The sequence below is a fragment of the Taudactylus pleione genome, unplaced genomic scaffold (genome assembly GCF_031769625.1).
Source record: "Taudactylus pleione unplaced genomic scaffold, aTauple2 ptg000857l, whole genome shotgun sequence".
NCBI classification, from domain to species: Eukaryota; Metazoa; Chordata; class Amphibia; order Anura; family Myobatrachidae; genus Taudactylus; species Taudactylus pleione.
This window is the reverse complement of record NW_028285259.1, coordinates 211,363-351,604: the sequence shown is the minus strand read 5'-3', so window position 1 is coordinate 351,604 and position 140,242 is coordinate 211,363. Positions and strand designations below refer to the sequence as shown.

Genomic DNA, 140,242 nt, shown 5'->3' with positions numbered 1-140,242 from the left:
CACAGAAAACACCCAGCACCTGTCCTGCACCTAACCGCCATCACAGCCTGCTCCGTCATGCGGCATCCTGTCACAGATGGAATCATCTCACAAGACTTGTATGTGTGCACCAAAATGTAATTTAGTACAATAATATAATGAACACACTAAAAAGCTTTCACTTCTATGCCAAAACTATTACTTGTGTATTCAGACGGAATAATGCACCAATTACTGTGAGATAGAGGTCCCCTGAGTTTCATGACATTTATAAAAGCACTTGGCCTGTGACCTTATGCCTCTACAATAGGTTTCTACAAATGGAGTAAATATGTGCAGAAAACCACAATAATACAAGTCCAAATTACCGGGTTAAAAACATTTCAACCAGGTAATATCGCGATTTACACGGGACCTTTTTCTGTCTGAAAGGGTCATCCGGGGTCTAAATTCCCAGGACTTCGAGACTCGAGAGTCGGAGACACAGGAATTTAGTCCCGGGTTGACCATTTCAGACAGAAGAAATACACGTGTAAAGCAGCAAATTACAGGGTTAAATTTTCTGACCCTGTAATTTGCTCTTCTGTCTGAAGTGGGGTACAGACAGAGAATGGCAAAACAACCCGGTACGCAAAAGTCGGGAAAAATCTGGTTTTTTTTTTGTAATTTTCTGTCTGAAAGTGGTATAAGTGCATAAACAGTAAATGCTGATGTTCACTCTTCCATCAATCAGGGAAGCTTGTGAAATCTGAGAAATAATGCACTACCTTCTATAAATTACCACAACTATTAGAAGTCACCTCAGATCTCTAATACCTGTATAAATAGTACACTCAGGCCCTAATGTAATAACCAGCGATTTGCGGGCATCGGCACTATTCTGGCAAGATTGTCGCTAGATTTGAAGCAGCAGTTAGTTTTAAAGCAAAATCAAGACTGGTTTAACTTTGTATTAATTGTAACTTTAAAAGGTAGCGGCTATTTTGCTGCAATAGATGGGCTATTATATTTGGACCTTTGTACAGCCTTGTGCTCAGGTATTATTTATTAACAGTTACTTATACAAATGCCAGCAAATTCTGTTGTGCTTTACAATTGGGAACAAAACAGTAATAAAACAAGACTAGGTATCGGAATCGGTATGAAATCCCAGCAGTCGGGATGCCTGCTGTCAATATACTGACAGCGGCATCCCAATGCTCAGGATCCAGATAAGGGTCTGGTAAGTACAGTAGCCCTCCCCCCAAACCCACTGTTCCTGCAACCTATCACTAACCCTCCACCCCCACCCCACCCTAACTCTCCCCATTAGTGCATAAACCTAACCCTCCCCCCCTTGGTGCCTAAACCTAACCTCCCCCTCCCCCGTGGCAATGACCTAGCCATCCCCGCTATACTTACGATCGGCATCCCAACTGTTGGGATCCCGGTGTCAGCATCTCCACTATCTGTACACCGGCGCCGGTCTTCTGGCCGGGTAGTGGCATTCCGGCACCGGGATACCGGCTGTAGGTATAATAACTGCATCCCATAACAAACAGACATAAAAGTAAAATGACCCTTCTCACAAGCTTACATTCAATAGAATATGGTTGCAGAACACCCGATTTCCAGGATCCTTATAAATTAGGTATGTAGTCATTGTCGGCAACATTCTCAATGTTGACAGCTTTACAACTCCAAAATTACATAATGGTGATTGTTTTAAGAACACATGCAAAGTAAATAAGGTCATTCATAATGGTGATTGTTTTAAGAACGCATGCAAAGTAAATAAGGTCATTCATAATGGTGATTGTTTTAAGAACGCATGCAAAGTAAATAAGGTCATTTAAAGATTGACCATGGACAGATTACCCGACCCTAAATATGTTGTCGGTAGGAAGTGAGCTTGCAAACCACATGCATAGCCAACCCCCATCCCACCCTCCTCTTTGGTGCTTTGCCTAGCGAGTCTGATGTCACATACTGAACTCTAAAGCTGCATACACACACAACGATATAGTAAATGAACGATTTTAGTTAATTTTTTTCAAGTGAAAAATGAACGAAAATAGTTTAGTAAAGTCGTTCATTTACTAAATGTAATTAACGATTTTTTTGAACTACAAACGATTTTTGCATATTCTCTTACTGAAAATCGTTGAGTTGGTCAGTGTGACTGAACTACAAACGTAAACGCGCATGAACGATAATCGTTCGTTTTAACTCAGAAAGTGAACGATTTTTTCAACGATTGATCAATAACGATATCGTTATAGATAATCGTTCATAAAATCATGTGTATGGAATGGATGCACCTTAAGCAGTCACAGTGTTTATCAGGTTAGTCCATGATTACAAAGTAAAAGGTCTTTTCACCAAACTTTAATTTTATTGTACTGATAGATTATCAAAAGCTCCAGTGTGTGTGGTGGTCTAAGTGGCAGAGGCAGTATGTGTACTTTTGGTATTTCATGTAAAATAAGCATAGTGCCCAAATGAGTTGAACATTCTGGGGCGATACATGGAAATGAAAACAAAACATTCCTCTCCCATAACATGACAGTGCTTCAGCAGTAAACACAGACGGGGCTGGGGAGGCCGATCCGCTACCACTCTGATCCCGCTGGGTCGGGATATGCGGAAGCCGACAGTGAGACAACTGGTTTCAGTCTGTGTTGTCTCGTGCGGCAAAGTGTCCGTAAGGTGTAAAGAAGTAAGATGCTACAACGCGTTTCTCTGCCTATAGTCATCTGGCAGTTTCCTCTGGACACTACCTCTGAGGAAACTGCCAAATGACTATAGGCAGAGAAACGCGTTAGACATCTTACTTCTTTACACCTTACGGACACTTTGCCGTTTACTTTGAAATTCAGAAAAAAAAAAAGAAATGTAGTAAAGAATTAATATGAAGTAAATTGTGATGACCTGTCATCCTTAGGGTCAGTTATGTGGTGGTGGACAGGTTTGTGCTTCTGTTTGTCCACATATTTACTTTACATTGGCTATCAATAATTTTATTTGGTGCTGGTGCACAAACCTGAGGCACCCCTGCAAGTGTCCCGAGGCACCCCAGGGTGCCACGGCGCAGTTTGGGAACCACTGCACTATTTCTTAACACTGAAAATTTGAGAAAGCTCTCCAGTAGATCTACAGAGAAGGCTTATGGGACATTTTGGGGTAAGAGGAAGCATGTTATGGCAACTGGAAACCTGAGTGGCATTTCGGAGGTCTGTTAGGGCATTATGGGACATGTAAGAGGCTTATGTAGGGGTGCAGAGGTAATTTTCTTAGAAAAAATTTTTGTTATTGGGAGCTTGTTATCACTAATAGGTTATTACATATAGGTATGTTTTTTTGTTTTTTTTATTAAACTTATTGTTTGCATTTATTACTGAGATTAAAGGTAAAGTATCATTTTTGAACAGATCAGTTTGGCAGATCACAGATGGAAGCTGGTATAGTATATGTAATTCAACAACACATGGGAAGCCATATGTTACCTGAAATTAATGCATAGATACAGTTTGAGTGCCAAATAGAAGAGATAATAAAACAAGAGATATGGTAAGAACTTACCTTTGTTATCTCTGTTTCTATGAAGTCCATAGGGTCCACAGGGTTGACCTTGGGGGTATAGCTGGATCTGGATCCACGACGGGCACCACGCAGTTAAAGCTTTAGCTGCTCCCAGGATGCACTTGGGTCAGTCCTCTTCTATACCCCACCCCCGAGCCACAGGCACATCAGTTGGTAAGCAGCCTAGGCCGAAGGAGGAGACTAAACAGAGAGAAGGAAGACTGGAACACACAAGAAACCATACTCACAAATGGGAGACGGAAAAACCGGTGACCAGCCATACAGCCCATTTGAAGCCAGGTGCGTCAGGGCGGGTGCCCTGTGGACCCTATGGACTTCGCAGAAACAGAGATAACAAAAGGTAAGTTCTTACCATATCTCCTGTTTTCTACTTCAGGGTCCATAGGGGTCCACAGGGTTGACCTTGGGGATGTCCCAAAGCAGTTCAACTAAGGGGATGGGACGCTCCTGTGCAGAAAGGAGAATCCTGCGCCCGAAGGAAGGATTCTGAGAGGCAAAGGTGTCAAACGCATAAAACCTCAAAAAACGTCTGAATGGAAGACCAAGTGGCTGCCTTGCACAGCTGAACAGCGGCAGCACCACGTCTAGCAGCCCAAGAAGGACCCACAGACCGAGTGGAATGAGCCTTAACAGAGGCTGGAACAGGTAAACGTTCCTGTATATAAGCCTCCCCAATAACAGAACAAAGCCAACGGGCTAAAGTTTGTTTGTTGGCAGGCCAACCCCTCTTATGAAAACCAAAGAGGACAAACAAAGAATAGGACCTTCAGAAGCAGTCCGATCAACATAAATTCTGAGAGCACGGACAACGTCCAGTGAAGCCTCGCCAGCTGTAAGATCAGGGTACTGAAAAGCTGGCACCACCAGTTCCCAATTGATGTTCAAAATTCAGGACGAGTGCGAAGCACTGCTCTGTCCTGGTGAAAGATTAAGAAGGGGGGACTACAGGAAAGTGACCCCAACTCGGATACCCTCCTGGCCGAAGCAATTGCCAGGAGAAACACAGTCTTAAGTGTTAAAGACTCAAGAGGTTCAAAAGGAGGTCCCTGCAGGATCCGAAAAACCACCGCCAAGTCCCACGGAGCCACTGGAGGCACAAAGGGAGGCTGGATTCTAAGAACACCCTGGAAAAAGGTGTGAATGTCAGGCAGTGTAGCGATTCTACGTTGGAACCACACAGACAGAGCCGACACATGAACCTTCAGGGAAGCAAGACGTAAGCCCAGGTCAAGACCTGACTGCAGAAATGCCAAAATCCTAGAAACCCTGAACACCTGAGGATCAAAGTTTCTGGACTCACAGCACTGAAAGTAAGTGTGCCACACTCTGTGGTAAATCCGCGCAGAGGCAGGTTTACGCGCCCCGAGCATGGTACTGATGACAGAGCTTGAAAAGCCCCGGGACCTTAAGACAGCTGTCTCAAGAGCCACGCCGTCAAAGACAGTGGACCCAGATCTGGGTAAAGGCAAGGCCCCTGAGACAGCAGGTCCCGACGCTGAGGCAGAAGGAACGGAGCATCTACGGACAAGCTCCTGAGATCGGAGTACCAAGGACGTCTGGGCCACGCTGGAGCCACCAGCAGAAACGTGCCCCCGTCCTGTTTGATTTTTCTTAGTACTCGAGGTAGCAGGGAGATCGGAGGGAACAGGTGCGCTAGGTGAAATGTCCATTTCACCGACAGCGCGTCCACCAGGCTTGCGCCTTCGTCCCTTGTTCTTGAGCCGTACACGGGTAACTTGTAATTGTGACGGGAGGTCATCAGGTCCAACTCCGGCAGTCCCCATTTGTCCACGAGAAGTTGAAACACCTCTGGGTGAAGCGACCATTCCCCGGGATGGCTGAGGAAGTCTGCCTCCCATTTGAGGACTCCTGGGATGAAGACTGCAGAGATTGCTGGAAGGTGGCACTCCGCCCAAGCCAGGATCTGAGACACCTCCGACATTGCAGTCCGACTGCGAGTTCCTCCCTGGTGATTGATGTACGCCACCATGGTGGCGTTGTCGGATTGCACTTGAACTGCCCTTCCGTGAAGAGCGGTGCCTGACGACAGCAGAGCCCTGTACACGGCCCGCAGCTCCAGCACGTTTATGGGAAGAACTGCTTCCTCCGCAGACCAACGTCCCTGAAGGGACAACGAGCCGGTCACTGCCCCCCAACCCCGGAGACTGGCATCTGTTGTGAGCAGAACCCAGTCCGGGATCCAAAAGGGGCGACCCTCGATGAGATGAGCTGGCTGAAGCCACCAAGCTAGAGACTGGCGCACTTCCGAGGACAAGACCAGGGTCTGGGATCAGATCCGGTGAGGTAACCCGTTCCATTCCGATAGAATCTGCCCCTGCAGGGGCCTGGAATGGAACTGGGCAAATTCCACCATGTCGAATGCCGACACCATGGACCCTAGGACTCTCATGGCCGAGTGGACCGACACCCTGGCACTGGTCAGGCAACTGTGTATCCACAGTTGTTGGTAGGACACCTTTTCCGGAGTCAGGAAAATCCTTTGCTGACGAGAATCCAGAAGGGCTCCCAAATGAACCATCCGTTGTGATGGGATCAGAGATGACTTCTTCCAATTTATCAACCACCCGTGTGCCTGAAGACAAGCAATGGTCAGGTAGAGATGTCGAAGAAGTACCTCCGGGGAGCTCGCCAGCAGAAGAAGATCGTCCAGATTCGGCAGCAGGTAACCAAGCCTTCCCGGCGAAACGCGCGTCCTGCGAGAGCATTTAGCTCCAGGATCTCACACACACAGCATCTCAGCACTGCCGATTCTGACACAGGTACTTTCACTATTGCTCAGATGCGCTCTCTCATCTGAGTCCTTAGCATGTGACTTCCCCTGCAATGCCCAATTGGTATCAGGGCTCAGACGCAGCTACATCTCAGAAAGCAGAAGTGCTTTTCTGTTGTTTCATCTGAGGCTACGCCACTGTCACTCTCTCATTCCCAGTTTGATTGACTGGGAACAGTAGAAGTGACTTAGGGCATTTTCTCACCTCAGACCTTACTGTTTTCCTCTTATCATGTGACTTCTGACACAACACTCAATTATTTAATTCTCATACATCAATTGGGTTGATTCCGCACTGGTCTGCTCCCAGATGGTACCTGGATATGATACACATCTGTTATATTGAAGTGTGTCTTTATTATGATATCTGTCACTAACATTGGGAGAGTTGAAACTGGGTTTGCGATAGTATCTGTCAGACTGACTGAGACTCTATATATCAGTCCTGTTGATATTCATTTGATATTCATTTATTTTTGTCAGTCAGAATCTGTATTTGCTGTATGTGGTGTCTCTGTGTCCACTGTGGACTTTAATTATAGTAACAGGACCTTAGAGATCCTTTCAATTTAGTATTAATGTTCGGCAAATTTCCTGCATTCTACATATAGGCATTAGCTAATTAGTAACATTATATACCATTGCTTGTTTTGCACACTGATCAATGTGGATAAGACCTAGATTCGGTCTTTTATATTAATATTATAGGCTCTTCTATGCCAGTTATAATTACTCTGTATCACCTTGAATTGTTATTCCTTTCTCTGAATTTTTTGATCATTGGATCAATATGCTGATTTATTATTAAATGTGATATGTCATACTGAAGAGAATTTCTTTTAGTAAATTTAAAAAATAAAAGTTAAGTTTTAATATCTTCTATTTATTATTTCCATAATCTGTTATAAGAGTGCGCCCACACAGACATATTTGTCTTTTTTCTAGTTTTTGTTCTTCACTTAAACTTTTTTATGTCTACTTGGATTTAGCCAAAGTATCTACTATCTTGTCCAAGTCCGGACCAAATAGTAACTCTCCATTAAAAGGCAAGGCCTCCAGACCCCTTTTTAGAGTCCGTATCTGCTCGCCAAGACCTCAGCCACAAGGACCGACGAGCAGACACAGCTGCAGCCGAAGCCCTAGAGGTTCAGCAGGCTAGCATCCAACAACGCTTCCCCTATATAGGAAGCAGCATCCCTCATTTTCCCAATTAATGCTCTCTGGATATCCGGAGCATCTTCTGGAAATGAATCCTCCAAAGCATTAGCCCAGCTCTCGATGGCTTTAGCTACTCACGAGATAGCCATGGACGGGCGCGTAAATGGAAGGGAGTAAATGAATTTCAAACAGATCTCTACCTTCCTGTCCGTGGGATCCTTTAAGCAGGAGATAGACGGCAACGGTAGCGTAGCGCTCTTAATCAAACGGGTGACATGGGAATCCACCGCTGGTGGGGTCTCCCACTTCCTGCAATGAGCTTCAGGAAAAGGGTAATTAGATGCCAATCTCTTTTGAGGCTGGAATCTCTTACTGGGCATCTGCCAGGCCCCCGCCATATGATCCGTCAACTGGTCAGACAAGGGAAAGATACTCGAAGTTACCTTGGTCTTTTTAAAATTAGGGTACTTAGACTTAGGGGCCGGTGCATCATCCTCTATATTCAGGATAGCCCGCACCGCCCTAGCCAATGCCGGCACATTTATGGAGGACTTAGTCTCCATCTCCTGGGCCATCACGTCTGAGTCAGAGTCCACGTGGACTTCTCCGTCATCTGAGGACACATCCGAGTCCGACAGCTGCGCCGTCAGAGAACTCACTACGGGGCGCTTGGACGCCTTAGAGGGCAAATCACTCTACAACATCAACTGAAAAGCCGAAGATGAGGCAGCCAAACTCTGAACAGAGTTAGAGAGGACATCCACCCATGGTGGAGGAGCCGCTTGAGGAAAACCCGGAAAAGGCACCACAGACTGCTGCGTCACAGGGGGGACTGGACATACACAGGTAACCCTGCATAAGGACCCACAGTCTGAGACCCGGGGGGAGACTGCAATAATTGCAGAATACCCGGGGAATGGGGGATGCTAGGCCGGGGCAACGCCCTGATAGGTACTGCAGGTGGAACGGCTAAACGGTCCACAATTGACGCCAGCACCTGTGAAAACATAGCCCAAGGAGGATCCCGCGACATAGGGGGTTTAAAGGGGCCAGGTACCAGCTGGCACCGCCCGCACAGACCATCCTGAGATAGTTCCTCCCTATCCACTCCTGCAGAACAGCATCTGCAGGAAGGCAACACAGGAGCCACGGAGTGCTCAATTTCCTCGTCAGACATGACACAATAAATATGCCACAAATCTGTATCACAAGGAAGAGATGTTATAACACCAGCGCACTCACAAGTATGCAACACAAACAGTCCACGATATGGCACTGAGTAGCATACAACTGTATGTGACAGACCTCACAAATACTTGATTTATATAAGTGAGGTCTACAGAAAAGCCCTTCCCCCACACACCTATCGGGCCGTAGGAGAAGAAAAGGGACAGGTATAAGCTGACAGTAAGTAGAAAAAGCACAGACAGACAGCACTAGCAATAGTCACATACAATGCAGAGGATATGTTATATATACTCACTGCACCTTTACACTACAATCAACCTCCCAGATTCAGTGTCTGGGAGAGCTATAGCGCTGTGTACACTGTCCTCACAGGGGAGAGGTACGCAGGGGGACCGGGTCAGCACCGCCTGGGAGATCTGCTGCGTTGATGCCAATAGAAGATGGCCGCCGGAGAGCTCCGAGGAGAAGTGGCCACAGTAGGAGCAGCTCAGCGACGCCAGCACACATGAGAGAAGGCGCGCTGAACTGAGGGGAGGAGCCGCTAAACCAGGGAAGGCTGCCTCCCCTGGCTAGTGTTTAACCCCAGAGATGCCGGTTCCCTTCCGGTCCTTACACCCTGGTGGTCCAGCGGTCACGCGGGGTATTCCTGTGAAGGGGGAGCCCGCCACCGCTACTAGCGCCGCCGGTCTGTCCCCAGAGACCGGCGGCAATAGACTGCATTTTCCCCACGAGCAGCAGAAGCAGCGCTGCTCGCGGCTTACCTTGTCCCCGTGAGCCCGGCAGCAGTCAGTGGGAGGTCCCGGAGCCACGCTAGTACTGACTCTGGGGTCCCGCTGCGATCTCCAGATCAGTACTGGCATCGCAGCGCCAGCGGGGATGTTGAAGCGGCAGCTTGGACGTCCAGATGGACAGTCTGATGCTGCCGCTCTGAAGATAGTAAAAAAAAAAAAAAATCTTCTTTTTAAAAAATAAACTTAGAGGCTGCTACTGCAGCCCCACTGCGCCAGGGTGACCGGACTCCGGCCGGGCACCAACTAAAACGGAGGTGCCTGTGGCTCGGGGGCGGGGTATAGAGGAGGACGGACCCAAGTGCATCCTGGGAGCAGCTAAAGCTTTAACTGCGTGGTACCAGTCGTGGATCCAGATCCAACTATATCCCCAAGGTCAACCCTGTGGACCCCCTATGGACCCTGAAGTAGAAATCAGTGTATTAATACACAGGAACGCAAGGTTCCATGGACTGTCTGCACAACAGTACTTTATTCACTACACCAGTGGTTCCCAAACTGTGCGCCGTGGCACCCTGAGGTGCCTTGGGGCACTTGCAGGGGAGCCTCAAGTTGGTGGTCCGGCACCAAATAAAATAATTTATGGTCAATGTAATGTAAGTATGTGGACAAGCAGAAGCTCAAACCTGTCCACCACCACATAACTGAATCTAATGTGACAGGTAAACACAATTTACTTCACTTTACTACTATTTTTATTTCTGAATTTCTCAATAACAAACATTTGGCTTAGGGGTGCCGTGAAAACAATGCTGACACTCTAGGGCGCCGTGATTCAAAAAGTTTGGGAACCACTGCACTACACTAAATTATTCTAAAAGCATCTGAATTGTGTAATGCACAGAGAAACCTGTGCCAAGACGTTTTTCTAAGTTACAGAATAAACATTTCTGAATATTACACAACTTTCCTCAGTACATAAATGTATACTTATCAAAATCATATATAAAACATAAGGATGGTTCACAACAGGGACCACCATGAGAAACGCATGAACACTATCCTAGTATTGCAGTTGGGAGCAGGAAGGAATCACTGCCGCAGAACTGTTGGAAAATACCACGAAACCTCTTAAAATGTATTCTTAGCAATCTGGCTATCCCTGGTGACGTAAATGGAAAATACTTCACAGGACCAGTGTTCTTACATGCAGTGGAGTGTTTAAGGTGGGCCTTAAGACTTGCAGAGAATAAGACGGCTGTGCCACAAAATAATTACCACTATTACACCACCTCTAGTCTTAAAGCAGAGAGTCTGGAGGACAGTTTATAGTTTGCATTTGTAGATATAGCATCTTCTGCAAAAATGCAGTACACGTCTGAGGTTTCATCGAAACCCATTAAAAAAAAAATACAGGGAAGAACAAATTTGTATGTGATCTGTATAGAGATAACCACAGCACTCTCTTCTAAAGCACTCTTGGAAGAGAGAAGGACATGGGGGAAGAAGGGAGAGAGGGATAGAACGATGGAGGTACAGTATAATAAATCTGAATGCTTGTTAGTTACTTTGGTTATAAAGATACCCAGAAACTGAAACATTATCCTTATGTTGGAAACAGTTGTTTTAACATAACATGAAGAATAAAAAGTCTTAATATATAGCCTACAGTTCAGCCTAAGGCAACCTGCTGCAATGGAATGGTAAGTACCAGCATGCCCTACAAGCCAGAAGCAAACAAAGAATTCTGAAACCTGCAGTTCACAACAGCTGGAGGAGTGGAAGGCCCCCACACACTTTAAATAGGGACACTGGGGTATGTCCAAAAAAAAAAGTCTGTCTCTCACGGGAAAGTGGCATGACCATACAATAGTACCCCCGGTTAAAATGACACCACACAGTAGTGCCCTCTCACTTTATGCCACACAGTAGTACCCTTCACTCTATTCACATTATGCCACACAGTAGTAACCTTTATACAGAATCAGCATGATTTACCGCCGGACCCATGGCCGGCGGTTGGAATCCTGACAGCGGCATCCCGGCAGTGGAGGAATCCCGATCGTCCTAGGGTAAGTATTGACTAACCTATTTCTACCCCGTAACCCCCTAACCTTCCCCCCCAGTTCCTAACCCTAATCCCCCTTCTAAGTGCCTAGACCTAAACCCCCCTCCCCGCCGTCTAAGCCTAAGTCCCCCGGGGGGGGGTGCCTAACGCTAACCTGCAAGGGGGGGGTGCCTAACCTTAAGTCCCCCTACCCCCCCCAAGCGCGGCTATCCAAGCTCTGCATCCCCGTTCGGGATGCCGGGCGTCGGGCACCCGGCGTATGTATAATGACAAGCGTCGCCATATCGACGCTTGTCCTTAGACCCTTGCCGGGATATGACAGTCGGGAAGCCGGCTATCAGGATTAGGTCCGCCGGCTTCCCGACTGCATGCCCTTTATACAGGTTATTCCAGACACAGTAAATGTCCCATACACATTATGCCACACATTAAGGCCCCTTACCCAATATGCCACAAAGTAGTGCCCCTTACACATTATGTTACATAGTAATTCTCTTTACACATTATGTCATGCAGTAATCAACCTTTACAGGAAGCAGGGGGAAAAGTTGCAGTGTGCAGGGGTATCACAATTGCATTGGGGACAATTATAGGATACAGTTGCAGGTGGGTACACTTATAGCGTGCAGGGCTACAGTTGCATGGGGCATCAGGTGCATGGGTGCCAGTTACACAGTGCAGGGATGGAAGTTACAGGATGCAGGGGTGGCAGTTACAGGGTGCAGGGTTGGAAGGTACAAAGTGTAGGAGGGTGCACTTTCAGGGTGCAGGGGTGTCACTTGCATAAGGGAAATTACAGGGTACAGCGTTGGAAGTTGCTGGGGTGCAGTCACAGTGTGCATGGGGGACAGTTGCATGGTGGTGGGGGTTTTAGTTGCAGGGGGGGGGTCAGTTTTACTGTACAAGGGTGAGAGGTCCAGGGGTGGCAATTGAAGGGTGCTGAGGCGGAAGGTGCATGTTGCAGGGGTGGAAGGAACAGCGGGGAGCATCCGTTTGCAATCATTCATTCCTAAATTTCAGCATCACCCCCCTCCCCAGCCCCTCCCCCTTCATTAAAAGAGTTTTGTGACCAGGGGAGAGGGGGTTACTTACTGCAGCCGGGACTATGCTGCTGCAGTGGGAGATAACAACCGCTCAGCTTAGGAGGAGGAGGAGAATAGAGTAGGGATGGCCATCTGGGAACAGAGCAGAGCTAAAGATGATGCACCCACGCAGTCAGAAGCTTTATCTCGCGAGAGGACAGTCTCCTCTTGTGAGTTCAGATGCTCAGCGCTCCTCCACGCTTCGGGCTGCTGACAGGCACTGGCGGGATGCCATACAACCATGATCAGTGATTATCATGAGCCTGGGGGCGGAGCCACATACATCCTTCGACCCCACAGTTCGGCCGACTAGTGTGAAGGAGCCACCATCGGGTGTACCGCTAGTAAAGGCATACTAGTGGGCGTCCGGCAAATGGACATTTCGGAGGTGGCCAGTACAGTCCCCGGAGCATTATGCGCTTTGTGCGGCGGCACCACCCTAGTTACGGCCTGTGTGTATATATTCCAGCACATTTCCCCACTCTATAGTAAAAAAAAGCCATAAAACATTTTAAACTGCTCATTAGTAGAGCCACAGAGCTAAACACACATTATTAAATCTACAGTTCTCGTTTCTATAATGGAAAAAGTTTTAAAGAGGAACTACAGGTAAACAAATATGTTTTATATACATAGGGAGGAATTACACTTCCTTCTTACAACAACTCAGTTACTTACAAAATTATTTGCAAGTTGCTCAAGATGTCCTGTCATATTTTTGTGAAAGTATATACTAAGCTCTGGTCAATCATATTACAGGAAACAAATGGACAATCTCAGCATATACAACAAAGTAGAGAGAAACAAGGATGCATCCTCAACTCAAAGACTGACATTTTATAACTATTAAGAGGTCTATGTACTTATAATCGTGGACCACTCGCGATTATCTATCCATATTGTCGGGGATATTTTCACGTTTAATGAAAATATCCCTCCTATGTACAAAGAGGAACTTGCAGGGACATCAGTTGCAGTAACCGCTGTCCCTGCGAGTTATATCCCCGCAAATTGTAGAAGCCTTTCACAGAAGTGAAAGCATTCTCCGGGGAAAGCTAACACTGGGCTGCGACAGAGATCTCGAAAGATCTCTCTCCTGCACCTGGAGCAGCCATAGGCTTACAGTAGTTTACACCATCTGAAGAGGATGTAAACTACTGGGGCCAAACTCCGAAAAGCTTCACTTTTGGGAGTTTAGTACATAGGGGTCAGATCGTAGTCCTCATTGATAATAATGCTAATTAACACTGCCGGAGATTTCTGTGAAATCTCCTGCATTGTGCCATTAGTACATAGGAACAATACATAAAATTATGAAGAAACTGCAATTTCTGTATAATTTTATGCAAATAACAGCTGGATACATAGACCCCTTAGGGTCAAAGCTTGGAGAGAGCTAAAATTGTGAGAGATAAAGTATTAACCAATCAGCTCCTGTCATTTTTCAAATACAGCCTGTAACATGTAAGTTTTAAGCAGATTGGTTGGTACTTTATTTCTTACAATTTTATCTACCTCCAAGCTTTGATAAATACTATGTATATAATATAATACTTGCTGATCATATATAGAAAATATATGCAATTTAATTTTTTTCCATAGCTTCATTTAAAACCTTTTCACATGGTTCAGATAGAGGAGCTATATTAAAGTACAAGCTAAAAAACAAGATACAGAAAACAGTCTTGCTTAATACTTGGAACATTATTACAGCCATTGCAACACTGCACAGTGATATTGGTTGATAAAGACATAAGGCCTCTGACATAGTGCCACACAAATCTTATCAGAAACAATATTTCCAATACCTGAGGGAAACTACTTTTATACGGTATCCGGTCTATGGATAGACAGTTAAAAGGTGGACAATGTTTAGATTGACACCAGATGTTAGACAGGCAATAGGTCCACAGGTTCAAATGGTCGTTTTTAGGGTCAGGTACTTAGAGGGTTAGAGTTAGGCACCTACACCGATGGCTAGGGTGAAGATTAGGGTTAGAAGAAAACCAAAACACACCATGTCGACCATTTTCGTATCAAACTTTTGTCCCTGTTGACCTTCAGTGTGTCAACCTTTTGTCTAACATCTGGTGTCTATCTAGATATTGTCGACCTTTTAACTGTATTCTGTGCAATAACATATTCACGAGTTATAGATTGCTTTTAATTCCGCTGACTAAGTATACTAGGAAGTGAACACAAGAGCCTGCGAGTTGCAAGCAGAAACTAGATATAGTCGATTTAGCCAGTGTATTTAAAGCAGCAATTGTTTTACTAGGCAAACCCAGTTGGTTTTGCAGCTTTAAATATAGTTGCTAAATCAGCAAACTCTCACAGCTCCCTGCAGCTTGCAGGCTTTTACATAAACCCCTAAATTGGGGAACACTAAAGAGCATTAGGACAATACTCATGTCACAGTCAAGCCAGGTGAATTATATTTTTGCTTTTACGCAAGTGTCAATTTGTCAGCTATATTATAACTTTATTAATAGACAGCGGTTGACAACATAAATGTTAAATCCAGGAGCAAGCAGTCTGACCTAGGAGGCAGAGAAGACCCCAACCATTGGTATCAAGAGACTCCTAAAGGGTACATGCCAGCAGTCATCTCACACATGTGATACAAAGTTTCTGGGACTTTTTTTCTAGCCCAGGTCTATAAAACAGAGAAATTAGGGTGGCTATAGATGTCCTCTTAAAAATATGCAAGAAAAGAATTAGCTAGAAGAGGTAAATATAGATTTTTGAATCACTCCATTCTTGTCCATAAAATCAATATATTAATGTTTTATTGGTCCTTTCACAATACAAAAGCCTTCAATACAAAGGGGTCAATCCTATTAGCCGCGATTATCTCGCCGGCGCGCCTGGATTCGATGAATTTTACTCGCAGCCCCCTAGGGCTGCAAGCAAAATTCTACAAATGTGGGCTCAGAGAGGGCCGCGAAGGGTGTGAGGTGCCGGTCAGTTGGCGGCGTTTTAACGCCATTGCAACAGCAACTCGCACAAGGATAATAGGATTGACCCCAAATACTTTTTTCTGGCCTTCTTAAAAAGTGAAGCTAGACCTGAAATACTACATAGTCTGCTTCTGTTAGTTACATTTTGCACATCAATTTAATTGTATACAACTGAGACAGATACAGCAGACAACCGTATGAAAAGAAAAATGGCATAACAGTAAGAACTAAGAAGTGAAACTTTAAAATAATCTATAGTATTACATTATCAACAGGTAATGTGCCCTTTTCTGTAAAGCGGGCCATACATGTTGCGATAAATCAGACAATACGACATATTGATACGATTTGGCTACTATATCACACCGTGTGTGGGCATAATATCGGACAGAGCGCGCACCCGTGGTGTCTTAATTGCACCCCCAGATCTTACTGCAGGTTCAGTCGATCTGGGGATGCGATGTGCGACCCCATGCAGCACTATGCATGTGGGGGAGGGAGTAGCCGGCATATCGGGCAGTCGGCCACCCGATCACACTGTGTGTGGAGACCGCCCGATATGTTAGACGCTGGCCCCCCTCCCCCCGCACAGTGTATGGCAGGCTTAAACTTTGCCTGGTTCATCCTACTGCAGTGCACCAACGTCTATTTTACCAACAATGCCAACCTTAAATGTATCAAATGAGGAGTTGGGTGCAGGACTTCCACTGATCCCATTTAGCATTAAAGAATGTTAGGCAATACATCTAAAATGGCATGGTACACTGTCAGCAGCCTGGTCCAAAGCTCCACTTACTGACATGTCTACCTTATTGTCCAAAGTGGCAATAGTAATACGAAATGTTAATTCACAAACACTTTTTCCATAGACCAACTAGTATGAAACTATAGATCAGTGGTCTCCAAAGTTAACTGGGGTGTGAGCTACTTTAGAAAAATTAACCTCCTGAAGAGCTACTAATAATTATAGAAAAAAAAACCTGGCTAATAACCGAACAATTGAAGAGAATTTAATGAAAATTAAAAAAGAAAAATGTTTAATAGAAAACAACAATGCATTTAATGATTACAGTGATATTGTTGTAGTTTGTAAATAAAATGTAAGCACTGGCACATTTCACTGTTAATTACAGTCTCCCAAGAAGGTACGTGCAGTAGAGGAGCAAAAGCTATAGGCAGGGCTGCGGTGCGATTTTCCGGCAAGGCTGGGCAGAAGTCACTCGCTCCGCCATAGTGTAGACGCTGTAGGTGGAACCATGGGGAAGCACGTCAGGTGATTGCTGTAGAGGCTGCGGCAATCACCCGACATGCTTCCCTGTGGCCCATGGCGTCGACGGGGGAGGTCACTTCCTCCTAGTTGACTAGTCAGTACTGCAGCTAGGTGAGCTACCAAAATTAAAACCGCGAGCTACAGGTTGGAGACCACTACTATAACTCTACACAGGTATCACAAAATCCCATTAGTCTGGCATATACATTAGGGTCGATTTAAAAAATTGCATTTGGGTGCAAAGTTTGCACTAAACCATAGAGTCCAGACATTCACTTTATATCATTATCTAATTTGCACTACATAAATATAAAACGAATTTCTGTGGCTCACACAATTATTGTACGAATGCAGGGTTAGTAAACAAACCTCACCAACTCCACAAATCCGTATTTGTTCACACTCTAGATCCTGTACCAAAATACAGACAGCATATGTGCCCCCTGATCACACCTATATACACTAACCCCACGAGAGACACATTCTGCCTGCACAACCCCACTGACGTGCACCCTCAGCCCCCACACACCATCCACCCTGTGACCCCGCATAGTGACACCACGACCCTACACTAGAGACACGCACCCTGACCCTACAGCCACTGGGGACACGGACTAATCCCCCCATACACTAAGTGCACAAATCACAGGCTGACGTCTCCCCCGGCCGGCGCAAGCACACCTGAGACACGGCGACCACACTAGTGACAGGGAGGGTAGGTGGTCTCCTGTGGAAGCGGACCCGTACCCCCCATACTCACCGGCCTTCGTAGCTCTCAGACTTGATCAGGAAGCCGTACTTGTCTGTCCTCCTCTCCGCGGTGAACCCGTTGATCTCTGAGTCTGAGCCTATAGACTCGAGCTCCGGGTCGCTGAGGGTTTCCCTGGTTCCACGCAGGCTGGCGGAGGGGGACACGCTGTCCTCCCCGGGGCTCCGCGCCATCCCGGCTCCCCCCCAGCCGCTTCAGTAGCTCGGAGCCATCACCTCACCCGTCCCCCGCCGCACCTCCTACTCCGCTGCCCCTTCCACAGCGGCGGCCTCACTAACATCACCCTGCCTTGCATCGTGTCACCCAATCAGCGATCAGTTTGCAACACGTCCAACCAACCAGAACGGGCCGTTGCTCTAGGCCAGCCAATAATGTCAGAGCACAGACTGTCAATCAAATGCTTAGCCCGCAATACACAACATTAATCATCTCCCATCCCGACTTCTCCGTCAGCCAATCAGCCATTGCAGTAGCGCGGCTCAGCCAATCGCCGCTCGGCGCTCTCGGGTCGCGTAGTGTGTCAGTGTGACGCTTATGTGCGGTATATAGTATACGCTGCCGCTGCTCGCTCCCACTGCCACTCACAGCGGTTCCGCCTCGCATCACTCACAGCCCTAGCCGTTGTCATCCGCCGTCGCGAGCCCCTTCCAGTTCCTGTCAGACTACTAGCAGCTGGGAGTGACGGCCGTGTGTATAATACCCCATCACCGCATAACCATGCAGTATACGTAGACCAAGGGGTCTATTTACTAAGCCTTGGATGTTGATAATGTTAACAGGGATAAGGTGCCAGCCAACCAGCTCCTGTCAGTTTTCATACACAGCCCGTCACATGGTAGTTAGGAGCTGATTGGCTGGTACTCTATCTCCATCCAAAGCTTAGTAAATAGAGCCCATAATGCCAGATGAGAGCAATGTCAGGTCCCGTAGCCGTGTGCGCTGGTGGTGTCTCCTCCACAGTCTACTCGGCGCTGTTTCATCACGCTCAGCACCTGAGCACTGTCACTGTCTGAGTCTATAGGAATGTTGTGCGCTCCACATGCGCCATCTAGTTGCTGTTTCTGTTGCTACACGTATATTGCTAAACTACAAGTCTCCAACGTGACCAAATACAAAATGCTCTGCTCCTGGGCTTCCTACATAGGGCAGATTCAATTGGCCGCGATAAAATGAAAACTTAACATCGGAGAAGTTCTCGCACTATTCGCCATTGGTGAGATATTTTAACGTATTTTAGCAATGCGCGCTCCCGTATTTCGCCATATCCTATTACACAAGACGTGAAAATGCATACATGCGAAAACTGCGCATGGCGAAACCAGCAAAAAGTACAGCACATTTTGGGGAAATCAGTCTGTACCCCATAAAAAGCCTAACTGACACTGGGAATCAAGTGTATTAATAGCCCTAATAAAAGTATTCTGGGTTTTTAAATTGAGTCAAATGGCTGTTATATGCATATTTGCATAAGTGTGGAAAAATGATAAAAAGCAATATTTGTTTGTAAAAATAATTGCTACAGTTAAATTGGGGGTACATTAAAATGGGGGAAAGTATATTTTTGTGTCTATAAAGAGCACTTTAAAAAAAGTTTGAAAAATGCACCAGGTGAAGCCACCTGCAATGTTTAAAACACCTGTCCCAGCCATACAGACCCCCAAAGTACCCGACCCAGTACTTTATACCCATTTTCCACCCATTTTTAAATTTTCACCCAAAAACTGACTTGTTACTATTAGGGGGAATTGAGGTAAATAAATAATTCTTTTTGCCTAATTAGTCATTAAAGGGGTGTCCAAAGGGTTCTGTACCAAGTCCTCACATTTTTAGTACAAAACAGGGATTTTGCATATTTTTTCACCTGCTCTGAGATGGTGAAAACAGTAGGCCGTTTTTTTACTATGGAGTTTTCTCACGTGCAAAAACCTCAGCAATAGGATTGCAGCATACACAGTTTTGTGCGGAAAGTTTGCACCTGCGAATGCTTTTCGCCAAAACGCGACTTTTCGCGGCTAATTGAATTCCCCCCTTAATGTTTGATTGTAGTCAGCTATGTTGGATTAATTCATTGATGAGAAGGATGTTTTAACACAGGTGACTGCAATTATAAATTAAGAGGGAAGTCCAGGAGCAGGAGTATTTTTTTTACCTGGTGGAATGGGTCACGTTGGGGGGTCTGAAAATATGCTTTTGTGCTCTCCTGTGTATGCTGGTTCGGAGCTTTTGCCGGCGAAAAAGTATCGCGCGCACGCGCGCCCCCGCTTATACCCGTATTCAATATGAAATCGTCGAAAACGGCACCCGGCGAAAGTGAAATCAGCGAAAACTTCGCTGATTTTTGGGGAAATCACCCTAACACCCCCAAAAAGATGGTCTGACATGGGGGATCATTCTGGATACCCCCGATTAGCCCTGCTGAAGGGGTCTTTAAACTGGCTCGATAGCTGCTATTTTGGGGATTTGGGAAGGTGGTGAAGAATAGTATTTAGAAGTTTTTTTTGCAGAAAATAAGTCGTCCCAGTAAATTTTGGGTACTTGAAAATGGGGGTGAGCGTATTTAAAAGTTGCTAAAGTGAAGTTTTTTTTAAAAAGTGAAAAATCCACCTGCCGCAAACACCTGCAATGAAATAAACACCTGGGGCATACTTCGGGACCCCCTAGATTGTAGTTTGCTAGTTTTTAACTTTGCACCTCCCAATTTTCTTTTTTGCCCCCAAAATGAAAGTGCATTTTTTGGGGTCTTCTGAGGTATTTTTTTTTTTTTTTAAATTGACACAGTTTACCTTTGGGGGACTGTCTGAAGGTTGCAGGGTGGTTTCCGAAATGTTGCACCCCAAAACCACAATTCTGCACTTTTTTTCGCCACCCATTCCTTGGTGAAACTTTTTCGCAGGGTCGAATGCAATATACTGTTCACACGGGCGAAAAGTTTTCAAATTGAATACGGTGTAAAAGTAAAAGCGGCGAAAATGACGTCATCCGAGCAAAACATCGCAGAAACTGAGTTTTCGCTCCATATTGAATACCCCTATTAGTCTGGATTTTGTATTATATCCAAGGCTGTTTTGGGAACTGAAAGTTTTATGCTGGGTACACACTTGTCGATATATCTTTGTCTGATCGACAAACAATATATCCAGAGTGCATCGGCCGGTGTGTAATCCTGATATGTCCAGGGCTGGCTCGAAGCATGTTCGACCAGTGTGGTCTAACAGGAGCGCCACCGCATAGAGGGCGCACACCTCCCAACCATCCTGATTTTCAGCAGGACAGTCCCGTTTATCGGGCACTGCCACGCTGTTCCACCCGCAGGCTGAAGTGTCCCGCCGGTGGTCAGGAGGTTGGGCACCCCCACAGCTGTGCGGAGGTGCCGGCTCCGGAGAAGAGGAATGGATATCACGCGCATGTGGAGAGCATCCATTCAGTGCAGTGAGAGGGCTGGGGGGAAGCCCAGCTACTAAAGGAGTGCTGGGGTCGACCGCAACCTGACGTTAAATCGGATATGTGCCGTATGGGCACGCACCCAATTAGCATCACGTAGAGGGTGCGGCCTATGGTAAGGCCACACCCCCTTTTTGATCACACACAGCTTCGCCAGGCGCAGGGTGAGGGGGGTCGGAGTCCCTCCGCACACAGGGTGCGGCAACACCTGGAGCTGGCCCTGGGTATGTCTGTGAACTACATCGTTCACAGACATATCATGTAGTCAAAGGATGGGGAACCTCAGGCCCGAGGGCCATATAAGGCCCTGAAAAGCATTTGGTCTGGCCCTCTGAGGTTTTTTCTGCTAGCCTCATCTGGGTAGCAGGGTGCCTAGAATGGGACACTGCAGCCAGAATCTATGCAGTAGTGCCACCTGGAGCATCCTTGCACTTCAGACGGTCACACTGGTGCACTTACAGCTCCCCGAAGCATCCTCAGGATGCTCTGGGCATTGCTGTAATCACCGGCGATTGTGGCCTCGCCCCCATGTGATGTCACGCAGACCGTGGCCTGCACCGGCCCGCAAATAATGTTATATATATCAAAATGACCCTCGGCAGAAACAAGGTTCCCCATCCCTGATGTAGTCCATGGCCGCAGCACAGCCAATGCCGTTATATCTGAAAGATATATCGGTGCATCTGCAAGTGTGTATGGACAACCCACCGACAGCCTGTACACTGGCTGCAGGGACCGTTGACGCTTACATCACAACTGGCCGGGCAAATATAAATGCCCGTGCAGTTGTGATGTTAGGCCAGAGATATTAAGAGGCTGATTGGGAGGTGTGCATAGCTTACCAGTTGACTGCTCAGACAGTAGATTGTTCTTCTGACCGATCCTTCGTTGTAGGGTGTACTAGGGAATTAGTGATGGCCAATGTTCGATTTGCCACCAATGGTTGATGATACGCCGACATCAAAAGCTGCCTGGCAGTGATGTCTGTCCTTACCCCTCCCCCCCAGATGCTGGGGGCAGAGCTTAGCCCTGCCCTCACATCTATAAAACCTGCCCCCCATCACGGATGGCCGTTGATGGGTGCAAACTATCAATGGTTCACCGTCAATGGTCAAGCCAATGATGGAAATCACTGATGGTGTAACAATGGCTAACCCACCAATGGCCACCCCTGCTAAAAGTGGCCCTGGAAAACAATAGAACAATAAAAAGAGGGAGAGCTGGGAGAGTATAAGAGCTGGAAAAGTGCAAGAATAGGAGAGAAGACAGAGATGAAGGAGAGAGCAGATGAGACAAAGGATAGAGCTGGAGAGAAAAGGACAGCTTAGGGAAAAAGTACTGTTTGGTTGGGGAGGGAGATTGGAGTTCTTGAGTAAGAAAGTGCTTCAGTCTATGAAAGATCTAGTGCTGGTGAGAAGATATTACAGCGGAAGCAGACCTGCAAACCAAGCGCAGCGTAAAAAGAAATTATTAGATCCACTGGGGGGAGGTTTTTTTTTTTTAGGAGACGATAATTAATGGGCACCTGACAAAGCAATTCTCCTGTTTTTGGTGCCCATTAATTATTGTGCTTGTCGCACCCAAAAGCACCCGGTTTTGATTAGAGCACTCAAACCACAGTTTGGGCACCCAAAACACAGACTTGTCCCACGTTTCTGCTCGCCACCTCAGCGCCGGCGGCTCTCGTGCCCAAATAAAGCAACAATTGAATTGCTCCATCGGGTGCCAATTTGTTAAGGCACCCAAAAAAAACAATTCAATTCCCCCACTGAGCACTGGAGCACATAGAGTCAACAGACTTGTTAGTGTGTGTACATCTGTAGAGCATTGTAATGTAAATGGTTTTGGACAAATAAAATTTAAAATATTGTTATGTTGTGACTCTACCATACTTTTAATTAGAAATAAAACAGTTTGATTATAAAATAGTGTCTGGCCAATTGTATACATTTTAACTTTTTGTATTTTTTATTTTGCATTATAGTGAAATCCACCATTTGGAATCCCCCCCTCCTTCCTCTAGAACAGGCCTGGCCGACCTGTGGCTCTCCAGCTGTTGTGAAACGACAAGACCCAGCATGCCCTGCTACAGTTGTGCTATTAGGGAATGCTAAAACTGTTGCAAGGCATGCTGGGACTTGTAGTTTCACAACAGCTGTAGAGCCACAGGTTGGCCATGCCTGCTCTAGAACTTCTGCATTTGGTCCTGTGTGCAGTGAGCATTCCATGACAAGCATCCTGACAGCAAATCAGATAGAGGCAGAGTATTGTATTGCCGTCTATAGAGAACACTCAGTATGGTGGTCACGAGGATACTCTGTATTGTATGGTGATCACTAAGATGCTCTCTGTATTGTTTGGCAGTAACTAAAATGCTCACTGTATTGTATTGCATTCACTAGAAAGCATTCTGTATTGCAAGATGATCACCAGGATATTCTCTTTATTGTACAGTGGCCAATATTGTATTTCAATCATAGGATGATCTCTATATTGTATTGCGGTCACAAGAATATTTTGTAATGCATTACAGGCACTAGGATGCTCTTGTATAGATGACATTAGGATACTCTATTATATGGCATTAATAAGGATTCTCTCTATTTTGTATTTCAATCACTGAGATGCTCTCTGTATTGTATATCTATCACTATGCTATCCATTTATCACATACAGGGGTCTATTTACTAAGCCGTGTTAGAAGTGAAGAGTGAAAAGTGATAAGGCGCCAGCCAATCAGCTCCCAACTGTCATTTTTCAAACACAGCCTGTGAGATGGCAGTTGGGAGCTGATTGGCTGGCACCTTATCACTTTTCACTCTTCCTAACACTGTTTAGTAAATAGACCCCGTAATAGTATAATACCTGCGTTGCCATGCAGTCCACATTGCATGGTGCTTTCATGGGAGTATTTTAATTTACTAATAATAAAGCATTTCTGTTGCTTCCAAATAATCAGAGTTATATATGAAATGTATTTTTCTGTTGAGTTGTAAACTATGTATCCCTATACACTGATTAGGGAGAATTTCGAACCTTTAGGAGACTGACAGAGGATGAAACATCCAAATTTTCCATCTAATGGCTTTATGCAATATCAGGGCTACACTAAATGGCAATTAGATAAGGAAACTAGTCAGGCAGTTTGACATTCTAGTAGTCGACAGGAGTTGTAATGGCCACACTGAAGGCAGCAATGTGGAGTTAAGGTAATAACAAGCAACGGCTTCCAGGAGCAATACAGGAGACTTGCCACATACAAGATGGCGATGGGAGGAACATCCAGGGGGTCTGTGTTGAGATCCAGCAAAAGCTTAGTGATGCCTGGTTAGTTGATAGCTAGACAGGCTTAGTGGCAAGATGTGTAGTTGGTGGAGATGTCTGAACATTATCTCCAAAAGCAGACATTCTTCCTTGCCAAGCAAACCACATGCACATTTTGAGATGAAAAAACCCAGTAAATTCACAGAAAAATATTTTCTTAATCAAATACAATTCTCTACTCTCATTACTAATATATCAATGTACACATACAGGGGCTGATTCGGAGTTGCACAAAAGCCAGCTACAGATGTAAAGGTGGATAATTACCTGTATGCAGAAACATACATATCTAAGTCACCACCCCACCCCAATCCATATGCTTGGTTTCATAGGCATCGACATGTCCACACCAGTGAGGGACATGTGCGGTACTTGGCCTGGCACCCAATCACACCCTTCAGCTGAAGTGGATGCTCTGTAGATGTGTATAATTGACTACTGAGCATGCCCAGTGCTAAATCGGGAAAGATCCATACAACTCTGCATACAACTGTGTCAGTCCCAATGTTTCTTCATCCACCAGAGATATTCCAATGAATATCTCTAATTAACAGCTGATATTGTTGCTTCTTTAGTCTCACATAAACAACTATGGTAAACTAACTTTAAACAGTAGATGACAATAGTAGCCTATTTAAAAGTCACACTTGTCTTCTCTCCCGAAACCGCCGGGAAGCTCCAGTAAATCGGGCGACACTCCCGGCCAACCAGAAAAGTGGGCAAGCCGGCCAGTCACCACCTACTTACCCCCCGTACACACACCCCGGTAGCGCAGCATTGTGTAGCGGGTGCAGGGCCATGATGACAGGATTTTCCCATCACACCCCCTTATGCCAAGCCACGCCTCTCCCCACACTGTGCCACCCTGAGGGAGCAGCCAACACTTCGGCAAGTGTGATTTAAGTACAAAATGTGAACTGTATATGGGAGATAAATGCTTACACTATAAAGTTTTAATCCATATACATACTAGCAAATCAAAAAAGCAATATATAGTCATTGAATCATTGTATAAGTAGTGTTATGTTTAATTTTAATCTAAACTAGGTCTATAATATCTAGGAATGTGCTTATCTGTCTAATGTCTTAACAATACATGAGTTAATACATAAAGTCTAATACATACAGTGATGCAAAGGATAATTTTCAGCTGAGAGAGAATATTTAAGTTGTTGTTCTAGGATAAAAGCAAGTTTGACTTTTGCAAATAAGTCATGATTGTAGCTCTCAATTAACTGAAGTAATGGTGCATACTGCATACACATGTCAGATTTTTCTTCAGATCTGAATAATAACAATTTAAAAAAAAATCATTCATATCTGAAGGAAAATCTGACATATCTGTCAGATGAAGGATTTGAACGATGCACGTTCCCAATGGTCAGATAACAATATCTGACAAATCTTATGTGTTTGCAGTCAGACTTGGACGATTCCATTCATTTTAATGCAGTCAAAAATTGTTCAAATATTTGGTAAAATCGTTCATCTGACAAATCTGACCGTGTGTATGCTCCATAAACGTCAAAGTGTTTTACAACGTTGAGAACCTCTGCACTAGACCACCAGGGTAATACAAGCACTGGCGCAGGGCACATTCTGCATTGTATGCAACTTGTGCTAGCCATGCTGTTTTCTTTTTCACATGACTGTCAGCTTATACCTTTCTTCTACTATAACCCTGGCATACTAAAGGCATAGGGGGCTCATTGCACCTCACATCTATATATAGCTGTTGCATACTACACCGTGCCATATTACACATACAGCTGGTACCCACTGCGCCATATTACACATACAGCTGGGTTGCCCACTGCATTGTGCCAGATTGCGTGTTACATTATTCTTGCAGCTATGTCTGGCAGAGGCAAGACTGACAAGCAGCCTGGTCCTCTCACTCTGGAGTCTTAAACTTCCTGCTCAGCAGACTTAACTTCAGAGGACCTAATTCAGGATGTTTTTTGTGCATTGTGTTATACTGCCACGGGTCTATCAGCCCCGGTGTCCTCTCCTTAGGACCCACCGTGGGCTACTTTTTCACAGGTGCTGGCAAAAATTGCAGACCACCTAACATTCCAAGTGGTAGCTCCCCCTATGGGATGGCCACAGCAGGTACTCCCTGCAAATCCTTTGCCTCCCCCATGGGTAGGCATACTTTCTACCTCAGTACAGAGTCTGGCAGATACCTCCACAGATTTTCAGCAAATGCTGATAAAAGAGACCCTTCCTTACCTAGTAAACCTACTAAGCATGCTGTGTTATCTTCCCAGTCCAACCAGCTATCAGATTCTGATTCATAATCTGGGGAGGCAGAAGATGCAGACCCCTCTCACTGACTCCCCCAATTTAGAGGGAGACGAGGAACCCCCCCCCCCCAAAAAAAAAAACTGAATATACCTGCACTTGTAAGAGCTGCAAAAACTATTCTTCAAATAGAAGAGACAGAACCTGCTCCTAAGGCAAGACAGCCATCCTTTAAACATCAAAAGGTAATTTTACCAAAATTTCCTCACTCTGATCAGCTATCTGAACATATGAGTGAGGCATGGAATATGCCCAGTAAAAGATTTCAGCTGCCTAAATATTTAAGTTCATTTTACACTCTTCCCACTACTGATTGCACTAAATGGGAAGTTCCCCCAGCAGTGGATTCCCACGTGACAAGTCTGGTCAAAAGTGCTACCTTACCTAACCATACTGCAACCTCCTTGAAGGAGACTACAGCTAGAAGGATGGAAGCTTGTCTAAAATCTATATACTCTCTTACATGAGCTATTCCTCGTTCTGCTAGGTCTATGGCCTGGGTGACTAAGGCCATATAGAGTTGGGCAGAGGCCTTAGAATAGACATTTCCATCGGACGTCGTCCTCAAGGAAAAGCTAAAGGTCAGTCCTTTTCAAAACATCAACTAAGGATTCCAAGCCTAGGAACAAACAGACCTGGGCTACTAGATGTTCACCTACCAAATCTGAGGACACCTTCAAGCCTGACAGGGCAGGCCTCTCCCTGGGGGCTCCCAGGGAGGGGAGGCAGACTTCTTCAATTCGCCCAGTTCTGTTATCAGACCACAACAGACACCTGGGTAAGAGAAGGGTCTCCCAAGAATATACCCTATCCTTCCTGAGGCGGCCCCCCCTGAGCTGAGACAGTGAAAAAAATAAATAGTGGTAATAAATCTCCTTCCTTTGCCAGACCTATTAGATTCATTGTCTCAGCTGTTATCTGTATAGTTATATCCAATTATAATGGGAGTATATTTAATTTGTTATAACTGAATTTCAATGCAATGGTTTATGCTACATCCCTTATTAACTAGCCCAACAGTACTTGACTGGCACTTTTTTTTTTTAAAAGCATATCTACCTATTAAAGGACCCTACATTATCACAATCTTAACAGATATCTTTTTAAGACCTGCCAAGTGGGATGATATCTAAACCATGCTATATTTTTCCAAATTTGCTGGATAGCTATGACTTTCTTTCAACCTTAGCTATAGCCAGTTACATAATTCACTTCCATCAGCATGAATACTAGATACTTTAGTTGCTGTACTTTGTGCTCCCTTTTCCACCCACAAGAGTACGGACAGAAAATACACAATCACTATAAATAATCCAGTAGTAATGTATAATACAAAGCACCCCTAATTTTGGGGCTTACATTGAACAGATGCTCTTCAGCTGTTTGGGGATGGACTCCATTCTGTATCTGGACGCAACCTTCAATTGCCAGCGCTCTGCTTTAGAAACACTATTAGGCTCTTCAGAGTCCTATCTCCCACCTGGTCCACTAAATCAGAAACTCTCCTATTACAATTGTAAAGCGCAATGTTATATGCTGCTCTATATAAGAAACTTAATAAATAAATTTTAAAAAATAAAGCATCACACTTACAGTATACCAGCACTGACATACAGACACACACTATTAATCCTCCACAAGGTCTACTCCCACCTAACTAGTGCGGCCCCCAGATTATCTACGTGGATTAACCAAAACACAAATTAGCCCCCCAACTACAGCAAACAAAAACACTGCCTGGCTTAGCTAGAGATAGAAAAAGGGACACAGGAAGGAGCTGCATAAGGCATTTTCTTTTTGGTAATCTAACCTGTCTATGTAACTTTGAAGGACAAATACTCACAGTAATGACTGCCATGGAGAATTGAAGAGGAATAGACATTTAATGAATAATAATGTTGCTCACTTTGAACGTCAAATTACTACATGAAAATGTAATGAACAAATAAAACAAAATCTTAAACTTTATCATTACAATATACTTAATTTTCAAACAAAGGACTTATTTCTCCATACAGACTTTTTTTTTAGTTTTAGTCTATAAATGTATCCTGGTTTGTCATACCGTAGGTAATATCTACTAGTTAGGTCACTGGGTGCCTTTGCTGGGAAAAACATAATTAAGGCACAAGTTAACTGCACAAGCTTACCAAAGGTGGTTAACCTCAACTATAGCGACACTTTCTACCCCCTCCCCCCCCCCGCGTACACACACGCACGCGCGAGTAGCTCCAGACGGACAGACTTCGCACTATAGCCCAAATAATCACATCCAGGTCTTCAGCAGGTTGGACGAATAGGAAAATGGCAGTTTAGTTTACAGAAAATTGGCCAATCATAATACACAAATGCAGACACAGGTCCACTCTTTTTCAACATTACTAAACATGATCTCATTAATCTCAATAATTTTATAGGGAATGCTGGTCAATTCCGGCTTACACATCTGAGAAATTTGGTCTAATATATCCATGATACTTTATTCTGGCACTTTAGAGATGACGGAAACAGTTGGAACAGGATTAGTATATATTCTTTTTTTCCACCAATCCATTTAATCACCTAAGTGTTATTAAGTCTCTCCACAGAAATCAGGAATCGCTAACAGAATGTGTCTCCCCTGTATTTAGCCCAATACTGGTACTGAGGAGAGACAGAAATAAAAACAATTACTGTGTGCACAGCTTTAAAAGATTGTGTAATCTCATGTGGCAGAGACACTGAAGGGTTTGAATAGTGTTATATAGAAGATTGAATTAGTACTTCAAAATAGTTCCAGACATTAAGTGGGAGTTTTTATTCTTGGGAGTATTTAGTTGTACAAATAATGATCAAATAGTTACCACCTATCAAATCAAGTTATCCATAAAAGCTGGTCAGCATAAACAGGTGTCATTTAAAGTGTAATGTCTGCATGGTTCCACACAATGTGATAATCAGCATTTGTAATGCTAGATATGACTAACAGATTTAGCCTATGCACTACTAAGCAGACTTGAAAAATCAGCACAATGTCTAATGTACTGGCAATGAGAGAAATGTAGTTCAATTTTTAAATTGTCTTCGTTTTTATTTCTTTCGACCTCCTCTTTCCTTCAGAGCCAAGTGGATCGTAGCTCCATTCTGCATGTTGTAGTAAGCAACAGAGTTTGAGTCCTTAATAAAGATTCCCTGTAGGAAAGAAAAGGAAAAAGTTAGTAGTTAAACACACATTCACCCATTCAGATTATGGCTATGCAGATAAAGTCTTACAAGCCTCATGCAAACAGAAAATACTACACTATATACAGACTCTAAAATTCTAGACATCATACACAGCTATGCATATTTGTTGTATGTCAGGATGCATTAAAGAATTTATGACAGTAATCTAATGGTGCCATTCCCACGTACAGTAAGATGCATACTAAATAGAGCTGAACAAATGCTTACTAAGGGCTCTATTTATTAACATTATTTTTACTAAAATAAAGTGAAAAAGGGTGTTTTCACACCCTTGTCACATTATTTTAGTATCACCTAAAGTTACTAAAGGGCAATTGGAGTAAAATTTGTACATTTCTACTCCAACCCCTAATTATCCATTATTTTTAGTAAGCAGATCGCATTTCCCATAATTGTAATGGGAAATGTGATCTGGCCAAAGTTACTAAAAATAAAATGTGAAAAAATACTGGGGAAAGCCCTGTGATAATAGGGGGGTCGCGGGGGGTGGGGCTCAGCAGCGGGGGCTGGGGTTTAGCGACGGTCTGTCGGCGCATGCGTAGGCACTTGTCAACAGTATTTTTTGCGAAAATACCATGATAAGTGTGTGAAGGGGATTCGCAGGGACAGAGCTTTATCGCAAGCTCTGTCCCTAGGGGAAAGGGATTTGTAGTAAATCCTTGTGATATTGCCTGAATTCTCAATGCGAATTCAGTCGGTAATATCACACTACAATCTGCATTACAAATGCGGATTGTAGTAAATAGCGCCCTAAGAGATGCAGGAATATACTAAAGCAGATACAGTTCCCTTCAGCTCTTTCTCAACCAGCAGGTTTCACTTACCAAAAAGACGTTTCACAACATTATAGAATTTAACTATTTGATTTTAAGGTTTACCCCAAATATTACTTACGTCATATTGAAGCTTTTGCTTTCCAGCTGGCATGCCAGTTGCCTCATGGATCTTAACCTTAATTACAGAGACCTATCAAGCAATAGAAAAAAAAAAAAAAAAAAGTGTGTTGAAAGGTGCACTGTTCACAACATAACACTACTCATGGAAAACGTTATTCTATTTGCTCGCAGCAAGTGCACGAGAGTTGGTAAAACATTGCCAGTATTGTATGTATTTTACCTGGTCGGAGAGGGGCAGGGTAAAGGCAAGCACCTGACCACCCAGTTTCCATTCAGTCTTATCCTGCATATTGGGAACTTGCACTTTAACTGTAACAGGCCCCTATGTGAAGAAGAAAAAAACACAGGAAAAACAAACAAAACAGATCGAGTCATTTCCGAGGAGGAATAATGGCAAACACAATACAAAATATCTTTGTGTAATAAAAAGCAGGAAAATTAGAATTTTTTTACAGGACACAATTTTTTTACGTCCTCCAAAAGGAAAGAGTTTGGCAGAGGTAAGACTCTTTAATAGTCAAAAGGGAACCACACAAAAAAACAGTATTTAATTTTGTATTCCTTGCACTATGGAAGGACAAGACATTTCAATGCCAAAAAATAAAAAAAGGCTTTTTGCACCAACTCCGTGGTGACAAAAAATCAGATATTCTATACCTTGAAATAAAGCCTTCAGCAGAGAACTGCATTACTAGGTCAATTTGGCAATTATAAGTAAAATGTTAAAAAAAAAAAAAGTAAATTGCAATGAAGACAATCCCGCTGATATTTTAAAGACATCAGCGAATATAAAACAAGCATATTTTAGGCAAAACCCAAAGGTTCTCTTTAATAAAAAGGGTGTTTCTAAACTAGGATATTGGACCTTAATATGGTGCTTACAGCACTGTGCTCATCTCCAGATTTTTTACCACCTGTCCGCAAACAAAGATGCTAATTTACTTCAGATGAATCTATAAAGTGTATAGTGAGCAGGCACCTTGAAAAGCTCTGGGAGGTCCAGGTAGTTACCGTAGTGCAGAAATAAAGCAATTTTCAACACAGCCTGTGCTCTTTGTAAATGAACTCCACTGACATTTTCTGGAAAATACTAATTAAGCTCACTGCATATTGCTCAAGATTTACAGTGGCCATGCTCCTACACTCACCTTGTTCCTCCGCAAGAACTCTTCTTCTGGCATAAGAGCATCCTCACTCTTCATTTTCTTGGCAGATGGTTCATCCTCCATTGGTGGAGGAGGATGAGCTGGGGGTAATGGTGCAGGCTGAGGCACAGAAGCAACGGGTGGAGCAGGGACAAATGCTGAGAAAGAGGGAATTGTCATTAGAAACCAATGTATGAAGAGGAGGTTTAACCACAAAACTCAAGTCTGTTGTATGCTTCATACAGCTTAGAAAATAAAAGCAAGTGTCTGTTATGTTGCTATAGGTAACACACCATTTCTATAGTCAGCTGTAGAAATTTAGCTCAAATAAATATTGCAATTATTGATATCAAAACATTGCAAATGTAAACTGATTACCTCTTACGCACACTGGAAACGATTCAGCCTATATGCAAACATCTTGTTTTCACCCATTCAGCCCTAAGTGGAGATGCGTCACAAAAATACGGCTGCAAATTGCCTGCAGATGAATGCGCAGTCATAATGATCACAAGACCCATCCACCAAACAGACATGCGAGCAACTTGAATTCCCCCAGAGATGATCAGCTACAGCTTGTGTAATTAAATAAACCATGCTTTGAATGTGAACAAATATCTATGTAGAAATCAAAAACAGATCATATAAAAAGTCTTACCAAGAAATAAGAGGATTTTTGGTACTTCCCGTTGAATCCTTTTCTCTGAGTCAGGCTGGGGGACACTGGACCATGGGGTTTGTAGGTGGGAAGGTGTGGAGTTGGCACTTAACAACTGTAACTTTAAAACTCAAGCTCCTCCCCTCTGCAACCCCATGACACCAGTACAAATTTAAAAGTGCCTGGTAAGGAAAAGCAGTACTCAGTGACACTGTCAAACCGAAAAACCGAAACAGACGGTCCCTTAGGACCCAGTTCGTAACACGCAACACGACTAAGCATGAGGGAGGGAACACAGTGTCCCCCAGCCTGACTCAGAGAAAAGTATTAAACGATAAGTACCAAAAATCCTCTCTCGTCTGGGCTGGGGGACACTGGACCATGGTACGTTCAAAAGCTGCCTCCAGGGGAGGGAACACCCAGGTTGCCCGACAGTAGAACTGTTCGCCCAAAGTGGGCGTCGCTGGAAGCAAAAACATGAAACCTGTAGAATTGCGCAAACGCGTGGACAGAGGACCAAGTAGCTGCGCGACAAACTTGTTCAGCTGAGGCCCCGTGGCGCGCCGCCCAGGAGGCCAACACGGCCTGAGTGGAATGAGCCGACACCTTGGCAGGTGCCGGGCGCCCGGCATCAGAATTAGCCCTTGAAATCACTGAGCGGAGCCATCGTGCAATGGTCTGCTTCGTGGCTGGCCAACCACGTTTGTGGACGTCGTAGAGGACCAGCAGAGAGTCCAACGTAAGCCTGAAGTTCTAAGAAAATTTGCAGGGCCCGGAAGACATTCAACAGCGACAGATCGTCCTGGTCCCGTGAAGATTCTGATGGTGAGAAGACAGGGAAAACAATTTCCTGGTTCAGGTTGAAGGACGAAACTACTTTCGGTTGAAAAGAAGGAACTGTTCGGATAACAGCCCTGTCATCATGGAAACAAGAAAAGGTGGTTTGCAAGACAAAGCCCCCAACTCGGAGACCCGACGACCCGAGGCAATGGCCATAAGAAGAAAACACTTCACCCGTTACAAACCGAAGGTCCAGAGTCCAATGGCTCAAATGGAGCCCACTTAAGAGCAGACAGAACCAGGGGCAAATCCCACGGCGTTACTGGCGGCTGAAACGGAGGTTGCACTCGCAAGACCCCCTGCAAACAAGTTGGAACCTCTGGGAGGAGAGCCAGACGCTGCTGAAAGTAGATGGACAGAGCAGAAATCTGCACCTTCAAAGATTGAAGACGTAACCCGGCTTCCAAACCGCCCTGAAGAAACGCTAACAGCCTAGGAAGGCGGAACTGGGCAGTATGCACTCCGCGCTGCTCACACCACATGATGTAGGTCTTCCAAACCCTGTGGTAGTTTTGCGAGGAAACTTGCTTCCGAGCCCGGAGCATGGTCCTGATAACTGAAGGGGAAACCCCCTTAGCCTTTAGGAGCTCGGTCTCAATAACCAGGCTGTTAAAGCCAATCGAGGAAGGTCCTCGTAACAGAACGGCCCCTGCAGAAGAAGATCTAGTCGCAGTGGAAGACGCCAACTGGGACCTGCGGCCAGTTTGAGGACAGTGGCGAACCACGACCGGTGCGGCCAGTTTGGAGCCACTAGTATGACTGGAACCTGTTGCTCCCTGACTCGACGGAGTACCAGCAGTAACATGGAAATCTGAGGAAAGATGTAGGCCAGAAGGAAGTTCCAGGGAATTGTCATGGCATCCACTGCGAAGGCCAAAGGATCTCAGGACCTCGCACAAAATCGAGGGACCTTGCAATTGTGGCGAGACACCATCAGGTCCACCTTCGGGAGTCCCCACTTCCGGATCAACTGCTGGAAAACCTCCGGGTGGAGAGACCACTCTCCTGGCAGGAAGGTGGTCCTGCTGAGGTAGTCCGCCTCCCAATTCTCCACCCCCGGTATGAAGACCATTGATAGTGTCTGGACAAATGTCTCTGCCCAAGTGAGAATGCAGCTTGCCTCTGCCATGGCAAGCGCGCTCTTGGTTCCTGTCCTGGTGGTTTACATACACCACCGCCGTGGCGTTGTCAGATTGGATCATTACTGGCGGGCCGGCCAGGAGGGACTGGGCTCAGCACAGAGCCAGATAAATGTGCTGGAGCTTCGGGCCATCTATCGGGAAAACTGTCTGACGACGACCAAAACCCCTGAAGACAGAGGTTCTCAGTCACCACTCCCCAACCGCTGAGACTTGTGTCTGTAGTGATAATGATCCAGTTGGGAGTGACCAGGGACCGACCCTGGAGAAGGTGATTGGTAATCAGCCACCAGTGAAGTGACTGACGAGTGCTGTCTGACAGAACCAGCAACTGAGAGGAGAGGTCGTCCGAGCGGCCCGTCCAATTCCGGAGAATCTCCCACTGGAGGATCCGTGAGTGGAACCGGCCGTGTACTGGATGGTCTCGAAGGTAAAGACCATCGTACCGAGTAACTTCATGCCCAGCCAGAAGGCCTGGAGGGCCCGGGCAGGAAGACTCTGTAGTGCCTTATCGAAGATCACCCCTAGAAACATCAGGCGCTGGCAAGGCGTGAGGTGAGACTTCTCAAAGTTCAGTATACAGTCGTGATACTGAAAGCAGCTGTACTTTGCGATCCAGGTGGGCCTGTAGTTGGGTAGCCGAATCCGCTTTCACTAGCAAATCCTCCAACCCCTCGAAATGTAGCAGACTCGCCATAGCCGCCATGATCTTTGTGAATACCCGAGGGGCTGTTGCCAGTCCGAAAGGCAGGGCCTGGAAATGGTTATGAGCTGGTCCGGCTGTGAACCTGAGCAGAGAATGATGCCCTGCCCAAATCGGCACGTGGAGATATGCATCTCTGATGTCGAGAGCGGCCAAAAATTAGTTTGCTGACATACCCTGGATCAAGGCTCGCAGATTTAAAAATCGGCCAATAAGTGCTGTTGGGCTTTCGGACCAGAAACAGGTTTGAGTAAAAACCTAGTTTCTGTTGGGACTGCAGAACTGGAACTATAACTCCCTCGGAATAGAGAGCTGATTGCCTAGTTCAAGGCCACTCTTTTTTCCGGGCAATGCCGTGGCGAAGAAACGTTGCGGCGGTGGCCCCCTGAGGTCGATTACATAGCCTCAGGAGATAACGCTCTTCACCCAGGCATCGGCCCCCGATGTCACCCACCGGTCCCGGAAAAGGAGGAGGCGGCCGTCCACCCCTTACGAGACTGGATGGGCTGAGACTCTGGAGGAAACCTGCGCACCATCCTGGACGGCCTCACACACATTCTGCTGCCGCACGAATCTGTTCTGCCAATTCCAGCAACTCCTCTCTGGATGAGTCACACTGAAGGCCCGTCACTTCTCCATGGCCCGAGAGACCCATGCAGATGCCATCAACGAGCGAATAACAACCCCAGAGCCCATAAAAATGCTCCGAAGGCATCCTTCCAATTTTTTATCAAGCGGATCCTTAAAGGAAGCTGCACCCTGTACCGGAAGAGCAGTTTGCTTGGCCAAACGTGCCACATCCGCATCCACTTTCGTAGGTAGCTCCCACTTGGCGACATGCTCCTGTGGGAAAGGATAAAGGGCTGCAAACTTACGAGGAGTGGTGTACTTCTTATCCGGGGTCTTCCATGCCTCCTCGACGAGATCCGAAGAAGCCGGAAAACAAACGACCCTCTTACGCCTACGCTTGAACGGTCCCTCTGCCACTGCTGAGGAGTCCAGGTCCATGCAGTCCAGAGACTGTCGTAATAAGGTCCTCCATGCCGTGACAACGCGGACTCTGAACCTTCCTCTTCGGGCAGAACCTCCTCTTCTGGGGAGTTCCCTCTCCTCCTCCTCGGGATCTGGCACGTCTAACGGGCCCCTGGAGGAAGGAAGACGCTTATGCGCAGTGCGGAGCTTAGGATCTTCAAAGAAGAGTTCCATATAGGAGGATATCTTCTCAAACCCTGCCGCTGGAGGCTCCATGGTATGGACCCAAGGTGCTCAGACCCTTGTTGCCCGACAATCGCTGCTGCCGGAAGCGATTGCAAGATAGGGGCAGGCGCTGCTTGATTTTGTTCCGCTCTCTGGTGGACCATGAGTCTCACCAAGTCAGAGAGTGAACGATTCATAACCTGGGCCCACGCGGGTTCATCCGGGACAGAAGTGGCTCCCCCCGCTGGCTGCGCACAAGTGGGCCCCAGCTGACAGCCCACGCACAATGCCCCCATGGCAATTTAATATGACACTGGGCACACGTAAAAAAATATGGTCATCGTGGGTGTTTGGACCTTTGCAGGCTTTGACTTGTCAGTCATTTGAGCCCCCCGCCTGCACTACCCTGCTGCGGCAGGTAGCCCCAGCAAAAATAATAAAAGCTATATATAAATATATAGTGCGGCAAGGCGCACTGGCAAAACTCCCCAACAGGCACAAAAAAGATCAACAATAATTTAAATCTACTTTGCTACACTCTGCAGAGGAAAAGGAGCTTGAAGCTTTGTCCTTTCTCCATGGTGGCCAGCCTTGTCCCACTACAAAGACTGGGAACAGCCTACGCAGTTCCAGGGAGTCCTCTGTCTGCCGCTGGAGAGCAGGGGGAGCAGTCCATGGATCCTCCCCCCGCTATACTGAGAACGCCCAAGGCTTCTCCCTTCAAGTGTTACTCCTCTCTATGGGGAAAACACTTGGAATGCCCCGCCGCGAATGGCCTGTAGTCGGCGCTCTCCCCAGGAGCCGCCGACAGGAAGCCCGGCAAGATGGCGCTCGTCATCCAGGACAGCACAACCTGCCTGCGTCCTCTATCAGGGTGCAGCAGCGCGTTGAACCCGGGCCAAGGCGGTCTCAATGAGACCGGAGAGCTGTAGTGGGGAAAGCGCTGTCAGCGCATCCCCAGCCCCCACCGTGCTCGCAGGATGCGGCTCTCACCGCCACTGCTGGAAGCAGCGCACAGCACCTATAGTAAAAAGAAAAATAAAATACACATAAATAGTCATATGCTAAGAAAGGGCTGCAACGCAGCCCTCTAAAAAAAAAACATGCCTTCTTCCAGAGGCACTTAAACTACACTGGTGTCATGGGGTTGCAGAGGGGAGGAGCTTGAGTTTTAAAGTTACAGTTAAGTGCCAACACCACATCTTCCCACCTACAACCCCATGGTCCAGTGTCCCCCAGCCCAAACGAAAGAGAATAACATAACATTTCTGAGACACAAATAACTCTCACCAGCTGGGACAATCATATGAGGAGCTCTCTGCGTCATCATAGGTGGTGGGTTTGGGGGCATTGGCACCACATTAATCCTAGGAGTGTGCAGGATAGGTGGCATGGGAGCTGCCAATACAGAGCCATGAGGAAGACGGACCACTGATGCCATTGGAGGCCTCTGCATTACAGGCACAGCAGACACCATAGTAGCTCGTATAGGTGGTGGCATCTAAAAGAAAAAAAAAAAAAGAAAAATGTATCAAGCTCTACTAATTACTTATATATGAAATTACACAAGCTTCTCAACTTCAAATTAAAACACACATGCTTTCAGACAACTTCAGATTAAATGGATTAATTTTAAAATGATCATGGCAACTCAATTGAAGAGTGCCACTATAGCTTTTGCCAAACAGTAATTTAGGCAAAAATAAAATATAAAAAAAAGATCTTGCTTTCCTTGCAATCCATTGTACACCAGTTTCATTATGTCTAGAGTCTAAAGGTGCGTTCACACTAGACGATTTGCTCCACGAGCGATATCGTTTAGTGTGTCCCCGGCAGGGGTGTGCTCAGTGTCATTAATGACACTGAGCACAAACAGTAAACGATATCATGAACGATATCGTTCAGTGCCGGATCGTTCAGTGCCGGGCTCCCTGCCTCATTCCCGAATATGCAACAACCTGACAATATAGTCAGGCTGGCCTGCATGTTTGTTCAGGCGATGAACGACAAAGACAAACGACCAGCAGGAGCGTGCATCTCTGGTCGTTATCGTTCATCGTTTTTGCACAAAAAATGAATGATAACAATATAGTTATTGTTCAGTCATCCGAAATACCACCCAGTGTGTACGCACCTTTTAAACAACAGTTTAGGGCATAAAGAGGACGCCAAGCTCATGCTTTAAAGTCAATCATAATCAACACAATTACCATGTAAATAGTGAACAGTTACACATGTAAGCAATTTCAGACTTGAGGAAATAAAGGGAAATAAACAAACATATTGTCATGTCCCCGAAGGACAAAGCTAAAATAAGCACTCTTATGCAAGCAGGATAGCCTTTTTAAATTGTTTCTATCATCCTAGTAGAAATAACAACCACAGTTCAATTCCCTCTAATTCTAGGTAACAAAAAAAGGGCCAAAACTTACGGATAGTGTCCGTGACACAGGAGGATTCATCTGCTGGTGGAGTGACACAGGGGGTGGTGGTCTTGGTACTGTGTTCATGGGCGGAGCAGTACTGGACATGTTAGGTGCAGAAGATGGAGGCGGTGGCTGTGCAATTTCATTGGGCTTACTAGGTCCAATCTTATCCTTGCCATCTTCCTCAGGCACCAGCCCTTTAGCCTTATGGATAGCCTCGATTTGCTCCTGCAAAGTAATATTTGCCTGTGCGGCCTGCTGGGTACGTGCCATGCTGCCAGAATGACCATCCCATGTAACCTACAAGTAAAGACACTGTGTGAGCTAATAGCCCCTGGGGTGCATTTATAATCAATGATTGGTGTTAGAAACCACCAAAAAAAAAAAAAATGCAAACATACCTTCTCCTCAGGCTTTTGGATCTCTTCCTCTCCAATCTTTTTACCAATGGCCGTTTCTTCCACACCAAAAATATCAGTACGGCGTTCAGCCAACTGCTTCAAACTGCTTTCAATATCCAATCCTCAATAGGATAAAATAATGGGGTTTAAGTGACATAACCAAAACAGAGTGAAAACGATTGGTGAGAATTTAGGAAGCACACGCTACACAATAAGAAAGGGCAAAACAAAGTGATAAAACTGTTTTTAAGAGGGAAATTATGCCCCTGTATTTAATGGAGAAGGCGCAACATAATATAGAAAATTATATTTCATCACATGCATCCTGCTAATTTTAAATTTGAGTGTGGCTAACAGGTTTTAAAAATAGGATAAAAAAGTACGTGTGTTAAATCCATCTCTTGTTTTTTGGGGGAAATGCTGGAACAATGAGTTATAGACACAAGAGCTTGGACACTTTATTCCTTTTTTTTTTTTTTGTAAAGTGTCCAAGCTCCTGCACCTCTATATCCGGCAGTCACCTGACTAATACAGCCCCAGAGCCAAGAGTAACAAATACAAATTGAGGGGGTGGGGAAAACAAAATCTAAAATGTTTTAAATAAGAATAGCAATAGAGCACAAAGGGAGGGCATCCAATGTCACACAATGGACTACAACAGGGATAGGGAACCTCAGGCCTGGGGGCCATATAAGGCCCGCGGAATCATTTGGTCTGGCTCTCAGCTTTTTTCTGCTAGTCTCATCTGGCTAGCAGGGGGCCTAGAATGGCACCCTGCAGCCAGAGTCTATGCAGCAGTGCCACCTGGAACGTCTTTAGGACGCTTCACATGATTACACTGCTGCCCTTACAGCGCCCCGGAGCATCGCTCCGGGCATTGCTGTAATCACCAGGAATTGTGACCCCGCCCCCATGTGATGTCACATGGAGGGGGCGTGGCAAGCACTGGGCCCGCGAATACAGTATATATATCAAAATGGCCCTCAGAAAAAAAAAAAAAAGTTCCCCACCCCTGGAAACATGCCAAAGCATTCTACTATGGGTAAAATAACTGAAAGAATGCAAAACTTTTCAGCCAAATAATGTATGCTCTGTATCTGGACAGATGACAAGGTAGGATTTTTGTATTTCTATTTTTTTATCAGACTTTGTCTAAGCCTCTAACAGTCAGTTATCATGTTGAGAGGAATGTGGGAACAGGAAAAAGATTCCATCTCACCAGATTTAAATGATGTACTGCTCTTATTAAGTCCTTAATTACCTTTAAAGAAATCCTCTTCATTATATTCAGTCAGAATTAGCTACTTCCCCTTCTTCCTGAGAGGAACAATCTGATTCAGAACCTTCCCAGTTTTGGCCCAGGGCAGAGCTAAGGTGCATGCCTGGTCTAATATAAGACACTAAAGACTGGACCAAAGCAGATTCCTCACCACGAAACGAATGGTAATGCTAAGCAACTTGGATAAAGAACCAGGATAGTAGAAGGCACTGAAGCAAACACTTCCTGAAATGTGCTGAAGGGTGATTAACTGAATAATTATGCACATTGCCCAAGTTAAAAATTTTAGTACATGCAGCTATAGCCACGTAAAAGCTACTAAATTATTGTGCCCAGGCTCCATGCACTGCACTCTATGGTGTTCTCCGATAGCTGCCTGGGAAAAGTAATTGCCATTTAAAAAAAAATTAAAAAAAAATCCTTACATAGTGCTACTATATAACCGTCTGATTTTATTTAACCAAAAAAAATTTTTTTCCAAAGAACAGCAAACTCTCCAGCAGACTTTTTGGACACACTGTTAAGTTAAGTGTGTTTTATAGGACTACTAATAATTAACATATGCAAGATTGCAACGTTTATCTAATATATACAATCCACACAGAGCCCGAGTAAAGTATTCTTATCATTGGCAAAAACACTCCCAAACCTGCCATTAAAACATGTGCTAATAGCTCAGGTCAGTATGCATGTTTTCATATAGTTATAGGACTACTCACCAGGTGCATACACTTCATCATCCCCTTGTTTTTCACGAATAGAACGGTCTCTCTGTTCCAGCCAACGTGGATCCAAAAGACCAATACGCATGTGCTCCTGCATCTTGCTGGCAGGAATCTTCTCCCCAGTGATGGGTGAAACCAGATACTCATCTGTTGCAGTGACTGGTGGTTGGGGCTTAGAAGCTGAGAGGACAGAAAAAAAAAAAAATGTGCAGAGTGAAGGTAGGTAGGCTCTAGTGGCAAAAACGATTGCCTCGATACAAACAAACCAAAAACCAGGAATGTTAAACTAACCTTTGGGATCGTAATCTTTACGAACAATAACTTGGTCTGGAGTTGGCGGTAGGGGTGGAGGCATGGGTGACTCAGGAGGAAGAGGAGCCTTCTGTGCATATTCTTCATCATCTGAACCCTGAGAAAACCACACACTAATCAGCAGAGCAAGATAGCCGTATGCAAAATGTGTTAATATCTACCTTAAGCAGGTAGTGTTACGTGAACAGACAATCTCCAAACACACACTGCTTTATTAACTGTATGCATCACTAACATGATTTGTCAGCATGTTAAAGTAGTGTAAACAAAGTATTTTTAGTAATCACTTTAAAAATTTGTTTCTTCAAGTCCATTGAGAGAAAATGGGATCACATCAGCATGTAATGGGTTTTAGAGTAGTGTGGGCACTCTCATTTTTAAACTCTTGTCTGTGCAACCTTTATTCTAAGCATCATACAGAACCAAGAAAAAGCACTGGAAAATCAGAGAGCTGACGGGACAGAGCACCCAGCTCTAAAACACTTTGCTAATGAAAATGCCAAAAAGAAATCAGCCATCTAGTTCAGGTCCAAATCAGATCTAGTTAACAGTATAAAACAGTAGAAACTATTTGGTACTCTGCATAAGGATATTGGCAATCGGGATATTGCAATAAAAGTGTACATAAAGACCAGGTGGTCCCTGGTCACTAGCAGCGTTTGCTCTACTTTTCTAGGCAGTCGCTCCTGCCTCAAAGCCATTTAGAAGAGAGTTACAAGGACACTGTGCAACAGCATGCATAACTCCTTAACAGTTGTACTGGTAGATATCTGTTCCTGTAAGGTACCTCCTTTCATATCAGTTAGGCTCTAAACCCTACGAGCCTTTCTGTCTTCAGTAACATCGCTCTGACCTAGTGTACATAAACTACTACATTTATTATTATGTGTTTGTTTTTTCTCCGCTACCGATTCTCTAACCTTTTCGTTTAGATGGACTTGGTCTGCCAATCCTGTATTGCGTGGATATCTACTTAGGGGGTCATATCCACATTGTCTTCTGAGGTACAGAAGGGACCATGGTTTTAACTTGAGTTTTCCCTCCTTGCTAGAGGAATATGCCTTGCCTGACATACTCTAGGTGTTGATCAGTTGTTCGGAACCACTACTAGGGTCGATTGTCGCTTCTAGAGTCAACGCTATCAATCTATGTGCTGGAACGCCGTGCAATCTTCAACGCTCTTCTGGAAGTTACCTCCCGTCTTGAGGGTCGGCCCTCTTCGAGTCCAGTCAGGCAACGCCGCTGCAGTCACTTTCTTCTGCCTCCTAGTATGGATGCTCATCTGTATGGCCATGCGAAAGGTGAGTCGCATTTATGGTCAGAGTTCCATGTGATGGCGATTTCAATGGTGTTCTTCCAGGAGTGTAGACCTGGGAAGTCATCTTCTCAGTCGTCAGGACCTTCATCCCGGAAGAATGGACCCTTCACCCGGCGGTTTCCCGACAACTAGTCAGATGGTGGAGCAGACCAGCCATGGGTCTCATAGCCTCCTGGCAGAATCATCAGATTTCTTGGTTCTGCTTCAGAACTAGGGATCAGAGTGCAGAGAAAGTAGACGCTCTGACAGTGCCTTGGAGGTAAGATCTTGTGCTTCCTCCCATTGTCCCTTCTACTGCGAGTACTCCAGCGTTTCAAGCAAGTAGTGGCCATGGTCATCCTGGTGGCTCCGAACTGGCCCTGTTGGGACTGGTTTTTAGATCTCCTACTGCTCCTCGTCGAGGATCCCTGGCTACTACCTCTTCGTCCGGACCTCCTGTTTTAGGTATTTTCTTTACCCAGTCTTACACCAGATACATTATTGGCATGGCTTTTGGGTGTGCTATCTTTTGTCATACCAGGGTTCATGGACTGTGATTCCCATAGTGTTCTAGACTCGCATGCTGTTTACGTCTGCTCATTATCACCACATCTGGTACTCTGATGTGATGAGCAGGGGATTTCCCAACACTGCTTCTGTTGTCCCATCTCCTCTTCTTCGGGGCATGGACGCTGGTGTTACACCTCGATTTTCTCAAGGTACAGGTCTTCACAGTGCCAATCTTTTTCAGCGCCGCCTGGCCTTGTTCCCTCTACTTCATAGTTTCTTCAGGGCAGTTCTCCGAATACAGCCTGTTTGTCCTGCCTATATGTCTGTTGGTTCTGATGTTCCTCCAGTCTTCTCTGTACAAGCTTTTCTAGGATGTGGAACGGTAACTCCTCTCTCAAAAGTCGGGCCTCCTATTGGTCTTGGCCAGGCGAGTTCAGAGTTGGGAGTCCTCTCTGTGTTTCCTTATCATTTTTGTCATGAGGTATGTGCAGAACTCCATGCCTTGCCGTCTTTCCTGCCTATGGTGATTTCAGCCTTCCACATCACCCAACAGATTGTGTTCTGGTGTGGTCGGATGGCTCTCTGTCGTCCCTCTCCTTGAAGGTGGTGCGGGTTCTTCGGATTTATGGCCCGTACAGCAGCATTGTGGAATTCAGTTTCCTTGTTGTCTTTTGATTGCCGATAACTCGGTTGGCCTGCTTCTATATAGAAGGAAAGCCAGATGGATCTGTTTGGCCATCTGACAGGCGTATGATGTTAGGTTCCTGACCTGTCCCTGCGCATTCCACTCGTGCGGTGGGTGCTTCTTGAGCGGCCAGTCGAGGCACCTCGGAAACTCACTTTTGCCATGCAGCCGCATGGTCTAGGCTTTTGTTTCTCTTGTTTTTATACCTTTGAGGCCCCAGAACCTGCTTTGGGTCGCAGGGTTTTTGTTGGCAGGTTACTCAGGGATCTCCCACTCAAGTGAGGATGACTTTGGGACGTCCCTAGTGTCTAGATCTCCAGTGTCCCCTAGTGGATGAAGGAGAAAATAGGATTTTGGCACTTACTAGTAAAATACCTTTCTCTGATTCCACAGGGGACATTGGACGCCCTCCCAACTCTGCTTTACCTGCCATTGTGTTCTGTTTTACATTCATTGTATGCACTATGTTCTGTGTGTTTTCTATCTGTTCTCATCAGTTTAATATCTGATACACCCCTGATCTGAGGGCCATATTTTTTCTCGGCTTTTGCCGTCCTTGTGATTGATTCCTTCAACTAAGTTTATGTCTTCTGTTTCCATCTCCTCGGGCTCCATTTCTCTAACTGGAGCTTCTTGGGGATAGAGGGGGAGAAGTAACTCACACTTAAAAAGATTTAAAGTGCCAGCTCCTCTCATCCACCCGTCTATAACCCAGTGTCCCCTGTGGAATCAGATAAAGGGATTTTACTGTTAAGTACCAAAATCCTATTTTCTTTAATCTTGTACAGGCGAGTTAATTTATTTTGTTGTGTGAGTAATTATCCCACCTGCTCCCACAGACAGATATCCTCAAAACAAACTGTTGGGATAACTAGGTCAGTGGTTCTCAACCGTCAAGAGGATGAAATAGGAAACCCCCTGTCTGCACACCTAGATATCATCTAGTGCGATTTCAGACTAAAACGGGTTTACTTGCCTTCAGCATAGTCAAAATCACCTTTTCAGACAACCCTGTATTCTAAGGATCATGGCTTTAACAGTCTCACTGTTAAAGCCAGCAACTGTAAACTCAGGTGAAGAAAAGGTGTTTACAATCCCTCCACCAAGTTGAGAATGTACGTGTAGCATGCAGTTCGCATCCAGTAAGACTACAATGTCTTTCCTTTTAATTTTGTTTCGGACTCGTGAGTATCGCCACTGGAGAGAACAAGTAAATGAGAAAACTCCCCCACGGCACAGATGGCATCTACTAGAAACATGGGATCCAACATTGGAATTAAAGTGTCTGCAATCAGATCCCTAGTTTGGGAACAGAACTTCTGTACCTAGTGGTTAAATCAAATTGCCATAATTTCGACTTCTACCCGACTCCACCACCTGAAAACAGACTACTGGATGAAGGGACCATTCCCCAGGATTAAGATCCTGGCTGCTGTATACATTTGCTTCTAGATGGTCTGTTCCTTGAAAAAACAGTCATGATGGCCACAACATTTTGCTCATCACAAAATCTGGTTGAGTCTCTTTGATGACCAGAGCACACCTGGTGCCTTCTGATGGAGCATTGTCATAGTATTTTTACTGTCATTCCGCACAGGAGAGAACATCCCTTTATTAAGGAACACTGGGCCTGATTCAGACTTGGGAATAGAGTGAGATCTCTCTCAACTGTGAACCTGAACAAACCATATTGCAATGCAAGGGGTGTAAATACATACATCTTTTTTTTACATGCTGGGTAAATACTGCCTGCTTTTGCATGTAGCCCACAAATACTGCACAGCATTACTATTACTCTACAATTTAGATGTCAGTTTGGACACCCCTCCCAAATCTAAATCTCTCTGCACATTTTAAACCTGCCCCACCTGCAGTGCAGCATGGTTTCACCAAGATGATCAGTTGAGAGAGATATCTCTCTCTATTCCCAAGTCTGAATCTGGCCCACTGCCCTTTGCCTCAGGACACTGAACCAAAGAGTGGACTCTTACTGGTTCCAAAGACCCAGAAAGTCTGAAGTGTGACTGCTTCTAATTCCCAAAGGCTGGTATCTGTCGTCACTAGCGTCCAATCCCAAATGTTAATAGCAACACAGTGGTGCAATGGTTAGTACTGCTGCATCACAGCACAGGGGTTAGTTAAATTCCCAACCAGGCCTTATCGGTGTGCAGTTTGTATGTTTTCCACGTTCATGCAAAATTTCAAAGGGAACTCCCATTTCTCCTACAACTATCTGCTTTTAACCTGAGAATCTGTTGCCTCATCCACAAAACAAATGACTGACGTACTCGTGGCGACAGACCAATTCAAAATAAGTTTGACAAAACACATCCTAGTAAAACGGTGCATATCGGACAGACCTGAAAAAGGTTAAAACCATCTACCCTAGAAGACTAAGGCCAGCAGTTGAAACGCAAACCTGAGAAGTCTCTGATTTACCTCCCTTAATGGGATGTTTAAATAAGTTTTTTTGCTGACTACAGACAACATGAACTCGCACTTCTTACTACGGTGTATGACAGACCTTAAAGACTATTTTGAGTCTGTCCACAATGAGCTGGGTGTCCAAAGCCTTCAAGGTTAGAATACTGAAATCATTGATCCCAGAAACAAAGCAGATTCACTCCTACCACAAGGCATCCTTTCGTGGAAGCCAGACGACAAGCTTTCCGAACTTGTCCGCCTTGCTGCTAACCCCCTCAAGGAACATTGCCCTGACTTTAACAGGTCTGACCGCTCACGGGAAATTAATATATCAAAACCTGTGACCCCCCCTAAGATCTCGGGGATTAAACAGAAAGGAGGAACCAAGATGTATCCTCACCAGGAAAACGATGGCTGGATAAAAATCTAATCCAGACTTGCCCACAACCAGATCCTCAGGATCAGGAGGGGGGGAAAAAAGGCAAGTGATGTTCCAGGTGATGTTACATCATCATCTTGATCTGACATATACATCACCTCGCACCCCCATAGTGTTCTGTAGGAAAATAGATAAAGTCAAGGTGAAGACCAGGTAAAATAGAGGTGACGTAACGTAACCTAGAATTGAATTGCCCCCAATGAGTGCTTACATTCCATGGCTCCGTGAAATAAGCCAGCTCACAAAAAAAAATAAAAAATTTGAACAAATGAAAAGGCCAACAAACACTATAGTACTACAAACATCTTACTTCATCCATATCCTGCACTTGAGTATCTTGATCCATTTGAGATGATGCTTCTTCAGGCTTGCTGTCCTTCACCTCTTCCTCATCATCAGACTCCACTTCCATTTCCACTTCCTCACTTTCTCCAAACTTTTCGTACCGCTCTTGGATTAAAATACGAGCACCCAGCTCCTCAGGTGTCGTGGGAGGTGGAAAGTTGCCTGTATAAACAGAAAGGACAATTCGCAGATCAAAGAGAATGTTTTAGCAATATTTTTTTAGCAGAAAATAATGTACGATAACTCACTCTTTCTTGGGGACTCAATACAAGTACTCATAGCAGCATGAACAGTTTTTAAATTCCAAGATCTTCAAGCTAACTTCTGCATTCTACAATAAGGGCTAAATAGTACTGCACTATTCCGTGCACTTCTTACCTTGTTCATTAGGTTGGAAGTCAACAGTCTCTACAACCACAAAATCATGCCAATCAATTTGAGCATAGGCCACACGCTCTCGCTCCTTTTCTTCTTCCTCCTTTCTTCTCTCCCTTTCCTGAAACTTCGCCCACTCTACACGGTATCGCACCTAAGAAGAAAGTCAGCAGAAAAAAAAAAAAAAACTTTCGGTAATGTTCTATGAACTACAGGCATGATTCAGAGATGGACGCTTTTGCACAGCACTGTGTCTTTGAAAGACGCAGACACTGGCCTCAGCATGCCCCCATTTTCTGGAAACTGAAAACCGGGTTTACGTACAACTCTGAATCAGGCCCTATATCCGTTCTGTACATCAGCCAACATTCCACAAAATTTCTGTGTGTACAGTTTTCCCCAAAAGTATTTTAACTGAAGAGAAGACACTAGGGGGTAAATTTACTAAAGTGAGTTTTTAGAAGTGAGTTTTAAAAGTGATGTTGCCCATAGCAACCAATCAGATTCTACTTAACATTTAACTAGCACCTTCTAGAAGATAAAAGCTAGAATCTGTTTGGTTGCTATGGGCAACATCACTTTTAAAACTCACTTCTAAAAACTCTCACTTTAGTAAATTTACCCCTAAATATTATGTCCCTTTTCACAGACTCCAACTAATTATCCAATAAGTCATCTTAAAACAAGCAAACTAAACATGTTTTTCTCTCTCACAATCTACCAATACCTGTATTAGAAAATGCAAAAAAGCTAATCAATAATGGAAGTCACAAAAGAAAAATAGCTTCAGTCATGAATAAAGGACGTCAGTTTTCCACCATTTATATAAAAATAAAAGCATGAATAAAATAATCAACAACAAAAAATAAATACCTGATCTAAAACCTCTGTAGGGTTCTCAGCCTCCCTCTTCAGCTTGGCCAGTAATCCCTTTGGAGGAATCAAGATCTGAAACAGACGAAGATTACTTGCAAAGTGCTATTTAGTGTCAGAGCAGGAGAGCTCATACAGTCATCTTTATTAATAACTTTGTAATAAAGCCAGTCATTTGCAGGACAGCTTATAAGTGACTCATGCTTGTTGAAACAGCTGCCTCTAAAAGCACACTTAGGAAATGTAGTGCAGGCAACTGGGAGACAGAGAGAAAGGGAGAAGGACCATGTCCTCCCAATAACAGCTCATTTGAACTCAAAGGAAAAAAGAAAGCATAAAAGAACACTGGAGCTCTAATGACTGCCTAAAGCTGTCACTGCAGGAGGGTACACTGCATAACATCCAGACTCCAAAACTACTCAGTTGAAGCCCAGTGCCGTGACCCAGGAGGCACTAACTGATCTCAGAATGTACCATCACATTTCCCTGTACCAATGTAAGGCTGTAATATTACTGTGATCCTCATAAGTGAAATCTGCTTAAATACAGGCCAAGCTGTCTGGTGGGCATCAGAGGACCAAAAGGTTATCTATTTTTCAAAACTGCAGAATGCCATTATAGATCCTCAGAGCTGTGATCACATTCTCTTCTCAAGACCAGTCAATGTGTGAATGACAATATCGTGATTTAAGTGGAATTTAGAATCACCTTATGTTGAAAGGTGGGCTCTCTTTAAAGAACATGAAACATGATGAGATCTGCAAGACCGAGGTGGCTTTATATCCAGTCTTCTGACACAAATAGATTAAAATTTTAGATAGCTCTATCTTTCACACCCCAAGGAAATATCTAGAAAGCTTTATGCATGATCTGAAGAACACTGTCGTCAGGCAGTCATAGCCATGAGAATCAGGGCTTCAACAGCCACACCTGTAAACCTAGCTCTGCTAAATCTGGATGATGAAATCTTCATTAACTTAATAGGTCCCAGTTTCAGACTAAGGAGTTTATTTACCATGATGCCACTTTTTTGCATATTTAAGCCCCTAATTTAAAATGGCAATGGTTTGAATTGCAAAACGCAATGCTTTTACAAGCTGCTGCTTCATAAATGTACCGCAAAGCCTGACAATATACAGCATGAGAATGTTTGTATTCCATGACCTTCTTGGCCAGTCTAGAGTAACTAGAATCACACAAACACCCTATCCATGTTCTTTAGAAACTGTAGTCATTGCTACGGAAGGAAAGCGACAAACTAGATGAAATTTCAATGGCACAGACATAGTGTCCACTAAAAACATCTCAAATTTCTTGTTCCTGGAGAACCTTCACCTTGTTATTCAACCGATATGTCATCACGAAGTCATCTACTGTAGATAACCTCATTTGTTCAATCTGTTGAAGCGCTGCAGACAATTTTCTGTAGTGTAGGATGTGTTTGCTAAGAAAAATCTGCTCCCCAGTACTCCACCCCTTGAGGAACTGCTACAACATTTTATTCCAACAGATTATCTGGGTTCCTCCATCAAGGTTGCTCTTGATGCCTCCCTGGTGGTTGACTTAGGCTATTGCCGTGGCATTGTCATATGAAACATTTTGGCTTTTCCTCATAATAGCAACTAAATAGTCCCTGTCTAAATGCTCCCCCTTGAGCAGGCTACTTACCTAAAGTTTTGAGGACTAAAACAGAATGGACAACATCCTTGTACAGTCACTGGGACATGCAGAGATGAGAAATCCCTAAAATAGACTGGGCTAAACATATCCCAGATCAGCAGCACCAACAGGAGTGAGCATGGCAGCCTATCCCCAGCCTCACAGGCTGTACATAGAACATCTACTAGGCAGGTTTCCCCTGACATTTTGAACAGGCATAAAACTGAATGGACTTCACCCCACTAAATCTTATGGGACAACGCCCCTTGTTTGACATGACAGCAAAAGAATGGTGAGGGGGAAGAGCTATATTACACAACCAGAAAAGGAGAGTATAAGCTACAAGACAGATAAAGCTGGTTAACAGTCTGACAACTTACAGAAATACAAATACACATCAGCTGTGGGTCCCTGTTCTCAGTTTAGGAGCAGCCTTTCCACTGCAAGGGCAAGATTCTTATCAGGACTATTCGCACCTCACCACCAACTACACTCAACTTTACCAAATAGTGACCATATGCCAATACAGCAAAGCTATTTAAACAGTAATTAACAGTACATGAAAAATACATTTATTCAAAATATAACACGATATATAATAAGGATATGAAACAAATATCCTTGTTGTCCACTGGACTCTGTTCAAAGCAGTACCTTAGTGTATTGCTCCACAAGCTTGGTGAAGTAATTGAAGAGACTGTGTTGAGGCCGCAGAAAGTCAAACTGGTAATTCCTCTGTTCTTTTTGCATCAGTTGTGTCAAAAACTGCCGCCCATTCCGAGCTACAAACTGAGCCGTCAGTTTCACTACATCCAGGTCAAAGGCAGAAATGGAAGGTGGATCAGCCACAAACTCAAACTCTGGAGGGGGTTCCTTTGGGATTATGGTTTCCTGGACAACCTGAGCCTGAACCTGGAAGAGAATTTTAAGTGAACATAATTAAGTAAAAACATCTAAGCTGATTTTACATGAATACATTTGGAGCATTATAATGTTTGTGTTTTAATTGTTTAAATTATCAAGGAAATACTTTATGTCCAATATATTTAGTATTAGTGTTTCCAAAAATTAAGTCAGTTCCTCACCCTCTATATCCCCTAGCTGGAAAGTCACTAGTTATTTGACTAAACAAATCCCCAGAACTGGACAAATAAATATAAATAAGGGAAGAGAGAACACAATGACTGTCCCAAACAGATAACATGACAGCAAGGAAAACAAGAGGGCAATAGGTGGGCATTCAGGGTACCCTGACAGAACTACAAGTATTTAATGCAAGTACAAAAACAGAAGTTTTGTACTTACCAGTAGAATCCCTTTCTCAAATTGCATGGGGTGCGCGGAGCATGGCAATCTTAAAATGTTTGAACAGGACTCTTCCCTCTATATACACCTGACTTCAGTTAATTTTAACAAAGCCCAGAGAGAGGGAGAAGAGAGCTCAAAACTAAACAGTCACCACAAACAAAAGCGACACAACATACATAATTATAACCAAACATACAACCACAAGAAGCGCTGGGAGAGCGTCTTATGCCCCCCATGGAATCAGAGAAAGCGTTTACTGCAAAGTACAAAAATCCTGTTTTCGGCTTCATCCACTGGTCCAGCCATTTGCCAACTTAGGCCCTCATTCAGAGCCGTACGCTCTGAGCAGAGCGCACGCTCTGAATGAGGGCCGGCCTCCATGAAAATGGAGCGTCCTCCTGGACGCTCGTATTGCTGTGGGTCACCACCCACAGGCTATACGAGCGTGCAGTTTGATGGCCGCGATGGTCGTGACCAAAATCACTCCCACTGACATCACTAGTGATGTCAGTGGGCCCGCTTCTGACGGGAGGCGTTCCCGTGGGAACGCCCCGGTCAGGGAGGCACGCCCCCGGCACGCCTACCAAAGGGGGCGTGCTGTCAATCAACATCGACAGCACGCCCCCTTTGATCAGACACAACGAGCGAAGGACTTTCCTTCGCTCGTCGCGTCTGGCGCATGCGCACGACGGAGCTCCCTCCGTCGTGCGCATGCTCAGTCCAGAACATCGACCCACTTGCGAGCGGACAGCCGCTCGCGAGTGGGTCTGAATCAGGCCCTTAGTGCGGTGCTAACAGCCGCGTGGCCGGCGCTTTAGTCGGAGAATGCCGGTTCTCACGCCTAAACACCCAGGTTAAGTCACGAGAACCGGCATTCTTAACCAATTCCCGACAAGGCACACAGCGAGTTGTATTGAATAGCTGCGGGAGCTGCCTCCCGCGACTTCATCTTCGCATTGAACTGAATTCGGCCCCAAGTGCCTCTTGTAGAAAAGCTTGAACCTCCGGCACCAAGGCGAGATTAATGCCTGCGTTCAGACCCTCCTAGAGGAACAGCAGCAGACAGGAAAGATGGAAAGGAGGAAAATGCTTCCTCTCATACTAGGAGACTTAAACACGCCAGATCCAGTAATAATACTGAGCAGAAACCAGCTTCCAAGCCTTCAGCATTGCCAGGATACTCACCTCCGATATGCACTTGGCACTCAAGATAGCCAACTCAACAGGCACACCATTAAATGCAGAAGATGTAAGGCAGGGTGGATGAATGGAACTTGCTGAAGGAAGTTCTGGTGACCAGGGAGACACCAAGGGACGACCACCAGAAGGCTCCGGAAGTCCAAATACCATGACCTTTAAGGCCAATCAGAAGCCTTCAAAATTAACAAAACACCTGTACTTGCTTGATGAGTTTGTGAACATGTGGTAGCAGTGGAAGAGGATAGAAATAGATCAGGTGAAAATCCCACTGAACAGTCATGGCATCGACTGAGAGCTGCTTGATCTTTTGTTCTTGAGCAATAACATAGCACCTTGTTTAGTCGTACGCAAACCTCACCTTTCCACAAAGTCCTGAAAGACATCTGAGTGAATGTTGAGGTTACCGGCCTCCCATTGTCGACACCGGGAATAAAAATGCATATATTGCAATCACGTGGCGCTCTTCCCACCGCATGTTGTTTGTTTCCTTCATTGCCTCCCTGGTGATTGAAATACGCTTTGTCTGCTGGGCTTTTACTGGAGACCCCATAGATGGATGTGTCGCAGTCAAGGTCCTGAAGTTTGCCGAAGATCGAGGACATTGATGGGAAGAACTCTTTAGAATGGACAACACTTCCTGTAATTTGAGCTGAAGAATCACAGCACCCCAGCTCTGAAGACTGGCATCCGTGGTAACTAGAGACCAATTCCAGATAGTGAACAGGTAACAGACGGTGAGATTCTTGGAATCCAGTTATAGAACAAAATTACAGGTGGAGATGGGACCCGTTGCACTTCGACAGCATATCCCACTTAAACTCCCAGGAATGGGGTATTGCCAAACGGAACCCCGCTTGAAGATGGAGACCAGTTTTCCCCAAAAGGTGCATGTAGAAGTGGACCAAAACAGTCCGCTTATTTAGAGCAAAGTGAATCAGGGATTGGATGTAAAGACTTGTCCATAGGGAGGAAGACAGTCTAAAGGGAGGCATCGACAATCATGCCTAAGAACAGCATCGTCCAACGATGAGAGGTTGGATTAAGACAGAGAGACAGAGACAGGTGGTCGTCGAGATATGGGACAACTACCGCTCTCAGAGTGAAAATGGGGCGGTACAAAGACGAAATGGAAGAGGCCTGAACTGAACATCCGTGTTCTTTCCAGACTTTTTTGTGGGCGCACCACCCGGCAAGAAACAGCTACCGCCCGGCACCAGTTCCTACAGACTTTGCTTATGAAGAAGCTGCAAACGACTGGGCCTCTAAGAAGAGGAGAATATATAAAATGTTATTTCAAGTTGAAATTATAAAGGTCAGGGTTTAACACATTTTATTATTGCGAGGGCCCCCACCCGGCTACTTCTTGATGCCACCCAGCTGGAAAAATTTTCTGGGGAGAACACTGAACATGCTCATTCTATATTGCGAACCGAAGGAGGGACTGTGAGGTCCGCATCCCTGATGTCCATGGACACCAGGAAACTCCTTGCTCCATACTGGAAATGACTCAAAGAGATTGCATCTTGAACCTCTTGATGCACAAATTAATGTTCCGGGCCTTTAGATTGCGTATGGGACACAGAGACCAGTTTGTTTTGGGAACAATGAACAGATACAAACAGGGCTTCTATTTATATTTCTTGCCTCACTGGAACAGGAGCTACTGCACCAGAAGCAAGTTCCAGACAAAACCGCCAACTCCAGATGTTTCTGACAAGAAGCTGGAAGGCTTGAGGAAAAGAATCTTTGAGGAGGACGACCCAAGAGGTCTATCTTGTATCCCAGAGAGAGAAGATCCCGCACCCAAGCATCTGAATAAGTCTGAAACCATATGTCCAAAAGTGTAGTAGACGAGCTCCCATCATTGGGTCCCCCATGTGTGGGCTAACCTGCCAAGCAGAAGATTTTTCAGAAGGCATGGGGTAAGGACGGTCTAGCTCTAACCCCTTTGCTGCAGAGGAATGTCCCCTAGAACCTCTGGAATATGGCTTACCTGAGACCTAGGAGCAGACGAGGGGAAGAAAGGTGCTTCTACCCGACCCCAGTGGCCAGAGTGATAATCTGGTCTAATTCTGGACTAAAGAGAATGTCTCTAGAAAAGGAGAGAGCCTCCAAGAATCGCTTGGATTCTACGTTGACTGCAGAAGCAGAGACTCTGGAACATACCAAACCAGCATCCATGGCAGTTTCGCCCAGATAAGAGGCAGACTCCCGGATATGTTCCGCAGGCAAAATCAAGACAGTCCGCAGAGTATCTGAACATAGAGAATCACTGAGTAGGTCTGCCCACTTTTCATCCAGGTGGAGAATAAAATAGGCCTAAAAGCTGCCTCATCGCCATACAGATGGTTTTTTAGAGGACTTCAACTTGCAGTCAATGGAATGGTAGTCTTCTTAAACAGTCTGCCGAAACATCTTCTGTCACATATGAAAGATCAAGGTCAGAAACCTCCACAAGCTCTTCCTCAGCCTGAGAAAAAGCTCTCAAGTTCGAATCATCCCAGAACTAAAGAGTCCCCTGAAAGTCTCCATTTTTGCAGCAGAGGTGCTTCCCTTTAAACCCCTGGAAGAGGAATCCAGCAGTTTTTAAAAAAGGAGGATGAAACCTGCAACAACACCTGCACAGAGTGATCCAAGCCCTAGGCTCAGAGCAGCTCAACAGATTGGAAAGCAAAGTGACAAGAAAGATGTCGGTCCCCCAAAATAGCCACTGAGGAGGATATGACACTCGCATGACGTTATGCGCTTAGGGGACAACACAGGGCACTACAGGACTTTGTTACGGCACTGGAAACTACTAAAAATAAGCCAAGCTAAAATTTGGAAGAAAGTTTGCGCAAAATATAAATCAAAATTTAAATTCACTGTTTCACACATCTAAGGATGGTGGATTGAACTCCAGGCATCCAGAAAAAGCCCTCAAACCTTTTTAGTGCATAAGAGCTATATCCCCCGTGCCCCCCGTTGAAAGAAAAAAAGGCATGCAGAAAACTAAAATGGATTTGATTTTTTTCTGCATGTCCTGTTTCAACAAGTGCTATAGCAGAAAAAAAAAAACAAGAGCAACACAGGAGAATGGAAGGAGTTTGAAGGAAAAGCACATTAAAGTGGTAAGGGTTATCAACAGCATACTGGGCTGAAGGGGGGAGCTAAAGTAAGAAAAAATGGTCCCCACAAAGGTTATACAGTCAGTCACAAGTGTCAGGAAGTCCACTCAAAATTCCCACAATCATAGGTGTTCTTCTAGTATGACACTCATTGTTTCTTTTCTGTACACTAGAAATGCTGTTATCTATAGCTGTATACATTGTATTTTTGATGCTCAATTGAAGATATAAAAAGGTTAACTTAAAAAAAAAAAAAATGCACTACACTCACTGTTATTAGAGGGAAGAGGACCAATGAGTAGAAGTTACCCTGGACAGCGTACGTGACCCTTGGCGTGCCTTCTGTTGCCCACTATTAGCCTATTAGTTGCTCCTCAGTACTGCTCACCTTCTGAGGAAGTTGCTGTACAGACTGCTGTTGCTGCATGACTTTAGGAATGGCAGCAGACGGCTCTTGTGCTTTTCCCTCTTTGAACTCATTGACCTTGTGACGGTAGTAGGCATGATAAGGGTCATTCGGGTTCAAGAAATTAAATTTTGGATTGTTAATTTCATTCTGACGAATTCTGGCTTCAAACTCTGGGCCATTTCTGGAGAGAAAGGTCATGTTAGAGCAATGTCAGTTACATGAGGAAACATCTAAAATGTACAATAGATTTCACTGCAGTTTGTGAAGACAAATTTCAACAATGGCTTCACAAAAGTTAAATTTACCTATTAATAAATTATTTTCTAACCCAGAATAGTTTACCTTGCCACAAAGCTTGCAGTCTTATCCACAATATTTCGAACTTCTGGTGGTGGGTAGATGATGCCTACAATTGGCTTAGAGGGAACCACCTCTTCCTTCTTTTCCTCCTCCATTTGTTGCTGTGAAAACAAGAACGTGTGAGTTCCCCCGAATACAGACACTTACATGATTAACAAAAAATCAAATTAAAAAAAAAGCCTTTATTATAAGCAGATAACTGATTACATACTGCAAGTTTGATAAGGTATTGTAGTGTGGACTTTCACTGGGCCACTCTAAGAAATTGTACGATAGACAGAAATATATATTTTACATAGGAAGTCTGCACTCACATCCTCATAGTAATCAGCAATCAGGGGTGCTTCCCAGCTGTATCACAACAGGCTGCAGAGAAATCTACATTTAGAGGGACACTCACCAGAGCATCATGAGACAAAACAGATTTATTGCTTACATGTCTTCACAATGTCAACATTTCGGTCATTAAAGACCGAAACATTGACATAGTGAAGATAAGTAAGCTACATATTTTTTTTTGTCTCATAATGCTCTGGTGAGTGCTCTTCTAAAACAAAAATAAATAAAAAAAATGTATTTTTTTTGGCATGCTGAGCAGCTATCTGCACCTATATACAGCAGTCCTACATTATGTACATCTTTACAGTCTGGGTCTCGTATATGTCAATGAGAAACACTGTTTGCAGATTAGAGAAAAGACAGTGGACAATATAATTGTGTATCCCAAGCATGTTTAAATTCAGTTTCAGTGCATGTCTTATTGTTCCTATGCTTATTTTTGGGTATGATCATTTAGGCTATAAATTCTCTACACAACTTTTTTTTGGGGTGAAAATACAATCATACTGTATTTGCCAATTAATTTTCTAAGTATTTGGAATGGAGTCCCCAATGATTAATGTAAATACTGTACTTCCCTTTATACAGATACATGTAGACCCACAGTGGGTCTGACTCAGGGTTTTGATGTACAGCCATGGTCAAAAGTTGAGAATGACACAAGTATTGGTTTTCACAAAGTTTGCTGCTTCAGTGTTTTTAGACCTTTTTGTCAGATGTTACTATGGTATACTGAAGTAAAATTACAAGTATTTCGTAAATGTCAAAGGCTTTTATTGCCAAATACATTAAGTTTATGCAGGGAGTCAATATTTGCAGTGTAGACCCTTCTTTTTCAAGACCTCTGCAATTCGCCCTGGCATGCTGTCAATCAACTTCTCGGCCACCTACTGACTAATGGCCGCCCATTCTTGCCTAAGCAATGCTTAGTTTGCCAGAATTTGTGGGTTTTTGTTTGTCCACCCGCCTCTTGAGAGCATCCTCCAAGAGCAACTTCTCCCAACCATCCAAGAACAGTTTGGTGACGAACATAAGGCAAAAGTGATAACTAAGTGGCTCGGGGAACAAAACATTGAAATTTTGGGTCCATGGCCAGGAAACTCCCCAGACCTTAATCCCATTGAGAACTTTTGGTCAATCCTTAAGAGGAGGGTGGACAAACAAAAACCCACAAATGCTCAAAACTTTTGGCCATGGCTGTACATCTGTGCACACTAGCATTTTATTTTTTGGCAGGGTGCAGACCACAGAGGAGGGCACATTTAATTCATGAGCACATTTTTTTGACAAATGTGTTACTAAAGCTAAAACAGTTTTCAAAATGAATTTATATGTGCAAAATGTGTACACAACATGTCTTAAAGGGGCTTACCACACTGTAGTGCTCAATGTTGCAGGCTGTGCAACCCTATGTGTCGCTTGTCATGTGGGCATGCCAAAAACAGGGCACATCTGCAGTATGCCCAGGTGTCCAAAGATGATGTGTGTAATAAAGCAGCAAACTTGAAAACAGTCTGTGAGCGGTGCTGAATGACGACTGTCACGGAGTTCAGCTTCACAGACAAAAGGCCACCCCGCATTGGACGTGGAACAAGGGGCGGTGAAGCAGGATTCAAGCCCTGCTTCATGTGTCTCCCCACAGAGTACAGGAGGCATTGGAGGGGAAAAAAATAAATCATCCAATGCCACCTTGTCTCTCAAGAGTTTGGCAGAGCGCGGATTTCAAATTGTAAAACAGGCCATGCTAAACTGATTTTGTATTGGGAAGCAGGCATAAGCCTAATCAAATCCCAGGGAGGCGAATGCTGCCCATCCACTAGGAGATTAAACCTAGCGATGACTGTAGTTATCGCTGCATTGCTTGGTAATCGCCCGCAAATCGGGCAGTAAAATTTTAAAAACGACCAGCGATGCACGCACTGGTCGTTTTTAACATCAATCATCACCCGAACATGACGGTCAACCTGACGACCGCCGTCAGGTTGCCATGCTCGGGGATGATTGATCTGCATACAATGAACGTCTGAAAGTTCAGTGTATGCACTTCACCCCGCGGGAGACGGCGTCGTAATCGTGCCGTCGTCCCCGCATTGTGTAGTGGATGGGCAGCATAAATCTTGCACAAACACTATCTTCTTGCATCCAAAGTATTATTAGACAAGTGCCAGAAACCAACTACAGACACACTTTGTACTGTTTATTTGTGAATCTCATTGTGCTTCCTTTGGTGACATAACCAATCATAGTGCTATCACTCACAACATTAAAGTTGCTTTATAAATGGCACTACATTACTGAGTTAAGGATGAGCACAAAGTTGTGTTTGGTGGCATAATGAGGCCATGTAGTGGCGTAAGTTCAGTCAACAAATGTTGAACAACATCTACAACCAGGTAAAATAAAAAAAGCCATAATTTTACAAATGTACTGTCTGAACATGCCTAGAGCTAAGAGAGGCACAAACAAGATCCTTAAGGTGGGTACACACTATACAGATATATCTGCAGATGATGGTTGTTCGTACACACTGTACCACCATCATCTGAGCCTGCCCGCAGGTCCCGGCAACCAGGGGGCGTGTCCCGGCGGGCGGGGTGTGTGTCCCACCCCCCTTCGGGTAGCAGATATATTGGCCGATCAATTGATCGGCCAATATATCTGTCAGTGTGTACCCAGCTTTAGAGCTATCCGTGCAAATGCTAGGAGCTTAGGAGATAAAATCTCAGAGCTAATAGCAACTCGAGATGGTCAATGAAAAACATGACTGGGACATAGCTATACCAGGATATACTTTATTTAGAAAAGACAGAATGGGCAAAATTGGAGGTGCAGCAATGTATGTGAAAAACAACATAAGAACAACTTCAATAGAAAAAAAAATTGCACAAAAGAAAAACTGATGCCCTTTTATTTGCACTGGGGTGATTTACAGACCACCAGACCAGGGGGAGGAGGAACTGGACATGAACCTTTAGCAAGACATCACTAAAATGACTAAAGTCCCCCATGATTATTACTTCTCCTTTTAATCTACGAGACGTAAATTGGGAGGGCTCTTTTGCAAGTTTCACTAGAAGTGGGGACTTCCTAAATGCCTTGCAGGGAGCATCCCTCAAGCAACTGGTGAGGGAGCACACTCGCAAAGATGCTATATTAGACATCATACAAATGGTAATAGGATATCAGATGTAAGTGTTGGAGAGAACCTAGGATCCAGTGACCATCTAGCAGTATGGTTTAGCATAAAGACAGGGTTCAACTCATGCCACACACAAACAAATTTGTTATGAAGGCTGATTTTGCAGAGATGGGAAGATATGTAAAGCAATTCATTGGCAGATTGGAGGAACTGGGAAAGGAGAAAGTGGGAAAAATGTAAAAGTGCAACACTGAAAGCAACAGATCTTTGTATAAAAAGGGTTACGAAAGGCACAATGGAATAGGAAGCCAGTATGGTTCACAAAAGTAGTATCAACTAGTGTGAAGGCAAAAGAGAGGGCATATAGGAAATATAAGACGACTCAGAATAATGAAGACAAAAGGTATCTTGTCAGAAGGAAGGAAGCCAAGAAGGTGATCAGATGTGCAAAGGCACAGGCTGGAGAGAAAATGGCCCCGTCAGTAAGTAAAGGGTCCAAAACTTTGTAAATGAAAGAAGAAAATCAAATAGTGGAATAATGATAATGAAGACAGACAGTGAGTCTTGTGGAAGGAGACAAGGCCATAGCAGATCATCTAAATCAGGGGGGGGGGGGGGGAACTTTTTTCTGCCGAGGGCCATTTTGAGATAGATAGAGCTATATCTATAATAGTATTCGCAGGCTCGGTGCAAGCCATGCCCCCTCCATGTGACGTCTTATTGGGACTGAGTCACATTCGCTGGTGATTACAGCAATGCCTGGAGCATCCTGAGGAAGCTCCGGGGAGGTGTAAGGGCAGCGGTGTGACCGTCTGAAGCGTCCTAAGGATACGCCAGATGGCACTGCTGCAAAGATTCTGGCTTCAGGGTGCATTCTAGGCTCCCTGCTAGCCAGATGAGGCTAGCAGAAAATGCTCAGAGGGCCAGACCAAATGGTTCCACAGGCCTTATACGGCCCCCGGGCCTGAGGTTCCCCATCCCTGATCTAAATTGTTATTTTTGCTTGGTATTCACTACAGAAGGAGAGGGAAAGGGGCCACAATTAAGTTGCAAGGATATACATGGAGGTAGATACATGTATACTTACAGAGGAAAAGGTCCCAACAGATCTGACAAAACAAAGTGGACAAATCAATGGTGCCAGATGGGATACATCCAAGGATACTAAAAGACCTTAAAGGGGTGCTGGTAACACCATTAACCAAATTATTCAACCAGTCTCTAGCTACAGGAGTAATTCCAGAGAACTGGAAAAGAGCAAATGAAGTCTCACTGCACAAAAGTGCAAGCAAGGAAAAGGCAAGTAACTACCGTCCAGTGAGCCTTATGCTGCCCATCCACTGGAAGACAGGCAAAAGACTGCACGATTACGACATAGTAATCGTGTAGTTGTTTGTCAATTTGTGATGTTCCTACACAGAATGACTGCTCGTTCAGTGTAGGCACATCAATCATCTGCTAACATGCTCAGGTTGTCTAGTATGTTTGCCTGATGATAGATGTCTAAAATGACCAGCGGGAGCGCGCATCGCTGGTCGTTTTAGACAGTTTAGAGAGCGATTTGCAAACGCCTAATGAACGATTACGATATAGTTATCGCTCAATTTAATGGCCTAGTGGATGGGCAGCTTTACAACAGTAGTAGGGAAAGTAATGGAATCACTATTAAAATAAAGACTTGTGGAACATCTCAAATCCAACAATTTATAGGATCCCAAACAGCATGGGTTTATAAGGGGAAGATCATACCAAACAAATCTTATTGATTTTTTTTGACTGGGTGACTAAAGTAATAGATCAAGAGGGGGGCTTAGATGGAGCTTATATAGACTTTGGTAGGGCTTTTGACGCGGTCCCACATCGCAGACTGAAATATAAACTTGGAAACTTGGGACTGGATTCTAAGATGCTTGAATGGATAAGAACTTGGTTGCAGAATAAGAAACAGTTGTAGTAAATGGAGTTCAGTCTCAGGAGGGAATTGTGACAAGTGGTGTACCCCAAGGTTCTGTACTTGGACCAGTGCTTTTTAATATCTTTGTTGGTGACATTACAAACGGTATTAAATGAAATGTATGCCTTTTTGCAGATGACACAAAAATATGCAACAGGGTAGACACACCAGGAGGTATAAGACAAATGAAGGATCTAGGCAGACTAGAGCAGTGGTTCTCAAACTCGATCCTCAGGACCCCACACAGGTCACATTTTCCAGGTCACCCAGCAGGAGCACAGGTGTAGTCATTACTCACTGATACATTTTAAAAGATCCACAGGTGGTGCTAATTATTTCACTTGTTATTCTAGGAGGAGACCTGGAAAACATGCGCTGTGTGGGGACAGAGGGCCCGATTCAGAGCCAGACGCTCTTTCAGAGCGCTCACTCTGAATCAGTGCCCTCCCTCTCTTTATTTAGAGCGGCCTCATGGCCGCTGGTATAGCTAAAGCGAGCGGCCAGGAAGATGGTCTTGACCATCGGGCTTGCGACGAGACCCTTGTGGTAGGGTCTCGTCTGCCGCAAGCCCTGGAGTGCTTTTGGCTCTATCAGAGCCAAAAGCACTCCCACTGACATCATTTGTAGCGAGACCCATAGCGACGGCTTGCCCAACGCTATGCGGGTCTCGCGCATGCGCATGACGGAGCAGGCTCCTGCTGGGTGACCTGAAAAAAGTGAACTGTGTGGGGTCATGAGGACCTAGGGGTCACCATTTCAGGTGACTTAAAGGCAGTTAAGCATTGTAACAAAGCAAAGAGAAAGGCAAGTCAGATGCTTGGTTGCATAGGGAGAGGAATCAGTAGCAGGAAGACGTAATAATGCCACTGTATAAAGGTGCATACACACACACACAACGATTTTTTGAACGATCATTAAAGATATCATTTATCGTTCAATCGTCGAAAAAAATCGTTCACTTTCTGAGTTAAAACGATGAACGGTTATCGTTCATGCGCGTTCACGTTTGTAGTTTAGTCAGACTGACCAACTCAACAATTTTCATTAAGGGAATATGCAGAAATCGTTTGTAGTTCAAAAAAATCGTTCATTACATTTAGTAAATGAACGATTTTGGTAAACGATTTTCTTTCATTTTTCCCTTGAAAAAAATGAATGAAAGTCATTTACTAAAATCGTTCATTTACAAAATCGTTGTGTGCGTATGCAGCTTAAGTTATTGGTACAGCCTCACCTAGAATACTGCGTTCAGTTCTGTAGGCCACATCTCCAGAAAGATACAAACACATTAGAGACTGTACAAACAAGGGCAACTAAAATGGTGCATGGCCTACATCACAGAACTTACAAGGAAAGACTAAAATATTTCAATATGTATAGTCTGGAGCAGAGAAGGGAAAGGGGGGACATGATAGAAAATTTCCAATAGATCATGGGTTTTAACAAGGTGCAGGAGGGAGACATTCTTCACAAAAAAAAAAGAGAAATAGTAAAACGAGAGGACATGCACTGAAACTGGAGGGAGGTAGATTCAAAGGAAATTTGAGGACAAATTACTTCACAGAAAGGGTAGTAGATAAGTGGAATAGCCTCCCAACAGAGGTGGTAGAGGCTAAGACAGTAGAAAAATGTATACATGCTTGGGATAGACATAAGAGTATCCTTACAAAGAACTGATGATCACATACGGTTGAGGTTATTAAAAGGTAAAAAAAGGGCAGACTAGATGGGCCAAGTGGTTCTTATCTGCCGTCAAATTCTATGGGGTAAATTTACTAAAGTGAGTTTTTAGAAGTGGAGATGTTGCCCTAAGCAATCAACTACATTCTACTTACCATTCAACTAGCACATTCTAAAAGATAATAGCTAGAATCTGATTGGTTGCTATGGGCAACATCTCCACTTCTAAAAACTCACTTTAGTAAATTTACCCTTATGTTTTTAAAACTGGCCATACACTAGTACGACCAGCATAAGATGCGATTCAGCATACGATTTCCCTTGAACTTCCCGGCAGCTCCCTGGCAGTCCCGGCCACACGATTTGGTGCTTTTTGATACACGATGTACATACGATCTCACGTACGATCATTCGCCCCTATACGACGGGTCGTGACACGATTGACTGTGTGCATCACTGAAAACATGCAATCTTATAGATTTGGCCTTAATATAAATAGAGGGCTGGGCTCCTCTCTGCTCACAATGCCTCTGTAAATGGAGCTTGGAAGTTTACAGGAAAATGTCACTTAAATGACGCCGCTGAAATGGTCGGACGCACGATGCATCGCATACGCACGATCTGCATACGATTACGACCGATAATATGGGCTGCACGTCTGATCATAAGACACGATATAAGATGGTTGGGAGCGCGCATCAGATAGTATTCCTACCTACTGCACGATTTGCACACAATGCATCGTAAGAGGCATCTAAAATCGTGCAATCCGCACAAAATCGCGCTAGTGTATGGCCAGCATAATTAAGGTAGGGAAAAGCACAAAGGAAGTGGAACCTGCTTGTGAAAATGTACAACCTAAAGGGGAGGGACAAACAGGGATGACACAGTGTAGTGGGCTAAGATGAGGGATGGATAGCCTTATTAAAGTATCGGTTTTAGAAAGCACATTTTAAGCTTTGGAGAGAGGTGGAGATTCTTATAGGGAGAAGGAGAGAGTGTTCCAGAGGTAGGGAGCTGCATGGACAACATCTTTGGAAGTGATGAACAGTTGGGAGGAGAGGTGGCAGCCACTGGTGGAGCGAATCGTGCAGGCAGAGGGAGATGTAGGGGGGAGAAGAGTGTGTGAGGTAAGTAGACAGTTTAAATATTTGCTTTACCACTCACTGATTATTTACTTTTATTGTATGTTAAATATCTTTGAAGTATTATACTTGGCAAAAATTTGTTTTTAATGTACAAAAGTATACCTTTTTTTTTTTTTTTACCAGGCCTGTCACAGTATTAACTTGTACACTGGACGCTGCACAGCATGTCACAGTAATAACATATGCTTCTACAGCAGAACAGGTTATGCCAGTGGTTCCCAAACTGTGCACCATGGCACCCTGGGGAGCATTGGGACACTTGCAGGGGTGCCTCAGGTTGGTGGTCCAGCACCAAATCAAATTATTTATGGTCAATGTAATGTAAATATGTGAACAAACAGAAGTGTAAACCTGTCACCCACCACATAATGGACCCTAAGGATGACAGGTCAGCACAATTTACTTCACTAGATTTTTTTTCTACATTTCTCAATAACAAACTTACAGGTGCCGTGAAAACAATTCTGATACTTTAGGGCACCGTGATTCAAAGAAGTTCGGGAACCTCTGGGTTATGCACAACGATTCCCTGCAATGCTCCATCACATGCCTCAAAACCATTTCACCCCTAAAGTATTCTATTCGCTTTTTTGCCCCATCTATGTAATTTACAAATATAAAATTATAACAGCAACCTCTATAATTGCTTTCTGTCAAGTAATATGGAAAACTGCTCAAATATTGTATTGCATTTTATACATATAATGTACATTTTATTTTGCTGCTCAATAAGCAGAAAAAAAATAAATAAATAAAAATTCACCCCCAGATGTGTTGGCATTATTGGCTGTCATGTTATTTTTCTTTTAATAGTATCATAACCCAAAGCATTTCATATTGTAAAGCATCTCTGCTGGAAAAAGATTCAGTGCCGCCCCACACATCAGACTCATGTCAGCAGAACAGAGGTTCCCAAGCATCATCCTCAAGGCACACTAAAGCTGGCCACACACTAGACCAACTTTCATCCAACCATCCAACTAGTTGATTGGTTGGACTGAAAATCTGGTAAGGAATGGAAATAAATGACAATCAGCAATTTGCCCCTAAATGCCAGAAAACAGATGAAAATGGTCATCAGACAAGTTTGTTAAATGTTTGATCTAAACAATCTGTCCAAACAACAGTTTTTGTCCATTTTCCAGCATTTGGGAGCAAATTGCTGATTGTCATTTGCTTTCCTACCTTACCAGATTTTCATTCCAACCAATCAACTAGTTGGCTGGTTGGATGTAAATTGGTCTAGTGTGTGGCCAGCTTAACAGTCCAGGTTTTTAAGGATAGCCAAACTGAAGCACAGGTGCCTTAATTAGTACCTGTTATTTAATTTAACCATTTATGCTCCTGGACTGTTGGTGTGCCTTGAGGACCGAGGTTGGGAAACACTGCAGTAGAATCACAGCCACCCCATAGATAAGGGTTCCCAAACGCGGTCCTCAAGACTCCCTAACAGGTCAGGCTTTAGAGAGATCCATGGTTGAGCACAGGTGGTTAAATCAAGTTGACAGTGGTACTAATTAAGTCACCGGTACTCAACCATGGATATCTCTAAAACCTGAACCTTTGGGGAGCCTTGCGCACTGCGATTGGGGACCTCTGCCATAGATAACAGAACTATCATTACATAGCGCACACAGTAAGAGAATAGCGCCCTTTATCCCCGCCTCGCACACCTACCTGGCCGCTATCGGGCGCCTGGGGCGCTAGCAGCTGCACGGGTCCCGCCGGCATGGTGACGACCTCTCCTGGTACGAAGGCGGAAACTGTGCTACAGCAGCTTGGACAAGAAAATGGCGGCGGGGAGAGACGGGCGGAAGTGTGGAAGATACCACCACACAGCGCAGGGGTGCAGAAGATTTATTTAAACAGAGCACAACCTGGTCGTTAGCTGATAGCTGTGTGTGCATAGGGAATACGCCCGGTGACACGTGTTACAGGCCAGTGTGCAACTGTTAGTTAAGAATAACAATTATCTTGTTTTACAAATGGTACATTCCTACTCGGTCGCGCGCATTGCTAGTGCGTGGCCGTCGAAATTTCTGACGTCAGACGCTCCGTGCGCTGTTGCCATAGCGATGCATGCAGCGTGCTGATGGGGTTCTGGAACAACATTATACCCGGTGGCGAGTGGTGACCCAGCTACCTGCAGAAGCGCTTACGCCGGGAGGTGGGCTTAGCCATCCCTATACAGCACTAGTGACGGCTACGTGCCAGTAAGCCTAAAGCGTAAGTGCACACAACACGAGAAGTGCTCTTCATTTAGCCCATATGTGACTGTTAGCTTGCAAGCTTTGCTGTAATTACAGATATTCCACAGTGTATCTGGTTTTAGGGCCTATGGCCCGTATTCAATTTGAGGCTAAAAGTCCGGATCCGCGATACTTTTTCGCCGATGACATAATTTTCGACTGTTTTGACCTTACCCCGTATTCAATTTGAAAGACTTTTCGCCTATGCAATGTAATAGGCGAAAAAGTATCCCCTATGAATAGCAGGCGGAAAAAAGTGCAGAATTGGGGTTTTGGGGTGCAACGTTTCGGGAACCCCCCCTGCAGCCTTCAGACAGTCCCCAAAAGGTAAACTCAAAAAAAAATTAAAATGAAGATGCCCAAAAAATGCCTTTGAAAAAGGGGTGAAAAAAATATGTTGGGGTACAATGTTAAAAACTAGCGAACTTGCCTCTGGGGGGGTGCCCAAGTATGCCCCCAGTGTTTTTTTGATTGCAGGTGCTTGCAGTAGGTGGATTTTTCATGATTTTTTTCAACTTTAGCAATTTTTAAATATGCTGGCCCCCATTTTCAAGTACCCCAAATTTGCTGGGATAAGTTATTATCTGCAGAAAATACTCCTGAATACTATTCTGCATTACGTATAGAAAAACGCTATTTAGCAGCTATTGAGCCCGTTTAAAAACACCAAATACCTTCAGCAAGCCAAATCGGGGGGTACCATAGTGAACCCCCATGTCAGAGCACCTTTTGGGGGGTGTCAGGCTGATTTCCCCAAATGTGACAGTACTTTCCGCCTGTTCAAGTTTCACCGGGTCCCGTTTTCACATACTTTCAAATTGAATACGGGGTAAAGCTGGCACGCGCGCGATACTTTTCCCCCTACAAAACAGGCAAAGTAGGCGAAAAGTCCGGGCCGCGAAAAAGTATCACGGCTTGGCTCAAATTGAATGCGGCTCTATGTATCAAGTCAGTTTTTCATAATAAAAAAAAAAAAAAAGTTTTATGTGTCACCGCTATAATGTATACTGATAGGAGTTTTCACAATGGGGGCTACGATCTGACCCCTACGTACCAAACTCTTTTCTGAGTTTGGCTCCTGCGGTCTATGCCAGGGGTCTTTAATCCGTGGCTCGCGGAGCTGTTCCCCGTGGCCCGCTGTAGTGCAGACCGCAGTGAGTGCAGTCTGTACTACACACAGAAACAAGAACGCCGCCGGCAGTGTGTTTGCCTTGGTAGCTAGCCAGTGAGAGTCAGACAGACTGACTGCTGCGCCCATTGCAGGAGCCGGGCTGGAGCTCACTCATGGACACCCATCTTCCAGCTCCCGCAGTGGGTGATGGGAGAGATGTCATGATGTCTCTCCCATAATGCAGAGCAGGCCGGCCCAGGATGACGGAGGAGTGGACAGCGGCCGGAGCGGGGATTCAGGTAAGTGTTTTCTTTTTCTCTTTTTTACGTATGTCTTTGTCTGCGCTGCTGGGGGCACTGCATCGGGGAGGGGGGGGCACTACTACTTGGGGCTCTACTGGGGGCACTGCATCAGGGGGGACTACTACTGGGGGCACTGCATCGGGGGACCACTACTGGGGGCACTGAATAGGGGACTACTACTGGGGGCACTATATAAAGGGCACTGCATAGGGGGACTACAACTGGGCGCACTATATAAAGGGCACTGCATATGGGGACCACTACTGGAGGCACTGCATAGGGGGGACTACTACTGGGGGCACTATATAAGGGGCACTACTGGGGCCACTGTATAGGGGGGACCACTATTGGAAGCACTGCATAGGGGGGACCACTACTGGGGGCACTGAATAGGGAGTTCCACTACAGGGGGCACTGCATAGGGGGATCACTACTGGGGCCTGCATAAGGGGGACCACTACTGGGGGCACTGCAGAGGGGGGCAGTTATGAGACATAATTAAAATTGTAGAAGGGGGCAGTTATGGGTCATAATTGTGAGAGGAGGGGGCAGAGTCTAAATACCGCAGTATAGCTTAGTGGCCCTCGGCTTCGTCAAATTTTTAATGTGGCCCACACTGCCTTAAAGGTTGAAGACCCCTGGTCCATGCCATTCTCAGATTAAGGGGGAAGGGGGTGACAGGGGCAATCGCCCCGGGGTCCACACACACAGGGTCACATATTGTCCTGTTCCCGGACAAGGGCTGCCGTAGATCTGTGTTTTGCATACACCGCAGAGCGTCTCCCGAGCCCCCTCATCAGCACAATATGACACATTATGTCCGTGATGCTGGTGAGGGGACTCAAGAGCCATCGGAAGCAAGTGAAGCCAGCCATGCCACAGGAGGTGAGTACTCGGGGACACTGTAGGGTATATTGAAAGGACATTAGTAGCATTCCCGTTAGTCTGTTTCAGCGAGGCGCCGCGCCCTGCCCTATTTCTGAAGGGCAGAAAGCACCCTGCCCTCCAGCGTGGTGCCCTGCTGAGACAGCCTGCGGGTTCTGTCTCCACCCGCGGGTTGCAGTGCCCCACCGGTGGTCAAAACGGCGGTGCAGCGGTCACCGCCGGTGAATGGATGTCGGTCGCATGTGCCCGGCTTCCATTCACAGTGACCGCAGCGCTTGGGGGCTGCCCGGCATGTCCGTAAGTGCTGGGCACGCCCCCAGGAGTGACGAAAAGGGGATGCATCATAAAGACATGCCCCCTCCCCTTTGGCCACATGCGCAGAAGTACACTGTCTCTAGGTCCGGTGCCCTGCCTGCTGCCGGACCTAGGCCCTCATTCAGAGCCGCTCGTTAGCGGCAGTACGCTCGTTCCGAGCGATGATTGCACATCTGCGCATGCGTACGCTTTTTAGTACGCATGCGCGAACCAGTCAGTGCGGCCGAAAATCCTTTGTACGCTATATAGCGAGTGCCTGCTATTTTGAGTGACAGAATGAGGCGTATGTGGGTGGTAACAGGGGAAGGTGCTTGAAAATGGGGAGTGGAGATCCGAACGCAGGCGTGCTTAAAGGTCAAAACGGGCGTTTTATGGGTGTGTATATTTAAAACAGCAGCGTCATTGACCACGTCACTGGGTTATTTTAGAGCCAGAACTGCTCGCAAATTTGTGGTAGCAAACACCAACCACAAGAATAGCGAGCAGTTCATACGCTGGTCGATGTACTCGATTAATCTAATAAATAGCGGACATGACGTAGGATGCGTGCGGCCAGGGGGCGTTTTTAACAAATAAACGAGCGTATGTTTTGCTCGTTCGTTCAGACTTAGAGGTGTGAACAGACTGCAATGTGCGTACGGATCATTTGAATAGCCACCCCTTGTTTTTAAACGAACGACCGCAAATAGCGAACGGCTCTGAATGAGGGCCCTAGAGTGAACACTACATTAGGTATTGCTCCTGTGCGGAGACAGCTGTTCCTAAGTAGCAGTGTTACTTAATCCTTCCTCATTGGCGATCTGCGCATGCGTAACCTAAATTCACTCATGGACACGGCAGATTAGGCCCCTTAATCATTTGCTGTTCACATCTTCATATAACATACCCACAGGTATAGACCGAAATTATCTGTTTGTATAGGGCAGCGTCTATGGATTAACAATTGTATATGTATAATTTGCTTAGTCCCTTTGTCAGGAATGCTCTTCGAATATCTCAAAGAATAATTAAGATATTAATGTGATTCTTTTACAACTGATTTCAATCAGCAATAAATTACAGAATTTGGAATAAAAATGTATAAAATTTGATGAACAAAATCAACAGAAACCATAATAAATGCTTTGGTATAGCTAACCTGGAAATGTCAAGACAACTACCAAAACACAGAGCCTCCACAGTGACCCGGGGGAAGCAGGATAGGGGTGACCGCGGCCACTGTTCTCATGCACTACTGGTGGTCTGTGCTCTCACATGGACCCGACATCCTAGCCATGTGTGGACACTGTTTACTTTCTGCCCAGTTCGGCTCCTGATTGGCCGCGTGATGTAGCTATTACACAATGAGGGAGGGCGCACGGGCAGCACAACACAAGACTGCTGCCATAGGGGGCGCTCTTCCCACACCTACTTTCTCCAACACGTCGATTCCAGGCTCGCAACTCCCAGCCAATCAGCACCGGGTTTGTGCCTCTAAAGCAACGCCTCTTTTCTGTCTCTGCTTTCCATGAGAGTTGCCGGCAGCCGCTGATTGGCGGGAGGCTGGGAGATGGTGAGGCGGAGAAACAGTGCATTATCATTTGCATCTATAGGGGCTCAGCTTGCAATACCCCCTGGAAACTGTCCATTTTGCTTCAGAGTCTATGGCCAAATATATCATCACACTTACAAATTGGCGAAATGTTACAATAAACAAATTCCCAAAACCCATAAAAGGGTGTGGCTTAGCCGGCTATGTTTCACACACATCTTTTATTACCCGATTTCGTCGTATTAACATATGATCTAGCAAAGCATTTTCTGTGCGTATATTCTGGGTCAAATTGGCAAAATGTTCGCCATGGGCATACTAGTACTGTAATACTACACCTTATGCTGGGCATACACTATACAATTATCTGTCAGATATCTGTCCAATCTGGCTGGTTGAAATTAAAATCGTGTAATGTATGGCAGCAAATGACAATCGACCATTTGCTCACAAACACTGGAAAACAGACAAAAATGGTTGTTCAGACAAATTGGTTAAAACACAGGAATGTAACCAATTTGAACAATTGTTTTTTTCCTTTTTCAAGTGTTTAAAACCATATGATCGACTGTCGTTTGCTCCCATACATTACCAGGTTTTCATTCCAACCAGCCAGATTGGACAGATATCTGACAGATAATTGTATAGTGCACAGGTTCTCAAACTCGGTCCTCAGGACCCCAGACAGTGCATGTTTTCCAGGTCTCCTCACAGAATCACAAGTGAAATAATTAGCTTAATCTGTGGATCTTTTAAAATGTGTCAGTGAGTAATGAATACACCTGTGCACTTGCTAGGCAACCTGGAAAATGTGAACCGTGTGGGGTCCTGAGGACCGAGTTTGAGAACCACCGGTATAGTGGATGCCCAGCTTTAGGATCAGTTTACTTTCTGATGTCTTTTTTTTATTGTTGTGTTTGTGAGTTAATGAAATTTGCACCAAATAATAGGGTGTCTGTCATATGAGTTAATTTTTTTTTATATTGTTTTAACATTAAACAAATATAATTATCAACTGACTTGAAAAGTGCAGTGTGTACATTGGATGAACGTTTTTTTCCTTTTATTAAGCTACTTACAATGTCGGTCTCTTACAGAGCACTTTACTTAGAAGTGTCCACTTGTATTTCTATCAAATAAAATGAACTTTGCTAGTGCAGATAGAAAAAAATACAGCAACCCCTATAGATGGCGCTAATAGGCAATACTGGCATATATATATATATATATGAGATAGACAGGCAACTCAATTTTCCTGAGGATTCAGATGCTGCATCTTTAAAAAAAGGGAGGACTGGCACATTCCCAATTCAAATAAAGAAGCACACCAAATGAGGAAGGTGCACAGACTGGTATTAATATATGAACTATAGAGAAACCAATGTCACACTCCATTACAGAGGTTGAAGCACCACCATTGTTGTCTTGTTACTTTCCCAGAAAACACTTACTCCCTATACTGTAGGGAATCTTTAGCATGCACATATAGGTGAATGTATACCTTCTTATCAGGCATATGTTTAATGGGAGGCACAGAAGATGAGAAGGGAAGGTCTCTGAAAGGAACTCCAGGGGCCATTCATGGCTGGCTTTGGTACTGTACTCAAAGCTTTTCAATGGAAATGTCTTTACTAATAGAAAATACAATATTTTCTCTCATTGCTGCATAAACACAAATATATAAAACGGCAATATTGTGAGAATATTGTCTGTTTAATTGGTGTTGTCTTGTGTTTGACTGCATTTTCAGATATATGGCGTGCTTACTGGGAGATCGTACTTGTATGGAAAGTCTGAGGAAGGACATCACTGATCTACAGGGTACTGTGATCGATGTGTTCTCAAGAGTTGGCGCTGTGCGATCTCCCTCCTGGAAGTTCCCAGATAAAATATCTTGTGACCTAGACCTGGTACAGATGCTGGACAGATATGATTATGTGGAGAATGATGCAGATTTCACACAGCTTTCACATATGGTATTATTGGAGCTTGTAATTGACAGGTATGCTAAATTTAAAGAGAAAGAAGGGGTTTCTTACTCAATGCACATACCCGTAATTGACATACAGTTACCTAGTTTGTAAGTTTATTTTATGTGAATCATGGTAAGGTTTAAAATATACCGAATATTGTAATTAAAATAAATAGTTAGAGCAAAATATAGATAGTGATAAAGTTAAGAAAATTAGTGAAATTAAAATTTAAACAAAGTTTCTATCTATAACACAATTCTTATTCTCCAATATATCATTATTTCTATTTTGTTATTCTTTTATTTATTCTTGTTTCTTATTTCTGAAAGGACATTCTTTCTATTGGGTTTAGTATTAAATATATGAGTTTTAGATTTAGTCCTTTTCAGAGGTGGTAGTTTTATTTATCTCATTCAGTTTAACTCCTAATGATTCCCCTTACATTGTTATGATGTTTCACTTGTGCAATTGCAAATAGTGCTGTTGAAATTGCAATTCCTTGTTATCCAGCTAGAATCCTGATAGATGTTCTTATATTGCAGTATGTTGCAATGTTAATTTGTGTAAATTGTAAACGATACTATGTATCATGATTTGAACACAGTGTGTCCTCCCATATACATTGATGTTGTTTCACTGCATTTAGTGGTGACATCGACAGTGACAGTGATTTCTTTCAAACAGCTTTTTACGATGGGTACACACTGGCCGATATAACATGGGCACCTCAGCAGGTGCATACCAGCGATATGTTTGTGAACGACGTAGTTCACAGACATATCACGTCGGCTGTGCAGCACAGCTGGTGGCCAATATATCTGCAGATGTATTGGCACATTGTGCTGTGTGTACTGGCAACCAGCAACAGGGCAGGCATATGTAAATCCCCGTTCAGTTGTGACATCAGAGGGGATTAGGTTTAGGGACTGACGGGGGGAGGTTAGGGTTAGGCACTAGGGGGGGAAGTTAGGGATAGGCACCCCTATGAGAGTGTTAGGGGGGGAGAGGGGAGGGTTAGGGTTACTTACCTTCGCTGTCGGGATTCCGTCCTGCCGGACCAGCAGTGTCGGGATTTGAACCGGCGGCTGAACAGCCACTGGCATAACAATCCCATTCCGATAAATATATGTCACTAAAGAATTACCATACAATGCATACATTTGTACTGTATAAAGACACATAGATTTGCAAAACCATATAAGACTTTAACCAAATTAAAATAAATGAAACAATGATTATTTGATCATCACATGGTTATCTATATTGATATTTATATATTTTTGCTAATCTCTTCTTGAACCTCGTGTTTGTCATTATTTACACTTGTTCTTGTATCATAAAGACAATGGCTTTGTGTTTATGTCAAAAAGTGCAAGCCGCATTTGAAAGAACATTAAACACTCAATATTAAGCATTCAATATGCAGGTCACACGCATTTTTCAATACGTCCACAATGCAAACAGTATGGAACTTCAGACAAGCATTTTTTTTTTATAATCTTGTTACTTTGCTTTCAAGGTATGACGTCCATCAGCCAAATTAGTTTACTCACTAGTGTGTTTCCTTCTCATGTTATTAGCCAGTTCATATTTGTGTAATTAACCAGATCCTGTTTGGTATTTGCTCTTTTATGTTCAGGTTGCTTCTTCTTCTTCAAAGTTTTGATGTATACACTGAATTGATCAGCAGTGATGGTCGTTTCACTCCATCTCGCGGTCCTGGACCCTCTATGTCTGTTGGGCTAACGGTTCGGAAATATTGGAGCAGCATGATGAAGTTAGGAACAATTTACCAACAGGCAGTGAGTGAACTTTAATCATCATCTGTTGATTTTTTTATTTACTGAGGAAGATCCAGTCTGCTTTCCTGCACCATTGCAAACAACATTGGGCCAAGTTCAATTAGCCGCGAAAAGTGCCGCCTGGTGAAAAGCAGATTGAATTCGCCTCATTCGCCTGTTTTCTCCATGCGCGTCCCCACTTTTCGCCCTATTCAATTGTAAAACACGCGAAAATGCGGATAGGCGACTGTTCTCCAAAGCGAAACTAGCGAAAAGGACCTTTTTTGGGGAGGAAATCAGTCTGTACCCCATAAAAAGCTTCAGTGACCCTGGGAATCAATATAGAATAGTAGTAGTACCTAATAAAGGTATTTAGTGAACTTATTTTGTTGCAATGGGCTGTTATATGCATATTTGCATATGTGTGGACAAATGAAAGAAAGCAATGTTTTTTTTCTGAAAAATAAGTACCGAGGTTAACTTTGGGGTACCTGAAAATGGGTACTAGTATATTTTGATGTCTGTAAAATGAAGATTTAAAAAAATATCAAAAATACACCTGCTGCAGCCTCCTGCAATCTCAAAAACACCTCTCATCCATATAGCCCCCCAAAGTACCAGGCCCCCCCACGTTTTTCCATTTTTCCAAAACTTTTTTCATTTTCGCCCCAAAAATGACATGTCTTTTTTGGGGTGAATTAAGGTTTTTTTTTGCCCTATTAGTCATTAGGGGGGTGTCCAAAGGGTTCTGAACCAGTCCCCACATTTTTACCCCAAAATATGGGTTTTGCTCTTCTTTTCTCCTGCCTTTTGCTGGAGACACTTTTGCCTGTTTTTGCCTATTGTGTTTTCGCGTAGGCGATAACTCTGGGGAATTAAATATGGAGATACTTTGTAAACAGGCGAAAAGTGCAAATCGGAGAAAACGTTTCTCCAAACTGTAATTTTCACAGCTAATTGAATACGACCCATAGTGTGTATGAATATGTAGTGTAGAAGGGTATTTGCTGTACCTTTCTATATATATATATATATATATAATATATATATATATATATATATATATATATATATAGTACCATTATTGTATGTTGGTCTAGATTTGTTTTCTACAATATGTATAGTTTCCAGAAAGAATGAGGTGCGTAGAAATAGCTTTGTTGATTTGTACTTATATATATAGATTGCTTTATTGCCTTTACAATTTCCTTTTATCCGTAGAGATCATCTACCAATGAAAACGTAAGTGTGACTAAAAACAGAGGGACCACTAACGAGTCTAACCATTTACTTACTGAAAGTCGCCGCCTCAACTGCACCCTGGCCGAAATGGCTCTTTCCATTGCAAAAGACACTCGCACTGTAGGCTCACAAACATTAGAGTCTGCTCTCGTACCCTGTGATGCATGTGCCATTGCTCAGAGTAGCCTAAAAGAAGTTAGTGATGCAATTGTTAGAGTGTGTAGCAGTCAGAACCTGCCCTCCTCTCTCACAAAAATCCAAGATGTTTTACCAACTGGTGGAATCTTGTCACCAAGTGAAATGCGATACTGGGCCAATGAGGAGAGCAAGGACCTAGCTCGCATTAGTAAGCACCTGTCAGAGCTTACACAGGTGATCCAACCTCTGAAGAGTAAGCTTGAAGCTGCTAAGCTGGAGAATGATAGGCTGCAACAAAATGTAGAAAGCTACAAGAGTCAGTTGCAAGAACAGAGAGAAGAGCTGCAGAAACAGGCAAAGGACAATGAAAGGAAGATGCAAGAAAAGGGGCAGCAGAATCAGGATGTGGTGGACAAGCTGGAAAGAGACAAAGAGGAACTGAAGAAAGGTAATGATTGTTTTAAACTGTCTTTGAGCACACTTAGACCATTGTATGTAGGCATATGTGCTGCTAATTAACTATGTACTTTATTTAGGGTCTGCATTCCTAGAGGAAAGAGTTTCCATCCTGAAAGAGGAGCTAAAAACCCAACACTGTACAATTCGAGACTTGGGTAAGGTACAATGGAAATTGCATAAGACAATAGTAGTGTAGTATGTTTAATTGTTCAGAATAACACTGCAAGAACTCCTCATGTGTAGGACTGGGGTAAATATAATAGTGTAAATTCAATTTCTTGATGATGGCCACGTAGTGCCTCCGGAACAGTCGTTGAGTGCACTAGGCGACCATCCATCTTCACCGATTTACCATTGCACCCCAAATAGCTGCACAGGAAAATTAGCATAGATTGCTTACCATATTCAATGGTAATGTGCACAGCTGGCCAACGTGATGATGGCTAGCAGCAAATCGCTAAGAACTGAATCAGCCACAGTGCAAAAAATAGAACTCTAAAAGTCTGTAGCCTCTCCCATAAATTCAAAGAAATTCATTAGTGCTCACCCAAACAGCATCTCCTAAGAGACAAGTCCATTAAAAATCAAATTTTTTGGTACGTGTCAAAGATAGAATCTCTCCATTTCACACACGTGATTTGCACAAGCACGGTTCCTCCAACCACTAATGAAGCATATGCTCAAATCTGGTCAGTTCCGAGCCGCAACTGGTCAGGTGGTGTCTGTCATGTGCATCCTTCCCTTTTTTTTAAGTTGCTACAGCAAAGTATATGGTTTAAATTAACTTACTTGCTTTGGGTTAGTATATGGGTGAGCATTTATGGCTTCTTTAATTGGTGGAAGAGGTTACAGACTCTCCTGATTTACAATTTATGTGAATTTTATTACATTTGTTAAATTCTTGTCATGAAGACTTTAGAAGACTTTACAATTCCAATGCTACAACGTCATGTACTGAGCATTTCCCATTGAATACAACAAGAAAAATACCTAGGCACTTGATGAGTAAATGCCACACCCTGAATACTTCAGCTGGTTGGGGTAGTCAATCCCAAAATAAATATATAATATGTTGCAAAAAGCAGCTGGTTATTCAGAAGGTGAATACACTATATCAAAATTCGAATTTATAAAAGGTTATTTTTATTAAATTAAATACTAGAATTCAATATGCATTAGTCCTTATTTGCACATGTTACATATGTTAAACATTTAAAAAAAATAAATAAATATAAATATATATATATATATATATATATATATATATATATAAATAGCATGTGGCCCTGTATGTAACCTACACAGACAATGATCTCCAAAATATACTAATTTAATAATTTTCAATAATTCAGGATATTGTAATGTTGGCCAGCTGCAAACAGAATCTAAGCAGCACAAAGGTCCTGTATGAATTAACAGGCTTTAGTAGGCAACTGGTCAGGTGGTGTCTGTCATGTGCATCCTTCCCTTTTTTTTTTATTTTCTCCAGCAAAGTGTATGGTTTAAATTAACTTACTTGCTTTGGGTCAGTATTTGGCTTTCTTTAATTGATGGAAAAGGTTACAGACTCCTGATTTACAATTAATGTGATTTTTATTACATTTGTTAAATTCTTGTCCTGAAGACATTACAATTCCTATGCTACAATGTCATGTACTGAGCATTTCCCATTGAATGTTGGCATGCAACATTTTTGAGGAAAAATATATTTTGTGTTGTTTATGCAGCTTGTTTTGCATTTAGGTGCTTTTTTTGTTTTGTAGCTGAGTTAGATATCCAACTACGTTATTTAGTGGTTTCTTAGATAGCTATAAAGTGAAGTGCTACTTATAATAATTATTTTATATTAAACTGTGCAACTGTTGCTCCCACTAGTGAGTTATGTATTATTGTCAAATCTTCTGCAACTAAAAATAGAAAACTTTAATTAGTATTTAGCAACCTGTTTATGGTACAGCTTTGTCAGCAGCAGAACCGTTCACATTTAAAGCAAATGCTTATAGTCTTATTTATAGGAATACTGGACGCACTAGTAAGAAGAGGACATCATCACAAAATTATTGTTTTCTATGGGAGTATAATCCTTATAGGTAATAACCCCATATATGAGGTTAGGTGTGAGTATGCTAATCAATATGATTATACTTAAGCTTATGTTATTGTCAATTGCTGTTATTCTATAAATGAGAGAATAGTTAGAAGCCTCTTTTATTAATGAGTGGAGTTAAATAATTTGTCTTAGAACTGGCAAGACAGAAGCTGTTGGGTGAGATACAGAGCATGGTGCACATAGAAGAAGTGACCGGACTGGAGAAGAAAATGAGTAATTTGAAAGTACATCTAGAAAGAACATTGCAGAGACTGCAGGACTCAGAGGAAACTGTATCTAAAGAGAGAGCACGTGGAGAGAGTCTCGAAAACCACAAAGAGGTGACTGAGCCCTAAAATCTTACAGCATGTTCACACAAAAGGAGATTCTAATGTTTTCATTGAAAAATATGGGCTACTTAAAACACACTTTCATGCAGTCATCTAATCCACAGACCATATATTATGTATTTCACTGTACAATATAAATGTAATGATCCATTCAGTATAATGTGTTGGTGCTTTATAAATAATTGATAGTAAAAATATATTTAATTCTTCAGTTAAAGGCAATAGAATTTCTGGTGAGCTATGCATAACAGTTCGACAATGTTGCTAGATGATATTAAGACCTAGGTATATTGTGCCTTAAAGAAGCACCTTTGGACTAAATGTACTCTCTAGGGGCACCCTTCCCATGTATCTCTTTGGTGTTACCAGTAGAAGAGACCTGTCAGAGCAGGTGGAGTCAGCCCCTCTTTAGTTTTCACGGAGCATGGATGATGTTGTGCAGTGAAGCAACTAATTGAACAGAAACTGTAGATAACGCATTCACGATACATACGTACTACGTATATACTGAGCAGATGTTTAACTCATCACTCACAAAGTTGACCACATTCTTCTCTCCCAGCTGTCTGTTCACAGACATGGCCCAATAAGAGTGGAGAGCTCTGAGGCCTGGACACACATGGGTTACCCATTAATGTAAAGCATTTAGGCATATCCTAATATGTGCAGGCAATATGCATATGTCACAAGAAAAATACAAGATCTGTCTTTTAAATGCAGGTCTGCTTTTGGCTGTAAACTAGTTGAATTTTGTTTCATAATGTAAGTTTAGCATCACAGACTTCCTGCATCAGTGTAATTGGGACCCTCCTCACATGGTGTCACAACCACTGTCCTATTCAGCACTGCCCTGACTAACACAAACACACAAGTGAGCATCTCACTGCGTCACACAATACCTGCTATCTGCTGCTGTCATTATCTTATGAAGACTAAATACAGTAACAAACACACAAATAAAAATGAAGTGTTTTTATTTTTTTTACTATTTTTTTTATTTGTTAATCATTAGGGTTACTAGCAATATATTTTCTATTCCACAGTGTGTTTGCTGTGAATATATTTGCCATATATTTTTTGTTTGACACTGAACCCAGTCCCTACAGGCGAAGCAGAAGTCTTTGTTGCAGCAATTGGACAGATTATCCCAAGAGTGTGAGAATGTACGAGGCAGTCTGGGGGATGCAGATGAGGAAAGAGCAAAACTGGAAGAGCAGATAGAACAAATGGAGAAAGAGGAGGAGAACCTGAAGAACCAATTGAAGGATCAACAGGTACTGCTCATTGAGTCATTGCACCTTTATTTCCTTTGTCTTCTTCATTTACATTATAATTAGTCTTCCTAGCCTAGACTTATCTTCATGCACTTTAGTGTATTAAATAGAAGTATCCACCTGATGTCACTTGGAGAGATAGCAGATCAGCAAAAAATATTATGTTCCAGTTCACTGTTCTGTCCTTGCCATGTTCCATTCATTCCTGTGCTGTATTTGTCCTTTACCCTTGTCTAGGAGATGGTCCAGGTGCTTCAGCAGGAGAAGGTGACCTTGGAGATGTCTGTGTCAGAGGTGAAGGGGCAGCTCGCTGAACTACAAGGATGCCTCCAGGTGCAAAAGGAAAGAGAGAAACTACTGGTGTCTTTCCCAGACTTACACCCACTGCCAGAATTTGAGAGTAAGCGCATGTTCTCGTTCAATGAGTATCCAAAATGTTTTAAATCAAAGGAAGCCTGATTATAATTATGACATCTGTTTTTTTTTAACATTTCTTAGAACAGCTTTACTTGTTTGGATATTTATTTATTAAAGTACTCTAACACAATTTTTGTATGTTTTCCAACTAACTATACCTATCCTTACTGCAAGGTATACTATAGCTTATGCACATGGCTCGTAATACCCACCCCAGGCAGCTATTTAATCCTTCACACATATGTAATATCATTGTGGACCTAATTAAATTGTTTAGGATTAACATATATGCATCTATGAATACTGACCTGCAGTCACCAATATAGGCTCTCACTGCTGGTAATGGTGTGTGAGAGAGCTGTCAGCCAGAGTCATTTCTGGGAGAGTGAGTCTGTGAGAAGAACATAGATCACAGGAAAACTTACAGAGCAATAGTAGAGAAAAATGATATCAGAGATAAAATGAGCGAGAGAGCAAGTAATAAAGAGAGATTACATTGGAAGTAAATCTGAAACAACATACTTATAATTGATGCACAAAGTGGGTGGTCAAGACACACCCCTGTTTTCTCCTCTTGTTGGCTGCGGCCTTTAACATTATGAACACAGGTAGAAAGTGTTGTATTATGCGCTCACCTATCTGTAACATAAATAGTATTGCAATGTAGCTGTGTAACTAAACTATTCTCTATAAAAATCTTTAAATATATTAATACCAATGATGAAGAAATGGCAAGCAGTATCAATATAATTGTTTAATACGGGAGACACAATACTGTGTTGCTAATGGTAGCTGTAAAAATACTGAATGCAGCTGGTTATGTGGGAAAATTAGAGACTCCTTTAGGGTGTCTCTATCCGTAGTGACCTCAAAATGAATGAACTACGTATCCACTGTAACCTTTGGAATGTCCAGCAATGGGATAAAGGTGATAGGTGTGCCCTTTGAGGGGGTTACCTTCCGTAATTATATACGTCACCTAAAGGTGAATAAACGTCAATGATGATGTGGATCAATTGGATAAAATGGGGTGAGGGATGTATCTTAGTTTATAAATAAACTGTATGGGGTGATTAACACCTCTGGAGTTCTTATTGCGTTCACCCCGCCGTGTGTTAGGATGTGAGGAACCTAACATCTAGGTTCCTTTCCGGACGCTCTGAACGAGCGCTCGCTCTGAATCAGGGCGTTTTTTTTGTTTTTTTGTGTGGCCTCCTGGCCGCTCGCTTAGCTGTGGGTGACCACCCACAGCTATTGCAAGCGGCCAGGTTGATGGTTTGCGATGGTCAAGACCATCGCGACCATCGGGCTTGCGACGAGACCCTTGTGGTAGGGTCTTGTGGCCGCAAGCCCCAGAGAGCCAGAAGCTCTCCCACTGACATCACTGGTGATGTCAGTGGGGCCGCCCCCAAACGGCAGGCGTTCCTTTGGGAACGCCTCCGTTTGGCCAGCCACTCACCCTGCCCGCCTACCAAACGGGGCGAGCTGTCAATCACCATCGACAGCTCGCCCCCTTTGGTGCGAGACCCGGAGCGACGGAGCATCCTTCGCTAGCCGGGTCTCGCGCATGCGCACGACAGAGCCGGCTCCGTCGTGCACATGCCCAGTGGGCAAACATTGACCCGGTTGCGAGCGCTCAGCGCTTGCGACCGGGTCTGAATCACGCCCACAGTTCTAGACCTAATGCATTTTCTCATTGAGTTTTAGACACTGACCAGCAGGGGCTGGCTGGCAACTTTTAGCCTGGGGGGCAAATGCATGCAGGCGGCCCTGGCAGAGGAGTAGCGTGTAGCCAGGGTGCCCGAAGAACGTGCGTGCTACGGCGCCGCCCCCCCTCAAGTGTTTCAGGGAGGAGACGGGTCCATATGGGATTAATGTAAGGTAAAAATAAAGATATGGGGCAGCCCCCTGTCGTAGTGCCCATATGCAGTGCCCCCGTGTGCCACAGGAGAGAACACCTTTATGCAGGCCTCCAGTAGTGCCCCCAATAGTGATCCCCCCCTATGCAGTGCCCCTTGTGCCCCCAGTAGTAAGCCCCTTATATAGTGCCCTCAGTAGTGGTCCCCCCTGTGCAGTGCCCCTTGTGCCCCAGTAGTAAGCCCCTTATATAGTGCCCCCAATAGTGGTACCCCCTATGCAGTGCCCCTTATATAGTGCCCCCGGTAGCAGTCCACCCCCATGCAGTGCCCCCAATAGTGGTAACCCTTATCCAATGCCCCTTAAATAGTGGCCCCAGTTGTAGTCTCTCCCCTATGCAGTACCCCCAGTATTGCCCTTTATATAGAGCCCCCAGCAGCGATGCAGTCCCCCAGTGGTAGGCCCCTCCCCCTATGTAGTGCCCCTAGTAGTAGTCCCCTCCCCCTTATGCAGTGCCCCTAGTAGTAGTCCCCTCCCCTTGTAGTGCCCCTAGTAGTAGTCCCCTCCCCTTGTAGTGCCCCTAGTAGTAGTCACCCCCCCCTTGTAGTGCCCCCAGTAGTAGTAGTACCCCCTTGTAGTGCCCCCAGTAGTAGCCCTCTTGTAGTGCCCCCAGTAGTAGTACTCTCCCCCCTTGTAGTGCCCCCAGTAGTAGTAGTCCCCCCCTTGTAGTTCCCCCAGTAGTAATATTCCTCCCCCTTGTAGTGCCCTCAGTAGTAGCCCCCCCCCCTTGTAGTGTCCCCAGTAGTAGCAGTAGTTCCCCCCCTTGTAGTGCCCTCAGTAGTAGCCCCCCCTTGTAGTGTCCCCAGTAGTAGTAGTAGTCCCCCATCCCCCTTGTAGTGCCCCCAGTAGTAGTAGTAGTCCCCCTTGTAGTGCCCCCTGTAGTAATAGTCCCCCCCTTGTAGTGCCCTCAGTAGTAGCACCCCCTTGTAGTGTCCCCAGTAATAGTAGTAGTCCCCCACCCCCCTTGTAGTGCCCCCAGTAGTAGTAGTCCCCCCCCCCTTGTAGTGCCCCCAGTAGTAGTAGTCCCCCCCCCTTGTAGTGCCCCCAGTAGTAGTAGTCCCCCCTTGTAGTGTCTCCAGTAGTAGTAGTAGTCCCCCACCCCCCTTGTAGTGCCCCCAGTAGTAGTAGTCCCCCCCCCTTTTAGTGGCCCCAGTAGTGGTCTCCTCATTGTAGTGCCAGACCCCCCCCCCAGTACACACACGTAATATAAAAAAAACAAAATAAAAAAAACCACTTACCTGAATCCCCGCTCCCGCCGCCGCCATCTGCTCCTCCGTCTGTCCTTCCGGGCCGGGCCGCTCTGCATTATGGGAGAGACATCATGACGTCTCTCCCATTGCCCACTGCGGGAGCCGGAAGATGAAGCGGCTCCCGCAGTGGGCGCAGCAGCAGCTAATGAGAGTCTGACAGACTCTCATTGGCTGCTGCTTACAACAAACACACAGCTGCCGGCGGCTGTGTGTTTGTCACTTGTGTAGCGCTGACTGAACTCCGTCCGGTCAGCGCTACACACATGGTGGGTGCAGTCTGTGTCACTGTGACACAGACTGCCCGCGGCCCGCATGACGCTGCGGCCCAGGGGGCAAATGGTCCCTGCCCCCCGGCCCAGCCCGCCACTGCTGACCAGTCAGTACCAGTGTCCCCTTCACATGTACAGTGTATATAGACAGGATCCTGTGCTTAATTATTATACATATGTTATATTATATTCGGGGGTAGATTATGAGAGGAGGGGGTTCATGCAGTTTCCATACGGGCCCCTTCCTCTCTCCCAATAGCTCCTTGGGATCTCAAACTGGTGCTAAAAGTCTCATAGAACCCCCTTTGTGAACTTGGTGGAGGTGAAGTTCCTTACCTGGACTGCCTCCCTGTTGGCTTTCACCATAGTTAGGATAGTTTCTTTCTGAGATGGGGATCTGTATTTTTGGTATCCTGGGTAATCAGGAAGGGAAAATTGTATTATATGTTGACAATACACTTTCATTCCTAAATTACTCCAGGGAATCATTGGACGCAGCTGAGCATTTGATTTACACCTTTGGGAAACGCTAAAGTCAAATGGTAAAAATATTTTACCTTTCTTCTATATCATCACTGCCCTGTGATTTGTTCCTCACTCCTTCATACCTCAAGATAGTGATAACTGGGTATTATAAAGATATGTTAAACTAGACATTGGACAGTATTAGGGCTATAGCTAGGGCTCTGTGGGCGGCACTGTCTCTGCCCCGCGGCCCTTGCTTCTGGCTAGCGGGGTGCCTGTAACGGGATCATTGCTGCAGTGCCACCCGGAATGTCCTTTGGATGCTTCAGACATGCACACTGCAGCCTGTACAGCCTCCCGGAGCGTCCTCAGGACATTCCCGGTAGTGCTGTAGTTCCCTGCGCTGGCAACCCTGCTCCCTCGGAATGACATAAAGATGTCATCTGGTCAGAGGGCATTGCCAGCACAGGATGCACTGCCGGCTAGTTACGGCACTGGTATTCGCCAAAATATGATCTAAAATTAATGCCTGGAGATCATGAACTCTGAATCTTAATGGCCAAAAGGCCATTACTAAAAGGTGTTTTCTTTCTTAAATATCATATCCCATACAATATGCTGAATGAAATATCTTCAGATGTTTTTTAAAAATACATTTACTCTCTATGCATTTTGTTTATACAAGCTGTTAAGGGCTACCTAATTCGTGGAAAATAAGGAGGAATGCTAGTACCTGGCATATGTAGGTCCTATCTTACCTCACAAATGGTAAATCTTGGGTTAAACAGGACCGTTCCATTGCAGACTACATTTTAGTCCAAGCATTTTACATTGGGTCTGAAACAATGAGATATTCAATTCTAGACTGTCAGACGATCTTCAGATACAGAACTGCATAATCCAATTGTGTAAGGTGTGGGAAATATGTCTTAGAAGACTGAAATGTAATACACTGTTTCACAGTACATTGCTGATAATAAACCTGTTGTAATTAAATAAAGTAGAGGATAAGAATTGTGGGCAACCAAAGGATAAGATACCTGATATTTGACGGTAAGACACTATTGACTTCCCAGCAGCTTATGTAAGTATGACGCTGCCAACTCTTGGTTCAGTAGCTATTGCAGCTGTGTCACATGGTTAGAACACAATGAGACCCAGGAGTATTGAATAGTTTCCCCACAAGGCTAGAATTTACAATAGTGGGAAATATTGTTGTTAAATTAATCTGTACATTATATTATACTCTATATTAGTCATCCCTGTCTCTGATAGTAAAATATTAATAATGGGTAGAGGATGGAAGACAATTTTTGGAAGAGGTGTAGGAAGAAGCACTTTCAATTTCCCATATCTGACTTTTCATGTAAGGAACCAAAATATTCAAATATTAATACTGTATTAAGCATACTTATATACCCAACACAAATGTATAATATAGGTATTAGGATCTCCCCTAATTGCCCTAAATCCAGAACAGGGGTACCTTTATATAATGAATGTAGAGCACGTTAATGATTTCTGCGCTAAAGTGGTAGAATATATACATTTTATGGGAGCAAAACCCCTTAGCAAATGACCAGGCCAGATTATATTTTAGAAGTCAATACTTACCCATTCCCATGGGATCCATATGGCTTTGTTATATACTAGAACATGTATTGCCCCAAGACAGACGCCATTGGGTTTACCCTCAATCCAAAACTAATGGCTGTGAAATTGTGGTGTATGCACTACTTGAGTTTAATGCCATATAATGAATAAGGTAATACACAGCAGAGAAAGGCAGAGCATAGATCTAAGGAAATTCTAATATATAGATAGGACAATTGGAATATGCCCCATTTATCCCAAGTATGTTATTAAATGATAGAACACTTGTTGGTAAAAATAATCACATACAAGAATTCTAGCAGTTGCAAAGACATATTTATTATGTATAAAACTTAATGGTAAAAAATACATTACCTTTAGCAATGCAATCAGATTTAGTATAAAAAGTGCAGTGCTTGTGTAATGATTAGGAAAATCTATTCATGGTATATTTACTGGCCCCACTCCCTCTCCTCTTTTCTTTACCTACAGTATTTATCCATAGCTGTTGTCATGTGTTATTTGTGATTTATACACTGCATTGCCAAAAGTAAGTGGACATATCACAGTCATATGTGTTGCTGTGATTCGCATTCATTCACTCATTAGTGAAGTTGGGTACAGATGAAGGGAGATCAGGGTGGTCAGGACTGGCTTGTAGTCTGTATTCTGATTCATCCCCCAAAGCCGCTCTTTTTGGTTTAGGTCAGAGCTGTGTGCAGGCCAGTCATGTTTTTTCACACCAAACTCGTCTATTCAATTTTTGATGGACCTCGCTTTGTGCGTGGGGTTTTTCTGTAATGCTGATACAAAATAGGGCCTTCCCCAATCTATTGTCACAAAGTTGAAAGCACACAGTTTTCTGGAATGCCATTGTATGCTGTAGTATTAATATTTCCTTTCACTGCAACTATGGGGCCTGAGTAAAACTTTGAAAAATAGCCCCAGACCATTATTTCTCCCCCTACCAAACTTTACAGTTACTAGTGTATATTTGAGCTAGAAGCCTGCTCCTGCCTCTCCGTATTCATTCATCAGACTTCCAAATGGTGAAGCAAGATTCATCACTCAAGAAGAGAACCACCAGTTGTAGTGTAAATCTCGCTAATAATGCTGATGTGCTTTACAGCAGTCCAGGTAAAGTTTGGTAGTACACATGGTGTTCTGATACTTGTATGCGGCCATAGAAATCCAGTCTATGAAGTTTTGGATGAACAGTTCTTGTGCTGATGTGGTTTCCAGAGGCAGTTTGGAACTCTGTATTGATTGTTGAAACTTTTTTATAGGCTACGCATGTTTACAGTTATACTGCCAACACCATTAAAATACTTTAAACTGCATTTCAACCTTGTTGGCATAGTGCCGCCAACATAGTCCCACCAATCTCGTGCTTGTTTACATAATGAGTGTTAAAGTAACATATGTATTCCATGATAGGTAGGTCTTTTATAGGACAAATTAGTTATGTGCTGTAGATGATACATCTATAGTACATAATCACAAAGGAGTAAATATGTATCTTAATCCTGAATTGCAGGCCCCTGTACAGATATACAGTAGAGAAATATTAATATATTTGTACTGGACAATGTCAATTATATTTATTGTGCCTGGAGTTAGAACATCACAGCTGACTGGTGAAGTAAAGTTGGCAAATAGAGAAAACTATTAGCTTGTCATCTGTGGGCCTGCCTACATTGCATGGCTAGAGTTTTTTGTGTAGGGATGTGTAATGCCTTCCAGAAGCTCTGGTTTTGATCAGTTGAGCTCCATTTGCCCCAGTGTAATCCATCCCGGGCCCCCAATTGTTTTATAAAATATTGCATTGTAGTAGTACAATAAACCTCAGGCCAATGTCAATCTTAATCTGGAGAAGGGTATTTGCCCAGATCACCAAAACAGTTTGGAAAGGCATCATCAATAAATAGATGACACCAAAATTAGCTCTGAGCTTCACAACAAATCTAATTAACATTTGAATGTGACTAATAATTAACAATGCACTATCAGTATAGAAATAAACTAAAGGTGGAGGGGCGTGGCCTGACCGTTAATGGAGGAAGCCGCATCTCGTTAGAGCTCCGGGCCAGCACAGAGGAAATCTAGCCTCTATAGCCCCATCCCGGTCAGCGGACACCTCCAGACCCTTGCTTACCTTCCCCTGGTTTGTCACTGGCCCAGCGGGTGAGAGCTGCGGAATCGGGAGGCGCAATAGGCGCTTCCGCAGGTTGCAGCTGGCCTGCTGCCCTTTGAGCCGGGGACTGGAGCGCGCGGACTGGCGGCTGTGGACTTCCGGCGGCGGCATCATCTCTGTGGTGAGCGCCCGACGGAGTCCTCTCTGCCGCACATCGCGTGACCCCTCTCCGGCCCTCTAGCCTCGGCTGCCCTGCTGCTGTGTCAGGGCTGGTGTCCCTGCTTCTGGGGACTCCTGGGAGACATCTTTGGGAGGAAGCCCCAGCGTTCTGAAGCCTCCGGTGGCCATCTTTGATTTTCTCCCACGCTGATGCTGCTGCTGGTTATTGCTGCCGGGATACTGGCAGTGCAACCCCGCTTGCTGACAGGATTATCTGCTGCCTGTGACTCCCTGGAGTAAGGGGAGGGTGGTGAGTCCCTGAGGGGAGATTATATTGTATTTCTATATCCCACTGCTCCACCTGCTCCATTGTCACGTGACCTGTTGGCCCTTCTCTCTATGTCTGGAGCTCCTATATGACCACCTACACATATCCAGTTTATTTTTCACTAGCCTAACAGGTTCAAACCCTATCAGCTACTTAGCTTGCTCTTGCCCTGACATTTTTTTACTTTTGTGCTGGTGGATATTTGCCATTTACTCTACGCTGGCTCCCTCTTGTGGTCTTCTGTGATAATTACCTCAAGTACTATTTGCAGCCACAATTAGCGAACCTCCATGTGCTATTATATTTTCTGCCAGCCTTTCACACTCTCTTTTTTCTGAGGCTAAAGTTCTCCTGGATGGTGCTTCTCTGGAGTTAAAGATGTTCGCTTAATATTATCACCCAACTTGCCTGGACTATTATTGTAGAGCCCTGTGTCTCACCTTTTATACCGTAGTCTTTTTATTTTTTTCATTATTATTATTTCACTATGTCGCAGAGCGGTAAGAAACCTCCACCATCCTCTGCAAATTTCTTCGGATCTAAATCCAAGGGTTCACAGATTTCGTCATTACCCCCAGAATCCCCCTCCTCCCCTTGCTCATCCGAAGCTGGTATTGATCCTCAAATTCAAGCGGTTATGACTGGTTTGTTGGAGGGAGTTCAATCCGCATTCAAGCAAGAACTGTCAAAGGCTATAACAGAATTTAAATCAGAATTGACATCTCTTGGCAACAGAACGGACGCGCTGGAATCTAAATCGGATGACTTATGCCGCTCCCAAAATCGTCTTGATAAAGAACTCTCTAGACTTCATAATGAGGTGGAGACACTCAAAGAAAGACAAGAGGACCAAGAGAATCGTTCCTGTCGCAACAACTTACGTATCCGTAATATAGCAGAATCAATCCTTGGTCCCTCCTTACCGTCATTTCTGAAAGACTTTTTTCAACACTTAGTTCCAGCCCTTACAAATGAAGATTGTTTATGTGATAGAGCCCATAGAGCACTCCGATCGAAGCCCTCTCCTACTCAACCTCCTAGAGACGTCATAGTTCGCCTGCACTATTTTCGTACAAAGGAACGGATCTTGTTAGCTACTCGAGACTCTCCAGTGATTCCTTTCCAAGATATGCAGTTACAAATCTTCCAGGAACTGGCTCCCTCTACTATTCAGAAACGGCAGGATCTTCAGCCAGTCACTAAGATTCTACGGCAGCATCAAATCCGATATCGCTGGGGATTCCCCTTTATGCTTCAGGTTTCAGCAAACAACACTGTGCATAGTGTCAAGACTCTCACTCAAGGTCAAGATTTATTAGCCAAGCTTAATCTTCTTCCGACACCGACTTCTGATCCGGTGACTGATGCAGCCTCTCCCAAACCTCAACGCTCCCATCCTCCTTCACCGGACTGGACCAGGGTTTCCCGTCACCATGCTAAGGACTGTGACCCCACTTGAACTGTTCGGTCACTCCCTGGTGTATACTCTCTTTATAACAGGGTTTAAGCTCCCTACAATGTTCTTTTTGAATTTTGCTAGGAGGAACAGTCCTCCCCTCGTGGTTCTCTGCGACATAAATAGTTATTATTTGTATGAATATCCCGATGTTTAGATAATTTTTCTCTTTTCCCCTTGTCTTTCCCATTTTCCTTCTCCCCCCCCCCCCTCTCCCTTTTTTTTTTTTGTTTGTTTTTTGTTTTGTTTTGTTTTGTTTCTATATACTGACACAGGTTTATGATCCCTGTTTTACAGGGATTTTTGTTTGATTTGGTTTTAGCCGATCTCATATTTAAAGGGTCCAGGCAGTCCTGATTCTATTGGACGGTCCTTTCACTACCCCCCATGCTCCCTTTAATATTTTTGATTAATGTTATGTTGATTGATATTATTGCGGTCCTTGATTGGGACCCAATTTACCAGGGTTGTTACCCGAATGGGTTCTCTGTTTCTCTCTTTTTTTTGTGTGCCTTTCTTTCTCTGTGGCTCTCTTCTGTTTCTTTTTCCACTTTTTTTTTTTCTCTTTCTGTCCCTAAGGGTGGCTCTACTTGGGCCAAATTTTTGACTTATTATATCTGTGTGTTATGTCTGTAGCACCTCTTTATATATTTTTCCATGTCTCTTAAATTGCTAGCAGTTAATGTAAACGGTCTTAATTCTCCTAAGAAACGTACTGTTCTCTTGGGGGCTTGTAGGAGGGAGAAAGCCGATGTTGCATTTCTACAAGAGACGCATCGTACGGGCCCGCATTCTCAGCTCCGAGGTAGGTGGTTTGCCCAGACCTTCTTTGCTTCAGCGAATTGTAAAAAACGTGGGGTAGCCATTTTAATTAGGCGTAATATCCCTTTTGTCCACATTAAAACTGTGACAGACCCAGAGGGTCGATTTCTTATAGTGATCGGTACTCTCCGTACTGAGATTTTCACTCTGGTGTCAGTGTACGCTCCTAATCAAGACCAGCCCCAATTCTTTGATTCTCTGTTCAGGCGTATTAGCAGAGTTGCGCAGGGCCATATTATTTTGTGTGGGGATTTTAATACCATTATTGACCCCCTGTTAGACAGATCGAACCCGCCTTCAAACTCCTCAGGGATGTCTCTTCCTAGGGCTTCTCGTACTCTCCTGGCCTCCCTTAAACATTATGGCCTTAGTGATACCTGGCGTCTTAAACATCCTCACAGCAAAGACTATACTCATTTTTCAGCTCCACACCAACATTATTCCAGGATAGATATGATCCACATTTCATCCACTATTACCTCTCTGGTTACGGAAGCTGGTATTTCCCCCTTTACATGGACAGACCATGCAGGTGTCTATTATTTTAGATGTACATCGCTCTCCTCGTAGGAAGCGTAACTGGCGTCTTGATGACTCCCTTTTACAACATCCCCCCGCTCTGCTAGAAATAAAATTGGCGATGACCCGCTATTTTGAGGAGAATACCTCCCCTGATATTTCCTCTAGTATCCTCTGGGAAGCCCATAAGGCTACTATACGGGGTTTTCTTATTTCTAAAACCTCAGCGGTTAGGAAAGCGGCTGCACAAGAAATTACTTCCCTTGAGTCACAAATATCAGTACTATTGATTCAGCATAAAACATCCCCTAGCGCCTCCGTGCTAACCCAAATTGAGAAACTACGAGGTCAGCTTAATGCCCTTCTGTCTCGTCGTGCTGCGCTTATCTTGCAAAAACTTCGTCAACGCTTTTATGATAAATCTGACAAAATTGATTCTTTATTAGCCAATAAACTGCGTCGCAGACAAGCATTAGGTGCGATAGACAAACTACACTCTCCGTCTTCTGGTTCTCTAACTTATGATCCTGAGGTTATGGCAGAGGAGTTTTGAACCTTTTATAGTTCCCTTTATAACTTATCAGATTCTTCTTATCCCACTTCTGCTGGAGCCGAGGGGGTGCACTCATATTTGTCCTCTACTTTCCTTCCCAGGCTCTCAGAATCCCAATTATCTACTCTCAATGACCGTATTTCAGATGAAGAGACAATAGCTGCTATTAGATCAATGCGTTCCTCTGCCGCCCCAGGCCCTGATGGATTTACAGCCCAATATTATAAACTGTTTGCAAAGGAACTTGCCCCACATCTTACATCTCTATTTAATGATATTTTGGAGGGCGCTTCTTTTGCTCCTGATACAACTCGGGCCAACATTGTAGTGATCCCTAAACCTGATCGTGATCCTACTCATTGTATTAACTATAGACCGATTTCATTATTAAACGTCGACCTGAAAATTTATGCTAAAATCCTAGCGACTCGGTTAGCTCCTTTGCTTTCTTATTTGATACATCCGGATCAGGTCGGGTTTATACCTGGACGTCAGGCATCGGACAACGCCAGACGGGCCATTGATCTGATACAATCTATTCATAAAAGGAAACTTCCTTCTCTGATTTTAGCTCTAGAAGCGGAGAAGGCCTTCGACCGCATCTCCTGGCCCTTCATATTCGCTGTCCTAGACAAAATGGGATTCTCAGGCAAATTTTTAGATGGCATTGTGGCACTTTACCGTTCCCCCACAGCACGAGTTTCGGTTAATGATGTCTATTCCTCTAGTTTTGGAATAACTAACGGTACTCGGCAGGGTTGTCCCCTCTCTCCCTTAATATTTGCTCTTATTATGGAACCCCTGGCGGCAAAGATCCGTTGTAATAGAGCTATCTCGGGAGTATCCACTGGCCCTTCGGAATATAAAATCGCATTATATGCCGACGATATTTTAGTCTCTCTCACTGACCCAGCTCGATCCCTAAATTCACTTTTAGAGGAAATAAATTCATATTCCCAACACTCGGGTTATAAAATTAATGTCACCAAGACTGAAGTTCTTGATTTCTATATCCCTGCTACCCTAAAGCAAACACTGGAGGCCATGCTCCCTTGTACCTGGCATAAAAAAAAGATCAAATATCTTGGTGTTTTCCTAACTCATCATCATCATCAGCTGTTTCAGGCAAATTTTCCCCGCCTTCTAGATTGTATTAAGTCTGATTTGTGTGACTGGTCCAATTATTTTATTTCTTGGATAGGTAGAATACATTCAGTTAAGATGAGCGTTCTCCCTCGGCTCTTGTATCTATTTCAGACCCTTCCGATTTACATCCCTCCATACGTGTTCAAATTCCTTCAGTACCAAACCTCATATTTCATATGGAACCGGAAACGCCCGCGGATCAGACTAAAGTTGCTTCAGCGGCCTTCTAGGAGTGGGGGTTTGGGAATTCCTGATTTTAAAAAATATTATTATGCTGCGCAGCTCTCTCATTGTGCTCAGTGGTGTAACTTCGGTGCGGGGAAGGTCTGGGTGGCTATCGAGGCCGAGGAGCTGGGACTGGCTACTGTATCCTCCCTCTTGTGGATCCCTAAGATTCATCGTCCCCGGACAGTTTCTTCTCATCCTGTAATTTCCCGTTCTTTAGCAATTTGGGATTTAACCAATAGATGGTTTAAGTTAGCTCCGGCCCCGTCCCCTTTGATACCTCTACTTCATAATCCATCTTTTCCTCCTGGTTTATGTAAGTCATCTTTTACTGCCTGGTCATCGAGCAATATCTATTATGTAAATGATATTACTATAGATACTAATTTCCCACAATTTTCTGACTTCCGGGATAGAGCAGCGGTTCCATCCAAAGATTTTTTTCGGTTCCTACAAATTAGACATTTTCACTCCAAAATTAGCTCGATTCTGATTAGCAGACCTTTGACTTCTTTTGAGTCTTTATGTTGGAGAAGACCCTCCACTAGGGGTCTTATTTCTACTATTTATTCCTTACTAGGGGAAGAAGTAAGCTCTAATCGAGACCCTCATGAGTTAGCGTGGGAACGAGATTTGGGACACTCTATAGATGCTGAGGATTGGACGGAGATATGGGACAATGCTGCCACTAGCTCTATTTGCGTCAAAATTAAAGAAAATGTTTATAAATTGCTATTCCGATGGTATTATGTACCATCGCGGCTACAAGCAATGTTTCCCGATGCTTCGGATAGATGTTGGAGGGGTTGCGGTGGAGAGGGCAGTTTTTTGCATATCTGGTGGACTTGTCCCAAACTAACTAGTATATGGCAGGAGGTTCTTGCTCTCCACTCGCACCTCTTTGATATTACGATTCCCTCTGATCCTCGGCATTTTCTACTTCCCTTGGGTCTGCCTTCTCTGTCCCGGTGTCAGAATAGGTTATTCCGACATATAGTGTCTGCTATGACCTGCCAAATTGCAGCGGATTGGAAAAACCCTCATCCCTCTCCGATGCAGGCAATATTATCACGCATCTGGTATATATACAAGATGGAATATATGACAGCTTTATTACGTAATACATCCAAAACCTTTGATAAAATATGGTCTCCTTGGCTGACATACCAAAATGTTTCCTCTCCATTTAACAATTAATTTTTTCCTTTTATATTTTTTCTCTAATATGTTTAATCCGAAAGAAAGTGATCCTATATGGAGTCCGCCCACCCTCTTCTCCTCTTATTCTCCTTTGTTTTTCCTAAAGTCTTTCTTTTCCTTTTTCCTCTTGATTTTTTTCTCTATTTTTAAACGGATCGCCACACCGTTGCTGCAAGATTTTTCTCTTGCTTCTATATTCCTTCTCTTTTTTATAATGAGAAAATTTTCTATTATATCATATTATTATTCTGAAATAGTACAGTTCCCACTATAAAAGTATGTTATGTGTTAATCCTTATTTTTGAATATTGGAATGTACTGTTTTCTCTGTGATTTGCGCAATAAAAAGAGTTTACAAAAAAAAAAAAAAGAAATAAACTAAAGGTGTGTGTCACTTCCTACTGAACTGCAAAAAAAGGGGGAGTTGCGCTGCGAGAGAGGAAGGAATAAGTCTGTATGTAAGAAATATGTGTAGAGATATGGACAAACAAGCACAGAAAATGAAATCACATTTAACCTAATAGCAATAATAATAATACATAATGGCATACATTATTATAGATAATAGGATAGCTTCATATCTACAAAATAAAAATAGAAAGTAAGAAACATCTATAATTGCATTACCCCACATTAATACATGTATAGGGCTGGGAAATCCTAATTGTTTAAACAACACATGTGTTATGATGATGATGTTACTTGAATGATAAAATGCGTGCAGGAACAGCTTGTGCCGCAAGTACAGCTTGTGAGTATCCCATGGATATCTCCTTCAAAACCACACAATGGTCAGATAATCATTTTATTACTATTCAACGGGTTTGGTATGGGATCCCGGCGCTCAGGATCCCGGCGGTCAAAATCATGATGCTGGCATCCCGACAGGGTTAGGATGCCGGCACCTGTCAGTAGGTATCCTACCCCTCCTCCTCTCCCTAACCCTCCCTCGTGGCTAAACCTAACCTCCTCGCACCCTAAACCTCCGCCTTAGTGCCTAACTCTAACCCTCCCCTAGTGCTTACCATCGGGATGCCGGCGCCTAGATTCTGACAGGTGTCCGGATTCCGGCAGCGGTAATCTAAGTGCCAGCATCCCATGTACCGGGATATTGACCGTATCCCCTTTCAACACGTGACCTTCAAAACATAATGAGTGATGATGATTGATGGAGATTGTTTCTTTGTTTAGTTTACTGCCCGAATATGGATCACCTAATCTGTCTGCAGATGTATTATTAGACAGGTCCCCCACCCCCAAAAAGCACATATATTTATGGTGATTATATATTATTATTACATTTTACAAAGTTCTTCACACCTGTCTAGCTTACAATCTATATTACCTATACCCATACATTTTATCAGAAGCTGATTAACCTACCTGGCATGGTATGTTGGAAGAACCTGGAGCACCAAATTACAAACTACACACATATAAAGCCCTACACGAAATTTACACCAGTGCTGTGAGGCAACATTACTAACCACTGTGCTGCCCAATACATAAAATACTAAGCACAAAAAATAGCCCATAACTAAAAATCCCTACTAGCTGAATATAAACTTGGTTGACACAACATGAAAGAGAATGAAATTTCTTTTTCACTCATGTGCACTCAGTATTCTGTATACTAGAACTGATTTAATGATGCTATATAAATAATCTTTGAAAGCTGGTGACTAATGGTGCATACGCACGGTCAGATTTGATGAACAATGAACGATTGAACAATTTTTTTCAACAACTTGAACGATTTCATTAACGATGACCGATTGAATGATTAAAATGATTGACAGTATTAAAATGTATGAAATCGTCAAAATCTGACTGCAAACACAGTCGATGTCAGAGATCGTTATCTGATGTGCAGGAACGCGCATCGTTCGTCGATGCATGCACTACATGTCAAAGATATGAACGATTGAACGATTTTTACAATAGTTATCGTTCATATCTGATAAGAAATATGACCGTGTTCATAAAACATGTGTACAATAACTTGGGGCCTGATTCAGCAAGGATCGCTATTCTGCTTATACCCACGCAATCCAGTTGCTAATATCAGAGGGAATATGCAAATGTTTGTATTCGCAATGCGATCTCAGCCTAACATAAGGACTCCCACTTCCCCTTACTCACATCCGTACACTTGGGCAACATAGCGAAACAATCGGTAACATCGGACCCATACACACAGTTAAGGCAGGTCAGACCTCACTCAGGAATTTCTCATTTCAGTGTACGCTATGAGGCCTCAGGCTGCGTATGGTATTGCAGTGACTAATTTATGCACGCCCCTGCAACGCCATCCCAGCGCACTGACACGCCTGCGTTCGATAGTGTTCGCCATTAGCATCCAGGCCAGCTGTCCACGCATGTGCAAAGTGAAGGCCAGCTGTTCACCAGTGAGGATAGAAGTTGCTGTGGTTCCCCTATTTGAATTTTGGCCTGTGCTGCAGACCCACCTCTGGAGCCGCCACTGCTAGTCAGTAGGTATTCCTGCTTCTGACAGTGGTGTTGTGTACTGAGGCGTCTACATTCATCCTGTCTGTCTGTTACATCCTCATATGAATCTTTATCGACTCAGTTTTCCAGAACGTATGAATAATAAATACGCATTGTTCAGCTGTGTACTGGTTCATATTGGCACGTAACACACAGACATGAGGTGGGGCTGTGCCAAATTTCACTAAGTTACATCTATTACTTTAAAAGTTATAGGAAAAACTTTGGTGCCAATAGCGAGTGAAACTCCCTGTAGATGTCTGGGGAGACCAGGATCTAGCCCTGGGTACTTGCCTATAAGATGGCGATGACTGTGTAGCCCAATAGCAGAGAGATTGCTATTTTGTGGTCTGTGCAATCACAACACCCTCTTTTACATAGGCTGTGAGTCTAGCACTAATGTTTGCCAGTGTTGCTTATAGCAGAGGACGGCACACAGAGACTGGGAGACTGACTGGCATGTGCAGTGGGTGCCCATGGCCATACACCATCTTGATCCATCACTTGTGTTACAGAATTTTAAATATAGCTAAAAATAAAAAATTGCAAAATGCTTGAAGAAGGCTCTCCACCTGTCCTTGTTCTACAAAGGTAACTCATGTTGTTTCTGATTGTAGGCTCTGGGAGTATTACTGAAGATATGGAAAAACAGCTACAAGCTAACAGCATCCGCATCAGCATTTTAGAGGAGGAAAACTCAAAACTGAGAGCCAGCCTGCACAGGCTAGGAGAGAGGAACAATCAGGGGCCACTAAAGGTGTGTGCGGGGACAAGGATAGGAAGAAAAGAATACAAAATGAATGGATCAGCGTAAAGAGATAGATATAGAAATAAATATTTATAGATAGAGATATTTATGTATATGTAATTATACTGTTTTCCAAATATATACTCTGTAGGGGCATTTACGAGCAGCAGAACATGTGGACCCTATTCTCTTTTTGCGTAAATGCACATAATTGTCCACCAAGCACATTTGAAGGTGCGCACACGGTCTTTAGCCAGCCTTCTGCAAGTGAGGAATGCACATATTGTTTGTGTATTTGTGGGTCTACCTAAAATGCACAGCTTTTTACCACATTAGTCAAAGTGCGTCTAGATCTGGTCTTTTCCACAAAAATACAACTGGAAGAGGTTTGGTTTCCTGCATCTCTTACCACAAAGAGAAATCAAGGTCTAGGGTCAGAAGGTCGTTTGCCCTTCCATTAAAAGGGGAATGCTACCAAGAAGGGCAGAATGATTTAGCCATGAATTTCATATATTAATAATCCGTACGTGATATTTTTGCCACTAAAATCGGAACAGCTCACACAATTGACCTGAATATGTCAAGTCGCATGTATTCTGTGTTCACACAGCAATGTGCAATCTATGTGAAGTGCTTGAAAGAGTGGAGGAACCCCCCAAAAAAGGAAAAACTAAAATAGCAAGTTTAAACACCTTTAAATACATTAGTTTTCAGGAGGGACACAGAGTTACTGTACTACATGCCATTTTTTATTTAAAATAAGGAATTTTAAAAAGTTATCACCTGCTCCCTGGGGTTTGACCTAAAAGTCGCAATTAGTCCAATTGAAACCTACATTAACAATGTGATGTTCTAATTGACTAGCAAAAAGTGTTTTTGCCACAGAAAAAAAGTTGTACAACCTAGTTTGTGGCTAATTGACTCTGCCCATACAGTAAATGTGCCTTCTTTACCAAGGGCCCGATGCAGAGATTTATGCAAAGGCGATATTTTCACAGATCGAGTGACTGTTTGCAAATGCGCTTGCAGCGATTGCATTGCGATTATGTCCATACATAGGAACCATTCGCAAAGTGAGTGACAGGTATTCAGCATTTGTGGGTGGTAATGAGGGGTGGTTAGAAGAACCCAGGTGTGTCGGACCGTTTAAACACCGTTTTGTGGGTGTGCATAATTTATCCAATGCGATCTCCTCGCAGCATGAAAGCTCTCTGTGTGTCAGGAGAGCTGCAGTGTTTGCGGCTGGTCAAACTTGCCACATATGCAGCATGGCTGCCCGATGTGCGGCGATGGTACCGATGTTTACGGTGTTGCACATCGTTGTATGGATATGGGAAGGCAGCAGTGGGCGTCCCTATGTTTGGTTATGCTTTGGAGGGCATTAGCAGATTTTAGCACCTGGAATCCATGAGAGAATGCAGTTACGATTGCATTACCGTCCATCTGTGATTCAGGCACTAAATTCCATCCAGCAAATTGGAATATTCAGTGCAAAACAAGGCACATTCATCTATACATCCATACATAAATCTATACAATATACATGAAATATTTCTCTGATCTGTGATAAACAGCAGTGCATACAGGCTGGTGTTAGGCACCACAGAATGCAACATTGGTATATAATGTCCAGTTAGCCTGCAGGAGACCCAAAAGGGAGCATTTCAGTACAGCTAATTTATAAGGGAACATTTTGTTCCTTATGAAATCTCATATTTTGGACTCTATGACGGGAATTATATTGGCTCGCTGCCCGATTCATTTAGCTGCGGGAACCCCGCGTGCTAATTACCAGAGGTAATTGGAGGAGCTGCGTCAAAAAATCGCAGTTAAAATGCAAATTCTGCTATTTAACGTGCCGGGAAACCCATTGACTCTGCATTTTACGTGGAATCAATGGGTTAGTACACGATAATCCAATGTTTACCGTACGGAGAAAAGTCTAATTAATTGAATAGCTATTCCCTGCACAGCTCTATCAATTAGCTGGGGGGTATATCCCGTAGCTAATTGAATTCCCCTTATGAATTACCTGGCTTTACCTGTCCTACTTCTCTTTGTATCATCAGATATTTCCTCAGACTCAGCTCTGGACTCTATCACCAAATAGAGAGGCAATGTCTCCTGAACCAGAACTGACTAACACCAGGAGCAGTGCAACAAAGTAGGTGGTCTGTCGCAATCATCCTCTTTGGAAGGTGCTACACGTATATACTTTATTTCTTCATTTCATGTATATCGGTATACTTGTCTTTATGAAAAGTACTACACCTATTTTTCCACAGTATTGTTTGTCTTGACTATCACAGTAATGGTGTCAGATAATCGATTGAAATGTTATTACATGTGTTATATTTCTGCTTCCTAATGCATCTGCCCAATGTATACACTAAAGAAACAGGCTACACCTATTTGTCACATGACCCATCGGGCGCATGTTCCATGATGTCATGCAGATCTACCAATAAAGGCAAAGCGAGCAGCTTGTGCCAGGGACTTGTTTATGTATAGTCTCAGACTACATCCAGTTCATCAAACAGTTTTTTTTGTATTAATGCAAATGGCAAATCAGCAGAATCTCCTTCTCGTAGGCCTGATTCTGAGCCGATTGTAAGTGCGGACAGCAGTATCGGGCAGATTTGCTACCTTATGCTAATGCAAGTATCTGTACGGCTTCATTAGTATCAGCACTTATACCTGCCCAATGCATCCATCAGAGGCAAGTGCCCCTTCTCTGTACAGGTGCCTCAGAATAGCACAAAACTCTAGCTACATGCCCTCAACACTCCTGTGATACTACCACGAGACAGATCCCTTGTACGTGACAGCAACGTTGCTGCCCAATAAACGCCCATTTTACGGACAGCAAATCCAGTGAAGTTCCGTCCGACTCAGAATCGGTCAGAAATACGTAAACCCACTAATGAGCAGGCGCCGTTTTCCAAACCTCAGTATTTGCGCCCGTATACAGAGCTACGTGTTAATCGGAATCAGGGCCCATGTAAGAGAAAAGAGTTTTGCTAGTAGTTTTTGCCAGAAAAGTGTGTCCCCTTACTGGCAAATGTCACCTGAATATTGGAAGTATGTTTAGCCCTATAAGTACTAAGGACCTCTTTCAGAGTCGGCCGCACGGTCGTACGCCACCGATGTTTGCTGAACTGCGCATGCGTAAAGTTCGCAATGCGCGTGCGCAAACTTGCTGCTACGATCAGAAGTTTCTCTCTCCTTGAACACAGCCAGCTCGGTAGTATGAGTGACAGAATGAGGCGTTTGTGGGTGGCAACAGGGGGAAGGTGCTTGAAAACGGGGGAGTGGAGATCCGAACGCAGGCGTGCCTAATTATGCGAACGGCGTTTTATGGGAGTGCATAATTAACAAAGTAGTGTCATGGCACACGTGACATGGGTGGTTTTTACACTGACTTGATCGTAGTGCTTAAGAGAGGGTATGGTCAACCTTAAGCTCTACGACCAGTTCCGATGGTCTCGATTAATCCTTATATGGCCGGAGATGACGTGTAATGCGTACGAGAAGGGGGCGTATTTTTTGTCTTCTGACCGCTTCCTCCCCTTGGTCGGCCAGCTAACGATCCGAACTTAGGGACGCAACATGCGAGTGCATCATTTGCATATCCGGACCCTTTTCCCATACGACCGTGCGGCCGCAACGACCGACTCTGAATGAGGTCCTAAATGTATTGTCATGTCAACCTTTCAGCACAGTATACAAACTCACATTGAGGCATATGCAGACTGTACACAAGATAAAGAGCATTTTACCTCCGCTACATTTAGCTGCATTCACCAAATTATGACTGCCTGTAAGTGAAGACATCATGGAAATCTTTGGTAAAGGCGACCTTCGTACTCACTAGTGATCAAGATGTGTGTGAAATGGAGCATGTCCGCCTCCTGCTCCTATTGTGTTCAGATGTCGGAATCACCGAGACATCAGTGATCTCTATAGTGACCCAGCTCACCGCACCTCCTCATTTTACCCACTACATACAAAGCCTTTGGTTTTTGTCAAAAGCACAATATTTTGTCCAATGTTTCCTACATTACGGTTTTGATTGAATCATTTCAGTAATTGGCTAATTTATTAAAGTGAAACAGAGAAAAATAAGCAAAGCAGTAGCTTTGCTTTTTACAGTGTCTTACATTAGGTAGGTAACTGTTTCAGAGTAACATGTATACATTGGTTTCATTTTTGGTAGTAATGGAACTTTTTGTGCTATTTCTTTTCTCACTTACATTCGTCTTTATCTAGGCCTCCGACTCCAAAACTAAATTCAGTGACTCTCCCCATGGACACGATAAAATCCCAAGCTACTGGTGACCCAGAAAGAAAAGGCTCACGCCCGGCAGCTAAGCTTTTCAATTTCACACCTGCGAATTCGCCCATAGCTGCTTACGCACGTGTCAAGCAAGTAAAGGGAAGAAACCGAACCCCCAGCTTGGATCGCAAATAACTAGCATACAATCACATAAAAGGGATTATGTGATCATTTCAAAACTGAAATAATATGTTCTTCCTACCTGAGATTGTAGCTGCAATAAAGTGCAAGAAAATCTAGTGACTTACATGTGTAAGTCAGTATGTGAATAAGTTCAGTGACCAATGAGGACAGGTTTTTGTTTTTGATGTGTTTTGACAGAGGCAAGAAACGCCTTTTTGCATTTGTCTGAGATTCCGCCCCTCATATTGAGTGTACAATGATGATGTGATATTTGCCAGCAGTCAAAAATCTGTTATCAAAATGAACCTGGCATTACTGATAGGTATGCTTGGGGAGCACTTAAAGTCTACTACTAAGAGCCTACTACTAAGAGCCTTCTACTAAGAGCCATCTGAGCTGAACGATAGATCTCTTCTAGGTCTTTTCTGTATTTTTAAACAAAGGAGATAATGTCCCCATGTAAGACCGCCGTGGCTGTCTACCAGAAGAAGCTAGGAGTTTGCGAATGCTTCAGGTGGTTATGTAAATAATTAACCCAAGCTGATTCTGGCATAGAACTAACTTTAAAGAAAGGCTAATTTAGATGGAAAGCACCATTGAAGTTTGAGCCTAATGTGTACTGTATTACTACCCAAAATGGGGCATGGCGCGAAATTCCTATGTGTTCTATGCAAGCTGCCAAAACTTAAGCTGATAAGGATTCAGAAAAGAAATAGCACAGTCTAGAAATGGAGTCATGAGTAGCAGAGTAAATAAATTCAATTAGACGAAGAAAATTTCATATATCGGGTTTACAAATTATGCTGTCTTTGCACAGTAGATTGCACCCTTCCGGCCCAATACCACTGATATGACTATGGGTCTGATTTATAGATGGACGGAAATGCAATCGGTGCTGCAATCCTGTACGCAGCGGCTATGCAAATATAGCCACTGGAATAGGTGATAAGACACCAGCCAGCAGCATGCCAGATCCACTGCTTGCGTACAAGGACGCCACCATCGGACGCACATTTGTAGAACATCAGACTTCTGAGTAACTCTATGGTCGTGCAGAATCGGAGACGGAACTAAGATTCCGGAGCATTAACTGTGTACGGGATCACAGTTGCAGGACGTGACACCCCCCCCCCCCTAAAAATGTTGCCACCCCCGTTACCGCGCATGAACGGTCCCTGACTGTTAATTACTTTTGTGAAAAAACCTCTCTGCAACCACCGTCATAAGTCCATCGTGGCATATGAGCAATGCAACTCCGTCACATGAGTAATAGGAAAAACATTTGTCAAATTGCGAAAAACATCAGCATTGCATCCATCTCTGAATCAGGCCCTATGATAAAATCTTGGCTCAGAACAATTTGGGTAGTGGTGAAGTTTATTAACAAGCGAAGGGAAAAATAACCTATTGTACATATTAGGGCCATAAACATTACATAAGGTTTATCTACCATCATCATTTGTTAGATCAACAGCAGGGCCCTCTCTAATCTGTCTCGTCTGCATCACCTCCTTCAACCTTGTATGTACTTGTTCGATGTTTATGTGAAATTTGTTTTTTGTATGATTTGTAATCCTGACTGTCCAGGAATGAAGAGTTTTTTGTGGCACCTTACAATACATTTTGATGATGTCCATAAATCCATGGATTGTTTATAGGTGCTCATGATTTGATAGTAATAAACTTATAGAGGAACTTCTTTTATGAGAAAGCTCATTTCTAGATGCATTTCAAATAACATAATAACAAACAATATTCAATTGCACTACCTATGATAGGTGGAATAAAGAGAGTGGCAATATTTAAATTAATGAATATTTCGCCTTTAATTACCCGCTATATTTGTAATGTACAAATTGCATATTGTTGAAAACACAAGGTAATATTGCACACGTTTATTACAATTAAAACATAAGATTTCTTTCAGCTGTTTACAAAACAATTTGCCTTAAAATTGCTGCTCAATGAAATCTGTAAATAAATGTTTTACTAATTTATAAAGGCAAAGCTTCATGTATCAATGTGATATATAAGAAAGAAAATATACTAGACATTTGAAATGCAAATAAAGAAATGATCATTTTAATTAGAATCATAAATCAACATTTGAGGTGATCTACCTGGGGTTATCATTTTGAAATCATCTAGAACATGGAGCAGAGGAACTACCAAGGAAAATATTGCTGGAACATGGAGCAGAATACCACCCCAGGGAAATGTTACTGGAACATGGAGCAGAGGACCAAGCAAAGGAGATATAACTGAAACAAGGAGCAGGGGACCCCCCATGGAAATATTACTGGAACATGGAGCAGAGGATCATCCCAGGGAAATACTGCTGGAACATGGAGCAGAGGATCATCCCAGGGAAATACTGCTGGAACATGGAGCAGAGGACCACCCCAGGGAAATATTACTGGAACATGGAGCAGAGGATCATCCCAGGGAAATACTGCTGGAACATGGAGCAGAGGATCATCCCAGGGAAATACTGCTGGAACATGGAGCAGAGGACCAAGCAAGAGAAATATTACTGGAACAAGGAGCAGAGGATCACCCCAGGGAAATATTACTGGAACACGGAGCAAAGGGTCATCCCAGGGAAATATTACTGTAACATGGAGCAGAGGAAAATCCCAGGGACATATTACTGTAACATAGAGCAGAGAAAAATCCCATGGAAATATTACTGTAACATAGAGCAGAGGAAAATCCTAGGGAAATATTACTGTAACATGGAGCAGAGGAAAATCCCAGGGACATATTACTGTAACATAGAGCAGAGGAAAATCCTAGGGAAATGTTACTGTAACATGGAACAGAGGAAAATCCCAGGGAAATCTTACTGGAGCATCGAGCAAAGGACCATCTCAGGGAAATTTTGCTGGAACATGAAGAGCACTGTTATATTGCTGAAGGAATAAACTTTCAAAGTACAAAGAATTAAAAAATGTCTCTCATCTCTTGTGTCATGTGCAGCTAAGTCTTTGAGAAAGTCCATTAGCTCTGTTTTGAGATCCTCGTACTTTTGTTTGTGATATTTGGAACTCTAGTCATATTTCTGAAAATTCATGAGTTTTTTCTTCATAAGAATGCAGTGAATGAAAAGGTTTTCAAGCTCACTGGCCACAAAATGCTAATTGGTCATTTGCTCTGCTGCAGAGCAGATGTGATATGTCTGTGAACGAAATTGTTCACAGATATATCAGGGGAATGATATTTAAAACTGGTCACGTCGTAGTCATTTAAGCTTGGTTGGACTACCTGAGTCCTTCAGAGGGACCACTGGTGACTGACAGCTCAAATGCCCGCCCAGTTGTGATGTCAGGTAATACACAGCGAACGGCCGGACGGTAAGTCTGTATAGTTTACCTGATCGGCTGCTGTGTTGGCGGATCTGTCAGCACAGTGTGTACCCAGTAACCCAGCTTAAGACAATGGAGCTGTAGACACAATAAATGAGGACTCTGGGTCCATAGGTAGCTGGGTTCAGTCCAGCTGACCCCTTTCTAAGGGTTTTGGCAGCTGTTATTGGAGTGAAACTTAAGCCGATGGACGGAATCCCGACAGTCGGCTATCCGAGTGTCTAATCCGGTCAAGAGTTAAATGACAGGCGTCGAAATCCCGACGCCTGTCATTTAACCCGCGGACAGCCTCGGGGGGGTTAGGGCTAGGCACCCCCCCGGGAGGTAAGGTTTAGGCTAGGGGAAGGGTTAGGTTTAGGCACTCCCCCGGGGGACAGGTTTAGGCACTTAGAGGGGGGTTAGGTACTGGGGGCGGAGGTTAGGGTTAGGGGGAAGAATAGGTTAGTCAATACGACAATCAGGATTTTCACTGCTGCCGGCGGTAAATCATACTGAATCCGTCTGGACTGCATAGGAGGTTATATAAAGTAAATATTGCCCAGGAACTGAGAAACATAGTTGGGGAAATGCTATTGTCACAGGAAGAGGATGTCTGACAGGAGGTAGTAATGTCACAAAGAACAAAGGAAGATGCAGGCAACTCCATTACCAGCAGGACATAAAGGTGAGATAAGGAGAAGGGAAGAGTGTAGCAAGTTTTTTTTTTTGCAGTCAAGTGAGAGTATGAGTACCCACAGCTCCATCAGGATGTATATAAGTCAAATGCTTTGTGAGGGTGAATACTCCTGAAAATGATGGAGATGAAGATGAGCGAGAGGAGGAACCGGTGCCTGAGTCTTCCGTCTGTGAGCTGAAGCATGATTAGTAAGTGACCGACTTACCACCAGACAAGTAGTGAGTGCTACAAGGCACCCTGGCAGGTAAGTTCAGCTATAGTCATCACAGTATAGGCTGCAATGACGTTATGATAGGAGTGCAAAAAGGTGCTCAGCAACAGACCTAGATACCTGCCTCGTGGGTCTGGGGTTTGCTGAAGATGGATAGTCACCTCAATACATAAATACAAGCTATACAGTGATAAAAAGCACTTTGGGAACCAGAGCGCTGGCGCCACCTGTCTGCTCTGATCTACATCCAAGCTACACCCCCAGCAATTTTGGTTTTAATTACAATTTGGTACCTAGAACCTTTTTAGTGTAGGCATACCAAATAAGATCTTCGTGCTCACTGGATAGTGACGTCAGTGGGGGTCTGTACACCAACGCGTTTCATCTAGAGATGAGCTGTTTTGGATCTAAGAGAACTGAGCCCACCCGAATTTGCAGATACGAGTCGGATCCAAGCAGGCTCGATTTTTCCCGCCTGACTCATAACTCGAAACCGAGGCAAAACCATAGAGCATGAAATCTCGCGGTTCGCGAGCTTACGTCTCTATGATCAATGTAGTATATAAGGGACCACACGGCGGACGCTATTTCACTCAGGCTATGGAGACTGAACAGGGAGGGTGGGTAGTGTAGGGCTGGGAGAGTGGTCCTGTCCTGTGCTGGTGCACTGCTGATCCATGCTGCTGAGTACTGATCCATTCTGGGCTGGTGCTCTGCTGTCTGCTGTGTCCTCCTGGCCTGGTGAGGCTGATCCATTCTGGGCTGGTGTTCTGCTGTCTGCTGTGTCCATCTGAACTGGTGCAGAAGAATACATCTGGGCTGGTGCTGCGTCCATCTGGGCCCAAGTTCTGGACTCCCCAAAAAATAATATATATTGTAATTGTTAAAAAAAAAAAAAAAGGGTCTTTAAAAGTTTGTGTAATATTTTTCTGTGTGTGTGTGCATGCGTGTTAGGCTTAACCTCAATACCACACAAGATCCAGCCAGCAACGCAACTTGTTGCGAGCTAGTGCTGCCCGAATCCAGGCGTGCAAAAAAATAAACCAACACAAGTGTCTTTTATATTTTTCTGTGTGTGTGTGTGCATGCGTGTTAGGCTTAACCGCAGTACCGCACAAGATCCAGCCAGCAACGCAACTTGTTGCACAACCTAGTGCTGCCCGAGTCTAGGCATGCACAAAAAAAAATTAACCATCAACATAAGTGTCTTTTATATTTTTCTGTGTGTGTGTGTGTGTGCGTGCATGCGTGTAATGCTGGCCATACACGGGACAATTGATCACATGATTTGGCAGTTTCTACAGGTTGGACAGACCAATCATTTGAAAATAGTTGTATTTTGAGTCTTCTGCGACCCCGATGCGCGTCCCCGCCGTCGTCTAGTTGGATCGCAGATCACATGGTTTTGCAGAGAGATCTCAACTGATCGTGTAGGAATTTACACACATTATGTGATGTGATTGATCAAATCGTATGGTCTTATGTGAAATAGTTGCATTTTAAATACAAATCGTCCTGTATCTGAAGGGAAGAATTTTCAAGGGAAATCGTACAACTTGTTGCACAACTTAGTGCTGCCAAAGTCCAGGCGTGCAAAAAAAAAAAAAACATCAACACAAGTGTCTTTTATATTTTTCTGTGTGTGCATGCGTGTTAGGCTTAACCGCAGTACCGCACAAGGGACCTCATTCAGTCTCTCGCAAGATGCGATAGCTCGCTTGCAAAAAGGGGCCGGGTATGCAAATCAAGTGATCGCTCTTTGCGCTTTAAGGACGCCCTCTATGTCTTAGTGAGCGACGGCAGTTACTGTACGCTGGACTATAAAACCTCCCACCTGTCACTCGCAGCACACGTCATCTCCGGGAAGTGTCTGATTAATCGTGAACATAGAGGGCCATCGGAGCTGCTCGCAGCACTTGGGGTTGACCTAACCTACCCCAAGCACTGCGAGCAGTTCTGGCTAAAAAACAACCAAGTCACGTGTGCAATGACGCTACTTTGCTAATTATGCACACCCATTAAACGCCGTTCTGATGGTAAGACACGCCTGCGTTTGCAGCACCACTCCCCTGTTCACAAGCACCTTCCCCTGTTACCACCCACAAACGGCACTGTCACTCAGAGCAGCGACCTGATAGTGGCTTACGAGCAACCGAAATCAGGTTGCAATGAATGATTGCGCACGTGCACTGCGAATTATGCGCAGATGTGCGAAAATCTCTCCCGGCGAGCGAGCGTGCCTTAGCGAGCGGGTCTGAATGAGGTCCAAGATCCAGCCAGCAACGCAAGTGTCTTTTATATTTTTCTGTGTGTGTGTGTGTGTGTGTGTGTGTGTGCATGCGTGTTAGGCTTAACCGCAATACTGCACAAGATCCAGCCAGCAACGCAACTTGTTGCAAGCAACCTAGTGCTGCCCGACTCTAGTCCAAAGTTCCAGAGCAGGAAAAATCAAATAAACTTGTCTTTTTTTTCTAATAATTGTCTGTGTGTGTTAGGCTTATCCGCACAAGATCTATCAAGTTGGCAACGCAAGCTAGAAGTGCTGCCCAACTCCAGTTCGCATCAATCTGTGCTCTAGGCCCAAAGTTCTGGAGCAGAAAAAATATATATATATATATATTGTCTTTTTTTGCCAAAAAATTTTTGTGTGCGTGTCAGCCACACCTGGCTGTCACTGTCATCGGCGTAGGTGCACAGGGGTGCTGTGCTGCTGTCTGTCAAGGGGCTGCATAAATATTGCAATCAAATAATTTTTTTTTAAGTTATTGGGTTACAAAAAGTTGTTTTTTATTAATCTTAAACATAGCAGAAATGTTATCCTAGCAGCTTATAAAGTTATATGCTCTAAAAAACTAAAGCCTATATTTACAAATCTATATAAAGTAGACATCCTAAATTCTAAAACTGTTCTATTCAAAAATGTAAACAAAAGTCAGGAGAGGCCTCAGAGAACATGAAAAAAGATGCTCTAGGTGCTGAACTTAAAGGGATTTCACCATCATGTTCTGTAGTGTGGAAAGGTTTCATTCACATGTTTTCTATAAAGCAGTTAAAAGTTACAGCCTTCAAAGTGTCTGACTATAACACCCACCTTTGCCAGGAATTACCAAAGATTATTACAAGCAAAGGATTCATCTGTCCGGAATCTGTCTGGGAATTCATGGATCGTATTTAGCCTGAATGCAAGTCATCCAGTGATTCTGTCACTGTGTTCTGTAGCCGACTTTATTCCTACCTGAATCGCAAACTGAAATACAGAATAGTAAGCAGTAAGCACAGACAACATGGAGGCCTTTGTTGTTCCGCTGCCTGCATGCCAACCAATACCTCCCAGACTACACCCACAGGGGGGTCCAGGTCTTGATAATGACCATCCCCATCTGTTGCTAGGCCTTCTTCTTCCAAACCATCCATCATGGGCTTCCTGTCCAAAAAGGGTGAGCAGAGTACAGAAAGAGGAGCTAGATGTCCCCGATTACATTTTTTTTCTATAATAGATAATGTGGAGAGATAAGAGCTTCAGATGTTGGAACAGGGGCTCCCACCTATTTGGCTTCCATCCAGAGAACAGAGCTCTGTTCCTCAGGAAGTGTCTATGCCTGAGCTGATAAGTAGGTAGTCTCTGTCTGTTGGTAAACACCCTTCAGGAGATGGCAACCCAAAATAACAACAACTATAATAATGTGTCCACTGATGATAACCAGCCTGATCCCTTAACATCAACATACCCCATATGGTCAACTCATAACATGACACCCAGTTTGCAGCATCCTCTTCCTTATGACACTAATCCAGTCACCATGGTTGATCAATCAGCCATGTGTGGTACACCCAATTTTTGGCCTTCTACATTCTAACATTCACATATCTAAGAACTTAAGTGGACAGTGGGAACAATAGCAATTTGAAGGCCACTAACTAACTCTGTTTTTTTTAATGTCCCTTTACAGGTTGGGAAATTCCGTTACAGAACAGAAGGTTTTCAAAGGATTATTTAAGTCAATTGTTTATTTTTGGAAAGCATGCTTCCTGGTCCCCTTCTGTGATGAAAAAAATCAACTCCCAGCAAGCAGGCATGGCGCTCAAGAAAGACACAACGTAATACTTAAACCTTAAGTCTGAAATGTTGCATTTGCTGCTCTGTTCCGCTTGTTCACAATATCTCATATGGTAAAGTGGTTAGTGGGAACAATGGCAGTTTGAAGGCCACTAACTATGTTTTTTTTTTTTTTATGTCCCTGTACAGGTTGGGAAATACCTTTATAGAAGATTTGCAAAGCATTATATAAGTGAATTGTTTATTTATTTTTGGAAAGCACGCTTTCTGGTCCCCTTCTGGGATGAAAAAAATCAACTCCCAGCAGCAGCCATGCTCAAGGATTCTTCTCTGGCAAGGACTGATGTAAATGTACTGTATCACATTTTTTTTGTAAATGCCTCCTCCCCTCCCCTTCTCCCTCATAAATTTTCTTTGGAATCAAAAAACAAAATTAAATTTACTACCAATTAACCCTTCCTGTCCCTGCCCTACCTTCAACTACATACATACTCCAACTCCCTCCCTCCCTTGAATAATAAAAGTGTTTCCTGATGTGCCATGTTTGAAGTTGAACTGCCATGTGTTTGTGTCTCCCACTGCTGCAGCTTAGCTTAGTCAGCCAGCTATCTTGGTGCAAATTTTGCGCCTAAACTAGATGAAGAAATCATTATTTTGAGCTGTGAGGTGGTCAAAATTGATTGGAAACGAGTGGAAATAAATGTTATTGAGGTTATTAATACTGTAGGAACAAAAAAAGGCCCATTTTATGTGATTTTAGCTGTTTTTTTTATTTTTTAAGAGAAAATCCAGATCCAAAACCAAAAGACGAAAACAAAACACGGAGGTGAGGTTTTGGCAAAACCAATCCAGATCCAAAACCAGGGGAGATCCAGATCCAAAACCAAATATATGAAGAGAGCATAAACTGAAGTTTGGTCATAATTGAGCCCACAACCGCATATAGATCGCAACACTCCTTTCAAGCTCCAATTTTTGTATACATGTTTTGACATTTAAAATCAATTATGACCAAACTTCAATTTATGCTCTATTCATATAACCCTTTAAATATACGTTACAACTCAGCAATAAGTGTAATACAATGATACATTCTACTGATAACGTAATGTAAATGTTTGTATGTCAGCAATTTGTGATTTTAGTACACATTATTATTCATTATAATTATTTTTATTATTTACTTATTATTATTTTTTATTTGTTCATATTAAATATATTTTATTACAGATGTTTTTTCCACGAAAACAGTTTTTATTTCACACATATATAGAAATCATTTGAACATAGGAAAACCACTTAGCCCTTTATCTCAAACCCTGCTGACAAGTATGTGGGACAAAGAAACTTTTGATTGACACAATCAACTAGCCAATCACACAGATCCTATAGGGAAAAAAGGAGAAGGAGTGCTTCACAGAGACACCTTGACAAAGTCCTACGGGATGAAACGTGTTGGTCTACAGACCCCCACTGACGTCACTATCCAGTGAGCGCGAGGATCTCCAGACGAGGGCGGCATTCAGTAACCAGGCTGTGAAGAGGGACGCTGTCCCGGCGGGCTGTCAATACCACAGACGGCAGACGGAGACATCACACAGCTGATTCAGCAGCAGCAGCCCAGAGTCAGCCAGCCCTGCACAAAGCAAGATCAGCTACAGGGAAAGGTAGGGCCAGACCATTTTACCTTGCTCTCATCGCTACGTTAGTCACAGGGAAACCCATTTCAGGACATTCCATCCATTCACAGAAAGCGCTTTAAACATTTTGCGTGTGTTCTATGTATTGAGTGTTTGTTTGTCTTTCACCATTGCTCGTACATTACACCACATACAGTGGATTTTAACACATATCATTATAATACTTGCATCTCAAGCGCTCCTTTAATTGTAATCTATAATCCCATATTGGCCAGTTCTCTGACCATTTAATAGAAAGCTGCTATACCATTCTTTGGAAGCGCATGATCCATTTACTACATGGGAGATGGGTGGATGGCTGGAGATAGAGAGACACAAGGGATATGATGCTGGAGACACATGGTGCTAGAGAGACATGGCAGGGATGGTGCTTGAGTGATACAGGCAAGGATAAGACTAGAAAGAAGGGGTTGAGTCTCAAAGAACACAGGCAGGTATGTGATTGGAGAGACACGGGGTGAGCCAATGGCTGACCGGCCTGTACATACTGGGGAGGGAGGGATGGGGGCCTTAAAAATATGAGTGGGCCGCACACAAAGATTTCTTTTGCCGGCACTACGCTCCAGACATGCACACTGCAGCTTGTACAGCCTCACAGAGCATATGTCATGATGTCATCCGGCCAGTGGGCATGGCTATCACAGGACGCAGTGATGTAAGGTTAGTACATCTCATGGAGGTCCACCCTAATGAGAAATTGATGAATCTTCAGGCTGATCGTACACGTATGTTATGAAGATGATGGTGATGATGACACCAACAATACTATTTCATGCTTATCTACTCTCCCAGAAGATTTGGAGGACTCTGGACCCCCGAAAGAGTGGGTGGATCTACCACTCCTGCCTAGTTCCTAGTGGAGTGAGCAGGATGGAGAGAATAATACACTATGTAGACAAAAGTGATTGGACACTGACAACAAATAGATCAATGAGATTTTTTTTTACGTCAGTACACGTGGAGTGCTTACTGCAGACACCCTTCTTGGCACACGGTCCACAAGTTCATGGACAACACCAGGCGGTACGTTTTGCAATTCCTCCTTAAGTACAGTGACCACTGTGACACTGAAGAAGGTTGAGTCGGCCTTGAACGCACCTGTCGCTCCAATTCGTCCCAGAGGTTCTCAGTGGGGTTAAGATCTGGACTCTGAGCTGTCCAGTCCATCCGGGTTACCAAATTTTCTGTATACCACAGTCCAGCGTTGGCCTGGAAACATGACAGGTGACATTGTCATCCTGATAAAAACATTTGTTGTTCCCATAGAACTGCAAGTGCATGGGCCTCCCTACGAAGTGTTCTTGTCGAAACTGCCACATTAGTGGCCATTTGGAACTTGTGTGCAATGGTATGTATGGTATGCATTACGCTTGCGCAAAAGTGTCCAATCACTTTTGTCTACATAGTATACCTGGAATTGCGGGTCCATAAGGATGGGACAGTGGCAATATGATGCGATTCAAAGATAATCACATAATTTTAGCCCTGCCCCCTCCTCACGGACTTATGATTCATGCGCATGAAGAGCCCAGCCCCGCCGCCGGTATCCAGTCATTAGGTCTACATTGTCTAGATAGACAATGTTTGGGTAGACAATGGAAGATAGGGACTGAAGGTCGACACACTAAAGGTCGACTGGTAACAAGATCGACAGGTACTGAAGGTCAACAGGCAGTAGGTCGACAGGGACTGAAGGTCGACAGGTATGAAGGTCGACATTAACGGCTGTCTGGTAACAAGGTCGGCAGGTATGAAGGTCGACATGGTCATTAGGTCAACACTCATATGGTCGACATGCAAATGGTCAACAAATGATTTGTTTTGTTTTTTTTAGCCCTAATCTTTACCCTAACCCTCCTCTTGGTGTCTAACCCTCCCTCCTGGTGCCTAACCCTAACCGTCGGAGTAAGTGCCTATCCATCGGGGTAAGTGCCTAACCTTCTAAGTAATTGCCTAACCATCCGGGTAAGTGCCTAACCATCGGAGTAAGGGCCTGATTCAGACCCACTCGCGAGCGGCTGTCCGCTCGCAAGTGGGTCGATGGTGTGCATGCGCATGACGGCGGGAGCTCCATCGTGCGCATGCGCCAGACGCGACGAGCGAAGGACTTTCCTTCGCTCGTTGTGTCTGATCAAAGGGGGCGTGCTGTCGATGTTGATTGACAGCACGCCCCCTTTGGTGGGCGTGCCGGGGGCGTGCCTCCCAGACGGGGGCGTTCCCAAGGGAACGCCTACCGTCAGAAGCCGGCCCACTGACATCACTAGTGATGTCAGTGGGAGTGAATTTGGCTCTGATAGAGCCAAAATCACTCCGGGCCTTGCGGTTGAGAAACTCAACCGCAGGCTCCGGATCGCAGTGGCGATGGTCGCGATGGTCAAGACCATCGCGGCCATCAACCTGCACGCTCATATAGGCTGTGGCTCATACAGCTATACGAGCGTCCAGGAGGACGCTCCATTTTTATGGAGGACGGCCCTCATTCAGAGCGTGCGCTCTGCTCTGAGCGTCCGGCTCTGAATGAGGGCCTAAGTGCCTAATCCTGACACTAACCCTAAAAGAAAAAGTGTTGACCATTTGACTATATGAGTGTCGACCCACTGCCTGTCGACCTTGTTACTAGTCGACCCGTCGGAGTAAGTGCCTAACCCGGACACTAACCCTAAAAAAAAAATGTGTCAACCATTTGACTATATGAGTGTCGACCTATTGCCTGTCGACTTTCATAGCTGTCGACCTTGTTACTAGTCGACCCGTCATAGTAAGTGCCTAACACTAACCCTAAAAAAAACAAAATGTGTTGACCATTTGACTGAGTGTCGACCTACTGCCTGTCGACCTTCATACCTGTCTACCTTTAGTGTGTTGACCTTCTGACCCTGTCGACCTTCAGTCCCTGTCGACCTACTGCCTGTCGACCTTCATACCTGTCGACCTTGTTACCAGTTGACCATTAGTGTGTTAACCTTCTGACCCTGTTGACCTTCAGCAGCTGTCGACCTTCTGTACCTGTCGACCTATTGCCTGTTGACCTTCAGTACCTGCCGACCTTGTTACCAGTCGACCTTTAGTGTGTCAACCTTCAGACCCTGTCAACCTTCAGTCCCTGTCTATTGCCTGTCTATCTTCCATTGTCTACCCAAACATTGTCTATCTAGACAATGTAGACCTAATGATCCACACACCCCCGCCGCCAGAGTGGTCACTTGCATCTCCTATACGGGCTTCTCCTGGAGAAAAAAATCTACCCACTCCTGATTGGTTGTTAATCAAGTCATGGCCATCTATTCAGATTACTTACCGTTATTTGTAATTTTTATTTGGAGTACTTCAGAAAGAAGGTTCACCTTGGCAATCGATGGATAGGTGTGCTTACTGTATATTATATCTAATATTTTAAATATCAAATTATACTAGTTAATCTAATTAGGCCCCAGATATTGCCTATAGATACAGATGTGTCCACATACAGTACATCTAGCCTCATTGTGTGTTAAACAGCCCTTCTAGTCACGCCATGCCTTGGCTTGACTCGGTAGCACTGATATTCTTTTCGTGCAAGTTTTTCCATTCAAATGAATCTTATTGGGGGACAGCATTCTGCTGATTAAAATGATATGCGGCATGCCTATATTCTGTGTGTGACTGCGGGTGCATCTGCCTGCAAAATGCTGCGTTACAGTGTCACAGCCGCTGACACTGTAATTTAGCATTTTGTATGTAGATGTGCATCCTATTCACATCACTGTGCGAATACAGCTCATTTGAAGTGAAAAAGTCACACAAAAAGATGCTCGGCGCTACCGAGTCACACAATGCTATGCCCGGGTCGGCAGTGACCCGGCTCTACCGGTGCAGGTGAGTAGCACTTCATCCCGTCCCCCTCCCCGACCCTCTTACCTCACTCCGCAGCGGAGACAGGGAGGGTGGGTGGGGTGTGCTGCTCAGGCCGGCGCTGGTTGCAGTCGATGCTTGGAGATGATGTCATCTGCAAGCGCCACTGAAGCCGGACAATCAGACGGCAAGTGGCACGATCTAGGTCATCGTGACCCGCATCGCGCCATTTACACAGCATGGTGACACGGGAACGACCCGTGGTCAACTCTGCAAAGTACACGAGTTGGATCGTCGGGTCCCTGGACCTGGGGGGGATCCATTTACACTGACAAAATTCCCGGGTTGATGCACGTTCATGTGCATCAACCCGGGATTTTTAGGTCTGTGTAAAAGGGGGTGCGGACAATACTGGATGTCACCATCCAAGGGGGTGACACCAAAATGTAATTTACCGGTAACTGAGGTGGAGCCGGCACTGTCTTTAGGGTCAGCCCCACATCTCCGGGAGTGCAGACTCACTCACAGATGGATGAAAATGGGAGCGGGTGTCATGATGCCATGTCTTCTTTTGGGCACTGTTTGGTGTATTGGGTGACACAGACCCCAGTGACGCCACTGTGAGCACACAGTTCTTAAAGAGATCAACATTTTACATGGGATCCGGTCAAAAAACTGTCAGAATCTCTGTGCCGGCATCCCGACGGTAAGTACTGGGGTAAGAGTTGGGGGTTAGGCTTAGGCACTAAGGAGGGAGGTTAGGTTTAGGCACTGGCGAGGGAGGGGTAGGGAGAGGAGGAGGGTCAGGATACTGACCGTCAAGTGTCGGGATGCCGGTGACGGGATCCCGAGCGCCAGCATCCCATACCCAACCCCTCTTACACAAGTTGATACATCAGAATAATATTACTATTAACTATAAATCATAGTAATGGTTTACAGCTTTCTACATACTTCATTAAATCTAACCAATCATATTAATTCTCATATGTAACAAGTGAACTACAGTAAGGCCCATTTCTCACATACTCGGGTTCTCAACATCTGCTGTTTTTATTGTAGTCAAAACATAGCTACATTATGTAGGATAAATGGATATGTATAATTAATACAATTACTATAATAGCTAACTAATACAAAAATATTAAATCTGTATCTTATGGTGCAATATTAAATATGACAAGAGCTGTTGACTATTAATAAGCATCTCACAACGGTCCCTGCATAAGCAATACACAAAAAGAAAAACTGGACAGTGAGTGGCCCTATCAGGGATTACCTAATGTGGAAACTGTATGAGTTTTGTTGACTTCAATCCAATGGGTATGCAGTCGGGAAGCCGGTGGACCTATTCCCGACTGTCATATCCCGGCAAGGGTCTAAAGACAGGCATCGATTTGCCGATGCCTGTCATAAGACATACGCCTGGAGCCCGACGCCTGGCATCCCGATCGAAGGGACGCCGAGCGCGGATAGCCACTGGGGCGGAGGGTTAGGTTTAAGGTTTCCGGGGGGGTGGATTTATGGTTAGGCATCCCCCCGGGAGTTTAGGTTTAGGCTAGGGGAAGGGGGGTTATGGTTAGGCACCCCCGGGGGGGAAGTTAGTATTAAACACCCCCCCAGGGGACTTAGGTTTAGGCAGCGGGGAAGGGGGGGGTTAGGTTTAGGCACGTAGAGGGGGGATTAGGGTTAGGCACCCCTAAGGGAGGGTAAGGGGGTAGAATCAGGATAGCTAATACTTACCTGAGGACGATCGGGATTTCCACTGCTGCCGGGATGCTGGTGTCGGGATCCCATGCGATTCGGGATTACATGCGTCCGGCGGTAAATAATACCGATTCCATCCAATGGAACAATGAAAGTTCAAAATGGTAGGATTTGACAGTTCATATACTTAGGTGTCCACATACATCTAGTCTCCGTGCTCATTAAAAAGCCCTTCTATTCGTGCCATGCTGTGATCCAACTCGGTAGTGCTGAGTGTGTTTTCGTGTGCCTTTTCCCTTAAAATGCATCTTATTCACAAAGCGATGCAAATAGAACGCACAAGCAGCCTATTCTGACTAAAATGTTATGCGGCATGCCTATATTCTGTGTGCGGATGCGGATGAATTTGCTTGCAAAATGCTACGTTACAGAGTCACAGCCACTGACACTATAACATAGCGTTTCGCATGCAGATACAGAATATAGGTATGCCGCATATCATTTTAATCAGCAGATACTGTGTGTGCATCCTATTTGCACCACTCTGCGAATAAGACACGTTTAAAGGAAAAAAGTCACACAAAAAGACGCTCTGCACTATCAAGTCACACGGCGCTCACGTGTTGTGTGTAACGCGACTTGTAGCGCACCGAGGATAGATGTGTGTGGACACATCTGTACATTCCATGAACATAATCCAGTTAACCGTTTGAGAGACAACAATCCTGGAAGGTTAGGACACTTCCATGGTCCATCTATTTGACAGCAACATGTAAGGCAATACAAAGGTAGATATTTTTATTTGCATTTTTTGGTTTGGTCCTACAAATTATCCCTGTACAAATGCACCACAGAAATAACCCCTGAGAAAGATGGGAATTACATTTGGTTGCTTCTCTAAAACAATCAGTGTTGTTGGAATTATGGAATAATAATTAAAAAAAATGTGCCGTGATCCATTAAATATTGTATTTTATGAATCCACATAAACAAAAGAGGTTGTCCAATACAATAATAAAAAATATTTATATAGCACCTTTCTCCCAATAGGGCCGAAATATACATATTTTTGCAGAAAGTGAGGTAGTTATTATTATAGATCATTTGCATCAGTACCTGCCCAATTGCAGTTTACAGTCTACATTCCCTATCACATGGGTCTATTTTGGTCAGAAGTGAATTAGCCTTCCAGCATGTGTTTTTGTGGGAGGAAACACACGCAAATAAGGGGAAACAACACATACCTGAGAAATGAACCTAAAGGTGGGTACACATCCAACTAGTTGATTGGTTGGAATGAAAATCTGGTAATGTATGGGAGTAAATGATGATCAGCAGTTTGCTCCTAAATGCCAGAAAACAGATGAAAATGGTCGTCAGACAAGTTTGTTAAATGTTTGATCTAATCAATTTGTTCAAACAACAGTTTTTGTCCATTTTCCGGCATTTGGGAGCAAATTGCTGATTGTCATTTGCTTTCATACCTTACCAGATTTTCATTCCAACCAATTAACTAGTTGGATGGTTGGACAGAAAATCTTTATGTGTGTACCCAGCCTAAAACGTTTTGTAAGGCAGCAATGTTAACCAGTGTGCCACCAGCATGCTGCCCTGTTACTGCCTTGTGGGCATAATTTTGTTGTTGTCACCAACCAGATGCCATAGAGGTGGTTGCAGTTAATGCAGTAAGCTAAACTGCACTTAATGTGGTATCTGGGGCTTCAGCTTTTTCTTGTGAAGTTTGTTGTAATTGCCTGGAACACATGCACCTCAATGCAGATTTTCTGCCCTTTCCAGGGCTGGGATGGTAGCATTCAACTTTGGCTGGTCCCAGACCACCCTCTAATGGCGGAGATAGGTGGCATATGGATGTCTTATACAGTACTGTATGAGATAGCTACAGATTTCCCTAAGATAAATGGGCTTATGCCTCAATATCAGTGGTTCTCAGGACCCCAGTTCATACTTTCCAGGTCACCTGTGAGGTGCACAGGTGTATTCTTTGTTCACTGACACATTTTAAAAGATCCACAGGTGGAGCTAAGTATTTCACTTGTTATTCTGTGCGGAGACCTGGAAAACATGCTTTGTTTGGGGTCCTGAGGACAGAGTTTGAGAACCTGTGCTCTATATGTATAAAGTCCAGAAGGTTCAATGGGAATTTGCCTAGCAAGAAGAAGGAGTGTAGTCTGCTAGCTAATGAGTACAACCCATTGCCTGGCTAAACACTACTTCTATTGTATCAAATCCTTTTTACATCTGTATAGCTGTATCTGCTGTTCCTGAACTTAGGCATTATATAACTATGGTGCAGTCCTGACTCAACCCCCTGCCCTTCACTGGGAGACAGGAAGAGCTATACATTGTGTAGTCAGCTCACACCATAGAAGGAATTAATCCACCCTGTCTACATCAATAGAGATACATGGGGCCAGCAGCACAACTGCATAAAGCTGTCATTTATATTACATTATATGTACTGGCATCCCAGAAGCTCAAATATTCATCAACATTTATCCTCATCACCGAGGGTTTTTTTTTTTTTTTTGCAATTCAACACCCAGTTCACTTTTGCTTGTGAAGACTATAAAATAATTAACTAGCCAGTAGGAGAATGTGACAAACCTGCATCACGTCTGGGTATTCACATACACTACTGACAAGCAGCCAAGCATGGTTGTCCCATTTTTCATACCTTTAAGAAGAAGTTAACCCTTATTGCTGCATAAAATCTATTTTTTTTTTTAACCAACAGCCCAAATCATTGGGTTGATAACTATCATATTATCAATTTTGTATTAAATTATTTGGATATATGAAATGAACTTATTTTACGTTTGACAATTTTCCTGCACCAGTTTGATCTTTGCTTATTGTCTCTTTGTTTTTATATAACAAAAAAACAGTCCATTGACAATATTAAGAGATCAGTATAACAAGTTGTTTTTAAAAAGATTGTTCTATCGTAGTCAGATGTTCAATAGATGGTTCTTTATTCCCCCTCTGCCAGTTATCTGTAAGCTGTAGCTCACTACTCCCTGCCCATTACTGCTGGATCATACTGGACTCTGGCATGGAAAACCCTGAGTTTGCAAACTTCCTGTTACGCTGGGCTGTTTTACTGTCTCTAAAACTGGAATTAGCCATTGGGATAATCAGAAGTTTGATATGCTCTTAACAGCAATTAAACACGGCTATATAGATTACAGTATTACTAAATTCACAAATAACATTATATAATGTGTGAATGTATTCCTCATTCGTTACCAGGAAGAGGTATAGCAAAAATAACAAAAAGTGAAGTGTAGGCCTAATTCAGACCCGCTCACGAGCGCTGAGCGCTTGCAAGCGGGTCGATGGTGCCCTAATGCGCATGCGCACGACGGAGGGAGCTCCGTCGTGCGCATGCGCGAGGCCCGCATAGGGACAGCCAAGATGTCGCTATGGGTCTCGCACCAAAGAGGGCGTGCTGTCCATGATGACTGACAGCACGCCCCCTTTGGTTGGCGTGCCGGGGCGTTGCTGCCCAGACGGAGGCGTTCCCATGGGAACGCCTTCCGTCTGGAGCCGGCCCCACTGACATCACTAGTGATGTCAGTGGGAGTGATTTTGGCTCTGATAGAGCCAAAAGCAATCCTGGGCTTGCGGCAGCGAGACCCTACCGCAGGGTCTTTTTGGCCGCTCACCCACAGCCCTGCGAGTGGCCAGGAGGCCGCTCCATTTTTAGGTAGGAGGGCCCTGATTCAGAGCGAGCGCTCTGGTCAGAGCGTCCGGTTCTGAATCAGGCCCTGTGTACGCACTTTCCGTTGTCCTGTCCGATGCTTCTGCCCATTTTCCTCCAGCATCAGTGCTGCCTCTGTGTCTGTTCAGCAGACATTTTCCCCAAATGAGTTTCCTGGAACGCAAGTTAGATTGTAAAGGTGTGTATGCATGAACGGGACTTCCGAGCATGTAATCGAAAGTAAAATCGCCTGAAAAGTAAAAGCGTTTAGAAGTGTGTATAAGTGTGTGGCAAAACAATTATCGGATCTCTTAGCCATGCTGTACAATTTTGCATGTATGTCCGACAGACCGATAATTGCTGATCGGTCGAGGCAATACACTGATTAGATGATTATTGTCTAATCGGGTCTATAATTGCACATAGAATGGCCACAACTGAGCACCAATCTGTCTCTCTGCCATGTGAAATCCACCAGCTTACTTAACAGAGATGATAATTTGTGCTCGGACATTGGCAGCATTGTAAAGAATATGGGGGTCATTCAGACCGGGTCGTTAGCGCCGATGCGCTTGGACCGGGTCGATGGCCCCCCACAGAGCATGCGCACGACGGCATATGTTGGAGTGGAAGATGATCCGAGCAGCAGCATTGAGGACAGACTGGAGAGGAGAGAGATGGGAGTTGGGGAGGCCAGATAGAAGGAGGTTACAGTAGTCCAATCTGGAGATGAGTGTATGAGGATATTAGTAGCATCCTGGGTGAGAAAGGGTCTGATCCCTGGAAATATTTTTGAGATGGAAATGACAGGACTGCAAGAGGTTCTGGATATGTGGTATGAAGAAAAGGGAGGAGTCCAGGTTAACTCCAAGACAGCGCACATTGGGGCTAGAGGAGACATTTGTGCCATCAATTGATAAATAATGGGAAGTGAGGTTATGTGGAAGGGTGGGAAGTTGATCAGCTCAGTCTTGGACATATTAAGTTTAAGAAGTTGCTGGGACATCCAGGAAGTGATAACAGAGAGACAGTTGGAGATACGAGTGAGGGGGAGAGGTCGGGGAGGAAAGGTAGATCTGAGTATCATCAGCATAGATGATATTGGAGGTCAAAAGAGTTGATGAGTTCACCTAAAGAGGAAGTATATAGGGAGAATAGAAGAGGTCCAAGAACAGAACCTTGGGGAGCACCTACAATTAGTGGAGTGGGGGGGAAGAGGAGACATGAGAGGAGACAGAGACAGAACGGTCAGGTAGGACAGCCAGGGGAGGGCAGTGCCATGTAGACCAAGGGAGTTAAGGATTTGCAGGAGGAGAGGGTGATCTACAGTGTCAAATGCAGTAGAGACGTCAAGGAGAATGAGTGGAGAGTAGTGGCCCTTGGATTTGGCAGCAAGAAGATCATTGCTGACTTTCATGATGGCAGTTTCAGTGGAGTGGAGAGAATGGAAGCCAGATTGAAATGAGTCAAGGACGGAGTGGGAGGTAAGAAAGGTGGTAAGGTGGTTGTAAACAATACATGAGTTTGGATGCAAAAGGGAGGAGAGAGATGGGTCGGTAGTTGGAGAGTATGTTAGGATCAAGGGTAGGTTTTTAAGAATGGGGGAGACAAAGACATGTTTAAATACAGAAGTAACAGTGCCAGATGATAGGGAGAGATTGAGGAGGTGGGCAAAATGGGAACAGACAGAAGAAGAGAGGTAGCGGAGGAGGCGGGAAGGGATATGGTCATGGGGGGGTGGAAGGAGGGGAGTACCGGACGATGGCCATGACTTCCTCTCCAGATATAGGGGAGTAGGATGTCAGAGTTGGTAAGATGGATGGGGAGGGGTGGTCGGGGAAATGAGGGGGGGAGTGCTGAGGGTTTGGTGGTATATGATGTCCTGACGTATTAAGTAAATTTTTGATGTAAAGTAGGTGGCAAAGTCAAGGGCAGAGAGCGAGGAGGGGAGGTGAGGAGGGAGTTGAAAGTGGAAGAGATGCTGGGGAATTGAGGACTGGGAGGAGATGAGGTTCTTGAAATATGATTGTTTAGAGGGACAGGGCAGCATTGTAGGATGAGAGACTAAATTTGAAATGGAGGAAGTCTGCCTTAGAGCGCGTCTTCCTTCACTGACGCTCAGCGATTTGTGAACACTTTGCAGGTATCTGGTGCATTTGGAATGTCAGGGTTGTGATGTGGATCTGCGAGGGTGAGTAGTGATAGCTAAATTACTGTTTCAATTTATGATTCTAGAATTATATGCATGCAAAAACTAATGATATCATACATGTATCACTGTGTAAAGATGCATTGTGCATTTACAGGAATATGATGCATTTTTTCCCCAGTTTATAAGTAAAATTTCTGCAGCACAGTGCTTTTTTCACTAAGTACTATATGCACCATTTTCACTAGATGTAGATTTCCTCTTCTATTCTTTACTTTAGTTGATGAATGCTACTATCAATGATCATTGTGAAAAGTATACAATTTTTGGTTTAAATCCTTTTCTCATAATCTTCAAATGAAGGATCACAGCAGTGTGTTACATTCTATCACATATCAGGCAATGCAATTTATGAGAGTTGTTCAAAAAGTAATGCCTAAATGCTCATAACTCTGAAATAATATGCAACATTTATTTAGAACTTTGTCAGTTTGTACTTTAATATGTCTGCTAACTATATATGTAGTTTTGTTTAGGTAGTCCAAGAAATACCATGGAATCCAAGATGAAACAAAGAGCTGTCATTGAATTTCTGGAAACAGAAGGCTGCAGTGCTACAGAAATCCACAGAAGACTGAAAAAAGTGTATGGTGAGCGTACAATTGACTATAGCAATGTCAGAAGGTGGGAGAAGCATTTTCAATTGGGAGAATTGTCCATGTGCGACAAACCTCGTGGTGGCAGATCATCAACTGCAGTGACAGCAGAGAACCGACACAAAGTCGATGCCATGATTCAGAAAGACCATTGTGTGACCATCAAAGATATCAGTGATGAACTGGAATGTAGCCATGGCACTGTAGAAACACTAATCAATGATTTGGGATATCATAAAGTGTGTGCTAAATGGGTTCCAAAGCAATTAACCAGGGATCATAAGGCCCAGAGGGTGGAAGTGTGCAATGACCTTTTCACCAACTTTGAAGCCAACCCTGAGATGTTTTTGGAAAATGTCATTACAAGAGATGAGACCTGGGTATTCTTTTATGACCCAGAAACAAAGGCCCAATCAAAGCAATGGAAACACCCAAGTTCACCTAGGCCAAAAAAGTTTAAATCACAGCGATCCGTAAACAAAGTCATGGCCACATTCTTCTGGGATTGCCGAGGTGTTATTCTCATCGATTACTTGGAACAAAACCAATCAATCAACAGTGATCGTTACATTATTACACTTAGGAAGCTGAAAGAAGCCATCCGCAAAAAAAGGTCAACAATTAGACTGTCAAATGTCATCTTACACCATGACAATGTCAGACCTCACACTTTGATGGCAACATCTGCGGCCATTGCCAAAATGGGGTGGGCAATAATGCCACATCCACCAAACAGTCCTGATTTGGCCCCTTCTGACTTTCATCTGTTTGGCCCTCTCAAATACTGTCTCCATGGTCAACATTTTGAAGACATAAAGGTTGTTAAAAACGCCATATGTTCCTGGGTAAAACACCAACCACTAGAATTTTTCCAAAGTGGATTCACAGCTTGGGTTGAGAGGTGGAGAAAATGTTTGAGGTCAGATGGTTAATTTTTTGAGTAGAGTCATTCTGTTACTAAGACTTCAAAGTATTTTACTGCAAATTTTCAAATCTGTATCTATAATAAAATTTGAGTTGCGAGCATTTAGGCATTACTTTTTGAACAACCCTCGTACTTTAAAATACAACAAGATACCTTGTTGTTACAGAATTGCTGCTCCTTTGCTTATCTGCTGTCCCTTGTGAATAGGGACTGAGTAACTATTCAATATTTATATCTGAGCAATTAACAGAAGTATAAGGAGATCACTGTACAAACAATTTGTGCTATTATTAACATATAGGATATAATCTCTCCTGCCATCTTCTCACACATGTTTGACCTGTGAGAATATATTATATTTTCTACCTTGAAATCTTCACCTAGCTGGGAAATTATGTTTCAAAAGCCTATATAATAATTTTTTCTTGATTAAAAATACCAAACGATATTTATAAACAATGTTGATGTTTTAAAATATTTAAGTACAGTCGCGCTTGGAAAAGTGTCGAGCAACTCAGTATAAATTAAATCTAAATTTGTAAAGAAATGAGCGCTATTATTATATGTGGCTCCTGAAAAGGAAAATTGGTAAGGGTTAAAAAATAGAAAGAAGAGAGCGAAAAAACAAAACAAAACAAACCATGTATGTATAAGTAAAATAGAAAAATGTGGTTACAGCTCTTTTCTGAAATGTTGGTGGAGACCGGATAAGTAATGTTCGTGTGCGCAATGTACACACAATGAGAGTTGAGTGTTAACTGGGGAGACAGGCAGGAAGAAAACTACATCCAGCGGCATTGCCTGCAAACATCACCTGCCCGCGGCACGCATCAGTGACGTCATCACCATCGGCGAGCCGGGCAAAGTCACGTGGCAACACAGTGCTGACAGAAGAAGATCAGCAGTGCCTCATCCGGGACTCAGTGAAGTAAACTGAGTGGCTACCACCCTTGAACATAGAAGTAGGGAAAGTTAGCACTCAACTCTCATTGGGCTCTATATATCAACATTATTTTTACTAAAATAATGTGAAAAAGGGTGTTTTCACACCCTTTTCCCATTATTTTAGTGTCACCTATAGTTATTACAGGGCAATTGGAGTAGAATTCGTAAAATTCTACTCCAACCCCTAATTATCACTTATTTTTAGTAAGCAGATCGCATTTCCCATAACTGTAATGGGAAATGTGATCTGACCATAGTTACTAAAAATAAATGTGAAAAAAATACCGGGGAAAGCCCTGTGATAATAACGCCACCTGGAGGTTACCGGCCTCCTGCCCTGCTCTAACGGGGAGAGCAGAGGCGGGAGTCGGTCCCAGTAATCAGCTGTGTGGTCTAAACAGACCGCAAGCTGATTACTGTAAAAAAAAAAAAATAGTAAAAAAAAAATTACCTGACTCCAGGGACCGGTGATCGGGCCTCCGGTGATGACTCCCCTCCGGTCAGCTGGTCTCCCACAGTGCACTGCTGCCCGGTCATCAGGTGATCGGGCCCCAGTGCAGTATGGGAGATCACCTGACCGGAGGAATGGAGAACATCACCGGAGGCCTGGAGCATGCAGGTAAGTGTAAGTAAGGGAGGGGGGGTCGGGTTGGGGGGGTCGCGGGGGGTCTGCGATCGTGGGGGGCAGGGCTTAGCCCCGGGGGGTGGGGCTTAGCGCCGGGGTGGGTAGCTGCGGCGAACAGTCGGCGCATGCGCGGGCACTTAATCATGGTATTTTTTGCGAAAATACCGTGATAAGGCTCCGAAGGGCATTAGCAGGGACAGAGCTTTATCGCAAGCTCTGTCCCTGCAAGGGATTTGTAGTAAATCCTTGTGATATTGCCTGAATTCGCAATGCAAATTCACTCGGTAATATCACACTACAATCTGCATTACCAATGTGGATTGTAGTAAATAGAGCCCATTGTGTGTACATTGCACACACGAACATTACTTTTATCTCTACAGTATATTGATTAAGATAGTTGGTCCTTTAATTCACTTTTACTAGTTACTTTTCTTGATAACCCTTTGTTCCTGTGATGGATAACTACTATTATTTTGTGATAACTTTGTTTATGCCATCAGCAAATCTTAATACTTATGTAATGCATAATTTATATATACACATCCAATAATAATGTCATAAGATCATATGACTAAACAATGGCACTAACCACATTATACTTTGCCTTGGGACCAGGTAAGTCACTGCTAGGCCATCGATATGATGCACATCGACATGATAAATGTCAACCAAACATACCACACCAATTTGCCTTATTTTACTGTAATGAATTAATCAGACTGTAATAAAAATGTGCATACTATTCTACACTTATATTATGTAAACATATGCCTGACTCATGTCACCTCTCTATGTTTTTCTTTAACTAGTACATAATAATATGGAGAATATATCACACTTGCTGTAAATTTTAGCAACTAATCCAATATTGGATTTCATTCATCTTGTGTGTACTGTACTAATACAAGATAATAACATCTAATTATTATTTTAGCTGTAGGTTATAACAGGCAATATTCACCATAACCCTCCATAGCTATTTATTGTTTACTGTGCTACAAGTAGATGTATACAGTATTTACAAAATAGACTGTTTTTTAAAGCCACTAATTTTCTTATGTGTTTGCACATTGAACTTAAAACAGTATTAGTAAAAATAAATGCTAAATCAGGCTTGGTTTGCATTTATTGCTATTGCCATTTAAATCCAGCAGTCAAAGCTGCTGATAATCAATGAAACCCTGATGTTTAGTAACTATGGACCTGATTCATTACAGATCACTATTGTGATCGCAGCTACGATTACTTACGTAGGCCCACTGTGAAAATATGGTAATGTTTGCAATCACAATGCCGTTGCAGGCCAACATAAATACGCCTACTTCCCCTTTCTCACATCCCTAACACTTAGCAAATCTGCAAAAACATCGGTACCATCAAGTAACATCGGAGCCTCACGCACAATTACACAAGGTCAGACCTTACTCAGAAATTGCTAACCTCGTTGCACGCAGTGAGAGCTCAAGCTGCGTATACCATCTCAGTGGATAATTTATGCACGCCCCTGTAACGGCGTTCAAACCCACTGACACGCCTGCGTTTCACCGACTACACCCCTCCCTGTCAACACCCCCCAAACTCTCACTTCCTGTCAATCACTCTGCGATGGGTCTGCGTGGTCTCTGCGATGGCAGTGATGCCTTCACGTACGCACACTACGATGCATACGCGTGCACAGTACGCAATAATCGGCCGCATGCACGCGTAATCGCAATAGCAACCCGTAAAGAATCAGGTCCTATATTCCATAGAGTCTATTAGGGAGATGTATCAAACCTTTGAGAGAGAGAAAATGGAGTAGGTGCCAATAGAAAGCAATCAGTTTCTAGCTATCATTTATTTAGCACAGACTATAATACAGTGATAGGCTACCTGATACACTTCAGAGGATGGACAGGGTGGCCCTCTAACCTCCAAAAGGCTGCACATTATTTTTAGTCTCAGCAGCAGGTTAAATAAATGTAATCAATGAAAGAGACACAGGGCCTGATTCAGAGACGCACGCTATTTGCGCTCGCTCGGTCAGAAAAAGGGGCCGGCTATTTAAATTGAGCGCTCGCTCTTTGCGGTCTGTTGATGCCTCTATGTCTGAGCAAGCGAACGAAACATGCGCTCGCTATTTTGTAAAGACGCCCCCTGGCCGCTCGCATCATACGTCATCTCCGCTATTTATTTGATTAATCGAGTACATCGAAAGGTGGCTGAACTGCTCGCAGTGCTTGTGGTAGGTTTATCCTACCGCAATCATGCAAACAGTTCAGGCTAAGAAACAACCAAGTGACGTGGTCGATGACGCTGCTTTGTTAATTATGCACACCCTTAAAACGCCCGTTTTGACCGTTTGGCACGCCTGCGTTCGGATCTCCACTCCCCGTTTTCAAGCACCTTCCCCTGTTACCACCCACAAACAGCCTCATCCTGTCACTCAATTTAGCAGGCACTCGCTATTTGTCGAGCGCTCGATTTCCGATCGCACTGACTGGTTGGCGCATGCGCATTACGACCCATACGTATGCGCAGTTGTGCGAACATCGCTTGGAGCGAACGAGCGGCCGCTTACGAGCGGCTCTGAATCAGGCCCACAGTGCTCTGGGGAGGGGTGTGCACAGGGACATTTTAAGAGAGGAGGGGGCCCTTGTGCAGCCTCCGTTTGGGCCCCCTCCTCTCTGACTGCGGCACTGAGCGCTGTAGATTCTGGCTTCATGCCAGAATCTACAGTGCATGCGCGAGTATCCGGGAAAATGGTGCCCGCGCCTACTTTCCCGGGGACATCTTTTCTGCGCATGCACAGATCACTGGGAAAATGGCCGCCACCATTTTCCCAGTGAGTGTTTGCTGCTCTACAGCGCCGGTCCGGCGCTGCAGAGCAGCACTTCGAGAATCGTCGGAGAGGTAAGTATAATTACCTATGGGTGCAGGGTGTGCAGTGTGGGCCACCCTGGACCCAGGGGCCTGTGTGCACCGCACACCTTGCACCCATATAGATACACCTCTGGGTTTGCAAGCGGTGCTGTCGCACTGGGCCCTGGGATCAGCACTGTCGCTGCCCCACGGGACCTGCATTTTGCTATTAGAATGCTTGGAATGGCACCCTGAGACCAGTGACGCTACTGCAGTGCTGCTTGGTGCGTCCAAAGGATGCTCCGGGCACGCACCCTGCAGTGTGTAGAGCCGCCCAGAGCGTATCGGCAGCTCTACACTTTCTCCTGCTGGCTACATACCCTTATAAACAGTCTTTAAAAACTATAATAGACAAATATGACAAGAAAGCAGGAAGGAGTAACTGTAAGTGGTCACAAGTGAGTGCTTGGAGGGCCACATGGGGCCCCAGGGCCGCCTGTTGCCCATCTCTGCTATAAAATGAAAGAAGCTGATTGGTTGCTGTGGGCAACTTCTCCACTTTATCTCCCTAGATCTAGAAGGTTTGATACAAATCCCCCTACAGCTGACCATTTCACCCAGTGAGACCAGGGGTGTTTTAAGAGAAGAGGGGGTCTGTGTTCACTCCCCGTTCGGGGTCCCTCCTCTCTCCCCGGCGGCCGCCAAACGCTACCAGCCTCAGTAGACTAGTCTGCTCGGAGTCTACCGTGCATGCACAGGTCACCAGGAAATGGCGAAGCAGCCATTTTTCCTGTGATTTCCTACTGCGGATGCGCTGAATGCCGGGAAAATTGCTGCGGCGACCATTTTCCAGGCGTTTTGTGTAGCGCCTCTCTAGCTGACGTGGGAATTAGGAGAGGTAAGTATTAAACAGTATGAGTGCAGGGTGTGCGGTGTGGGCCCCCCTGGACCCAGGGGTCCGTGTGCACTACACACCCTGCCCCCATTATAGATACACCCTTGAGTGAGACCTTATGGCAATGCGAGGCTATTGTAATACACAGTTGGCCCACACATACATTTATTCCAGGGGCGTAACTAGGGTAGTCCCACCTGTGCCATGGCGCAGGGCACCGCAGGGCGGAGGGTGCTGTTTGGGCCTGTCAAGTTTCCAGTTTATCATTCTCACTGGTAGTTTCCTCTTTCATGGCACTATCTTATGTCCCTATTTAAAAAATGGGGGGAGGGGGGGGACATTGCTCTCTCTGGCACAGGGCACCAAAAAGTCTAGTTATGGCTCTGATGTATTATATTTATATTACAGAATGTATCTCCTTTTCTAGCTAAATTTATACTTCAGAAAAAATTCAGCACCATGAATCAGAACATGTTCAAAGTCTCTAAATAAAGAGCTTATTTTACACCAAGCCACGTTTCCCTGACATCTTATTAAAATAAGCCTAGTCCTAATTATTTTTTTCAAATCCCCTCTCCATTGTATTTAGAGACATTTATCCTCTTCTAATGTCACATCACAGACATGCAGATAAAGATAATCTGTTTGTGGGAGAATCTGCATCATGTGTCAGTTTCTCAAAATGAAGCCCTGTGGCTTTAAGAGAGACAAGGGGGCTGTCCCCCTATCCCCAGAGGCGGAGACCGGCTTGTAATGTGGAAACACAGGCAGGCAAGCAAGCCTGATGACTGAGGGAGACAGTTACCACAAACCCTCTCCGGCATAGACAGGGACAGGAGCTCAGTCAGTGACGGAAGAGACCACAGCCTGGTGACATAATGAGTGGTAGAGTCGGGGATCTCAGTCCCAAGCAGGAGGAGGCCTTAGTCAAGGTGAGATCTCGCAACACTCATTCAGATGTAATATATATAATTGTATTTTATACAACTGCATCATCGTGCATTACTCCGTCTTGCAACGGCACATCCAGCAAGTCACTGCACCAAACTCATTCATCTCACCTCCTGTAACTCAGATAATTGCCGCTGTTATTAGTAGCAATTCTCCCTGGCACATGCCCTGTCCTAGCCGGTGCTCTAGTTTGGTCCCTAATACTGAACGATTGGCTTGTTGGCATCACTTATATTATAACCCCCTTCCCCGCTAATCTCTTCCCCCTGCACGGCACTTGCCTCTTCCTCATTATCCCTGAGCAGTCTCCGACCCCCTACACATATAAACAATGTCATGATAATAATATTGTGTTTACTTGTCCCTAAAGCTACTGTACCTGCTGTGTTTTGTGTATTTTAGTGTAAGATGTTCAGTATTCCCTACTGAGTTACACCTAGGGAAGGCAGTAACTTAGTCACACAATAATATAACTCATCAGAGCATACTGTTCTGGGATCCACCCTTTCATTTCTAAAGCAAGGATTGTTGAATTGTGCTGCATTTATTAAACTAGAACCTTGAATTTTACACTTTGGATAAACAGAATGGGATTGAAATACCAGCGGCTGTTTAGCTGCCTGTTCAAATTCTGATAGCGGATGCCCGACCATATGAAGATCCTGACTGGGTACAGTTAAGTATCCTAACCCTCCCCTGCCCCCCCCTAATCCTAACCTCCCCCCCCCCCCCAGTGCCTGACCATAATCTCCCCCCCATGGGGATGCCTAATCCTAACCCCCTCTTACCGCTCCCTGAACCTAACCTTACCGGGGGGGTGCCTAAGCCTAATCTCTCCCTGGGGGCGCCTTACCCTAAAGGTGCGTACACACTAGACGATATGCTCCCTGAGCGATATCGTCTAGTGTGTCCCCGGCAGGATGTGCTCAATGTCGTTCATGACATTGAGCATACGCGCTGAACGATATCATTAACGATATCGTTCAGCACCGGGCTCTCTTCCCCCATTCCCCAACATGCAGCAACCTGACTACATCGTCAGATTGGCCTGCATGTTAACCCGATAAACGATGATGACGAAAGACCCGCGGGAACGCGCATCGTCGTTATCGTTCATTGTTTGTGTTAAAAATGGAGGATAAAGTGGACGACTGAACGATAACAATATCGTTATCGTTCAGTCGTCCACTTTAATCGCTCAGTGTGTACGCACCTTAACACTCCCCCCTAGGGGTGCCTAACCCTAATCCTCCTCCCCTTCCCCCAAACCTAAAAACCTACTTCCGCTGGACTCCATAATCCTAACCAATCCTAACCATGCGGCCGCCGGTCTCATAACTACATCCCGGCTAAACCTGTTGTTCTGAAGGGGGGCAAATTTAAAATATTCTGACTGTGCGCCTCCTAGCTCAAATTGTAGTGTAGCAATAGTACTGGCCAGTCTGTGTGATACATGCAATGATAAGCAGTACTTAATTTCCCTGCATGGAAAAATATAAATGCATTAGCCCTCATTTCATCGCAGCATAGTTTGTCCAAATGCATATGCACCTGTGACCCTATATATGGATTTGGTCCTAACTGTTAATGTTGCCCATAGTATGATGATCACATGTGCAGGAGGTTTTGCCAATGAGACATGGATATGTTAGTAATGTGAAGTATGTATGGATCTTGCCAGTGTGTTGTAACTGGAAAAGTTATTACCATAATTTGTGAATGTTGTTTATAAAGTAGATGAATATACTTACGTGACACAATAGCAGAAAGCAACCAGTATAGACATTATAAGTATAACCTTGTTGTTATCCAATAGTTAATGCAACTGATTTATCTAATCAAGTTCATAGAGCAAAACTGAGACCTTGACTTCTAAGGCCACTGTGTTTATGACCTCAGTGCCATCCCCTACCTGATACAGGGACAACCAGCACGTGATTCTTGATAGAAAGAAGTGTAGACACTTAACAGTCACTTAACTTTCACCAAATATGCTGTTCAGCTAGTTCATCTAGATTTAGGGTTCATACAAAGGAAAAACTAGCTCAGCCGATTGTGAATGAAAACCAAAGAATAAGAACACAAAATGTTTGAGAGGTTACACATCTTTATAATTAGAGAGTATAAGTACAGTAGATTGAAGTTTGAGTTGTTATATAATAATCTATTAAACAGTCCCAAAAAGTCATTCTCAGACATTTTATATTAGGACAGCAATAGTGGCACATTCGTTTCCTGTGACATGATCACATTGCTATCTAAACCCAGCAATCAGCACTTTCCTTCAGGGACAGTATAAACCCCTCACAGAAGTCATGTAAGTTCAGTCAGGAAAAAGGTACAAATGTCTCAGATGAAATTCAGAAATGGGGTTGAGCACAGTACAGCGAATGCAGACATAAGGGTACATAGGGTCATAGTATTGCACATACAGATTTAATAAACTTAATTATCTCTGTACATATTTTTCGTTTGTTATCGCATTTTTCTTTCCGTCATAATTAATTGAATTTTGGTGCTGGGACAGCCGAAGCGAAAATGGCCTGTCCCGGCGAGATCTGTGTTTTTACGATATGTTGTTTGTGTAGTGCGCATATGCCCGACCGGCAGCGGCATCAGCCTCTCTCCCCAACGCAGTGAGTGTGCTGGGCAGCCCGCTGCAGTCACTGTGTAGTGGGGGAGGGGGGGTCTGCTGATATATATATATATATATTTATTATACTCCCACGTAGTCCGGCGCTCACTCACAGCAGTCACTAAATGCCTAGGTCAGTGGTTCCCAGACTGTGCGCTGTGGCACCCTGGGGTGCCTTGGGACACTTGCAGGGGTGCCTCAGGTTGGTGGTCCAGCATCAATGCAAATTATTTATGGTCAATGTAATGTAATTATGTGGACAAATAGAAGCGCAAATTTGTCTACCACCACATAGCTGAAGCTAAAGATGACAGGTCAGCACAATTTATTTCACTTTACTACTTTACTACATTTTTTTTCTGAATTTCTCAAACAAACTTTTGGCCCAGAGGTGCAGTGAAAACAATGCTGATACTCTAGGGTGCCGTGGTTCAAAAAAGTTTGGGAACCACTGGTCTAGGTGCTCCTCCAAATGTTATAGACATGTGTAGCAAAGCGGATAGCACTCCAGGTTCAATACCACTTAAACAAACAGCAGGCGGAGCCGTGTACAGTGTCAACGTTTCAGCGACTAAAAGCTTTTATCAAGACACGTACACCATCTCATTTTTATATATATATATATATATATATATATATATATACACATATACACAATCTATGGATGAGCAGTACTCCCTTGAATATAATGACACAATTAGCCGGTGCCCTCCTAGGAATCCCAAGGCCGGGGATCCAACATAACAAAAACGTGGACGGCGGCACTCAGCCCAATAAATACCAGTGCACAGCTGGTTGAAAGTTTAAACGTTTCGAGACTTTAATACGTCTCGTCATCAATCCTGATGACGAGACGTATTAAAGTCTCGAAACGTTGAAACTTTCAACCAGCTGTGCACTGGTATTTATTGGCCTGAGTGCCGCCGTCCACGTTTTTGTTATATATATATATATATATATATATATATATATATAATAGCAAAAATAGGCGGCACTGCAGGTCTTATTGAGCGTTGAATTTATTTTGGCAAAATAAATTCAACGCTCAATAAGACCTGCAGTGCCGCCTATTTTTGCTGTTTACATCCACCGTTAAGGAGGGCACGCAGGCAGTATAATCAGTGGAAACGGGAGTGCCGGACCGATTTGGAGATATATATATATATATATATATATAAATATTCCTTTTAAAAATCTGTTGATTGCCGCCTGTTCCTTGCACTAATGGGGTCTCTATGCTCCTAATTTGTGGGAACACATATCTATTCATCTATCCATTTATCTATCGATATGGATATATTGGACCTGATTCAAAGGTGGATGCAGTTACAGCCACGACTGCGACTTTATGTTAATGGAACGACCAATTGGCTTCCTTCTGAGACACCCACCTAATGCAATAAATCTGTCACCGACTTACCATCAGTCACAATATCAACACAAGAACAGCCTTATGGAGGCACAGAATGTCTGTCGGAACATTGACACTGATGCCAGTACAACTTCGTCTTTGGACGCAGTCGCTGGCAGCGACTCGCCTGCATCTGACTAGACACCCCAGAAATGTCCCCAAAACCTCCTCTCTCTATCCTAATTCACTCTGCAATCACAAGGCGGTAACAATCGGGATGTATGCGCAGTGCGACTCAGACGAACGTGCAGATGTAGAACATCGTCCGTTTGCGTCGGAAATCATTGCTGCATCCACCTCTGAATGAGGCCCATTATACAGTATGTGTATGGGAATGTAGTGCTGATAGCTCAGGTACTGAAGGGAAAAGGCTAATTATCACCATCTGGTACAGAGGCCCATTACATGTGTATGGGAATGAATGTAGTGCTCATAGCTCAGGTACTGAGGGGAAAGGCTACTTATCACCATCTGGTACAGAGGCCTATTATATGTGTATGGGAACGTAGTGCTGATAGCTCAGGTACTGAAGGGAAAAGGCTAATTATAACCATCTGGTACAGAGGACCATTATATGTGTATGGGAATGTAGTGCTCATAGCTCAGGTACTGAGGGGAAAGGCTACTTATCACCATCTGTACAGAGGCCCATTATATGTGTATGAGACTGTAGTGCTTACAGCTCAGGTACTGAGGAGAAAGGCTACTTATCACCATTTGGAGATGGAATTAAGTTTGTTTAAAAAAATAAACTAGATAAATATCTCTTCTCCAGTTTATATAAATATCTCCAGGAGAAAGCCCCCATTAGATTCTATGGGGGCGGCAGTGTGTTTAGGAAACAGTGAAAAGTATGTGACATTAGCGATTTCACCATACTTTTCACTACACTTAAATATGGAGATAAAGTAAATATAAAATTTTCCAGCTTTAATGCTTGAAAAATGAGATAATTTATTATATTAATTATCCCCCTTAGAGAGGTGCACAGAACAGCACATACAGAGAGGAGTACAGTACAACACATACTTACTTAGGGGTAACGTGCATATATACAGAATAGGGGATGGGCATAGTATTGCACATGTATACTTAGAGAGGTGCACAGAACAGCACTCACAGATATGGAGAGGAGTACAGTACCACACATACTTACTTAGGGGTAAACTGTATAGCGCATGCAGACATGGGAGTGAGCACAGTACAGCACATGCCGACATAGGGGTACACTGTACACCACATACACATATGGAGAGAGCCACATTTCAGCACATACAGACATAGGGGTACACTGTACACCACATACATATATTGTGAGAGGCACAGTACAGTACATGCAGACAGGGGTTCACTACAGCACACAGGTATGCAGAGGGGCACATCACAGCACATGCAAACATAATGGTACACTGTACAACACATACAGATCTGCAGATGGCACATCACAGAAGATGCAGGCATACGGATACACTGTACAGCACATACAGATATGGAGAGAGGCACAGTAGAACTCATACAGACTAGGGATACACTGTACAGCACACAGGTATGCAGAGGAGCACAGTACATCACATGCAGACATAATGGAGCAACATGTATACTTTGTCCTCTCTAGTGTAGTGTATTTACATATACAGTCCGGCTCCAGAGTCCATCATGCCCGGCACTGGTGGGGAGGCCATTGAAGTGAGTCCAGTGTGTAGTGACCGTGTGAGAGTATCCCTCTGTGCTGTGTGAGTGACTGTTGTTGGGCGAGGGCTGTGCCATCCCATCAAAAGTTTCAATGGTGTAAGTCCAGACAGAATTTGATGATGGGCTTGCGATGTCCATCCCTACTCCCTACCTCCTAGAAAATAATATTTCTACTTCAGGGTCCATAGGGGGTCCACAGGGTTGACCTTGGGGTATAGCTGGATCTGGATCCATGGGCACCACGCAGTTAAAGCTTTGCTGCTCCCAGGATGCACTTGGGTCCGTCCTCCACTATACCCCGCCCTGGCCACAGGCACCTCAGTTTTAGTTGGTGCCCGGCCGGAGTCGGGTCACCCTGCGCAGTGGGGCTGCATAAGCAGCCCCTAAGCTTTATTCTTTATTTTTAAAGAAGAAGATTTTATTATTTTATTTTTACTGTCTTCAGAGCGGCAGCATCAGACTGTCCATCTGGACGTCTATGCTGCCGCTCCAACAGCCCCGCTGGCGCTGCGACGCCGGTACTGATCCGGGGATCGCAGCGGGACCCCGGAGTCAGTGCTAGCGTGACTCCGGGACCACCCAAGGACTGCTGCCGGACTGAAGGGGCCAGGTAAGCCGCGTGCAGCGCTGTCAGCGCTGCACGCGGGGATAATGCAGTCTTCATGCCGCCGGTCTCTGGGGACAGACCGGCGGCGCTAGTAGCGGCGGCGGGCTCCCCCTCTTCAGGCATACCCCGCGTGTCCGCTGGCCCCCGGGGTGTAAGTACCGGCGGGGAACCGGCTTCCCCGGGGGTTTAGTACTAGCAGGGGAGGCAGCCTTCCCTGCTTCAGCGCTCCTCCCCTCGGCCCAGCGCGCCTTCTCTCATGTGTGCTGGCGTCGCTGGGCTGTAATCTCCTGGCCACTCCTCCTCAGAGCTCTCCGGCGGCCATCTTCCTCAGGCAGCATCGCAGAGCTCCCAGGCAGGCTTCCAGTGGACCAGTCCCCCTGCGTACCTCTCCCCCTGCAAAGGACAGTGTTCGCAGTGCTATAGCCCTCCCAGACACTGAATCTGGGAGGTTGATTGTAGCGGAAGGTGCAGTGAGTATAACTTCTCTGCATGGTATGTGACTATTGCTAGTGCTGCTGTCTGTGCTTATTTTCTACTTACTGTCAGCTTTTTACCTATCCCTTTCCTTCTCCTACGGCCCGCAGGTGCGTGGGGGAGGGGTGTTCTTTCTGTGTACCTCACTTATATAAATCTACGTATTTGTGAGGTCCGTCACATACTGCGGTGTGCTCCTCAGTACCAGTTTGTGGGCTGTTTGGGTTGCATACTTGGGAGTGCGTGGGTGTTATACGCCTTTCCTCGTTTCGGTGAGACACTTTTTTTGAAAAAAAGTTTGTGTCATGTCTGATGAGGGGAATGAGCGCTCCGAGGCTCCTGTGTTGTTTTCCTGCCGACGCTGTTCGGCAGGGGTTGACGGGGCAGAATTGTCTGAGGACGGTCTGTGCGGGCGGTGCCAGTTGGTACCTGGACCCTCTAAACCCCCGGTGGCGCAGGATCCTCCGTGGGCAATGTTTACGCAAGTGCTGGCGTCAATCGCGGACCGACTTGCGGTCCCGACTGCGGCCCCTTCTAGGGCGTTGCCCCAGCCTACCATGCCCCGTTCCCTGGGTGTGACTCGTCTGGTGCAGTCTCCTCCCGGGTCTCAGACTGTGGGTCCTTATGCGGGTTTGCCGGTATACGTGCAAACCCCCACCGTGCCGCAGCAGTCGATGGTACCTTGTCAGGGGTATCCTCAGGCAGTACCCCCGCCTTGGGTGGACGTCCTCTCCAGCTCTGTTCAGAGTCTGGCGGCTTCGTCCTCGGCTTTTCAGCATATGTTGCACAGTGATTTGCCCCCACGGGCGTCCAAGCGTTCCGTTCCGGCTTCACCAGCGGCTCAGTTCACGGACACGGACGTGTCTTCGGATGACGGGGAGATCCATGAAGACTCTGACTCGGATGCCGGGGCCCAGGAGATGGAGGCTAAGTCTTCCATTAATGTGCCGGCATTGGTTAGGGCGGTGCGGGCCATCCTTCACATTGAGGAGGATGTGGCCGCCCCCTGGTCAAAATACCCTAATTTTAAAAAGGCCAAGGTAGCTTCGACGGTTTTTCCCCTGTCCGATCAATTGACGGATCATATGGCAGGGGCCTGGCAGTTGCCCAGCAAGAGGTTCCAACCGCAGAAGCGGTTGGCTTCGAACTATCCGTTTCCGGAGGCTCATTGCAGGAAGTGGGAAACTCCTCCAGCGGTGGATTCCCATGTTACCCGCTTAATTAAAAGCGCTACGCTGCCTTTGCCGTCGATCTCCTCCCTGAAGGATCCCACGGACAGGAAGGTGGAGACTTGTTTGAAGTCTATTTACTCTCTCTCGGGGGCGGTGGCCCGTCCGTCCATGGCCATCTCTTGGGTGGCTAAGGCCATCGAGAGCTGGGCCAATGCTTTGGAGGATACCTTTCCGGAAGATGCTCCGGAGATCCAGAGAGCGTTGATAGGTCAAATGAGGGATGCG

The 140,242-nt window shown here is 44.3% G+C and overlaps 3 protein-coding genes and 1 pseudogene across 3 annotated transcripts in view; 2 read left to right on the top strand and 2 right to left on the bottom strand.

Annotated features, from left to right (window-relative positions):
- Positions 1–29,417: 29,417 nt before the first annotated feature.
- SF3A1 (splicing factor 3a subunit 1) lies at positions 29,418–66,693 on the bottom strand. The gene is made up of 16 exons (XM_088458839.1): positions 66,519–66,693; positions 56,564–56,682; positions 56,201–56,402; positions 50,852–51,109; positions 48,539–48,613; positions 47,669–47,819; positions 47,256–47,452; positions 41,570–41,687; positions 41,273–41,458; positions 39,275–39,396; positions 38,880–39,173; positions 37,738–37,948; positions 31,914–32,068; positions 30,986–31,087; positions 30,764–30,835; positions 29,418–29,815 (listed from the first exon to the last, which is right to left on the bottom strand). The coding sequence occupies exons 1-16, from the start codon at positions 66,570–66,572 to the stop codon at positions 29,714–29,716; spliced, it is 2,418 nt and encodes an 805-aa protein (XP_088314965.1). The 5' UTR covers positions 66,573–66,693; the 3' UTR covers positions 29,418–29,713.
- LOC148474280 (uncharacterized) lies at positions 32,077–34,988 on the bottom strand (annotated as a pseudogene).
- A 165-nt stretch (positions 66,694–66,858) lies between the features above and the next one.
- CCDC157 (coiled-coil domain containing 157) lies at positions 66,859–104,596 on the top strand. The gene is made up of 11 exons (XM_088458840.1): positions 66,859–67,067; positions 72,985–73,236; positions 74,847–75,009; positions 76,210–76,816; positions 76,905–76,982; positions 79,070–79,257; positions 80,364–80,540; positions 80,778–80,940; positions 98,119–98,258; positions 100,319–100,413; positions 102,519–104,596. Exons 2-11 carry the CDS (start codon positions 72,989–72,991, stop codon positions 102,718–102,720), a joined length of 2,061 nt encoding a protein of 686 aa, XP_088314966.1. The 5' UTR covers positions 66,859–67,067; positions 72,985–72,988; the 3' UTR covers positions 102,721–104,596.
- A 27,191-nt stretch (positions 104,597–131,787) lies between these two features.
- The window catches only part of SEC14L2 (SEC14 like lipid binding 2), a 39,315-nt gene continuing 30,860 nt past the window's right edge, over positions 131,788–140,242 (top strand). Inside the window, exon 1 of the mRNA XM_088458841.1 lies at positions 131,788–131,947. Coding sequence (XP_088314967.1) covers positions 131,894–131,947 — 54 coding nt within the window. The 5' untranslated portion in view covers positions 131,788–131,893. The remainder of the gene's footprint in view (positions 131,948–140,242) is intronic.

What these genes read in the sequence shown, in the direction of transcription:
- SF3A1 (XM_088458839.1), bottom strand. Translation starts at nt 66,572, where the DNA reads ATGCCGGCGGGACCCGTGCAGCTGCTAGCGCCCCAGGCGCCCGATAGC. An exon ending in TCCAAAAGCCTGAGGAGAAG is followed by an intron (nt 39,174 to 39,274) that starts GTATGTTTGCAT and finishes CTTTACTTGTAG; the next exon opens with GTTACATGGGATGGTCATTC. An exon ending in TCATATGATTGTCCCAGCTG is followed by an intron (nt 32,069 to 37,737) that starts GTGAGAGTTATT and finishes CCTCTTTCTCAG; the next exon opens with CATTTGTCCCTGCTCCACCC.
- CCDC157 (XM_088458840.1), top strand. Translation starts at nt 72,989, where the DNA reads ATGGCGTGCTTACTGGGAGATCGTACTTGTATGGAAAGTCTGAGGAAG. An exon ending in TTGGAGCTTGTAATTGACAG is followed by an intron (nt 73,237 to 74,846) that starts GTATGCTAAATT and finishes TTTTATGTTCAG; the next exon opens with GTTGCTTCTTCTTCTTCAAA. An exon ending in GAACAATTTACCAACAGGCA is followed by an intron (nt 75,010 to 76,209) that starts GTGAGTGAACTT and finishes TTTTATCCGTAG; the next exon opens with AGATCATCTACCAATGAAAA.